The sequence below is a fragment of the Triturus cristatus genome, chromosome 5_1 (genome assembly GCF_964204655.1).
Source record: "Triturus cristatus chromosome 5_1, aTriCri1.1, whole genome shotgun sequence".
Taxonomy (NCBI): Eukaryota; Metazoa; Chordata; class Amphibia; order Caudata; family Salamandridae; genus Triturus; species Triturus cristatus.
Window position 1 is genome coordinate 942,484,461 of NC_140587.1, and position 144,179 is coordinate 942,628,639.

Consider the following 144,179-nt stretch of genomic DNA (forward strand, 5'->3'; position numbering starts at 1 on the left):
CTGCTTCCATCAATCAGACTCTAACCACATCATGGAGTCCTGCTACCACCCACACTGTATATACATGCAGTGGACACGGGTGCAGGCAGTCAGTGTGAGAGGCTGGGTGTTACACCTAAGCAGACCTTAAGTTGAATGGGACCAGTAGATCACACACTTCTCCTGAAACTGAGAATGGGCTTCTCAATTCTATCAATTCAAAAATATGGGCATGCTGCCATCATTATTGTATATCAACAAGGCAGGACAAGAAATGTAGTCCCATGTCAGAAAGGAGGGCACATTGTGTGCACCCCTCAAGGTCACAGTACAGGTCCTGGACCTTGGAATCACCATAGAGAAGCCTAAGCCTTAGCACACATGGTCAATTAGTCTGCTGTCTAAACCAAGAAAATTAGGATAGTCGGACCGCTCAGGGTGGGGCTTTTAACTTGAAGGACACTCTGGTCTCAACCGTTGGATCTCTGATAGTGCTGACCGGAGGTCACATGGCCTCTACCGTGGTGCTGTAACTCAGTGCTGTTTGTTGCATGAAAATGTTTTCTTGTTACCTAGGACTACTGTGTGGTGGAGAAAAGCTTATTCCTCCCGACTGATTAGTAGTCTGGGTGATATTTAAGTGACCTCAATCTGAGCGTACCTCTAAGAAGTGGAATTTGGAAGATGGTTCTTTCTTAATTTGGAGGCAGCTGTGTATTCGGTAGAAGCTTTGGGTCCACAATTGGGAGCATGGAAGTTGCCTCGACCACAGCAACATCATAGAATGTCGGCAGTTGATGGCTAGGCTTTTCTGCTTTCTGAGAGATGTTTGATGTTAAAAAAAAGCTCTTATGTTGAGATTCCTGTCTAATATGTCAGGTGGGAGTGCCTACAGTCTCAACCATAGCCTTGTCATTGAGTGCTTGGAAATAGATGCATGTGTGCTTTTGAGCCCTGGTTGGTGGTAGACGAATGTTTTTGCATCCTGATTGGCTATCAGACTGTGTAAACTGGATGATATATAATAGCTACATGACAATGTCTGTGGATGCCAGGAGTTGAGTGGATGGGCTTTTCTTATAAACTCACACATTTTTGAAGGTCTAGCATCCATCCACTTTATAGAAAAACATATTATGCAATGAGCCTTCAAAGTTTTTGCCTTGAGTGCTGCCAACGTGATGGTACTGTTTAAAACCTAATTTGCAGGGAATGGACATATATTTCTCACTAATGATTAGGGCTCCTGGTTTTGTGGTATCTATTTTCTTAACATTTCCATCTGCATATATCTATATTTATTTTTGGGCAATTTTATTGGAATTTATCTATATTTATTTAATGTTTTGAGAATAAATAGAGTAGTAAAGTGGTATATTTCACATTTATTTAACTGATAATCATGCACTCGTACTTTGATGCTGACGCGTTTTAGCAAATAAAGCAGCCAAATATAACAAAACACTACACCGACAAGTAAATTTAGCACTATATACAAATATATGTTAAATTCTTTTATTTAAGGAAGTCCTGTCCTGTTTTTAGATCCCCATGGTGTCTATCTGCTTAACAGTTGGTCTGAAATTCATGAAGGAGAAGGATGAGAGTCACTCTCAAGAAGCATGATTTTGTGTATTTTTCCGCATTTAAAAATAAATACAGACAAGAAATACATTGGTTTCTATCTGTATTTATCTGTAAAAAGCAGTAAAAACTGAAAACTGGAAGACTTACTCATGATGCCTTGTCATTGAAACATTTGCCGCTTGATGTGTTTCTCACCGAGCTTTAGGTCTTAAATTTGCTGTTCCACCTGCTAAGAATAACAAGAATCAATGAAGTTACGATACTGTCCTACAAAAGGTGAAAAAACATATGCATACATTTAACCCCTTCGCTGCCAGGCCTTTTCCCCTCCTGTGCCACGCCCTTTTTTGGCTATTTGGGGTAGTGCGCGCTGAGGCCCCTGTAACTTTTTGACCACATAAGGTATCCACGCCAAATTTGCGTCCTTTTTTTCCAACATCATGGGGATTCTGAAGGTACTCAAGGTTTGTGGATTCCCCTGGAGGGGTCACAGAAATGAGCCAAAATACAGCAAAATGTAGGTTTTTTTTGGGAAAATGGGAAAAACGGGCTGCAAATGAAAGCTTCTGAGTTTTTCCCTGCAGGTGTTATCAAAAAAGGGTTTGTGGGGCTGAAATCACAATTTTCCCAGCTTTTAGGGGATACCAGACTTTTGTCAGAAACCCAAAATTGTTTACACAGTTTTAGCATTTTTCTGGGACATAGCCTATTTTTGCTATTTTTTGTGCTTTCGACCTCCTTCCAGTTAATGGTAAAAATGGGTACAAAAGCAATAATGGATCCTGGAAAGCTATACATTTTAGAGAAGTAGACAACATTCTGCATTCAGCAAGGGGTCATTTGTGTAGATCCATCAAGGTTTCTTTTTATAGAAACTAACAGTTAAATATAGGATAAATTGAAAATTTGTTGAATAAAAAAGACTTTTGTGTCAACGTTTTCACCTGTAACTTCTTCTAATTATGACAGCTCTTTGAAAGCAATATACCGCTGGACATTACTGGTTGTGGGGATATATAGGACTTGTAGGTTCACCAAGAACCCGACGAACCCAGATCCAAAAACTGAGCAGCAACTTGCAATGGTTTTTTATTATGTACCGGGTATATAGTAATTATTCTGTAAAAATGTGTACATGGAAAAATCGGTATGAAAGACACCTATGTATTTCTGAAATGGGAACAAAACATAGAGTTTAGAAACAGTAGATATTTGCACATTTCCGAAATTGGGAATACTCATACAAGCATGAGAATTATCAGTCATTTTTTAGAATGACTTCTTTTTTACACAATGTCTTTCATTTGAAAGGCAGAAATGCATCGAAAATCAATAGGTGATAACAGTTCCTTTACAAATCTGAATTACCCTAAGTCTCCCGATAAAAATGGTACCTCACTTGTAGGGGTAGGCATAGTGCCCACGACAGGAAACGGCGCAAAACGCAACGTGGACACACCTCAATTTCGCTGTGAAAAATGACCCTTTTTTGGCAAAGTGCCTAGCTGTAGTTTTTGAACCATAGCTCTGCCGGCACCTAGGGAAACCTAGCAAACCTATACATTTTTGAAAACTAGACACCCAGGGGAATCCAGGATGGGGTGACTTGACTGCCTCCCACCAGGTTCTGTTACCCAGAATTCCTTGCAAACCTCAAACATTGCCAAAAAAACGCATTTTCCCTACATTTCTCTGGTGGAAAGTTCTGGAATCTGCGTGGATCCACAAATTTCCACGCACCCCGCGTTCCCCTAAGTCTTCCGAGAAAAATGGTACCTCACTTGTGTGGGTCGGCCCAGTGCCCGCGACAGGAAACGGCGCAAAACGCAACGTGGACACACCTCAATTTCGCTGTGAAAAATGACCCTTTTTTGGCAAAGTGCCTAGCAGTAGTTTTTGAACCATAGCTCTGCCGGCACCTAGGGAAACCTAGCAAGCCTATACATTTTTGAAAACTAGACACCCAGGGGAATCTAAGATGGGGTGACTTGACTGCCTCCCTCCAGGTTCTGTTACCCAGAATCCCTTGCAAACCTAAAAAATTGCCAAAAAATACACATTTTCCCCACATTTCTCTGGTGGAAAGTTCTGGAATCTGCGTGGATCCACAAATTTCCACGCACCCCGTATTCCCCAAAGTCTTCCGATAAAAATGGTACCTCACTTGTGTGGGTCGGCCTAGTGCACGCGACAGGTAACGGCGCAAAACCCTTCGTGGACACACCTCAATTTCGCAGTGAAAAATGAACTTTTCTTGGCAAAGTGCCTAGCTGTAGTTTTTTAACCCTAGCTCTGCCGGCACCTAGGGAAACCTACTAAACCCACACATTTCTGAAAACTAGACACCCTGGGGATTCCAGGGAGGTATGGCTTGCGTGGATCCCCCAACGTTTCCTTACCCAGAATGCCCTGCAAACCTCAAATTTAGCTGAAAAAATCACTTTTTTCACACATTTTTGTGTGGGAAAGTTGTTGCATCACTGCGCTGACACAAATTTCCCACCACCCAGCATTCCCCCGGGTCTCCCGATAAAAACGGTGCCTCACTCGTGTGGGAGGCACAAGTACCCGCGACAGGCAAGGGCCCAAAACGTAGTGAGGCGACATGAAAATTGCCTATCTCAAAATGACCTGGTTTTGCAAGGGGGGTCACTTGTGTTTTTGGCCCAGTGCTCGGCGGCCACCTAGGGAAACCTACCAAACCCACACATTTCTGAAAACTAGACACCCAGGGGATTCCAGGGAGGTATGGCTTGCATGGATCCCCCAACGTTTCCTTACCCAGAATGCCCTGCAAACCTAAAATGTAGCTGAAAAAATCACCTTTTTCACACATTTTTGTGTGGGAAAGTTGTGGCATCACCGGGCTGACACAAATTACCTACCACCCAGCGTTCCCCCAAGTCTCCCGATAAAAACGGTGCCTCACTCGTGTGGGAGACCCAAGTACCCGCGACAGGCAAGGGCCCACAACATAGTGAGGCGACATGAAAATTGGCTATCTCAAAACGACCTGGTTTTGCAAGGGGGGTCACTTGGGTTTTTAGCCCGGTGCTCGGCGGCCACCTAGGAAATCTACCAAACTCACACATTTCTGAAAACTAGACACCCGGGGATTCTAGGGAGGTATGGCTTGCGTGGATCCCCCAACGTTTCCTTACCCAGAAAGTCCTGCAAACCTCAAATTTAGCTGAAAAAATCACCTTTTTCACACATTTTTTTGTGGGAAAGTTGTGGCATCACCAGGCTGACACAAATTTCCTACTACCCAGCGTTCCACCCGGGTCTCCCAATAAAAACGGTGCCTCACTCGTGTGGGAGGCCCAAGTACCCGCGACAGGCAAGGGCCCAAAACGTAGTGAGGCGACATGAAAATTGCCTATCTCAAAATGACCTGGTTTTGCAAGGGGGGGTCACTTGGGTTTTTGGCCCGGTGCTTGGCGGCCACCTAGGGAAACCTACCAAAACCACACATTTCTGAAAACTAGACATCCTGGGGATTCCAGGGAGGTATGGCTTGCGTGGATCCTCCAACGTTTCCTTACCCAGAATGCACTGCAAACCTCAAATTTAGCTGAAAAAATCACCTTTTTGACACATTTTTGTGTGGGAAAGTTGTGGCATCACTGGGCTGACACAAATTTCCTACCACCCAGTGTTTCCCCGGGTCTCCCGATAAAAATGGTGCCTCACTCGTGTGGGAGGCCCAAGTACCCGCGACAGCAAAGGGTCCAAAACGTAGTGTGCCTCAACAGGCAAGGGTCCTAAACGTAGTGCGCCTCACTAGGTTTTGGACCCTTGCCCGTGGTGGGTCCTTAGGCCTCCCACACGAGTGAGGCACCGTTTTTATCAGGAGACCCGGGGGAACGCTGGGTGGTAGGAAATTTGTGTCAGCCCGGTGATGCCACAACTTTCCCACACAAAAATTTGTGAAAAAGGTGATTTTTTCAGCTAAATTTGAGGTTTGCAGGGCATTCTGGGTAAGGAAACTTTGGGGGATCCACACAAGCCATACTTCCCTGGAATCCCCCAGGTGTCTAGTTTTCATAAATGTGTGGGTTTTGTAGGTTTCCCTAGGGGGCCACCGAACACCGGGCCAAAAACCCAAGTGGACCCCCCTTGCAAAACCAGGTCGTTTTGAGATAGGCAATTTTCATGTCGCCTCACTACGTTGTGGGCCCTTGCCTGTCGCGGGTACTTGGGCCTCCCATACGAGTGAGGCACCGTTTTTATTGGGAGACCCGGGGGAACGCTGGGTGGTAGGAAATTTGTGTCAGCCCGGTGATGCCACAACTTTCCCACACAAAAATGTGTGAAAAAGGTGTTTTTCTCAGCTAAATTTGAGGTTTGCAGGGCATTCTGGGTAAGGAACCGTTGGGGGATCCACGCAAGCCATACCTCCCTGGAATCCCCCAGGTGTCTAGTTTTCAGAAATGTGTGTGTTTGGTAGGTTTCCCTAGGTGGCCGCCGAGCACCTGGCCAAAAACCCAAGTGACCCCCCTTGCAAAACCAGGTTGTTTTGCGATAGGTAATTTTGATGTCTCCTCAATTGGTTTTGGGCCCTTGCCTGACGCGGGCACTAGGCCACCCATGCAAGTGAGGTACCATTTTTCTCGGGAGACTTTGGGGAACGCGGGGTGGGTGGAATTTTGTGGACCCACGCAGATTCCAGAACTTTCCACCACAGAAATGTGAGGAAAATTTGTTATTTTGGACACATTTTTAGGTTTGCAATGGATTCTGGGTAACAGAACCTGGTGAAAGCCAGTCAAGTCACCCCATCCTGGATTCCCCTCGGTGTCTGGTTTTAAAAAATGTACAGGTTTGCTAGGTTTGCCTACGTACCAACTGCGCTAGGGCCCAAAATCCACAGGTATGCAAATTGCTAAAAAAAAGCCGGGCCCAGTGGGCTTTCTGCCGCCCTGGGGGGGATTCGGGGAAGAGGGTTTCATCCCGATATGCCCCTAAAGGGGCAGAAAGACTGTGGCTATTTTTTGTGGGAGTGGGGGCATTGGTATGACCATTTTGGGCAGCCCCCACCCCCACGCATAAAAAAGCCTGCTTTCTCGCTGGCGCCTAGTGGGCTTTCTGCCCCCCCCCAGGGGGCAGATCAGGGGCCGCTGCCACCAACTACCCTCCCAGGGGGGCGGAAAGACTGGAGTTTCTCTGGGGGTGGGGTGGGGGTATTGTCATGCCCATTTTGGGGAGCCCCTACCCCATCACTAATAAAACAAAAAAATCCATGGTTTCTAGTGGGCTTTCTGCGCCCCCCAGCTCCCATCTGCCTCCTGGGGGGCAGAAAGACTGTCATTTTTGTGGGGGGGGGGTGGGGGCTTTGGCGTGCCTGTTTCGGGCAGCCCACACCCTAAAAACAATTGCGCAAAAGAAAATACCTGGTGGATACTGGGCTTTCTGCCCCTCTGGGGGGGGCAGATTGGGGGCTACTGCCCTATCTGCCCCCCCGGGGGGGCAGAAAGGCCGTAATGGTTGTGGGGGGTGGGGGCATTGGCGTGCCCGTTTCGGGCAGCCTCCACCCTAAATAAAATCCATCACCCTAAAGAAAATTGCGCGAAAAAAATCCCTGGCGTCAAGTGGGCTTTCGGCCCCCCCGAAGGGGCAGATCAGGGGCCAATGCCCCATCTGCCCCCCAGGGGGGGGTAGAAAGGCTGTAATGATGGCAGGTGGGTGGGGGCATTGGCGTGCCCGTTTCGGGCAGCCCCCACCCTAAAAAAAATCAAAAAATAAATCCCTGGTGTTTAGTGGGCTTTCTGCCCCACCGAAGGGGCAGATTAGGGGCCAATGCCCCATCTGCCCCACGGGGGGGCAGAAAAACTGTAATAATTGGGGGGGCATGGGCCTGCCCGTTTTGGGCAGCCCCCACCCCTATTTTTTTTTATTTTTACATTCCCTGGTGTCTAGTGGGCTTTTTGCCCCCCCAGGGGGGCAGATTGGGGGCCAATGCCCCATCTGCCCCCCAGGGGGGACAGAAAGGCTGTAATGGTGGCGGGTGGGTGGGGGCATTGGCGTGCCCGTTTCGGGCAGCCCTCACCCTAAAAAAAAACCTAAAAACTAATCCCTGGTATTTAGTGGGCTTTCTGCCCCAACCGAAGGGGCTGATTAAGGGCCAATGCCCCATCTGCCCCCCGGGGGGCAGAAAGAATGTAGTATTTGGGGGGTGGGGTGGGGGCATGGGCCTGCCCGTTTTGGACAGCCCCCACCTCTATTTTTTTTAATTTTTAATTTTTTTATTTCCCTGGTGTCTAGTGGGCTTTTTGCCCCCCCAGGGGGGGCAGATTGGGGGCCGATGCCCCATCTGCCCCCCAGGGGGAGGCAAAAAGGCTGTAATGGTGGTGGGTGGGTGGGGTATTGGCGTGCCCGTTGCGGGCAGCCCCCACCCTAAAAAAAACCTAAAAACTAATCCCTGGTTTTTAGTGGGCTTTCTGCCCCCCGAAGGGGCAGATTAGGGGCCAATGTCCCATCTGCCCCCCGGGGGGCAGAAAGACTGTAGTAATTGGGGGGGCATGGGCCTGCCCGTTTTGCACAGCCCCCACCCCTTTTTTTTTTTTTAAATTCTCTGGTGTCTAGTGGGCTTTTTACCCCCCCGGGGGGGCAGATAGGGGGCTAATGCCCCCATCTGCCCCCCAGGGGGGGCACAAAGACTAAATGGTGCTAACGTTAGTTGGGGGAGCAAAGGCCCTTGCCCAAGGGGCCGCTCCCCCCTCCCTGGTGTCTAGTGGGTGGATCCCTGCTTGGGGATCGCCCTCCTGTGGTGATCCCCAAGCAGGGAGGGGTACCATTGGAAAGGGGAGATTCTCCCCTTTCCAACGATACCTCTCCCGTCTTTCTACGTGCTCAGGGGGCTGAGATAGCCCCCTGAGCACGTAGAAAGTGAAACTTAAATGAGCCTCTTGGCTCATTTCAGTTTCACTTTCACTGTAATGACGTTGGCGCGACGTGCGCGCCGATCGTCATTACAGTGAAAGGGGGGGGGGCCTCGGGAGCTGGGGAAGCTCTTCCCCAGCTCCCGAGGCTATTTTTAATTAAAGGGAATCCCTCTGGTGCCCGCACCAGAGGGATTCCCCAGGGAATGCCTCATGACGAGCTGGACTCGTCATGGGCACAGCGCGACTGTGCTCAATGACGAGTCCAGCTCGCCATGGGCACACAACGGGTTAAGGCACTCCCTATTATCATATACTTTTCTGAGTGATTTAAGGTGAGCAGGCAAAATTAAACTGACATTCTATTTTTTCCTAAATTATTCTAGAGTCACATAGTTTTGTGGCTATTGACATTTTATAAGAGAAAGGTAGGTGGTAACTCCCTGAACTCAAAATAGTGTCTCATGTTTATTTACAAAGTACTCCCAAATTATTGCTGGGTATAAAAAGTAAGTAATATCTTTGTTCAGTTAGACATAAATAACCATAGGAGCACATGATCACAAACAATTACTGCATTACAGCACTAGACAACAAAATATAGACAAACACTACAAGGCAAACATCAATATCTCAATAAAAAACGCATAACCACAAAACTGCAAGTTATAAAAATGTAAACAGTTACAACATGGATATTTAAAAAACGACAAATTCTTAAACCCTATATCTGATTTCAAAACAGACCACACAGCAAAACATATATCAATATCAAATAGCAATTGTAAGTGAATCTGACATAAAGTCCTAACTTCATTTTAGTTCACGGAGGCCGCCACATTCCTTAACTTAGACAACAGAAGTCTCTATATTGCCTTATTTATGTAGAATCATTGTCATGTCTGCCTTTAAACGCAGATCTCACCAGACCTTACCTTTCTACGAACTGTGATCGCGTCAAGTTCTTCAATTAATAACATAGATATAATATCCAATGCAATTTTTTTTCTGGATCAAATGTCAACATGTCAAGGTCAAATAAGCACACATACAGACATAACCAAAATAATGTAGCCTGAAATGACGTCCTTTTGCCTTATGTTTCATAAGTAAACATCTGGGATACCTACTTTGAGGTACATAATCAATGTCAAACCTTTCTAAACTCATGTCAGAAATTTCATTTTCCGATAAGATTTAGGATATAAGAACTGCCACTTGACCAATTGTCAGGAGAGGTCCTACGCTCTGATTATTGCCTGAAATTCTGCCAGAGATGGTCTAACCAGTAACCTGCTGCCAGTACACTTCACACTTGGCAAATGATACATCTCGCCTAAAGTCTGATGCTGAAAAAAGCCAAGTACAGGAGGAAGATTGACTGACTGCTACTGCAGTGGGTGTTTGCCCTTCGCGGGAACACTGTCTTCATGCCTCCGCTGATAAAGACAGCCTGTGATGTCAATGAATTATGCAGGGTATCTCCTCTCCCTAAGAAACTCTAGATTGCAAGTTGCTCTGCCTTCCATGCCTTCTTAGAATGGCACATAGAAGTAGACATTTGGGTCTTAGGTTGTAGATTAGATTTTTAATGACGTTTTAACAATGCTGGAAATTTTAATTTTATTTTCATCATTTAAAACATGTCTTGTGGTTTTTATAATATTTTATGCAGTTGTTTAAATTGTTTCCGTTGTGCTCCTGATCCTTTTATGAGATTGTTAGTAACCCAAAAGCAATACTTCTACATCAAATGTGCATTGAATAGTGTCTTGCGGGCTACAATAACTTGTCTTTCACATTCATTGCTGGTGCATTGAACCAAGTTCACCTGTGACACCTGTGGGTGGGAAAGCCCACTGTGTAGAGTTACACAAAAGTCATAACTTAAGCATCACATCAGTGCTGGTCTGCATCTTTTAAAATCAAGTTTTTTCAATACAATGATTAAGATTCTAATATAGAGGGACTGATAAAATGTATTAAAAAAATAAAGTGTAAAAGGATCTATGAAGACATTTCATTAGAATGACAACAACAAACCAAATGAGAGATAAGCTGCCTGTTAGGAATGAAAATACCTAACCTCAACCTGCAAAAGAGACTCTCCTTCCAGTGCTGAACAACAGTAGATAAATAAAAGCCCAACCCTGAAGTTTTCAGCATAGCCTTTCATAAAACGTTTAACAGGAACCATCGCCTCACGTACCCCTTTTCTACATTCATAAACAAAACTTCTTAGACCAAGATTCATCAGACTTCAAGATGCATTCATGACTAGAAAATACAAAAGGCCTGACTAACTTACATGAGTCTGATTTAATGTAAACAGTCACAGAATTCTCAGGCCATTGGAACAATTAAGACAATCCTAAATCATTGCTCTGTTTAATGAGGCCCTGGGATTGTACCAAACCAAAATCTAAATTAAAAGAGAGACCATTATAATGACCCCTCAACATAAGCCAAACCCAGTTCCTCATGACCAAAATAATGTGAGCTGCTTGGTGCCTGACCAAGAAGTCAATGACAAAAGCAATTTACTTACTTTGCTCATATAAAAGAAATACAGATGAAGTATAGCCCTGGATGCCTCAGCCATAGCTTAGAGTAGGAACACACAGCATTTGACAAATATTCAACAATAAAATGGCATAGTCAGCATAAAGTAAAGTGCATGGCATGACCATTTGCTAAAAGACAAGAAATATGATGATTAATGCACAAAATAAACAAAATTAGAGTTAAAATACAACCATTATGGACACCATATCAAGAAGTAAAAAATAAATGAGCTCCCCCAGGCATCAAACCTGACTGTAGCTGAGAAACCACTGTGCAGCGCCTATAACAAAAACTCAGCTAGTGGTGCGTCAAGGTCCTCACAACCAGAATCTACCACAATTTACACCGGTCAACATGATCAAATATGCTTTCTAAATCTGTGAAAGGTAAATGGATAGGACTCTCTTTTGCCACTATGTACTTGCTTATGATGAGGAGACAATTATGTCTATGCTCCATGGTCCATAATCGTTCGCTAAAGCCCTTCTTGATACCAATTAGTATATTTCTCTATCTTTCAGGTCAGGATCCTTTATATCTTCCCAGGGACCTTAACTATAGAGTCAATCAATGATATGGGCCTATAGATCATTGGGGGTCATGACAGTTGCCCTTCTTAAACATGAGCACAATGACAGAAGGAGGCCATGAGGTAGGACATTGCAAAAAGCAAGCAGAATTTACAATGTTAGTCACCAATAGGGCCCATAGATCAACATTTGTTATGTAGAAATCCGTGGGCACCCCTACAAAATGGGAGAGGTACCCTTCTAACCAAAAGAGACAGGGTCACTATATAGTAAAAACAAAAAGATGTCCATTTCGTGTCACTCACACTAGTTCTGTGCGATAATTCAATAAATTCTAATTCGGGCTCATTATGTCCTTATTACTAGTCACTCCGTAGTCTAAACACTAAACATAGTTATATGTAAAAAGGTCTCATTTATTAAAATGATTTTGTAATACAAAATGTTTTCACTGGAATTCTTTTTATGCGGCAAATACATTAACCCATATATATAACAGGTACACTTTATCCAATAATAAAATTAAATATACACATCATCAAAGTTAAAAACAAATATCATATGATCCTCTAGTCTAATACACAATATAAACACGGGTTGTCGATGCAGTGTTTCGGTGGATAATACTTGATAAACACCACCTTCTTCAGGGCCAATTATTGACAACAGAAGTTTATCTTCAGCCTGTTGTTGAGATGCACTACCTTCTTTAAATTATCCGGGATGGTATTTAGCCCTATTATTATATCTTCTAGGGTCCTTATGGATCCACTAATTTAGAATTTAATTTGCACTTCCACTTATTAGCAAGAATTAACCTCCTCCAAAGAGATTTTAGCAGAAAAGTCACTTAGTATGGCATTCATATGTTGTTCCAAGCAGATTTCCTATTAAATTTGTTGTATCAGGGCAGAGCCACTTTCAGAGCTGCTAAATACCACAGCGTTATGGGAGCAATTCTTCTGTCTTCCCACAAGTTATCTAAAGATTTCAATGTGCCCGTCCTTTTGATCGGGCATTCTTTCTGTAGTCGTCTTAACAATATGGTCAATCAAAGACATGAGCCTATATATCATTGAGGGTCATGACAGTTGCCCTTCTTAAACATGAGCACAATGACAAAAGAAGGCGATGAGGGAGAACATTGCAAAAAGCAAGCAGAATTTAGAACATAAGTCACCAATAGGACCCATAGATCAACATTTGTTATGTAGAGCTCTGTAGGCACACCATCAGAGCTTCTGGGGTCAAAAGTTAAAAAGGGAAGAGCGTAAAGAAGGGACGATATCCACCTCGAATAAAGGTGCACAACAGGATATTCATAATAAAAAATAGATTTTGTTTATGTTTTGCAAGTTCTTGAGATACGGAATGCAGGAGGTATGACGCTCTCACTTTAATTTATTGCAATATTTTGTAAAACTGCCATTTTTTTACATATTGCACCCATTTTTCACACCCTTGAGGCACTGTATTTTTACAGAACACAGATACCGCTGGCACACATATATCTCTGTTACCATCTTAAGAGAGCATTTTCTCACTGACCTTGGAGCATGGCCCCACGCAAAAGAGTAAACCACATTGCCTCTGTGCCCATAGTACATTACGGGTGCTGACTCAGAGCCAAAAAGCCATCTGGAGGCACACTGATTATGCACCACGAAGAGGCAGCGCACAAACAGTGTGATTCCTGAGGACAGCCCTCTCAAGTGGAGGAAGGGAGGCCCATGGACCCCACATACATTCCATTGTAGGCGGGTGCAGTTACTTATTACACCTGCCTCTGTATCCCCTTTGAAGTCAAGGTGGGTGACACCTGCCTAGTGAAAGAGAATGGCTGCTTCAAGCAGTTGCACAGACTTTCACTAAGGCTTTGCTCCCAAGCAGCACAGATTTACAGTTGCCCTGGGGGCAGTGCATATCAGTAAAAGCATGCACTATCCTATTTGCCACAAATGTGCACTATTTACTACACAGCACCTGGTGTTGTAAATAGTTGAAGAGCTGAAGCAGCACTTTTTTACTACCTGAGACATTGGTAAATGTTTGCTTGTCATGGGAAGTTTCATGACATGCACTACTTTTGTCTGGAAATATAGCAGCATTAGCTAGCACATCTAAAGTTAAGCAGCAACGCATAACACAATACCATACACAAAGCAACATAACAAACTCAATTAAAAGACAACATGGCATACCACAACAACATAGGTAAAATAGGATGCAACACAATAACCACATTACAACTCAAAAAATAAAATTGAAATAATGCAGCACAAAAACATAGTCATTCAAAAACCAAAAGAACACATCACCAGTAGAGGAGTGCGAAACCTGTTTAATTTGTATTGACAAAATTAAGCAGATTTTCACCAAAATGATGAGTAATTCCATGAGATGTGCATTTTCGCACTAATTAAAAAAAAAAGCACTGCAAGCTGTAGGACTTGCATTCTGTAGTTGCTTTGAACTCACAATACATTTTATGTGCACTGGCATAATGTTTTAGATTTCGGAATTTCCCATAACAAAAATAACATTAAATTCTTAAAATTATGTGAATTATGACAGCATAATTTAAATTTCGCCCAGCCCTATTTGACAGCACAACACAAGTCAACACTCTGAGGGGGATATTCTCAAGGACCTATCGCTGAGTTAGCGGCACTTTATCGCCGCCAAAGTGGCGATAAATTCATCGCACTATTCACAAGCCGGTGCTAACAGCCCATATCACCACTTTTCCTGCGACAGCAGCTGCAAAAAACATTGCCACAGATGACACCAGCAACTAAGGATAATGAGATGCAGAGTAGGCATTTCCGTGCAAAAAGCAGCGACAACACCATTTCGCAACATTCTCAACGACCAGCCACATCGGCGATAAGTTCACAAAACATGCGATAAGGCACGTTAGCAGCAGGGCTTTAACACCTGCTCCGACCTGGTGTTAAGTCGGACAACAACCTGCACCATGAAAGGGACCCCAGCCCAGAGCCACACCTGAAGAAAAACAGATGCCATGGAGCTACGCATCATGCAGCTCAGACACCCAAGAGGGCCACAACACCTACCGCCACCACCCCCAGGACCGCCAACCCCTCCTGGACCTCCCCGCCCCGCCCCCCCAGACCACCACAGAGGCAGCGCAGACAAAGACAGCGGACCTTCAGACAACGCACCAGCCTCACAGACTTAACACCTGAGGATGTTATTGCCCACTGCAGGCTCAAAAGGACAACCATCCTACACATCCTGACCATCATTGCCCTCAGGCTGAGGATACCAACACAGCGGACAACCAACATTCCTCCGCAGACAAAGATGCTGGCTGTGCTGCACATGTTGGACTCTGGGACCTTCCAAGCAACAACTGCCAGAGTCGGAGGAGTCTCACAGCCAGCCCCATCAAAGTTCCTCACACCTGTCCTGGATGCCATCATCAGCTTGCTACCCCAGTACCTTAACTTCGCACACACTGTGCCAGAACAGCTGAAAACCAAGAAAGGCTTCTACGCCATAGCTGCCTTCCCACAAGTGTTGAGGGCTATCGACTGCACACATGTACTCCTCGTAACCCCTGCCGCCACTGCACACAATTACCGCAACAGGAAGCACACGCATTCCATCAATGTGCAGGCAATAGTGGACCACCGGGAACTCTTCACTAATATCGTCACCAACTACCCAGGCAGTGTGCATTATTCCTCATCTTCCGACAGTTCTTCATCAACCAGCGCTTTGAGGCTGCAACCTATGGGAATGCATTGCTCGTTGGTAAGTAGCAAATGGACACACCACACACCTCATCTCCACAATCATGCAACTCACCACTCTGGGAATGCACATGTTACAAACTCACACACAACATGCAAAACAACATGCCCACCTACCAGACACGATAGCACAACTTACTGTGGTGACCTGGGCAAGCCATGTACATGAACCATCAACGGCATGGCACCTCAGCCACACGATAGCAGAATGTGGGGAGAGGTGGGAACCATGCAAGTGAGAAGGAGGCAAGTGACCCATGAATGAGAACGTACACAATGCTAAGTGTGGCGTGCATGTGCTGGCTAGACTTCAGTATGCAGACCACAGACATGCCCATGTCGACATATACTGCTGGTGTTTGGCATGTAGTGAACAGTGGATGCAACCATGTTAGCCCAGGCATTGGGATAGACCTTGTACATGAAGCTCTGTTGCCCCTCCCCTTCATACGTAAGAGGAGTGGACTGGGCAGGCGCACGCAAGTCCAGCATAGGGGTGTGAATGATTATCCCGGGGCTCTGGGCATGGTTCAGTACTGGAAATGTGCAACTGCGAGTGGGTATGTTACAGTGTGTGTGTCCGTTGGTGTGTGTAAGTGGTCCCTGATGGGAACTAGACACCCACATATGTAATTGAGTTTGGCTGCCATGATTTCGAACCCCACCCGCACCTGTTCAGCGACCTCCTTCTGGCAGTCTAACACCTGGCCGTGGAATGCGATGTGTGCTTCTGTGAGGTGGTGGGAGCCATCCGTGGTGGTGTGTGCTTCCTACTGTGTGGTCTGTGCAGGGGGTCGTGACTCCTGGATGCAGTTGGGCTGCCCTGCTCCTTGAGGTTGGTTGCCTCAGATGTCCAGGAGGTGTCTTAGTGCGTCGGCGTCAAAGGTATGGAGGTCCTCTTCATCATCACTGATGAAGTTGTCTGGTCTGCTCTGCAGGAGGTGTTGATTGTCCTTCTGCTATGTGAAGAGGAGATGCATTTTTACATTGTGTTGACATGTATGTTGATGCATTGTTCATAATTACCTCTGAACTGCATGACAATGTACATTTTGACTGTTTGGGCGGCTAGGACTATTTGATGCGGGACAGTGGACATTTGTGAGGTTTTACACGTACATACGATGACGGATGTGAGGTTTTACACGTACATTATCATCTCACAGTTTCCTGCTATACCAGATGTGATTGGCCAGTTTACACGCACAGGCGGAACCTGTTGTGTCCTCTGTTCTGTTGTGGGAGTGTTGCTCTATGTACCAAATAATCGTCAGTGTTGATGTGCTGTTATTGCTATGTGTGTGTGCTCCATTGTGGGTGAGTCGCCCCTGCTGCTCAGATTTGGCTGCCCCTTATCCCTTTCAGGCGGTGTGCCTTTGACCTCTGCGCTTCGACAGTGCTGGGATGTTTCAGACTTGGGTGTATTGGGCTCTTGGTCTAGTTGTGACTCTTGGGCATGGTTTGTCTGCAGATGTGTTGTTGACGTCAGGGGTTGTTTGTGCACGTGGATGTGTCAGTGTGTGACCTGCTCCTTTCCGGATGTGGTCCACACTCAGCCACCTCAGTGTCGTGGCATGCACAATGACATGATGATTGGACTGCAGCCATGCTAACCGTCGTGTAGTGTCACTTGCATTGTCAGTGTGGCTCACAGATACAATTCTTTGCTGGGTTTTGCACGTGTGCATGTGTTGGTAGTGATATTGGTGATGTGTTGGGTGGGACCCCTTTGGGCACGTTGTGGACGGGGGCCTACTTGGTGTTTGTATGTGTGCTGCAGTGTGCCACAGATGTCAGGAACATGATACAGAGTCATTGTGGGTGTGCAGTGTGCTTTGCTTAATTGTGCATGTGTGCCATTGTGCCTGTCTCCCCCCCCCCCGTCCCCCCACTCCCTGGTCGGTACTCACCCTGTTGATGTTGTGTCAGGTCATGTTGATCAGTGTCCGGTGCCACGACTCCTGGCACTGTATCCCGACTGCTGACTGTGGCCTCCATTTTCTCCATGTCATCCAGCTCCTGGTGTGCCGCTGGACCCCCACTTCCAATCTGTGTTGCTGCTTTCATGTTGGCATTGGGTTTCTTCTTGGTTTTGGCCTTCACATTCTTCCAGCGTCTCTTGACCTCTTCTTTTGTCCTCCTCAACGCTGCGACTGCATTCACATGGTCCAAGATAGTCTGCCATATTTGCGTCTTTGTTGCCAATGACACATTGGATGTGACATGCAGTTGTAGGTAGAATTCTATCACCTCTGTGATGAGGATTCCATTTTCCTGCGGACTTAACCGCGTCTTCCTCTTCCTCTTCTCTTTGGCCTTACCCGACCCCGGGGTTCCTTGCTGGTCATCTGTGGGGCTAGTGGGTTTCGCGTTGTCCTCTGCACTCGGTCCGGGTCCATCCATGGTGCTACGCAGTTTATTTGTTTTTGTATTTGTTTTACACTGCTTTTATAGTGCATTTTCATGCATTACATGTGGGAATTGCAGGCCTGTTGCTGGTTATCGCTGATTTTTGTACAGCAATTGGCCACATCGCAGCTTTTTTCGCATTTGTGTTTTGCGTTTTTTCGGCGTTACGTTCGTTTTGACGCGGTCATTTGGTGCGTTATCGTGAGACTATCGCAGGGTCCTGCAGGGTTGAGAATACAACATTAACACAGCGTTATTTTCCCGTGATAGACTGCGATGTGCAAAGTTGCGTTTAGAAAATTTTGCGATAGTTATCACACGTTCTTGAGAATACCCCCCTAAATGTGCACAATCCTTATTATCACATTTTACCTCCTCCAGAATCCTGCTGTCATAATAAGGTAATAAATGGTGTTTGGGGCAAGCCCCACCTAACTTAACCACCAATGAAATGAAACAGAACCCGCATATTTGCTAGATTACTGTGAAAAGAGATATCCAGTTTTGAAAACATAAAAAGTACTACCACCATTCGGGAAATAATACACTTAGCAACCAGGATTAACATAAACGATCTAAAGAGCTTATTTGTCACATAGCTAAAATCGAAGTCACATTTATATCTTGAAAATGATCATTTTTAATGCTAAATGTTTTAAAAGGATGAAAGCCCTCCCTGCCTCGTGAGCACATGCACAGCATCATCACTCAGACAGCATTGGATTCAGGGCCCCTGGGAGCTTTTATTGCACATCCCCTTTATGCTTTCTATAGTTTGCCCACTCCTTCATCTCAAGGAAAATCCATAAGCCAAATTCAATTTGGTGCACTCATTTGATGCTTGGAGAGGGTCATTTGTGAGAGGCATAAAGGAAGCCTGGGGTGTACACATGCCACTGGGATTCATTTTCTGAAGTGGTCCTCTGTGACCCCTCCCTTGCTCACACACATCTGTTAAGAGTGGGGGAGTGTGGTTGACATTTGCCCTCAGACTTACTTTCATCTAATAATTGCAAGAGATTAAACTCTTTTGTTCTGCTTTTCAAGGACCGACACTTGACAAATGAGGTCCACTCATAGGCTAACATAATAAAATTCAAAATGGTGACTGAAACATGGATCCTTAGGTTTATAATTTCACCAATAAAAATGCCATATATATCTAATTGCAAACTAAGGTGAGTTTGCTTTGAAGGCCTATTTTGTTAGAAAATGCACTTTTGTTTCAGTGCAAATTGATAATCGATTTGAAGGAAACATTGAGATAGAAAAGAATTAGACTATTCACGGCTGGAAAGGATCAATCAATCAGCATTTGTAGAGCACAGCACTGTCACCCCTAGGGGTATCGAACCATAAAGTTAGCATTTCAGATACAAAAAACATAAGGGGACCCAGCACAGCGCCTGTGAAGTCTCAGTCAGCTGTCCTACACAAAGGCAGGCATGGTATCCTGTTACCTTCCTTCTTATTTCGGACAGGACACCACAGGAAAGGGGCTTTGAAGCAGGCCTTCCCATAGACACACTGATCCCTCTCTCGTGGGTCAGGGAAGGGACAATATAGAAAGGTCTGGTTTGATTGGATTGTCACCTGTTGGAGAGAAAGGAGTAACTAAATGGAATTAGGAGCCCACTGGTGGCTTGGGGAGCCCCCACATGTGGGCTGACATCCTCTTCCATAATGTTGGAAACTCTAAAAATCTCACAAACTACAGTCATTTGTAAGTCAAAGCTTATGACCTTCTTCCTCCCAGTATTTGTACCCCTCATCTCCATCCTCATCAATTCTTCACTGACAACCTCTCTCACAACCTCAAGCACACCATGGTCATAACAGTTCTGACAGCATTCCGTACATCTGGAGAGTGACAACCTGCAAAGCAATTGACACCTATGGTTCCACCCTTGCCGGGGTACAGAAACATGCTCTTAAACATCAAAGAGAAACTTCTAGCTGACTCTAACCAGGGACTAGTATGTGCAACCACATGTAAGCAAATGATACCCAGATCTTCCTTAAATCAACAGAAAGAATTGGGATCCCTTACAATCTTGTTAAGGGTCGGAAAGATGATCCATATTGGAATAAGATCAAGTGGTGTTGCATGAGTGGTTGCCTTGGGCCAGTATGCAAACAATTACAGTGGGGCCACTGACTGCCGTTTGGATAAGTAACAACAGGAATACCAGTGCCTGATTAAACCCTGTGGAGGCCCCTAGGCAGTCAAAATTACACCCCCCTCGCAAATTATCTCGAAATACGCTTTTAATTTTACCAACCAACAATTTTAATAAACCAATTTTATTACACAAAACTAAACCGTAACAATTATTAATTATATTAAACAAAAATGAATTGGAAACAATTTAAGAAAGCTTGATTGTCATTTTCTTACAAGATCAGATCAATATTATTTTGATCCCTTGTCGGGGACCCCTAAACGAAGTGGGGCCCATAGGCTGGTGCCTACTTTGAGTATTTGGTCATCCGAAACTGAGCAGTAATTAGGGCCTCATTTATGAGGCCCTATTGTCACTGTTTTACCCCCAGAACATCACTTTTTTGACGTTCCAGTGGTGCAATGTGCCACCGCATATTTATACGGCCACGTACACCCACTTTATGTGGCTTTTCAAGGCCTTATAAATATGTGCCCCTTTCACGCAAAAAACGGAGTGAAAGGGGCGTTTCATGGTGAACCTGACACATTCCTAGATTTACCAGGCATCGTAAACCTGGGAATGCATCAGAACCTAACGCCACCCCTGGGGTGGCGTTAGAGAGGCGCAATAAAGAGAAATGAAAACATTTCTCCCCACGATATCATTTTGCTATGTGTGCTGCATTCTGCAGCACACATAGAGAAAGGAAAGAGCCTGAACGGATTGATTTTATGCAGGAAGGGTCCCTTCCTGCACAAAATCAATCATCCCCGCAATGCAGGCACACTTTCATCTTGCAAAGGTGCCTGCGTTGGCGCACTGCAGCCCATTATGCACCCGCGCAGGGGAAAAGTACAGGAATGCGCCGTATCATATCAATAAAGTGCATTTCTGCCCTTTCGTTTTGCTGTAGGCAGCGCAGCAGGGAGGCCTGCGGTGCTACCCTACGGCAAAAGCCCATAAATAAGGCCCTGACGGGCATATTATCAAGCATGTAGTTAAAATTATCGCCGCTTTAGCGGCAGAAAACTGCTGCTAAAGCGGCGATAATGGGCTTGATAATATGCACTTGAGAATTCCAATAGAAGCCCATATTGTCACCACAACATGGGCTTCTATGGGAATTCTCAAGGGCATATTATCAAGCCCATTATCGCCGCTTTAGCTGCAGTTTTCTGCCGCTAAAGCGGCGATAATTTTAACTCTGTTTCTTGATAATATGCCCCTTAGTGTTTAGTGGGCCCTCAGGCCTCTGAGCCACTTCACCAGCTGAACCATTTATAGGTACACCCCTGCTTGCTCTGTCTTGAAGGGCAGGAGACAGAGATCCTACTTGCTAAGCTAGTTGAATCTTCACCTTTACCTTTCAGCTAGTCTGGGTATGTGGGGTGCCCCACCACCACCTGAGCTAAAGACACACAACCAAGAATCATGGTGCAACAGTAGCCTCTCGTTCACTCCCCAACCAACACCTTTAGCAGCAGCGCATGTTTTCACTTGCGACAATTGTTTGGAATCCTCCATCTACTGATTATCCCTGACAACATTGCCTTGGTTTGCTCTGTGGTACTCTCATGCGTGGATCTCATCAAACTCCAGGGGGTCCAAAATGAGTCCTCCTACCTTGTACTTCATCCGAGGACCATGACCATATGTCACTCGCGCACAAGACTTTCCTTGACATGATACACAAGACCAGCCAATAAGGGGCATATTATCAAGCATGACGCTAATATTATCGCCGCTTTAGCGGCAGAAAACTGCCGCTAAAGCTGCGATGATGGGCTTGATAATATGCCGTAGAGAATTCCAATAGAAGCCCATGTTGACACCAGGCATATAATCAAACCCATTATCGCCGCTTTAGCGGCAGTTTTCTGCCGCTGAAGCGGCGATAATTTTAACGCCGTTTCTTGATAATATGCCCCTCTATTTGTGAAAGTAAAGAGATCTGTGGTATTTCTGCCTCACCAAAGGATCCAAGAACCGCTATCACATTGAGAAGTGAAACAGTGGTGAGTGAGTGAATAGTGAATGGTGGATCTCGCTTATGGGTTGTGGGTGAGAAATATCAGATTTTGGCGTTAAAATTATCGCGCAGAAAACTGCCGCTAAAGCGGCGATAATGGGCTTGATAATATGCCCTTGAGAATTCCCATAGAAGCCCATGTTCTGGTGTCAACATGGGCTTCTATGGGAATTCTCTGCGGCATACTATCAAGCCCATTACCGCTAAAGCGGCGATAATTTTAACGCAGCGCTTGATAATATGCCCCGGCATTTTTTCGAAGCTTTATTTTTTGACCGTCCCACTCTGTTACTTTTGTCGTTACTGGACTTAAGCTGTACCTGCATGAATATAAATGGGTGCTATTTATGATTACTAGGCAATGCGTTAGTGTACATAATTTAATAATAAACCAGATTTTATTAAACCTTTCCTTAAAGCGTTAAACCAGGCATCTTGCTTTTGCCACTGACGAGTGACTGTCTGAGGCTTACTTGTCGCCGACTGTTTGCCCTTAAGCCTAGACCTTGCTTTCCTGTGACATGCAACAATGACGATTTACATTGAGGGGCTGCCAACTTTCCAAAACACAGACTAAGCCGCAAATGTAAACAATAGCTTCCTAACAACCACTGGATTAAACAGGGCCGAATCTCATTAAAATGAATGCCATCCTGCACGAGCGCGCGCACACGCACGCACTCGCTCCTCGCGCCTTTCCATTGATAATCAAATAAATGCAAGTTACAGCACACCTGGGAGAGTATTGCTCACCTGACCTGGGAGAGTATTGCACACCTGACCTGGGAGAGTATTGTGATATGCTGCGCGTGCTCAGCAGGGCTGAGCCGAGCGCCAGTTTTAATGTACATGCAGTGTGTGTAAAGTAAGTTTATTCAACCCCATATTACTCAGAGTTGTGACGTCTAAAATACTGCACTAACTCGAAGAATTATCGGGTTATTATGAGTTTTCTTTATACACTGCAGGCGCATAAAAACAAGAGCTCGGCTCTGTCTCCTGACCTACACGACCCGTCATGATGCGGTTCCTGTTCTGCCCAGTTCGTAATGTATGTAAAGAGAACAGTGGTTCTGCCGGGATAAAACTATTGCTTTAAAGGAAAAAAAGAATAAATCAGTGGAGAATTGCTGTATGCTGTACTCCCTCAATCTCACTCTCAAACAAAAGCAATGATTTAAGCAAAACACAGATGTAAATGTAAAGAAACACAAAGACATAGATTTATTCGTGATTTGGCATTTATATAAATTACGGCATTTATATATATATTTGCAGGCAGTAAACAAGGCTGTCATACCAGGATATGATCTACTGTGATGTGTACTAATGTGACATTTAGGTGCTCAGTGATAAGAGTGAAGTACATAGGATATATACAAGGTGAGAAAATGTACAGTATTTACAAGGGAAAAAGAAGATGGTCAGAGTATTAGGACACACCAATGTTTCTGGCCGATATACAGGTTGCTTATTGCCTTAGACCAAGAGACTTGATAAGTCTGAACCATGTGGGATCGCCGGCGCTTCGACCAGACAAGGCTTAGTTAAGATGTCATTGCGGGTCTTCATCAGGACATGGAAGAGGGGAGAGAGACAGCCTAAGGGTAATAAAAGTATATCAGAAAAACAAAAGGGGGGAGTGGAGAGGTACTACTTATCACAAGTAGTGGAGGTGGATACGTCCTCCTTCTGTAGTCTACAAACCATAAAGATCCACCCTCAGAACAGTTTCAAAGGTCACGTCCTCCCAAGTAAGGTATGTTTCCTAAAATGGTGGGAAAAACACAGTGTTTTTAAATACCCCTCACACACCAAAAGGGCCCTTGGTGTCATGTGGCCTACTGCGTCTAACTCGGGAGACTGCCGTCCGTCTGTTCGTTTGCTGGATTGAATATTGGTAGACACAAATACTGAATGACAAGATTAATTCATACGTCACACGAAACTGATAATACTCCTCCGCCATCCAATAAAACAGAGCGAGGAAAGGAGCACCATTGAGTGTCCCGATAAGTGAGCCAGTTTTGCAAAAGCCATTGAGGATTGGCTTTTTTATTGAAAGGATCATTGCTATAGGCAGTTTCCTTTGTCCTGAAGATGGTCTGAGAGATTTACATCATAGAAGACCGAAACATCGACTACACTGTCCAATTCCCTAATAATTCATGTTCTCTGAGTGACTGTCTTATCTATCAGGATTTTTTTCACTGCTGGAATCGAAGTAGGAATGGATATTTTTACCCATGAAACATAGGTCAAATTGTGTTGTAACATTTTCATGTGTTTGTATTGAATTAATTTTATTTTTGATTGTACCCTGTTAAATTTGATTCATGAATGAAAATACATTCATAAACTGATCACAAGATATTCCCGTGTTTTCGCTGTTGCTTTAACTCTCTGTGCATTTATTGCATAAATGTTTCAATTCATTTGATTGTTGGTTCATGATTACACTAACAGTGAACTATTAAAGATTTATTTCAAAGATAATTAATGAAAAATCAGTATTTTGAATAAAATCCCTTGTCGGTACACCTTACCTAATATTTCTAAAATTGCCCAACCTGCAAGGGTATATTGGGTCACCCCACTTTACCGTTTCATAATGAAAAATCAGCACTCCTGTGTCATTCTATAATATATGTGCCAACCATCAACACCGCAAGACTATCCCACTAGTCGCACCAATTTGCAGTAGCGTCTTGATCATCTAGGAAACTACATCAATTCATCTACGAGTTCCTGAATTCAGAATTCATTTACCCGAAAGTGGCCCACTCATGGACTAGTTGATACAGGATCCTTTCACTTCATCAAAAGAGAAAAAGACATTGAAAAATACCTTCAAAAGACAAGCATCGCGGCACTGACGCTTTACTTTTAATGTTAAAAGTAAAGCGCGGGTGCTGCGATTATACCAAAAGTAAAGAAATAGAAAAAAAAATCAATTTCTTTACTTTTGGTATAATTGCGGCACTCACGCTTTACTTTTGATGTTATAAGTAAAGCGCGGGTGCCGCGATTATACCAAAAGTAAAGAAATAGAAAAAAAAATCTATTGCTTTACTTTTGGTATAATCGCGGCACCCGCGCTTTACTTATAACATTGAAAGTAAAGCGCCGGTGCCGCGATTATACCAAAAGTAATGAAATAGAAAAAAAAATCTATTTCTTTACTTTTGGTATAATCGCAGCACCCGCGCTTTACTTTTAATGTTAAAGAGATTGGACTTTTCGAGAAGGAACAGAGATTGGGTGTTCAGTCTGGGTACACACGTCGAAGGGCTCAACGACGAAATACCATGGAACCAGTTTTCATGAGACGGGTCATAAACTGGAATCCCCAGACTCGGTACACTTTTTGAAACCTAATGATAAAGCTTCTCTTTTGTCACAAGACTACTTCTGTGTGATCAGCAACTCTTGCTCTCACAGTGGCACTTTTGCTACCCAATTTAATAATTTGAAAAACCTCCCATGCACCTGCACAGTGTTGGCAGTGCTATGGTCACTGTCAATACCTCTTAAATACCAGATACAAGCGCCAATCCCGCTTGGATTCGTTGGAAGAGTTTTCCTTTTTTTTTAAAAAACTAATGTCCCCCTTTGTCTTGCAATTACAACCTACTGGTGTATGTCACCCCCCCCCCCCCCTTTTTTTTGTCAATATCACCTGGTATTCACTATTTACTCTGACTACCAATACAGTCATTATTATTCAGCTCCTTATTCGGGTTTTGCGCCCTCTCTCCTTTTTAGGTCTCGCCTGACCCAGCGCATGCGCTGGTCTGGCGAGACTTATTGGGAGGGCTCCAAAAAGTGCTACCAGGCCAGCCTAGAGCCACAGTGCATGTGCCCGGGCGCGCACGCCGCGCTTTACCGCCATTACTTTCAATTTCGCGTCCGCACGGCCCTTTGATGTTTGATCGTGATCGCGATCACTTTCACTTTCGCGGCCACATGGCCGCTGTGCATAGCCAATAGGTCTCGCTTTTGGGACCTTATAAGTATTTAGTTATGCAACTGTTGCATGGCTAAACACTTATAAGGTCCCAAAGGCGAGACCTATTGGCTATGCCAATGCTTGTTTAATAATACGAAAGTGTTACCATTCACATACTACTGCCCCACCAGTCATCATTATTTGTTCAAAACCCAATCCTTTTTGTTTTCTTGGCCCGTTTTCAACACTAGGTTAACGCACCAGCACTCAACCAACGCATACGTTATGACGCATACGTCATTTCCGGGGACTTCGCTACAACGCGCCACAACCGGAACCTCCTTTGAGATGCATGGAGAGTTAGCACTCCAGCTTCCATAACCCAGCAAACACACAGGTGCATCCGTTCAGATGTTAACTCCAAAGCAGGAACACCAATCAGTCACTGTATTTAAACCCCTCTCCGACCGAGCTCCATTGTCCAGCGGAGCCGCGGGGAGGTCAGACACGGCGGGGCAGTGTCCCAGGAGCAGTGTGTACGGCATAGCCGGGGGGTCCTTCACACTTGTGGAAAGCTTGCTCCACGCCATGCAACCACTTTGGAAACAACCCTCCTTATTTATCCTTTTCCCTCTAGGTTGCAATTGTAGGCACCCCTCCCACCTGTTACAGGCTCATGGGGCATTTTTTCCTTTGAATCCAAGTAGGTTGTCTTTTCCTCCCCACAATACCCTTACTGACAAAATATCATTAACTATACGTTTTTTGATGAAATATGAAACCTACCATATGGATCATTAGACCGGATCCTTTGACATTGTGTGTGTGCTTTATGTTTTATGTGTGTGAGTCCTTGTCCATTGCCTTTCCTCCCATTTCACCAGCGGAACACGCCACCATCCAACTGCACAATGAATAATGATAAGGAATACATGTTCACTCATCTCACTTCATTTGCAGGTTTTTTATTATGTCACGATGGTTGGTCCTATTATGTGTCACGCATTTTAATACATGTACCACCGTTTTTCCTTCCAGATAAATTGATTCAAGATACCTAATAAGGTATTGGGAGTCGACGTGCACAGCATTACTATATATATATCTTCTCAAGAAAACACTTGTCTAATGAAGATTAGTGTAATTTCGCACACCACAGAAATTTGTGAGTGTAGATAGGGATCTGTTAAGTCCTGAAGAAGAAGCCTGGGGGGCTTTGAAACATGTTGACTAACCCAGGAGGCATAGCTCATTGATGCATACATACCTCCGTCCCCACCTTTTTAACAATACCAGCTCACAGGTGTATTAAAAATGATTTTCTAACCGACGAGCCAGGTACTTTTTAACCTCACTTTCCCATCCACTCCCGACCCTCCCACTCACTCTCCTACACGACACATAGTTGTTTCATAACAAAAGGTGCTCCCACGTATCCGTAGGTTGTTGCACGCCCCGTCCCGTAGAGGGGTGGGAAGACCCCTATGATGAAGCATGACACCAAGGGCCCTTTTGGTGTGTGAGGGGTATTTAAAAACACTGTGTGTTTTTCCCACCATTGTAGGAAACATACCTTACTTGGGAGGACGTGACCTTTGAAACTGTTCGGAGGGTGGATCTTTATGGTTTGTAGACTAATAAAAGTATATGTCATATTGTCATATTGTGTTCCATTAGGGGCAAGACAATAGGAGGGCAGAGGTTTGAATAATCACTTTCCCAGTCTGGGTAGCCTCAGTTTAATTGGAAGGATGTGACCAAGCGGAATGCTCGTCTTGGGCGATCCATGAGTAAGCATCGGATGCTTTAAAATGTGAAGTAATGCCCATTATTATACAATCCAATTTAAATTAGGTGGAGTGGTCCTCACGGGGACTTACCCGCAGTACTCAGGGAAGTGGCCAAGCGCTGTAGTCGCGAAGGATCTAGAAACAAGCATGATTCATGGCGTTACAAAAGGGGCCAGAATGCGTAGATTACTAATCTACGGGTGCACCGAGATCCCGCATTAAGGGCTTACCTGCGGCACTTGGAACTGACTGTTGAAACCAATCAGTCGTGTTAGAAGCCAGGCGGTATTCAGGAAAGCTCAATTCCTGAATGATCTAGGAACAAGCATGATTCATGGAGTTACAAAAGGGAGACAGAACACGTAGATTACTAATCTACGGGCGCGCCGAGATCCAGCATTGAGGGCTTACCTGCGGCAATTGGAACTGACTGTTGAAATTAATCAGTCATGTTTAGAGGGAATGTGTCTGATCTGGAGTCAGAAGCCAGGCGGGAGTACTGGTTCAATGCGGCCGTATCGTGTCAGTCTCTGGAGCCACTGACAGGCTTCCGTATAAATAGGTTACGGCATATGTGCACGTGGGAGACACTCACGGTCACAGGCAGCAGCTAGATGCTGACTGCCATGACGGTGGGAATGAGGGACACCTATTCCTATACGATTGACCGCGTGTGCACATAGATGCACTAAAATAATCAGCACCAGTGATCCGAGTAATTGTATACATAACCAATTAGTCACACATTATCATTATGGTTGTTCATTAATTACAGTGAACGTATGAGCCAAATGTGAGGAGGCACGAGCATTTGCAGAAAACAGCAGTAAATAGCGTGCAGCCTTTATATACATGTATTGAGACTCAAAGTCTTCATTTGTGATCTGTAGGGTACTGTAGGGTTGACATGTTTACAAGAGTTAGCCCAGTCAAAACCCCTACTGGTGTAAAGAATTGTACAAATGTGTATACATACGTATGGTACATGTGAGCCAAATCAAAATAAAACTAACCTGTAACATACATGAGATAGCCCAAGCACAACCCCTATTGGGGTAGAAAATTACACATATTTGTATACATACGTGTGGCACATGTGAGCCAGATCAAAGTAAGAACAGCATGTAGCATACATGAGTTAGCCCAGGCCCAACCCCTATAGAGAATTGCACATATTTGTATACATACATGTGGTTCATGTGAGTAAGGTCAAAGTAAAACCAAAATGTAACATACATGAGACCGCATGTGAGTGGCAAGTAATGAATTATGATGGTAACAACAAATGGGTACATGGTATGGAGCTCATAGATACAACCATAGTTGGCCCATTTGATTTGAGGTCTGCCCAAATTCGTTGAGCCCCCCACCTACTGTATTAAGAGAGTGAATCCATCTGCATTCTTTGAGGTTAAGTGATGCATTGAGTGAATCACCTCTGGGGTGTGTGCAGATTTTCTCTACCACCCACCATCGTAGGCTTCGGGAGGGTGGTTCAGGGTCCCAAAATGCTCAACCAGAGGGGCACCTTGTACCTTGCATCTTACTCTACCTATATGTTGTAGGACTCTTGCTTTAACCTTCTGAGTCGTCTGTCCTATGTATAACATTTCGCACAGGCATTGGATGGCATACACCACATTAGTGCTGTTACAATTTATGAATAATGGGAGATTATATGTTCTGTTCTTCTGTGTGAATGTTGTCCCCGCAATGGTCAATGGACAGGCCTTACAACAGCCACATTTGTGATGCCCAGTCATGGGGGGCAAGCCCAATTGGCCCCTGATGTTGAGTGGCTAATGTGGTTCCAGATAGGCTTTGACCACATTGTCCTTGATGTTTTTGCCTCTCTTGAAGGCAAAGATGGTATCTTCAGTAGTATTTAATTCACTGGCCACCAGATTCCAATTTTTTTTTCACAATCTTTTTAATCTCGTTGCTCCTGGGGTTGAAAGTGGTTACACAGACGATGTTTTCTGTCCTTGCATGTGGAAGGTGGTCACGGGGACAATACCAAGCCCGCTTGCTGGCATGTGTTAGCAATCCCATTGGGTAACCCCTTTCTCTCAGACGACTAGTGAGAGTGTCTGTTTCCTTAAAGAAATCAACCTTGTGTGTGCAATTTCTCCTAAGCCTGAGAAATTGCCCATAAGGTAGGTTATCCCTGCGTGGGTGGTGCGAGTCGTACTTAAGGAGTGTATTCCGTTCAGTTGGTTTCCTATAAAGAAAGGTGAAGAGAAAGCCTTCCTCAACTCGGAAGGTGAGGTCCACAAAGTCAATGGATTCGCTGCTGTAGGCCATAGTGAACTGAATATCACTTGATCTGCTATTGAGCCAGTCTTTGAAGTCATTAAGGCCGCTTGCAGTGCCTGACCATATCATAATCACATTGTCTATATAACGCTTCCATACAGCGATGTGGTCTATGTAGGGATTGCTGAGACTGTATAACTGTTCAACTTCATAAGCATCCATGAAGAGGTTGGCTAGGCTAGGTGCGAATCCCGCTCCCATCGCAACTCCCTTGCACTGGTAATATTACTGGTTCTTAAAGATGAAGTCATTCTTTTTCATCACAATTTCCAATAATGATACTAAGAATCCTGTTGATATCCAGTGTGGTCTTGGACGCTTTTCCAAGGTTTATCTGGTAACGTCAAAGGCCTTGCTCTGTGGTATGCTGGTATACAGGGATGAGACGTCAAGGGTCACCAAGAGTTGGGTATTGACATCAAATGGTTGGCCCTCCAGTAACTGGATGATATGCATTGTATCTCTCACAAACGATTTGGTTTCCGTCACCCATGGTTGGAGAAAGTGATCAATGAATTGGTTTAAGGGTTATAAGATCAACCCACCTCCAGAAACGATGGCTCTGCCTGGTGGTTTATCCAAACGCTTGTGCACCTTCTGGAGGGTGTAGATCATGGGAAACCTTGGTTCTTTTTTGTTCAGGACATCAGACTCTGGTTGACTCAGGAAACGTTGATCCAGCCCCTCCTTGATGAGGTTTTCAATCAAGATCTTGATCTCCGAAGTAGGGTCCTTCGGTGTTGGGCGGTAACTCTCTCTCACGCTAAGTTGTTGTTCTATTTCATCCACATAGTCTGGTGTGTTCTGCTCCACCACTGCTCCGCCTTTATCCACAGCCTTGATGACAATTGGCCTCATTAGATCCAAGCGATTGTAGTGCCAGCCTCTCATCTTTGCTGATGTTATACTTGATATATTTCCGATCTTCAAGTAGATCCATGGTTTCTTTGAGAACAATCTGTTCATAAGCCAGAATCTTCTGACTCATCAAGTACGCCCCAGGTGTAAAGGTTGACGGTGATCTAAACATGGTTGCTGTAGAAGCAGGGTTGTACTCACGTTTGGCTAAATAGTATTTAAGTCTGATTTTCCTGAAAAATCTCTGTAGTTCCAGTTTGATGTTAAAGGCATTTGGAGGGGATGTGGGAACAAACGTTAAACCTTTGGAAAGAATCAGTTTCTCAGCGTCCGACAATACGTAGTTAGATAGATTTATTATAGGGTCCAGAGTGGAAGTGACCATTTATTATAGGGTCCAGAGTGGGACTGACTATTGGCAGTTACCTTCGTGGAGCCCAAGATGGCCCTGGGTATGCCACCCTCAGGGCTGACTCCTGCAATGTTGCCCTCCCCGGGGACATTACTGTTTGCCATTGCTTGGCGGGAGTACTGCTCCCGCCAAGCTATAGCAAACACTGCTCCGCTTCCAGCAAGCAAGAGCATCAACAAATGCTCTCACTTGCTGAAAGCAGAGCAAAATGCTTTTGGACAGAGGGAGCCTTATGTTAGCAGCTCCCTCTGTCCAAAAACAATGGAGGCTCTGTCTGGACACGGGGAGCCAGCAGGAACTGCGGGGGCCTTGAGGCTCCCCCCGCGGCTCAGACAGATAGAAGTGGGTGTCCTGAGTGGGACCAGGGCACCCACACTACAGGTTGGGCCCCGGGGGATGGGGTCCTCGGGGATGAAATCGGCCTGGGAGGGGGACCACCAGTTGCGCCTCCTAAGGTTAAACATGGTGGGTCAGGGTAGGGTGAGAAGTCGACAGACAGCTGAATAGGATTTATTTTCCCTATGCCATCACCTGTTGACTACCCCCGTGCTCCGCCTCAAACACTTAACTGCAGGAGCCGCGAGTGGGGGCCATGCGGCCCCTCTTCCTAAAAAATTAAAAAAATTGGGACAACAAAACCTTTCTCCACCACTCTGCAAATGCACCTCCTGGCGCGCTGCTCATTAGAGGATGACGTCTCCTTGGCTGCTGAGGGTCCTTAGAGGCTAACAAGACCTCCTGTTACCTCCAATAAGCCCCACACAGCCTGATTGCTGAGAGGTGGACTGAGGCCACAAAATGATGATTATGTCAACTTTCAATCTCCTCCATTTTCTTCCCCCCCCCCTTTTTCCTTTTTTTCCCCTTCTTCACGTTTGGGGCCCACTTTTGGGATATATTTCTAGGCACTTCTTGGCTTAAATATATTAGGTAAGATTTCACTTTTTTTTAGTTGGAATTATTGATCCAAGCAGACAGTATTTCAGTTCTTTGATAGTATACTGTACTACCTTATACCTATTAACATGAGTGTATATATTATTTACACTGAATTTGAGGACGCTTGTATAATTAGACGCATGTTGGTTACGCTAAATGTAACCTATAGATTGTGACTTACCGCGGGCACTTTCTTTTTAACTTGATACTTAATTGGACTAAATGGAATGTCCTAGAATATGGAGGTGAGATATAATAGTAAATTGGATGTATTCTGGTAATAATGGAATCTTATATATGACCGTGATTTGCAGCGAAACATTAGCTATGTTTTAAAAGAACTTTTCTAATATTTTATATTGATAGATGACATATTGTGAGTGTAACCCCTGAGGGCTTGGTGAACTGTATTTACATTAATATTTTAAACATACTATGTTGTTAGTTTATATTTAAAATTTCAATTGATAGACATATGGATGGATCAGGTTATTTTTAATCGAAGGACAAGTTCGTTTACTTTGAATCCTTGACTATCTCAAAATGGCGCATGTTTTCTTTTGGCGATAGAACGCGCCGTAATTAGTCCATTGTTACTGTTCACACAGTGGTTTTGTATAAATAGCCACTTAAAGATGGCGCATGTGCAACATGCCGACTTGAAATACGGAGTACTCTCCGTTTAATATCTAGCCTCTTTGAATAGGTAAGAGTTATTTTTTACTTTAAGTTTTACTCTAACTGAATCTCTAATATTAAAAATAAGGGTAATACCGTTTTTTAGTTGCTAGTACGAAGATGTGTCGCATTCGTTTGTTTACCTTTGATGTGTACCTTGCTCGAACATTGTGTTTCCTTGCGGGATGTGTGGGGAGACTCTCGTACTTTGGGACTTTGTCAATGGGTATGCCGGTTTTACACCTTGGGGCCGCTATCTGTACGCTTACAAGTGCAAATATGTGTCGCAGTTGCGTTTTGATTTTACTTTATACAATGCATGCATATTGGGGTCCAGATGGGAGGCATGAGTATAATCTCGCTCTTTGGGACTCTACTTATGAGACTGTTAATTACTTATCAAGGAAACTTGGTGATTTAAGCTCCACAATTAGAAATAAGTATATATATATATGCTAATAGACTTGTTTAAATTTTGGGTTATTAAAACGCTAGTTGTTGTGTAATAAAAGCACACTATATGAATGTTGCTCAAGGAAAAAATGAAACTTTGGTTTTTAACTAGATATTTCGATATATTAGAATTTTTCCTAATATCGATTAAAATCTGTTTCTTTTGGGTATTTAGTTGGGACGGATCTTCCAGCCATCAATAAGAATACTATCCTTTGTATATCCAGTGTCGTTGTCTAAGGACTTGCTAATCAATTTGTGAGTCCATTATTAATTTCTTTTCATAGTGGTGATTTAAGATAGATCTCCCACATTTTTGGTGTTTATTGAATATTGTACATATTTATACTTTATTGTAGGGCATTAATCTGCTTTGATGAAAGTTTTCTAGTGCTTCGGATACAGATATCACCATCTCAATCCCTTTTTGGAAATAAGTGATCGTGGTAAGTCAATGTAGTGGGACACACCAATTTAATAGAGCTTTGCCCAGATTGACTAGTGCTCTAATACATTATCTGGTTTTACTTTTTCTCTCTTTCACTTTTTTATTAGTTGTGCACTTTGGTTGTGGCTTTTGGTCCTTTGTTATGATTTAATTCTTTGTCTACTTGTAATCATACTGCTTTTTAGTGTTTTTCACATTGAGGTGGCCCTTCTTTTCTTCCCTAAACTCACTATTTTGGGTGATAGTGGTCATGATTAGTGTATATTTTTTGCTTCATTGGAGTATAATGAGGTCTTTGTATTTGTTTATTATAGCCCTGAGGAAGTCTTGGGTGAATGCCCATATAAAACGAAACACGTGTTGGCTTTTGTGGCTATCTGTTGTTGAAAAAAAGATTGTGAGAACTGACAAACTCATCTGACAAGATCTGGCATAATAAATCAAGAAGAACATAGGAGAAGACCACTGTGTGGATTTATTGTTGGCGTCAATATATGAGTATTGCTCGGGACACTGATTTTGTTTTACAAGAGAACAAGATTGTGTGCTGCATGTGTGAGATTACAGTCATGCTCATTCTGGTAACTGCATACAGGTAGCCTGCCATGGGGGTGAGGGGGATTCTGCAAGGTTATGTAGTGACCTGAGATAGGGCTTATAATATTAGTGGCCACTCATTGGTATAGTCAGTATGGTTTACTGTTTTGTCTGCAGTGACACTTTGTTTTAAATATACAGAGAGATCTGCGTTTTGCTTTCATTAGGCCTACAAAGCCCCATGAGGTAGGAAACTGGAGAGAAACATATGTTCCTTGCCTGACTGCGCAGGTCTCTATATTATTTATGTACACAATTTGGGTTTTCCAGAATTTTCATATTTATCTGGGTCAGCTCAGGATCAGAGCCCTGTCCTTTTGGAACTCTGCACAGTCAATTTAATTACATTTCTCCCCAGCAGAGGATACAAATGCCTCCCCACACAAAAGGAGTAATTAACAGGGCTTCCCTCAGCTCCTGAGGATGAAGGGGTGGGGAGAAGATCTGCATCTATGTCTTAACTGTCACACTATAACAGGGCTGAGGAGAGCAAGGGCCACTGAACGAAGGAGGAAGCACAGACAACTGGAGCCAACACAGGAGGGGGCTACTCTTTGAAAATTTGATGGGAAAGGCCCTGGCAGTGATGTCAGCAAGGGGTGGAGCTGAAGCTCCCCAAGGAGATGTGAACATTGACTTCTGGATAGCATAATCGTGGGCTGTTGCAGTATGATGTGCAAGAGGAATGGAACGTGGAGGAAATGTGATGTGGCTCTCCAGGGTTTCCTGGCTTCTAGAACCTTCCGCCTCCATTTAAAAGTTTGTGCACAAGAGAGAGAAAGTGCTTTTTTGTGTTTGACTCTGGACATTGGGAGTGTGATGGCAGCAGCAGACATGGAAAACTGGAAGGACAAACCCACTGATTCTGTAAGAAATTAAGGACTCTGCCCCAGTTGACCCCGGGACCAATGGGTCTCTCCAAAGGCCAATGAGGCTAGCCCGCTTTTATCACCTGAGGACCAGTTGGGGAAAGGATCGGCACTTCTGCACCAGAGACAAAAAACAGGCTAAAAACAGGCAAGGGAGCCAGTGGAACCAGCTCCCTGAAACTTACACCACCTTGGAGGCCGAGGCCAGGAGGCCTGCTGGAACTTCTCCTTGTGGCTAGAGCACACCACCAAGAGTAAACTCATGCCAGGATCATCCCAATCAGCTTAACGGGGCCCAAGTTATTACCTTTTTAAGATTTGTGACCTTTGAGGTTTTCTGAAAAATGGAACAAGTGGGGCTCCGCCACGATCCTCCTGATGAGGGCCATACTCTCAGGGGATGATGCAGGCATTGTTAAAAAAAATTGCCAAGGGGAGCGGTGTGCGTGGGGTGCCCTCCCATGTCCTGGGATTGCCCCCGGGCCCCCCGCCATCTCCCTGGGGACTGAGGCAAGATATAGGGGGTGCCATCACATTCGTCAAGAAAGAAACAAGGGGCCGGGGACCGCATCTCCTCACCCCCATGGTGGCTGGCTTACTCCAGCTCTGTGGGTAGCGGGGCAGCCATCACATACAGAACACTGTGCCCACACTGAGTGGGTAAGGTAAAAGCAGGCTGCCAGCTCCAGCAAAGGAGGAGCCGGCCAGGTGGGGAGACAGCAGGAGCAGCCAGGGGTGGCATCACCAAGCTCCCCCGATTATTAAGCATGCAGTGACCAGGCTGCTCAAACCAGAAAACAAAACAAAGAACAACAAACAACAAAAGACACATGGGTTCAGAACACAGCTGGAAACCACTATTCAAATATTCACTGCTTTCTCGGATTGATCACCCAAAATGCCTCAAGAGATGCTTATTAGCTTATTTTTCTTGCCTCATAGTGACCCCAGGAAAGCAGGGGTGCCGCCAACATTAAAAAGAAAGTTTGGGGGTGGGGGCTGCAGGAGTGCCACAGTTCACCCAAAAATGTTTTTTTTAAAAATATGACAATATGTTTCCGGGGTCACAAAATGTATGACCCCTCTCCCTTCCCAAGGATTTTCAGCATTATTTTAAACACTTTAAAACATGGAGATTTTGCTCTTCAGGAGGTAGTGCAGCGCTGTGAGAAAGTGCTATCTTTCTTGCATGGTATGCCCCCCTTTTTGCTGAATTTCTGAATGTACTTTGACTGAGTGTGCCCTGGGCTCCTGCCAATCAGGTGCCCAGGGCCTATGTTCCTTATCTAAAACCTAAAACCCAAATTGGCAAACCCTGGCCACATGTCAGTCCCTGGTAAATGGTACCCTAGGTACCCCGGGCCTTGTGACCAGGGAAGGCCTCTAAGGGCTGCAGCACTTGTTGTGCCACCCTTAGAGGCCATGAGTATATGGTGCTGGGAGATCGTCAACACGAACTCCACAGCACCATGATGGCTTCACTGAAGACTGAGGAGTTTGGTATCAAACTCCTCTGCTCATTAAACCCGCACTGATGCCAGTGCAGGATTTAATGTACAATGCATGACAGAGGGCATCTTAGAGATGCCCCCTGAACCTAACCTACAATCCACGTCTGGTCTGAGGGGCTGCCTAGGCTGCCACACAGCAGACATGTTGCTGGACCCCTAGGTAGAGAGCCATCCGCTCTCCTGGGCCTGCAAAAATGCACATCCTGGGCGAGGTGCTAGGTCTCCTCCCCCAGGATGGGCAAGGGGAAGCTTCAAAGGCATGCCGCCTTTGTGAGCTTCTCCAGGCCACTTGCTGTACCCAGCAACTGGCCCTTACCAGTTCTCAACCCCACTCTGGCAGGAAGACTGGCCGGAAACCCCACGGAAGGACAGGGGGTGTGCCAGCCTCTGCCAACCCCACCCCTCAGGTGGGGGAGGTGAGGTGAAGCACGTCCCCGGGCTCTCGCCATCTTGAAGATGGGGAGCCCTGCCCAATCAGGACTAGGCCACTTCCCCCCTCCCACAGGAGAGTGGCAGGATAGGGGGTGTACCCACCCCAGGGCAGGGACCCAGTGGTCCCTGTCCTTTACCTACCTGTAACGCCCCTAAATGTAGTATTTAGGGGTACCCTGAATCTTCCTTCCTTAGATTCCAGATTCCAAAACAGCAAAGAAGAGCAAGAAGAAAGAAGACCTGCTGTGCAGCTGCTAAGAAGAGGAAGACACCAACTGCTTTTGCCCCAGCCCTACCGGCCTGTCGACCCTCGAACCTGCTAAATATCAGCACCTCTTGTGGCCAGCAACCTCACAAACCCCGGAGGACCTGGCTACCATATGACTCTGAGCACCTGGGACTCCCACGAGCAGTGGCTCTGCTCAAAGCAAGTATCTAACCCCTGGCATCAGCCCGGAACCACAAACCCTGTTCACTCTGCACCCGCCAAGCCTGGTCTGTGCTGGAGTGGACAAAGACCCCGAGGACGTCTCCCTGGCGACTGTGACCCTGAATCCGGCACCCAAGGACCGACCTTGATGCTCCTGACGACGCCTGCAGCCTCAGATCCAGGGACCCCCCCAGCCGCGATCAACAGAGGGTAAGATTTCCCGACACCAAAAGGCACCCCTGCACCCGGCACCCTGCGGCCCCCTGTGCCCGGCTCCTGGGCACCAACCTATCCTCCAACTACCCAACTTACCTCTCGAAGTGGTGGTCACCTGAATAAACTTCGCCCGCGAGCTTGCAGCCTTTGTTCGTCTTGAGCTTTTCCATTGCAATCCATTAAGCGCCCGAAGGCTCAAAAGTACCCTGCACCCAGCCGCCCGAGTGGCCCTGGCAGTGCAACTTCTACTCCAACCTACTTCCCCATTTGCCCTGAGAAAGTGACCAGGAGCCCAGCTCCCAGAGCCGCGTGGCCTGCTAGTCAGCAGCCACAAACCAAGGGCCCCCTGCCTCCCATAGGATAACATTGGGCCTAACTCACTCTGCACCCGGCTGCCCCTGTGTCGCTGAGGGTGTAACAACAGTACTTACCTGACCCTGGAAGACCCCTGAGTCTATGCCCAGAACCTTAACTCTGCCAGTCGAGTACTTACCCAAAAGCCGATAACTCACTTTTCTTCCATAGGGTAACATTGACTGGTTTCTCTTGAAATTTCTTGTGTGTGTGGAGTTTCTAAACTTTAAAATACTCACCTAAAATCAACCGAGTAACGAAAACGGAAATACTCACCTGCTATTAGGAGAGATCCCAGTACTGGATCTTGGTACCCAGCACTGACCCTGAAAAGTACTTACGACCGTACTTACCACTAACTCAATTTTCTCCCATAGGAAACCATTCACTGTTTTTCTGTGAAATTTCTTCTGTTTCGATTTTTGCAAACTACAAATATTCTTTAAAAATCATACCAACTGTGAAAACGTAATTACTTACCTGTTTTAGATAGATGTCCCAGTACTGAGCCTAGGAGCCCAGCACTGGATTACAAAAGTAACGAGAACATACTTTACCCTTAAAAATGGCCTGTATAACTTAAACGCAGTTTCTCAACTGCTTACAGGTGGTGTACTAGTGCTGGATCCAGGATCCACCAGTGACCTAGAAAAAGTAACCATAACCCCACTTACCTGCTAAGTGAATTTCCTTCCATAGTATAACATTGGTAAGTTGATCAGAAAAAGTTTCTGTGTCAACTTTTAAAATAGCAAAATATTGCTTAAAAATCACAACAGTAACTAAAACGTATTAACTCACTTGTTTCCAAGAACTGTCCCAGGACTGAATCTACGATCCAGTCCTGGAGTTAGAAAAGTAATCCTGAAAGTAATCAATTGCATATAACTTAAAAATTCCCATTGAGCTCAATGTATTATTGTGTTTGAAATTGTGTTGCCTATTGTAACAAACTGTAACTATTGCATTTCAAGTCAATTGCCTCTTGCAAAGTATTTAACTAAAGCATCTCATTCTGAGAAAGTATATTTTGATACCTATTGTTGGTTCTAAAATAAAACAAACATATATTTGTATATACAAACCATTGGCCTAGAGTTCAATTCTTGAGTGTGTGAGACCATTTGCTGACTGAGTGTGTACAACAAATGCTTTACACTGTCCTCTGATACTGCCTTACTGCTCGACCAAGCTACCACTTTACAGAGTAAGGTTATATCTAACTTTAGCTTCTGCCAAACCTTTGGGGGCTGTGGACTCTGTACATACTGTACCGATTTGGGAACAGTATATACAGAGCCACTTTTCTACAAGCGCCCACTAGGTATTAATTCTATGGCTTTACATCTGTGTCCTGAAGCCGTATAAAAAAGACACAGACACATGGAGTGCAGCGCTTTCTAGGGGCTGTTTCTATGGTTCATTATAAAAAGGACACAATCACGTTATGCATATTTTAGTGCTTTATTAGATTTATTTAAGCTAACAGTCATTGTTGAAATGCTTGAATAACAATAATTATTTCATTTACACATGGTTATTATTGATTACAATTAAATTGTGTTTTTTTGTAACTTGGATTACTTGTCTGTTAATGTGATGACACCTTGAAAAAGAACACAGGCTTGTCTTATTTAAAGTGATTCCCTCTATATTATGATGTGTTATGAGGATTGGTGGGGGGTAATGTGATTTTGAGGGTCAAATGTGATTTATTTTTGTCATCTAAGGTATTTTTAATCTGCCTTATGGAAATATTTGCAAATGAATGCATAGTATTAGGTAGTGTGTGTGTAATAAATGTACTTTCCCTTTTCTAAAGAGAAAGTACTGACTGGACAACCTTTTATTGAATGTTACTATTGCGTACCAGTGAATGGGGAATACTAGCCTACACTACTACCCTGAGTAGGCTTTTGACTGCTCTCCCTCGCTGCCTTGAATCAGTAAAGCGCAACAATTTGGTGCTTGGTTCCCAGTAAGCGGAAATTGTGGACCTATTACTTGTGCATACCTCACATCCTCCACAATAATAACCCAATTTCTTACAGACAGTTTGCAGGGTTTAAAATGTAGCTGAATCTTGAGGCTCAATAATACAAAACCTTACTTCTATGAAGATTGCTTTGTGAGGGTGCCCCCTCTCTACTAACTTTGTTGGTTCAGATGTCACAGAATGAGTGTCCACTTATTTTTCCATAAAACAACCTCCCATCCCCCTGGAGAAAGAGATGGCGCAGAGTTAATTTTTCTTATGGCCTGACAAAATGAAATCACTTCAAAATGTTCCTATCTATCTAATTTAAGAACATATGTAGTTTCTTTGGAGTAAATTCTGCAAAATTTCTAAAAGTTAAGTGAAATTACATGAAGTGCCCATCCAGCAATTTGCTCTATGTTCCACACAAAATATGTCCTCACATCCACATTGGACTCGAGGATGCATTTTGTGTTATACAAATTGCACAATATTGCACGTGACACGAACGAAAGCCTCTTGCGTTCTTTTCTTTTGAGTTGATCCTGTGCTCCTGCAATAGGTTATGACGATATGTCAGTTATGCAATGTGGTGGAACAGGGCATTTTGCATAACAGGGGGAAATTAAAAATTTCAGAGATTATACAAGATTTAGCCATTATAATTGAATTTTCATCCAGGGCTTAAAACATATGTCCTACTTGTCTGTCACTTCCGGGACATGAAAACCAGAGCAGCACAGGGTCAAGGGTTTATTAAGATGCTTGTGTAATATACGGACATGCCCTCTTCTTTGCTATTCTTGATTGAGGCATAGAAAACACAGTCCTAGTTTAACCACCACACAACATTTGTACCCAAACAACTCCATATTAGTGTCAGTCAGAGCGATTGGCCATTTGAGGACACAGAGGTCATGGATGCATGTAACACAGTAGCGGCTCCTCGAGAGAGTGCTGCGGGGCGGTGGGCCGGATGGGGGAGGGGCAGGGTGGGGGATAGTAGATTCCGGCATACGGCGAACGGAGGTAAGTAAGTAAATAAATAAATGAATAAACTGCAACCGCTACATCGTCATTTAGTTTTGCAGCGCGAGCAGTGTAATTCGTTTTATTTATTTATTTATTTATTTACTTACCTCCATTCGGCAGTATGCAGGAGTTTACTACCCCCACCCTGCCCCTCCCCTACCCCACCCCACTGCACCGCAGCACTCTCTTGAGGAGCCGCTACTGGCTGTAACGTCGTCAGGACCCACGTACTTGAGAAATAGTCTCCCACTGAAAAATTTTCTGCCACACCAGTCCAAAACTGCAAAGAACTGTTTGGAACTGGTTCAGCAGTTTACCACTTGCTTATTACATTTTTTCGACCGGTGTAGATAAATGATAAGTATGGGGAAATTGCAGGGCATCTCTTAGTGAGAAAATAATGTACTGCTCCTAGGTAGAGGCCAGACTAACAAGCCGCCCTATTTGCATTAATACACACAGAGAGATTCGGCTCATGTGTAGGCCTGGGCGGCAAATTCCGTTCCGTTCGCGGAATTTGGGTAATTTCGCGTTCCGCGGAGAACGCAAAATTGCCCAAAAATCTGCGTTCCGCGACTTCGCGAAATTTTTTGCTTGTTCGCGTTCTCAATTTGCGTGTTCGCGAGATATTTCACCCCGAGCACGCAAACAGCGATCGCAAACATGAAAAAAGTATCGCGAACAAGCAATTCCGCGTGTTCGCGGAATTTCTGCGTGTTCGCGGAGATTTTTACCGTTTCGCGGAGATTTGCGTAACGCGATTACGCAAATTCCGCCCACCCCTACTCATGTGGGCATCATCTTCTGACCCATGACATTTTTATATAACATGCGCATTTTACACAGACCCTAGAGTGTACAGGCCATGCTTAATTTGCACATCCCCAAATTGTTTGTGATAGAGTCTGTGGCCTTCTGGCCACACAGAGATCTCTGTGCCAGCTCGCTGCAATCTCTTATTTCTGAAAGTCATTAAAGACACTGCCTCCAACCTAAACCTTTCCACCTATAAACTAGTGATTTGAGGTGTGTTAGTCTAATTAGTTAAAATGAGGCAAAACCAGAATACAACACCCACAATGAAATAGGTTGTCACAAAAAAAGTCTAGGGGGCATATTGTCAAGGTAATGCGATAAACATCGCAAATCGCGCTTACCATCATCACCGTCTATCGCTGATTCACATCACTGTGTTAGCGGCGTATTAGCAACGCTTTGCTGAATGGCGATGTGAAAACCAGCGATAGACAGCGATAATCGGCAATAGCACGTGAAATCAAGTGAAGATTTCACAGCGTTAAGGGAATGCTTGATAATATGGGAGTGTGGACTTAACCTGTAAATCCACCTCCCATATTACAGATAGCTTAGTCAGGATTTTACCGGGCGTTAGATTCCGGCGAAAACCGAGGTTAGCGCGGTTTTTTTCATCGCTTCGCGGATCTGCTCCATGCTTGTAAATATCGCGAAGCCTTGTTAGCAATTATTTACATGGAGTAATGGTCAGGAATGCCTTCTTTGCATCTCATTAGCGATGTATATCGCCAAGATGCGTGGCGTTACAAAAACGGCAGCTAACATGTGCTAATGCATGTTAGCGCCGCGTTGTTGATAGGGAGATAATATTATCGCCGCTTTTTGGTCTTTTAAAGCCAAAAAAGCTTTGAGATGGCCCTTGATAATATGCCCCTAGGATTAGAAAGAGTGTCTGTAATGACATAGAGAGAGGTCGTCACTCTACAGTCGGAGGTAGTGGCTGTTAGTCCTGGCACTCCATAAATGACGTCCGTACTGTTTTGATTTGGAATGCTTTTTGTAAAATACTATGGTGGTACCTAATTCACGACTTCCTCACGCGAGGAAGGTATTGGGGCTGGAGTAGGTACTGGACAGAACATGGATTGACAGTTCAAAATGGCCGTCCGGTGATTGATGTCACAACAGGTCTCATAACTCTAAGCAGACGCCATAAAACGAAGGAACATTCTGGAATGCCTATTGTTAGTGATTGCTAGCGAAACAGTATTTAGTAAAAAGAACAGTTTTTTCTGCATTTGATTGCCCTTTAAACCACATTTATGAGCATGCTTCCACATAGTAAAGCCTCCCTAGATTAATCTTTGTGGCAGGAGGTTCTTCAAGGAAAAGCTAAACAATAGAGGTCAATTGAATCTGTCAAAGACAAATCACTACGTCATTGCCCAAATCAGCCAAAGAAAATGTCATCAAATATCCTCCAAAAGTGTTTCTGACAAACTATTATTTTCTTTAGCTTTCTGTCCCAAAAGGAGCACATTCTTTAGGAATTACTCATTGGGAAGTATACTTTACACGCCACTGCAAACTGCCTGAAATCAATCACGAGTTACATTTGTCACATGCAATCCACAGTTGCTCATGAATTGTTAATTCATATCAGCTGTATAATTAACATTGCAGGCCCTAAGCCTCGCGCTGGCCCCTCGTCTCTTCACGAAACATGTTCTGAAATAATGGCATTGTGCTACAGTATTTTCATAAGGAGGGCGGCCGCGTGCCATTATGTGGTGGAACGAGAGTGTCCAGAGACATATTTCAAATCTATGAGCAGAAACCAACTTGGCTCGATGTAGAGCACAATAAATAACACTGTGCACTAACTCATTCCCGGCAGAATGATTTATTTCCATACAGCGCGTGTTGGCGACATTAATAATTAACTGTTTGAATACATGCATGAATTCAGAAATATCGTTAACACTACAAAAAAACTTAATGGAAAACCCTGTAATAACACAATATGCACGCTTTCTCGAGGCAATTGTATGTGTGTAGTGTGACGAGTTTTTGTAAGACTTGTGTGCTTTTAATTGGATACTTTTAAAATGTCATATGTTCAATAAAATACACCCATTCTTGTTCAATGGTACAATATCGTCTTAAGTAATATTGTTGATCAAAACAATGTGTCAAAAATATCGTTTACCACAATATCGAGTTCCTATATGTATAATGGAAATGTAAAAAATATCGAAAAAATATAGTGGACAGTAATATCGTCCAAAAAAAGACATTGGGGCATATTATCAAGGGCCGGCGATAAATATCGTAAAGCGCGCTTAGCGCTTGCATATTCATCGCCGGCTATCTCTGGAATTTATCGCCCGGTTAGTGTGTTATCAACAACGCGCATTGCCGAGGCGATAAAAATTCCAGAGATAGTTGGGATATCGCCGTTTTCCATGGTGGAAAACGGCGATATTCTAGATGATAGGGCCTGTGGTCTTAGCCAATCAACCCACCCCCCATGTTAGGTATGTCTTAGTCAGGAATTTAACAGACGTTAAATTCCTGCTTTAAGGCATACTTAATGCGATTTTATATATCGCTGACCCTCCTTGTTATTATCGCAAAGCTGCATCGCGATATTATCCCATGTTGTTTTCACAGCCACGCCTGTTTTGCATCTCATTATCGATGCGAGGCGAGGTGTGTGAAAAAGGGGCGATGCGTCAAGGAATCACGCGCTAGCGTGCCCTTGATGATAATGCGATAATATTATCGCCGCTTTTCGCCCGAAAACGGGCTCTAAAGCGGTGATAATATTATTGTCGCCCCATTGTTTTTAGGTATTTATACAGTTTTAAGTAGAAATTGTTCCACATTATAATATATACAATTAATAAAATATAAAGTAAATACATTTAGCTAATTATTCAATACTATATATAAACGTATGTATATGTTTGTGTTTAAATAACTATATATATATATATATATATATATATATATATATATATATATATATATATATATAGTATGGCATGATTAATGAAACATATGTATTTTCATTATACAGTATAGGGATTTACTTTAAAAAATATTTTAAAACAGTTTATTATAAATTAGTACTTAAAAACATATATATATATATTGATATTCACACACATATGTTATACAAAATACAAACACAAATAAAAACCAACATAAACAATAAAAACCAATTAAAAATAAAATATATTCATTCATTTCACTAATTTGTAAAATATTAATACCCTAAAAAACCAATTTACTAAAATTAATATAAACAGAAAAAAACCATTAACTCAAAATATTGACTATAAAAAAAAAACTTATAATAATATAAATAATAATTTACTGATGTTAGGAAAAGTGTTCAATGGCAAAATAGTAGATATAACATGCCCACTTCACTTTAAGCAACAGCGGGAACAATGTTGGACTTCGGAGGGGTTACATTTATTATTCCCACTCCAATCTGAGCAACTATAGGGAAAGTGTTTGACTCCAAAAGAATTACATATAAGAATACAAGTCCTATTAATTTATTTAAAAGATTTCAACACTCAATATGATACCTAATGCAATTACAGTATATAGAAATAAATATATGTATTTAAAAATGAATATATAAATTAAACAAGAATGAAAGGAAAAAATAAAATTGCATATAATAACATCAACTTCCCTAACTACCAATAAAACACGAAAATTAAGCAATCAACAAATACAATTTAAATAAGAAACACATCCCAAAAACAAAAGTTCATAAACATTTACCATTAAATACATTAATTTCCTAAAAAGACAAGGGATATAAAAAAGTATACATAACTAACTGCCAATTAATAAATTATATAAACATTAATGTAAAAAAATATATATTCATAATCTTCCTACTTACTCACCTGAAAAAAACATAACACACCAATAAAAATACATGTGAAAGGAACATAAAAGATAAAATATATATTAAAAGAAATAAAACAGTATAAAAACACACAATGATTAATAAATTAATACATTTACATAATTAATAATATATTTAATTAACAAAAAAAGACTTAAAATTAAATTGAAATACATTTAATTTTATTTAACTTCTCACCCTATTCACCTACAAACCCAGCAACCCAGAAATAAAATAAAACTTAAATAAATCACTATTAACTATTTAAATAATAAACAATCAATTCAATATTTAATGAACAATTAAAAACTGACAATCGCTTTTATTTATTTATACCTTAATTAACTTCCCACCCTCTACCCAACAACCCGCTACTAAAGTATAGCTTTCTAATGCCAATAATAAAACTAAAATTTAAATAAAAATAAAACTTTTAATTTCAAAATATAAATTAAAAATTACAAACTTTACATAATTAATAATCAGTTGAATATAAAAACAAATTACCATGAAAATCAAATATTACAATAATAAAATTAAAAATAACTCTCCGCCCCATACACCCACAAACCCAACAACCAGTTATTACACTATAAATTACTAATAACATTTTTTATAAAATAGCAAAATCACTTCAAATTACAAATTATGTTTTATAAAATGAATACCAATTATACTAACAAAACTAAAGCCTAAAATTATTATGTTAACTAAAACACATTAAAAATATTTTTAAAAATGTATTTCATGCTACTATTTTTTAGTAAAATATTACAATTAATGATCTTCTTAAAACGGTATTTGCCCAAAAAATAATATTCTTGTTAGCAATATTTCATACCACAATAATTTTGAATCACAATACTTTTTGGGCAATATTTTTGCTCTCTGTTATACTTTACTCAATATTTTGTCCAAACACCCCTTGGTTTGTAGTAGGAAAACACCATTAAACAATTTAGGGCTCGATTTGGATGTCAGGTGGGAAGCCTCCGACCAGCTGTCATAGGCTTTCCACCCGACATCCAGGGTGTACCTCCGACCGCTGTATTACGATGACGGGAGATTCCGCTCCTCTTTTGAAGGGCTCACAGAGCCCGTCGGAAGAGGAGCAGAATTGTAATCTCTTTAATGATGGCGGAGCCAGCCTCGGCTCCGCCGTCGGGATTACAATATCTGTTTCTGACAGCCATTCCAAGTTGGCCTCTCTGACATGAAAAGGCTGCAGGAAACCAACATTGTGGGCCCCTAGCAGGGCCTCCATCCTCCCTGGCCCTCCGCTACAGGCCGGGGGGCATCCCTGCATCGTGTGGTAGGCATTGTGCTGTGCCTGCCACATGGTGCATGGAGGTATCCAAACATGCATTTTACAATGGAAACTTGTGCTGCGGGCCTTTTCCGCCCGCTGCACAAGTTTCAATTATAAAATTCCTGTTTGTGACAGCCCTATGCGCGGTTGCATCATAATTCTGAGGTCAGAACCACCGACCTAAGGTTCGGCGGTTCCAGACCGCTATGGTGTTAGGCGGACATAAGTCCGCCTAGCATCGTAATCAGTCCCTGAGTTTCTAATACACTTTGCTCAGAGAACATTCTGGGCGAAACTAAATTTGCCCCCCCCCCCATTCGCTCTCTTTAACTGTCTGTATGTTGAGAAAGAACTCAATCACAATGCAGAAGTAGACACCAGCAGCCTCTCCTTTTTCACTTGTCTGTCCAATACCTGATTTATTTATAACATTTCTTTCAGTTGCTGTTCGAGTTTGCGTATTGTTTATCTCTGTTCAGTACTGCATTTAACATCGCCTATAGGAGGTGAGCACACCTCTTTTCTATACTTCTATCCTCAAAACAGCCTGATCTTTGTTTTCTTCGTTTCCCTTATACTGGTCCACGCTTACCCTCATGTTGCTTTTCTAATTTACACGTTTCCTGGCATCCACAACATACTTTATCTGGTGGCGTTTTCCTTTATTCCTCACTCATTATCATCTTTATAGCACTAGTAATCATCTTGGTTGTTTCCTAACGCCAACATTAACTAGAAAACTTACCTGTTGTTCCACAATGAACCCACTATTGCTGTTATTGTTTGGTCTTTAAATGGGTATACTATAGAAACTTCTATCTAAACATACATGTAATGTATCTAATTTCATTTACAGGTTGCCCCTGACGAAGGGACGTGTCAGTCCCGAAATGCATCGGGCTTACTCTAATTTGATTATGTATTGGTTATTTGTAATGAGCATGACACATTAATCTGCTTAACACGCCATAAGAATTGTAATGTGGCATGAATATTTAATCTGTTTTGGTTGTCTTAACAAAATGAACATATTTTTGTGAAAATTGACACCAAATATACAAGTCGTTGTACATACCAGACTGGTTGAATTTGATTATTGTATTGTTACGAATAAGGATTGTATTTCAAAGGGTTTTTTAATAACCCACAGTACTGTGCACAGTGTACACTACCCTACAGGCACATTCCTGACCATGCCCATGACCTGGTGCACAATGGGCTGCCTAGCACCAATGCAGATACACTTGCACCATGGTACACTGGGTCCTGCATTGCATGCAGGATTGTTTTTGTGCAGGAAGGGGAACCTTCCTGCACAAAAACAATCCTGAGAGACTTTTTCTATGTGTGTTGCAGAATGCAGCACACATAGAAAGAGGAAAAAACAAGGAGCAATGAAGATATTTCTACTCATTATGCCTCTCCTGGGGAGACATATCTTTTTGGCGCATTCCCAAGTTTATCTGTTCTTGTAAATCTGGGAATACGTCACAATCCATGAATGTTGCATGGGAACACCCACACAACACCCATGGAAATACCTCCCTGGCGCAGAGTAATGATATGCAGCAATTTGCGCTGTGTTACATTACTCAAGATTTATGAACCCATGCAGGGCCACGCAATCTCACTTTCATTGCAAGTTGCATGGTGCAAGAGTGACGCAAAGGGCCTCATAAATATGCCCTACAGTGTTTAATGCACTATTCTTTGGAGACACGTTAAAAGAAGACTGCTGCAGGCAGCTCATGCACCTCTCTAAAGGTCTGCAACCTGGGCGTAGGTCTAGCTCGCACATGCTAAAGGCGAGGTTTTAGTACCTATGTAAAAAAGGAAAGTTGCTCTGTGCCATTGTTGCAGTGGCTTGATCAGCCCTTAGTGCAAGAATCTGGCACATGTCGAAATATTGGCTAGGATATGTGTTCTGTTTGCTCTAGCTTTATATCAGCACTGAGTGCAGGCTGCGCATCTCAATTTTGTGGGGACTGGGGTCTATATTCTGCAAAAAGAACCCTAAAAATTCCAAGGTAAAAAATAGGTGCAATGGAATTACTGGGATAGAATTAATCATGGCATATTGGGTCACAGGGGGATGAAGTCTGTACACGTTGATCATCCATAGTATGCAGAGATGTCTGTCCAGCTAATGAAGATATGAGATCCTTATTTATTTGTTGCAGTGAACACCACGATTCTGGTCGAAGAACTAGAAAAATTAGAGTCAAGCAAAAGGAGATGGGCAGCTAGCTAAGGGAAGAAGATAATGCCAGTGTTGGCATGGTGAAGCATCATGCCACCCTTGACCATACAGCTTCAGATTGTAAAGAGCCAGCTGGTTTCTTGCTGGAGCACAAACCGAATGCTTGGATGGAGTCAACTTGCTTGTAGGTTAATCAAAGGAAGCTCTTCCTTACTGTACCATGTGAACAGCACAAACCGAATGCTTGGATGGAGTCAACTTGCTTCTAGGTTAATCAAAGGAAGCTCTTCCTTACTGTACCATGTGAACAATCTCTCTACAAGGAATAGTCCTTTCTAAACTAATTTAGTTATAGTTTTTAAACAATTTATTAAGTGCTCAAAGAAACCATATTCCCACACCATAAATCAAAAGTCAGCGGCAATGATATTTCACATGGTGTCATTATTACTCAGCAATATCCATTTTGTAATGCATGGGAGTCCTGCTACCCCTGTATAAAAGCTTGTCTCATTTTTCAATCACCTGTAATAACGAAAAGATGTAACTGCTAAACTGTAATACGTTTTTACAGTTGACTTCTGAGGTACACTAAAAGTCATTGCAGGAAAAAAAGAATATCTCTGCATTTATCTACACATTGTAAGACTAATTTTCTTTTTAATTCTGACTTACATTAAACTACTTTTGCAACAAATTACTTTTTGATGTTGTCAGAACTCCTTTCAGAGGGCCATGCAGCAAGCAAGAGTTACTGGGTCCAACTGTGGAGGCTGAAGCCTTTGACTCCTGATGTCTCAGGACCTGACCTACTATAGCTCCTCAGCAAATGGGCAAGATGATCCACCAAGCAAGTGACTCTAAGTGGATGCGCAGGTCAAGCAGTCCAAGGCTTCTCGGGGGATGGGGTAGATACAGGGGGTAAACACTGACTCACAATTCAAAGTACGTTCAGTAGCAGCAATAAATGACTGTCCAGTCAAATACTGTCTTTTATGAACAAAGGTGTATTCATATATGAACACAAAATGAAACAGAGCATACACGAACAGTGCACACAGCTCCCTGAGGTCAGGGCTCTTGCGTTCAATAGGCAGGCCCCTGAGTCCCACTTTCCTCTCACTAGTGGTAGTGGTTATTTCCCATTCACTATAGGCGACACTTACCGCTCACCATTCTTCCTGAGAACAGTAGCCCTGCCCACTCCAGAACCTACTTAATGGAGGCTTCAGCACGACTGAGTCACTGGCCAGCTCAAGCGCACCAAAGACAAGCCCGTCTGTGCTCATCCGTGCCTGGATTGTGCCCAGCACCAGGAACCCTGGCCCCACGACCATCCAATGCAACACCACAACTGCAGCCGCCAACCTTAAGGGAACCTTCACCAACTGTAACCAGGCTGTAACCACAGCTGCCATGAACAACATCATCATCCCAAGCACTCTGCAAAGACTTCTCAAACTTCTTTTAAATGAAGATTGCCAAGATCTACAACTCATGCAACCAATAGCATACCGATAAAAACTCCACTGACCAGCCGGACACCTCCTTCATCGCCAAACATTAGATAAGCAACTGGAATCCCCTCTTGAACGAAGAAACCACTGCCATGTTGAATCCCATCCACAAAGGCGCACTCTCAGACCCATTTCCCACTTCAGATACAACCTTAGAAGAACCATCATCTTCCTTGTGCTCACCGCTATCATCAACACCTCCATAACCACTGCCACCTTCTCATCTTGCTGGAAAAATTCAGAAGTCAATGCCTGTTGGACTTGGCCATTTTTGCAGGGTCATCCCAGAACTTTTTGCCTTCCTCCTAGTATTTTTCTGACCTGGTGTTGGTGGTTTTAGGGCTCTGGGCACTTTATCACTGCTGTCCAGTGTAAAGTGCATGTGCTCTCTATGGTAAACGTGGTAAGATTGGTCTACACCTCTTTGGCGTAATTAATTTACCTATCAGTCCCTTGTACAGTGGTATCGCATATACCCGGAGCCAGTAAATTAAATGCTACTGGTGGGCTTGCAGCGCTGCCTGCGCCACCCACCAAAGTTGCCTTTCAAACCTGTCTCAGGCCTCTGCCATTGCAGGGCGTACGCGCACAATTTACTGCCATTGTGACATGGCACATAAAGTGAATGCCACGTCTGTGACTCCCCTTTTACTACATATCAGTCACCCCTAAGGTAGGCCCTAGCTAGCCCTACGGGCAGGGTGCGCTGTAGGTAAAAGGTAGGAAATGTGCCTTAACTGTGTGGCATGTCCTGATAGTGACAAACAACCATTTTGGTTTCTCACTACTGTGAGGCTGCCCTCTCATAGGAATGCATTAGGGATTCTATGATATGTGTTTCAGTGGTAATTCCTGACATGAGAGGAGTAGCATGATAAAGTTTGGTATGTTTGGGATAGTGGTAATAAATGCTGTATAATGGTGTTCGCAGGTTTATTATCACTATTTTAGAAATGCCACTTTTAGAAGTGGGCATTTCTGTGTGCTATGTGTCTTTGTGCCTACCTGTTGTGTATTGCATGTCTGAATCTGGAGTGACAGAGACTGGGGAGGTGCAGTCGCTCCAGAGGGGCTGGGTGAGTCAGCACTAGGCTGATAGGCCAATCTGCATTTGGAGTGGTGGGAGGAGTAGCACCTGGGCCTGAATAGGACTGTGCCTGCCTTAAACAATGCTTCCTCCACCCCCTGTGGTGTGTCTGGGGCCAGAGCCTACACTAACAATAAGGCTGGTGGTGCACATGAAAAGATTTATGCAAGTAGCCCCCAGAACTGGTTTGGACCGGGCACAGAGCCCTGTGCCAGGGGGAGAACAAGGACACTAACTGGTATAAGTATTGGGGCTCTGACCCCATGAAGGGTGTGCTGTGTGCTTACTTAGGACCCACTGGGGACTAAGACACTGCATGGACTGCAGTGTGCGAGGAGGAACCCCCACATGGACTGACCTGCTGCCTGCTGGGGGTGCTGGAAGGACTCCCTCTCTTCTGGAAAGCCCTGTGTGCTGGCCTGCCTGGTGAGACTCTGGAGACTTAGCACCAGGCTGAGCACTGTGTTCTATACATTGCCCTGGACCTGGGCTTGGAGCGCTGCAGGAGTCTTCTATGTAGAGCCCTGGTGTGAGCTCATGTCACTGCAGCGTGAGGTGAGCACTTTTAGTTGTGCTGCCTGAGCCCAAGGAAGGGGGCTCTTCTTCTGAGTTAGGCAGGTGCCGTCGCGCTGTGAAGAGAGCCGCAGGAGAGGCTGGAAGCCAGGCAGAGTCCAAGCATGGTTGTTGGCGGGGCTCCAGAAAGAAAGGGGAAGACTTGGAGCTAGCTCATGCAGTGCTGCTCGTGCCTGGTGTATGTCTGGGAGGAGAGGGGGGAGCTGAGGCAAGAAGTGCTCTCCCCCTCTCTCCTGCCTTCCTGGGATCCTCTTGCCTGTCGCCAGCCGCCCTGCATTTTGACTAAGTCAGGACTTGGAAGCGAGACACCAAGCCGCCGGAAGTCAGTCAAAGTCTGCCTGATTGTGGGCAGGGCTGGCAGGAGAGCCGGAGCCTTGCAGGCGTCTGTTGCCTCACTAGAAGGAAGTCAGGCAGGAACAAAGCCTAGTTGAGAGGCGGAGGTAACGAGGAAGGTTGTGCCTTGGTCCCGCGATGACAAGGGAGCAACCAGACCGGGCAAGGGAGATCGCTCCAGGAGGCCTGCAGCTCTGTGGGTGAGCCAGCTGGGGTCAGAGGGGCCTCGGAGGACTCCCACCTCACCGGAGTGGGGGGGCGGCTTTGCAGCATGATTGGCAGCTGCACCGCGCAGTCGTGGGCAGCTGCAGGTAAGAAACCAAAATGTGGAGGACCCAGCGAGGTCTCTCGCAGGTAACTAGGATTTCTGCCACTCCCATAAGTTTACGGAGGCACCCAGTGAGAAGTGGCCAGCTTTAGCCGCATTATGGGAAAGGCAGGCAGCTGCGCGTCTCCTTATGATTGGGGGCATGATTGTTGTTGCCCTGCCTGGGCCCCAACGTACCTCCTTAAAAAAGTGTGGCAGTTCCTGTGAAAGGTGGGCCGGGGGCCCTGAAGCTTATGGGTAGGGGTGTACAGCCAATACTTGGAATATGCAGACATGTTTACTGTCTTTCTGAGATGGCAATAATATGTGTCATACTGTTGCAGATGTTTAGGCATGATGTATTATGCCCTGATGTTATGAGGTAGGTTGATCTGCAGCACCTCAGGAAGTGGGATCCATATGTTCTGTTATGGTGGTAAGCATATCTGATGGCCTGGGATTTCCCTAATAACGTGTATGTTACAAGTGTTTACTCTGGTGCACAGGAGACAATGTTTTACAAGAGGTTTAAGCTAAGTGTACCTTGCCAGTAGTTACTGGTTGCTTTTGCTAACTGCGAACTGGGAGAGCTATGACAGTGGCCCGATTGGCCCTCTAATGTATATAATCCCTGTAAAGTGATACCAAGTGCCAGGTGGCACAGTGTATATACGTGATTACGTTCTAATGTGTTTTATGAGTAATACAAAGGCCATTTTTGATATAACCTTGTGTGGAGTTTCTTTTGTGGTGTGCCTAGTGTGTCGCTGCTGTGTGAGTGTGTTGCGCAAACGCTTTACACATTGCCTCTGGGATAAGCCTGACTGCCCTGCCAAGCTACCAAGGGGGTGAGCAGGGGTTAACTTCAGCATGTAACTCCCTTGCCCTGACTAGAGTGGTGGTTTCTGCCTGGCTTAGGCACTTGCCCTAGCCAACCAGAAATCCCATTGAAGAAATTAACAGGGGACCCCAACATTCTAAGCTGCTACAGACCTATATTGCTCCTGCATTTTCCAGCTAAAGTAATGCAGAAACTCATCAATACCCATATTGCAGCCCACCTACAACTCATTCTACTCTTAGACAGCTCTCAGTCATGCATTCCCACCAACCACAGCACAGTGACATCCCTCATTGTGGCCACCAATGACATTAGAAGCTTCCGCGACCTAGGAGAAACGGCCTCACTCATCCTCCTCGACCCGTCCTTAGCTTTCGATATGGTCTCCCACAAGTCACTCATCAGAAAGCTTCAGAACTTGGGTATCTGTGGACCAGCCCTCAAATGGATATCCTCCTTACTCACGGACAGAACTCAATGAGTTAAGACTTCCCACCTACACATCAGAACCCAAGAAACTCATCTGCGGAGTCTCTCAAGGATCGACGCTCAGCCCAATACTCTTCAACGTCTACATGACACCCCTCTAGGGCATCATCAAAGCCCATTGCATCAACACAGTATGCTACGCTGATGAAACACAGCTCATCCCCTTCCTTACTGGCTCAACCAACACTGCCAAAGCAAACTTCGCCAACTTCATGAGCAACGTCAATGCTTGGATGAAAAACAACTGCCACCAGAGCTCAACACAGACAAAACAAAGTCCTAAACTTCCAAAAACATTATCCCAGGGATGCCTCTTGGTGCTGCTCTGAACGTGGACCCCCACCCACCCCTTCAGACCATGCACACAGAGTATGTAAAGATCAGAAAAATATTCCAAGTCTCAGAACCTTGGGATCATCCTGGATACTAACCTTTTAATGAGCAGACAGATCAATGCCGTCTCCTCATCATGCTTCCACATCCTGCGAATGTTACGCAAGATTTTCAAGTGGATCCCACTGAACACCAGATGAACAGTCCTTCACGCTCTTATCACAAGTCGACTTGATTACAGAAACATCCTCTACATTGGAATCCCAGCCCATTTCCCATGCCCATGTCCTAGGCCAAATCCAAACCACCCAAAACGCAGCAGCCAGACTCATTCGGAAAATCCCGCAAAATAACCACATCTCTCCACACCTTAAAACTCTCCACTGGTTCCCAGTACAGAAAAGATGCAGCTCTCCACAACACCAGTCCAGCTTACTTCAGCCACTGCTTCAAATTCTGCCAACCCACCAGACACCTTCGATCTGCTTACCAGGCAAGAGCACACCTCCCTTGCATCAAGAAGACAAGAAGCAGAGGGTGATCCTTCTCATACCTCACAGCCAAAACCTGGAATGACCTCCAGAAACACCTCAGACCCCCCCCTCGTGAACTTCCAAAGGAATCTCAAGACATGCCCCATCCAGATGAAACAGGCATGATCTCCTCCTCCCCTCCCAGGCCTGCCCAAATCAGCGCCTTGGATACCCTCCCCTTTGTGATTAGCCGTGCTCAACAAATCCACATAACATAACATAACTAACAAGGTTGAGTCCCACTAGCATTCCCAGTGTCAGGAACTGCACTGGAAATCTGTTAGAAAACTCAGAAGGGTTCCAGTGCCAAACCTATATCTGAGTGACAAGTTCTTGGGGGCCTTCCAACCCTTTGATCAGTCTAACCCGCAACAGCATGGATTGTCTGACTGGAGTCCCCAAGAGCATCTCTCTCAAGGGCATGATGGCTGCAGCAGCTGTCCAAAGCGACCCCATCTGTGTGTTCTATATGCTCCTCCGATGCATTGGTAAGTTTCCTATGGTCTTCCTCACAGGTGGGGAGGATTTGTTGTCTTCCGGTTCTGATTCTCTGTCGAGGCTCAGGCATGCACGAGTCACCATGGCAGCCTCTCATCACAATGATGGCATAAACCAGGCTTCGATCCTTGTCTTGTCCGGAGGACTGCTCTTGCATACATGCCCACAATACCTGCTCCTCACTCAACTGAGGCCCTGATTGGCACAGCAGCAGGTTCCTTTTGACAGTGGCCCCATTGGCATATGGGCTTGCCCAATTACGTCCCGCACAGAGGCGATGACCTGATTGGTCCTGCTAAGTTCTGGCAGCCCCCTGGCATTCAGGGTTGCCAACTTACACACTGTACACAGGCGAAGGTCCAATCAGCCAGGCTAACTTCACGGGGCCCCCTCTGGCATAGGGGCTCACCAAATCCAGTAGTGACTCAAAATCTGGTAGCCCCATTACACAGGCCATAGGAGTAACTAGAAGATCCCCCCTTATCATCCCCATTTACTTCCTGAGATGTGCCTAGGCCCCTTTCTAGTGACCTCTCCTTTAATCAAAGAGGACACTTTGGACTGTACTAGAGAGCCTGGCTCTCCTTCCTACAGTGTGTGTCCCACCCAGCTCACAGGAATGCAGCAATCCACAAATCAGCCCCGGGTCTCTAAAAATAGAACCCCAAATCTTCCATGTATTGTACCATACACAGTCACACATACACCCAGCACATGCATACTACACATACGTACTGCACAGCACTGCATACTGACTTGATGTAGGCCAAGGGTAAGTTAAGCACACAGCAGCGGAACTTTACAGGAGGGAGCCTGTAGGCATCACTCCAGTGACACAGGTAAAAAGCCTGTGCACTCCTACTGATCAATAAATGGTATGCTGCCACCATTGCGCTCACACTGCCTAACTGCTGGCAAAGGCAGTAGCTTTTCATTACTATGAGGGTAGCTCTTTGGGCACCCCTCCAGGTCCAACAAGTCCATAATCCATGAGACAGGCCTATGTCATGGCGCCTACACATGATCCGTATTCGCCCATGACAACCAAATCAGTACCAGGGATCCAGACAGTATTGTAGCTGGGGCACTCAGGGCAGGGGTACACGTTCATCACCATGCGTCTGTTAATATTGAAAAAGTTGATGTCAATATGAGTAACGATACATTCATGTATAAAAACAAAATCGCATCTTTATTGAAGAATTCGCCCAACTCAGAAATATGTAGTTAGGCAGGCACTGAGACCTAGTCCCAAGGCCACTGATTGACAGATCACAGGTGGGGTGGCACGTAGTCAGCAGAAAAATGTGCGAACTGAAAATCCCAGATCGATCCCACAGATAGGCACAGTGACACCACAATGGTCCAGAGAGATTGGCCCCAATAAAGCAAACACGTCCAGAGGAGTGCGCTTGTTCCCAAAACACCATAAATTGAGATGCCTCATGAAGTTAGCAACAGTTAACCAATCAAGACAGACCACACACAGTACACACAGTGATCACACGCTCCACATGCCAGACAACTGGACATGTTACCCACTGGCCGCATTGTGTCCACGCAAGGTCGACGCCCACGTGGATTCCTTGTCCAATACCTTAATTTATGGCTTCAAAGACAGAGATACACATTCCTCACCAAAAATGGATCATCAGAAACATTTTATTACATTCAATAAACTGTATAAAAGTCTATGTTAGACCGATTGAAAATTGAGACAGTCTTCAGGCCCTATGCCTGTGGCTGTGCTCCCGGCCGCATTGTTTAATTAAAAGAACTGTTCCTGTTTTGCCAAACGCCTTTTGTCTCTTGTTTTTTTTCAAGGTATTCATCTTCAACGAGCCAGCCAAGAGCTGATAGGTGCCTCGAACCCGAATGCAACTAAAGGAAGGGTACTCCACCCGGACAAATTCACATTTGTGCAACAAGGAAGGTAACAAGACACCGCAATTGAATGGAAGATCTGTTAAATTTGCAGGGCAGAGGTCCATCCTGAAGCAACCGTCACAGAGGGTAAGAGACTACATCAGATCCTTAATAAAGCATGTGGGGTATGGCAAACTAGGAAGAAGCAAAAAAAAGATAACCTGAGCGCCCTGCCATTGACAGAAATCTGGCATATCACCTATTTTATATGCCCTAACTGAGTAATTGCAAGGTGGCCTCGGAGGGGATCCAGCAGAAGTCACCTTTTTTCGATAGACAGCATGCTAGGAAAGGTGAATATTTATTGTATTTATTGTCAAATGTTGACAACTCAATCTTATTTTTTAGTCTAAAAGGATTTCCAATGCCATTGGTATCTGAAAGTAGTGAAAGGTATTGGTCGTTTGGACCGCTGGGCGTAACACAGATGGTATGCTTAGCCCCTGGGTGGATTACGGGGTGTGATTTGGACACTTAGGAAAAAAGATTTAGGACTTATGAGATTAGGTGTAACTTGTGTTTGGACAAGAGGGGCCTGTGGTTCTCTAGTTATTACTTTTTTTCCGCAAACTATTGTTATTATCTTTGTCTCGGAGCCGATACTAACAGACTATCAGGCTCACTTAGTTCTGTGCACTGTACAGAGCTTCTCCTGGCTATAGAACAGTATGCGCTAGGAGGGGGCAAAGGATTTTTTTTTACAAAGTCATCATAATTATTTCTCTGTCTGTTTTAGGTGTTGGTTGTTTGGAGTGCTGAGCATGATACAGATGGTACGCTTAGCGCCTGGGTGTGATACTGGGTGCGATTATTGATATGAGGTAAATGTGTGATGTTGTGGTGCTGTAAATTACTGCAAACTGTGTTTTGTCCTACATATTGTGTTTTTGTTGATGACCCAATGTTTCTTATGAAGATGCTGCTATTTTTCACCAACCTTAATTGATGCCGGAAACCAATATCGTTCAGATATTGTTTTCATTGATGCATTGCACTTTTTCTATGTTGCATCCCTTCATATGCATTATTAATTGTGTTTATGAAATGTTCATGTTGATTCGTTGATGCATCTGTACATAGCGCTGAGCACATTGTTACATAATTATAAGCAGTAAATCCCTGTGTATATTTTCCCCATGATTCCGATCGAAACAAAAGTGTTCCTAAAAAACAAGAAGCTAAGGTATCTTTTTCTCTAAAGCTACCAAACTTATCATGGAGACACCATTAAAACACATGCAAACCCGGTTCCACACACAAGCTAAAAAAACGTAATAAGGTTTGTCAAGAATGGCACACACACACACACACGAAGGCACATACATTTGCCTGGCCAAAGGAGGAAACTTTCGACACTAGCGTACTTGAACACTTGAGAACAAACATACAGATCAAATATACAGGTCAAAAGAAAGATAAGAGAGGAATTATTATAACTATGGGCCATCTTTGAGGAGGCCCAGATCAACAGTCCTGCACTACAGATAGCAAAAAATGCATCAGCACCTCCCTCACCACATGCAGATATGGAGGTGCTCTCGCCTGACCTCCCTGCAGTAGGATACTCTAATTCGTCAGTTGAAGAAGTCAGTTGGCCCCACACCGAACAAGGAGCAGTTAGGCCCAGACATGGAAGACTAACAGACCAGCAGACCCATGAAGTCACAGAGCAACCCCAGTCCGGTACAAGGCCTCCCAGAAGTTCGACCCCCCAGTCTGTCGCGCCCAACACAAAGAATCCCAGCGGTACAGAGAACACACACCATAACTGAATTAGGCCAGTACACATGAGTGACAGAGAGGTTTGTAGTGGTTCTAGACAGTGATAAAGCTAGCGTCTCAGGAGAAAAGAAGGGTTCACTGTCTGCTGGGAACTGATGACAAGAGTGAGACTACAGGACTTGCTCAGTCAACCAAGGGAGAAGGACGGGAGCCGATGCACCAGGCAGGAGGGGCACACACCTGCCTCGTACTGTCAACCACTAGCTGACCAGATGAAGAACCAGTAGTTATGGCACTTGTGAACAATATCCCACACAACTTTGCAATAGACAAAGGAGTGGCAAGGTCATGCTTAAGGGAAGGGAAGATCCCCTTATTAAAAGACACCATGGTTATACAGGGATTCTCGTGTACAATGTCAAGGATCCCCTTCACAAAACCCCTTAAAGTAAAATGTAGTAGGCATTTGAGTGAGTGGACAGTGAATGTATTTCCTCCCTGTTAATGCCTTCACACAAACACAGAGTCCAAATGCGCAGTAAGATAAACCCCCAGAGTAAAATTCTACCCATTCACCCACATCCCTAGAATTAACTGTACCAAAGCCAAAAGAAGGACCAATGAGACAACGATGGGAATACAAAGTTTTACTTGCATCTGAGGATTCATGGCTGCTATATGTGTTCTGCCGACGATCGGGCATCCTCACTACAGTCCGACATTTAGGGAGCCTGTGGGAGCCAAGGCCTCACTCTGCTGCTGATCCCCCATGGCAGGGTTGGCGGGTTATGCCCTAGGGGAAGGGCTGTCAGGATTGACCAATCTAAACCTTCAGGTCCCTTTCTGTTTGGTACTAGGCGAAGGAAGAGGGTGCTAAACTACCCATGGAATCGGCTGCGCCGATTCTCATTTTAAAAGTGTCCCGCGTTTTTCCCCTTGAGTTAGCGTTCTAGTGTTTAGGCAGTTCCTTGTAGGAGGACAGGTGTTCGTGCTCGTGCCTTATTAGCACTGCACACTTCAACTGTCGGTTTGGAGCGCTCGGACATGTTTGGGTCGGCGCTTCATGTTTTCCTAGAAATTTCTGTCAGGGGAGGCTAGGGCTCATGTCGACGCGTGACTCCTTCAGCAGAAGCATATTTTTGAAGACAGGAGTGGCATTTCCGCTTTAGTACTCGAGTTCCAGCTCTGAACCTTTGGGTACACTTGTAAGTAATTCGAGTGAGAGTTCTTTGCTAGGTTCTCACAAGTAAGTGCATTTTTTTTGCCTTGAATTCAGCGCACAGTGGGTTTTTGTTCAACATTCTTGGTAGAATTCTCTGCAATTTCAGTTTAGCGCGCTTCGTTGTTTAGACTCAGACCATTATTAAGAGCATTGTTTTTGAGTTATCTCTTAGCTAAACGTATAGCTGTTTGGAGTTCTGCGTGGACTTTATAAATATTGATACAGCCAAGCAGAGTCAGATCTCTACTGGCAGCGCCAGTACTATATTCTTTGTTCCTCATACATGCGCTAGTCCTAAGTTAGAACTATAGCAAAAGACTTGCATAAAGCTATCATTAGCCCAGAGTTTACGTATGGTTCCAGTGCTATAAGACTCATCACCAATATAAAAGACAGAAGGCGTAATTTTGGCAGTATTTTCATCTTCATATCTACAATGTATGTAACAATATATATATATTTTACTTACCAACGTATTTGACTACTGCCTTCAAAAAGAAAGTCAGAGCATAACAAGAGCAAAATATTACTGACATCTTCTTCAAACGCTATTGCATACAAGAGAGAATCTAATCACTGCAGAGGTGAAGGTAGGAGACACAATAGGGTTGAAGGTTAGCAGTAGGGGAGGCATTGGTAGTATGGGAATGGTTTAATGTTATGTTTTGTGTTTCAGATGCCTAGCTGAGCAGGAAAAGAATACCTAGCAAAGCAGAGAAGAGGCATAGCAGTGGAGTCTATCCTTTATCCCATCCCCCTTTCCCCCTCTCTACTGGCAGTGAATTTGAACATCTGTTCTCAGTGGGAAGTGGGAGTTGGGGAAAAGTCGTCTGCTCCTGTGGAAGATCAGGTTTTAAGGTGTGTGGTACTTGACAGATTGAAGTGCCATACTCCAACTTCCACCTGGGCAGGATGACAGAGGGACTCGACGTTAAGACTATAGCGGCAGTATTGGAAGGGATACAAAAACAGCTTAGTGAAACTATGGAAGATAATAAGAGTCTTCGAGAGGAGGTTAGAAGGTCTAGTCAGGAGGCTAGTTTCTTTAGACAGCGCTTTGATGATTTCATTTCTGGGGCGAATCCAATGTCCAAAGAGCATAAGGCACAGACCTTTTCCCCTTCTCCTACAGCTACATAATTGACCACACAAGTTATACATGCTATGTCTCCCATCATTCCTTTAGCCGCCCCGAGAGATTTAATGGTGATCCCAATAAGGCCCAAGTGTTTATCACTAAATGCTCCTTACATTTTTTATGTAACCAATCATTTTTAAGAAGGACCAATCTAAGGTAGCCTTTTTATTGTCTTACCTGAGTGGTGATGCTGCGGCGTGGTCCATGCCTCTGGTGAATTGTGATGACCCTATACTTTATAATTTTGAAGATTTCAAGGCTGAGTTTCTGCGGATTTTTGATCGGAGAACCATATCACAGACCACAGATAATGACCCCTTAGATTTAAGACAGGGCAATCAGGAGTTGGTAGCCTACTTAGCACAATTTAATAAACTAATTGTGGAGACCCAATGGCCTGAAGCCAAGAGAGCTGCAATATTCTACAGGGGACTTAAGGATGAACTTAAGGATGGATTGGCACAGATTCTGAAGAGACCTACTGAGGTGTCTGAGTTAATTGATCTTGAATTGCAAATTGATCAACGACAAAATGAAAGGGGAAGCGAAGTCGTAGGGATATCAAGCCATTCCATCCTCGTTTTGACAGAATGAAACCTGAACCAGTTAAGTCCAGTGAGGCTGTTGTAGCTGAAGAACCCATGCAGATCGGATCCGTGAGGGGTCCACTCACCAAGGAGGAGAGAGAGAAGCACAGCATTGGAAAGTTGTGCATGTATTGTGGTAATTCTGGACATTTCGTCAAAGAATGTCCAAAGAAAGCAAAGGTCTGCTCATGGGTAAAAGACAGGCCCCACCAGTAAAAAGGAGTTGCTCTGGTGGGTGCGTCTGACAAGACAACTCCTGATTCTCAGTTGGTAGCAAATACTCTACTATCAGCAGCCCCTCATTTGACAATTTTCAGTCGGATTAAGTTTGGAACCATCGAGGTGGATGAAATCTCAGTAATGATTGACTCAGGGGCTACTGGGAATTTCTGTGATATTAAGTGTGCTCAGTCCTTGGGAATCCAATCTTGAAAGAAGGCTAAACCTGAATCGGTGCGAGCAGTTGATTGTACCAATTTGTCTTCTGGTCCCATCATTTATGAAACAGAAGAGGTACCTGTGGAAGGCCCAAGCTCTCATCAAAGTTATTTGAGATTCAGTCTCATCGATGTCCCACAGTTCCAACTGATTTTGGGACTCCTATGGTTGACAGAACATAATCCTCGCATAGATTGGCAAAGAGAACTATAGATTTGGACTCTGACTGTTGCAGGGAACATTGCTTCCATTCCCGAGTCTTCCATCATAATCCTTCTCAACAGTCTCTTTTTGCGGAGACGCCTCTAGCGATTTGCGCAGTGGAAGCTCCAAAAGTTCCTGTGGAATATCAAGACCTGAAGGCCGTTTTCGAAGAACTAGAAGCTGAAAAGTTACCTCCTCATCGGGAGCATGACTGTAAGATCGAGCTGGGGCCTGGAGCCTCTCTGCCTTGCAGCTGAATTTATGCACTCTCAGAAAATGATAACTGTCATTTAAAGGAGTACTTAGATCGTTATTTGGCTAACGGGTTTATCAGACCCTCACAGTCCCCAGTCTCCTCTCCACTTTTTTTTATTCCTAAGAAGTATGGAACTCTGAGGACCTGCATAGACTATCGTGCTTTGAATTCTGTTACAAAAACAAATCGTTATCCGTTACCATTGATTTTGGAATTGTTGGACCAAGTGAAGGATGCTCGTGTGTATTCAAAATTGGATCCAGAGGGGCTCATCACCTGGTTAGAATGGCCGAAGGGGAAGAGTGGAAAACTGCCTTTAGAACACGATTTGGCCTATTTGAGTATCAGGTCATGCCCTAAGGTCTGTGCAATGCCCCTGCTGCTTTTCAACACTTTGTAAACGACGTACTCCGAGAATTCTTGGATCGTTGTGCTGTAGTCTGCATTGACAACATCCTTATTTATTCGTCTAGCCAGGAAGAACATGTTCATCATATGTGAGCTATTTTGCAGAAACTGCTTGACCATTAGCTGTTTGTGAAGTTAGAAAAATTTGTTTTTCACTTCACTCAGGTGGAATTTTTGGGATTTGTTTTATCCCCTGAAGGTGTGTCTATGGACGGTTCCAAGGTTAAAGCAATCAAGGATTGGCCGCCTCCTTAGAGTGTGAAAGAAATCCAAAGTTTCCTTTGGTTCGCAAATTTCTACAGACGTTTCATTATCAACTTCTCTGAAAAGGTAGCTCCCATTACACAGCTCTTAAAGAAGAAGGAGAAATTTGTTTGGAGTCCTGAAACAGAGGAAGCGTTTCAAGATTTAAAGAATCTGTGTACTTCAGCTCCTATCTTACAGCATCCGAATCCAGAAGATCCTTTCTTTGTCGAAGCTGATGCTTCCAATTTAGCAATTGAAGGCATAGTGTCTCAAAGGCATAAGACCACTGGGCAGCTGCATCCTGTTGCCTATCGCTCACGGAAGTTGTCTGCTGCAGGAATCAACAACTCTATTGCCGACAAAGAGTTGCTTGCAGTTAAAGACACCTTTCAGGAATGGAGACATTATTTATTAGGTGCTAGACATGAGGTCTCTGTATTCACAGACCATCGTAACTTGCAATTTTGGAAATCTGCTCGCACCCTGACCCCACGACAATTGAGGTGGTTTCTATTCTTTGCTGATTATAATTTTGTCTTGACCTACAAATCCGGCTCGACCAATGGAAAAGCCGATGCCTTATCTCGTTTGAATGTAGCGGATCAGGAGGAGGCAAAAGAAGAAGGACGCATCATTCCAGAGGAGAAGATCATTTCCACCATTTGGGTAGTGGTAGATCATTTCTCGAAAATGAGTAATTTTATTCCCTTAAAGTCCATTCCCAATTCTGCTCAACTGGCCACTCTATTCATTCAACACATTGTGAAGGCTCACGGAATCCCCAAGGTTGTCATCTCTGATTGGGGTCCTCAATTCATCTCTCGCTTCTGGTGGGCCTTTTTGGTAAGATTAGGTGTAGATTCTCGATTGTCTTCCAGCTTCCATCCTGAAACCGATGGCCAGACTGAGAGAGTCAATCAAGAACTGGAACACTATTTACGCCTTTATTTGATGGATCATGAAGGGGATTGGCCTGATTTGATTTGGGTGGCTGAATTTGCGTATCATAACGCAGTTCACTCTTCTACAGGTTATTCCCCGTTCTTTTTTAATTCAGGCAGGCATCCAAACACGCAAGTGGGTAAATCCGAGAGTGATGTCCCAGCAGTTGAAGAGGTAGTGGGTGAGTTCCAAGAGGCCTTTCAAACGGCTACTCAAAATTTAGTGAAAGCAAAAGAAGCACAAAAGAAACAAGCTGATAAGAAGAGAGGAGGTAATCCAGTGTTTAATTCTGGAGATGAGGTCTGGATTTCCACTAAGAGCATGAGGTTAAAAGGGAATCGGAAATTCCAACATATATTTGTTGGTCCATATGTAGTTGAAAAAATGGTGAATCCTGTTAGTGTAAAGATCTGGCTCCTCACTAACTCTAGATTACACCCAGTTTTCCATGTTTCTTTAGTCAAGAGAAATCCGCAACATTTGAGGAAGATTCCCCCACCAGCTCCCATCCAGTGTCAGTCAGGAGAGGAGTTTGAGGTTAAACACGTAATTGATTCCAAGCTAAAGAAGGGAGAGATTTTCTATTTGGGGGATTGGAAAGGTTTTGGGCCGGAGGACAGAACTTGGGAACCCGCTTCTAATGTTCATGCCCCCAGATTGGTATGTGAATTCCAAAGGACTCACCCCACTCGACCTAAGGAGGGAGGAGGAGGGGTTTTGGTGGGGGGTACTGTCAGGATTGACCAATCTGAACCTTCAAGTCCCTTTCTGTTTGGTATTAGGCGAAGGAAGAGGGTGCTAAACTACCCATTGAATCGGCTGCGCCAAGTCTCATTTTAAAAGTGTCCTGCGTTTTTCCTCCTGAATTAGCGTTCTATTGTTTAGGCAGTTCCTTGTAGGAGTACAGGTGTTCGCGCTCTTGTGTCATTAGCACTGCGCACTTCAACTGTCGTTTTGGAGAGCTCGGACCTGTTTGAGTCGGCGCTTCAAGTTTTCCTAGAAATTTCAGTCAGGGGAGGCTAGGGCTCATGTCTCCGCCTGGCTCCTTCAGCAGCAGCATATTTTTGAAGCCAGGACTGGCATTTCCGCTTTAGTACTCGAGTTCCAGCTCTGAACCTTCGGGTACACTTGTGAGTAATTCGAGTGAGAGTTCTTTGCTACGTTCTCACAAGTAAGTGCATTTTTTCTTGCCTTGAATTCAGCGCGCAGTGTGTTTTTGTTCAACATACTTGGGAGAATTCTCTGCAATTTCAGTTTAGAGCGCTTCATTGTTTGGACTCAGACCATTATTAAGAGCATTGTTTTTGAGTTATCTTTTAGCTAAACGTATAGCTGTTTGGAGTTCTGCTTGGACTTTATAAAATATTGATACAGCCAAGCAGAGTCAGATGTCTACAGGCAGTACCAGTACTATATTCTTTGTTCTTCATACATACGCTAGTCCTAAGTTAGAACTATAGCAAAAGACTTGCATAAAGCTATCATTAGCCCAGAGTTTACTTATGGTTCCAGTGCTATAAGACTCATCACCAAGGTAAAAGACAGAAGGCGTAATTTGGCAGTATTTTCATATTCATATCTACAATGTATGTAACAATATATATATATTTTACTTACCAACGTATTTGACTACTGCCCTTAAAAAGAAAGTCAGAGCATAACAAGAGCAAAATATTACTGACATCTTCTTCAAATGCTACTGCATACAAGAGAAAAGCTAAACACTGTGGAGGTGATGGTAGGAGACACGATAGGGTTGAGGGTTAGCAGTAGGGGAGGCATTGGTAGCACAGGAATGTTTTAATGTTAAGTTTTGTGTTTCAGATGCATAGCTGAGCAGGAAAAGAATACCTAGCAAAGCAGAGAAGAGGCATAGCAGTGGAGTCTCTCTTTTATCTCATCCCCCTTTCCCCCTCTCTACTGGCAGTGGATTTGAACATCCGTTCTCAGTGGGGAGTGGGAGTTGGGGAAAAGTAATCTGCTTCTGTGGAAGATCAGGTTTTAAGGTGCGTGGTACTTGACAAGGGCAGTCTGACAAGGGGGCGAGGGGGCTCCCAGACAAAGTACTTAAATATCAGGCACCCAGGTCCCCTAATCCAAAGTTAATGGGACGGGTTCCAATAATCGTGTCAAAAGGCCCCCATTCTTGCACATTTGGCCTGGAACCCATTTTTCCTGTATAGCGTGTAGTTTCAACAGTGCCTCCAAAAACTAGAAGCCTCTGGCCAGATGGAGGCCCCCTTTCAGTTTTTAAACAAAGCTGTCCTCAAGTGGCGGGATCCAGGATTTCCGTACTCTTGGGATAGTGAAGACCCCACAACCTCCACAGCACATGCACAAGAGTCAATAAGTTACTAGGCACCTGCATAGTACCGAGTCGGTTGAGAGGTTCATCAGGTTAGCCAGATGTCCTGGAGTTGCGAGGCAGTCTCGCTCCAGTCATCACCACTAGGCAAAGTTAGGCAAGGGTTCCTGGCCTTGGCCCAGGGCTCCCCAGGTTCTTATGATCTCGACAATGTTTTCTGCTCTTTCCTTGTGTTTTTTCGTATATCTAAAGTCTGGTCACCATGCCATACCCCTCCAAAATAAGCGACAGGTGCATGCCCGCTAATTGGATGGAAGACACAGAACGACTTTACGACCCACTTCACCTCATCATAAGTGTAATAGCAGATTGTGCGAGATCTAGGGAAGCGCCCCAAACCGAACATAAGAAGCCCAAAAAGAGAAGCCTCTAGAGAAAGAGTGGAACTGAGATATCTGGTGCCACAAGGGAGGAGCGCGTTGCATGCCGCATGGTGAGACACAGTGATCTCGGGGCACGTTGCAAAAACCAACAACACTTAAAAGCGACACGCCCCCTCCTCATACAGTACCATGTAGGTTGAAAGTTACCCACAGCGACGGCACACCCTGGCACATATCAGGAGACACAGGGTCTTGGGAAACTGGTGACACCAATGAAACTCTAGATAAAAACTGATTGATGTCACCCTATAATCACAAGAACATTCCATAAAACACTAATCCAAGCACCCAGTTAAGTAAAATAGATTAACTCATCTGATTACCCATAAGCCACCTTTTAGCTTTAAACTATCAGAAAGATCCCATGACCAGGGCAACCTTCCAGTGCCCCACAACAACAAAAAATTTAGTAAATGGAGTATGGAGACCACAACCCTGAGGGAAATACAGGAGCCACTAAGAAACTATCATAAACAATGGCACACATGCCCTGTTTTTTCTGAATAACCAAATGAACCAAGGTCTTATCCAACAAGTTTGCAATCAAACCACCAGGTGCACCACCTTTCCGCTGCTACGTCATCACCCCAACATGGATCTTAAGTGTGTGAATCAAACTTATGAACTGCAATGTGAACTTTTTTGACCGAACTGTTGAACAAAAATACCTGATAACCAGAGGATCACAGACATCTCCCCTTGATCCATATCAGAGACCTAGAATGTTTAATCACAAGCTATATATTTGTGCACTTCTAAATATGATATGTCTAGTTTGGGTGCTGCCGCACCTATTCGCTGCCAATGAGCCACCTGGCAAAATGGAGTCTGTTCTGAAACTATCCCAGCTCTTGCATAGGATCTCGCCCATGTCACTTATAATTACACCAACTCAAACACTGGCATTCCACATTCACTACACAGAGCCCTTTTACACAACACGTAATATGAGCACATGACCACTGTGGACTCCAAGACATCAGCCAGGTCGTGTTACGTCTGTTCGCTGATACCGCATGCAGGAGGTGCAGATATACTTTACTTGTCCCAAGAGGTAGCCCTCGAAAAATCAAAATGCCTTGTCCACTTAAACCTATGCAGAAGCAGGGCCAAGATCCTGCCCAACAAGGTAGTACCCCACAGAGTAGTAGAGCATCTGACCCAATATGAGACCAACACAACGTCCCTATAAATTTTCACCAAGCCTAGCGACATTCATACTGAGCTGGACAGGATTCGCAGGAATGGCACCATGGAGAGGATACTGTTTGGCCCGGAGACTTCCCAGAGAAGAGATTTTTTGAGGTAGCAAAACTCCCAACTCAATGCACAAATACATACAACCATGTGCCTTTCGTATTTGGTCCAAGGGTGGCCCTTAGCGTATCCCTGGCAGTCTTCTTTAAGAACAAGTGGACCCTCGATATAGAGTTCCCGTGTAGGACCAGCCAGCTCAATGATACAAAGGGAAACTGGCGTCATAGAGGAGGGTTGAATGAAGGCATAGACATCCCATGTAAGGAAATCTGGGATGACTATATAAAGGAACACACCCTTTGCGTCATTCCTCTACATGGTCACGGATCTTCTCTGTGACTTGCAGTTTCCTTCTACTGTACAGAAGGTGGTACTTTACCCATAAATAATACATGGGACCATGCAGTCCCTGTATAAGATCCTGCTTCTAACTTTCTTATTACAGGTCCCTTTTTACATCTCTAGTTGCCTGTAATAAATAAATAATGTAGCTGATTTGTGAGAAAAACTATACTTCAAAATTTAGACAACCCAAAATTTAGTTTAATCGCTTCTCCCTAGGTTTACTGGATCAGAGACAGTGTTAAACCTCAATTTCATGAGGCAATGTGTCCCCGCATTAAGGCACCTCACCAAACATCAGTTGTCAGAGTAAGAAATGGGGTCTGCTCAGTAATTACATTCCAGCTCATTGAAAAATGTAATGGTTTTATTACAAAAAATGTAAATAAGCAACACAGAGTAATGCCATGAAGGTTCTCAGATGCAACGTTATACAGAGTATGTAATGATCAGAAAAATATTCCAAATCTCAATGGGCAGTAAAACAATAAGACAATCAGAAGCTCAGGAAAATCTCTGACTCACCCCCAAAAATCAAAGGGATCTTATACACAGTCATTGCACAACGAATAAGAGAAACTGCAAAATCATCACGGTGTGAGCATAAGTATCATTTGTTTAGCAAATCAGAGCACAAGAATAATACATGTCATTACCTTAACACTTAAGCATCGTCCAATTTCTAATGTGTGCCGACAGGGAAACAGGAGTGAATTACATTTTGCTCAAAATGGAAATGATAAAGACTAGTGGCCTAACTAAAACACATCATTATCTTCACTATTAATATTGAATTAATAGACTGGTGAGTTATACATTCTAAGGATATTGCAATTCACCTCAGAGATCCACGACTTTACTTCGTTACTTTATATGGTAACAGAAGTCCTCAGTGTCTTGCAATATTGCACATGTATTCAGTTTTTGTCATTATATGGTGTCATTAGTGATTTCCTTTGAGACGACACCGTGTGTGCATTACTGAGAAAAGTGGTTACTTTGAAAAAGAAAAAAGATCTGAATGTACATATGGGCTGCACAAGACACAAGGGAACTACTTGTCCTTCTCATCATCACTCTGCAATCCCAGTGCTCAACACTCGTTAATCCGATTGATTAGAAACTAGTCAAATGCTGGTAAAATGGTTTTTGCCACCAAATAAATTATAAGGGCGCCATCTGTCAATGCAAACACTAAGTGCTTCAGTACAGTGCTGTTTCCTTGTTAATACATTAGGGTGCAGCAGTTTCTTGCAAAACATCAGAGCTGCTGCTTCACCCGGAGAGTTCGTCGATTCTCATCGTGTTAAGAAAGCCGTTAATTCCCCTAAGTGAATTAGAAGCGGGGCATGTAGCACTGTATGAAAATTGGTTTCCGAAATGCACTGAGGGGGAGTACAGCATAAGAGAAGATATCAAATTACCTTTTGACAGTGTGAGTAAGTGTGTTAAAATGCGCTCATTGTGACTCTGTTTTGGTCACACAATTTCGCAGAAATAATAATTGATATTTTTAACAAAACCTTAATATGATTCTCACGTCCATAATTCGGGTACAATCTTGTGAACATTAAAGTGCTTGCAGTTTTTACAATAGTGCACCTAATATGGGCCACAAAAAAATGAAACGAAAAATAAAAAGAGAACCATTTGCAAATGCAAGTGATGGAGTGTGACAGTCAATAAACTGGCAGTTATATCCTTTGTGGCTGTGCACTGCCCCCACAAGTTCCTTTCTTTAGAGGTACACCTGGGTATGCACTTCATTGGCACTTTGCGGACTTAAATGTCAATGGTGCCATGAATCAGAAACCAGAGCATAGTAGTGGCTGCATGAACTGGACAGAGCCTTACTGTTTAGCACTTAAAAATAAATGTCTTGGGTCTTGGAAAAGAGTGGAAGGTGCTGTACGGACTCCCAGACCTTTTAAACCCAGAGAACACGGGCCCTGAGGCGCATATATTATGCAGAGGGAAGAAACAAGATCATGTCCCCATCTGGCACTTTACTTTTCATTCATAGGGCAGGCAGAGAAGCGACAGGAAAAAGAGCCTGCTGTCAAAATGCAAAAATCAATGAGGTCAGATCATAGAGCATTGGCGCTTTTCATGGGAGGTTTCTTACACAAGAAAACAGGTATATATTTTTTATCTTATTTGGGGTCTTTTTAAAGCTTTACTAATTTGCTCCAAGTGGCCTTAGAGCACGAAGATTGCAGCTTTAGTGTGTCAGTGTCTCCAAAATGTAATTAAAATATAAGAATTAATACCACATGCATTCTGACAAAAGTTGAACATCAGCATGAGTATGAATTATGAGACACAATTTTTATTGTGGGAATGTAAGGACTTTTTAAAATCATTATCCTTTTGAATTAGAGAAAACAGTTCACAGTACTTAAAATAATTGCTGTGACATACGGGGATATTCGCTGTTCATGGCAATGTCTTGGATGTATGACATTACAACGCGGGTTTTTACCACGCGTGCAGTTACATCGCATGCGTTACAACGCATGCGATGTTACAACGCTATGCCATTCCAAACCAAGTCTTTACATCAACTTGCGCTGGATGGCGTGCTAACATTAAAAAAGTGTAATTTACTATTCCAAATCCAGTCCACTTAACAGTAGGGAAGGTGTTGGGATAGTAAACTACACTATTTGTAATGTTAGCACACCATCTAGCGCAAGTCGATGCACAGACTTGCGTTGTAATGGCATAGCGTTGTAACATCGCATGCGTTGTAACGCATGCGATGTAACTGCACTGCGTGGTAAAAACCACGTTGTAATGGCTGTTCCCCCAATGTCTTGAATTCATGTGGTTGTTGTCGCCATTTTACGAGACGCATCCGTGGATTGAGGCCTGGGTGAAGGGCAAAGTGAAAAAGCACCTCATGCTTTACACTGAAGGAAAATATAAATTTGAGTACTCTTTAGGAGCATCCTTCTTCAGGCACCATGGCAACTTTATAACTTATTTGTGTCGTAGGGGCATATTATCAAGCGGCAGCGATAATTATTGCTGGCTGCGCTTAGCGTGAGATTTGTTATCGCCGGCTATCGCTGGAAATTATCGCCATGCTAGCGCTGTATTAACAACGTTCCATGGAACATCGCTGGAAAACCAGCGATGTTCCATGGAGAACACCGCTATCGCCGGAATAATTATCGTTGTTAATACAGCACCAGCATGGCAATAATTTCCAGCGATAACTGGCGATAACAAATCTCACGCTATGCGCGGCCAGCATTAATTATCGCTGACGCTTGATAATATGTCCCAAAGGGCCATATTATCAAGAATGGCGCAAACATTATCCCCACTTTAGCGGCAGGAAACTGCCACTGAAGCGGCGATAAGGGGCTTGATAATATGCCCTGGAGAATTCCAATAGAAGCCCAGGTTCTGCTGTCAAGGACATAAAACCTGGGCTTCTATTGGAATTCTCTAGGGCATATTATCAAGCCCCTTATCGCCGCTTTAGCGGCAGTTTCCTGCCGCTAAAGCGGCGATAATGTTTGCGCCGTTCTTGATAATATGGCCCAAACAGTTTAAGATTATGGATGACTACACAACCAACACTGCACACATACACACACACTTGTATAGTGCTGTAAATGTAGGAGGTAAAGGGAGAGGCATAATCTGTCTACTACAGGGTACGGCGGTTTGATGTGTAGTGCATAGATTTGGATTTTATATAAAATAGCTCGGTGGAGTCGTGTGTTTTCACTTCAGTCAATTAATGCACTTGCTGCAGAAATACTTACAGAGTCTCTAAGTTACAAAAATGCTCAATGAGTTTTGCGCCTTTTGAAAAAAGATGCTTTTAACTTTCAGGCCGTAAGTTTGCAGATTTTAAAATAATATTTTTTTCTAAAATTTCTGAAACTGGCATCCCTCATTTACACAAAATTCACAAGTGGACCTACATATCTTCAATAGATAAAGAGTTAAAGAAAATATCATATCTTGGTTTCTCTAATTACAATTTTGAAAGTGACAGGTTAAGTGTAACCTTATTTCCCCCTGGTGGGCTGCTGAGTCTTGTAACAAGAAGACATGAGAGACCAGCTCTGCTCCATTTCACCTTTGACAACTGCTTCCAGACTGTGCACAACTAGACAAAAGGAAATACTGTCTGTTCTTTAAGAAGAAGTATTTATGCAGGTTTCACGAGTGGGTTTAAGAAAATCCTCATTCCCATGGACTGCCTGCATCCTTCTGCTCTGTATGGTTCAGCGCAGGCTCAGTGTGCAAAGATGCTCCTGCATGACCTGGCATTGATTCCGCAAAAGGCAAGGGGTAGTGGAAGTGACATCACACACCTTTTGACATCAATGACCCACAGGAATGGAAAACAAATGACCTTTGACCCTTAATCCCAATAAGTGATTCCAGAGAGATGAAAAAGACTCTAGAAAGATTGCCCACCATTATTAATTCATAGGGACCATATGTTGAATATGAACTTTGTTATTGGCTTGCTTTACTCCTTTTCATTGTAATAATTTTTGAATTATTATCACCTAAAAGAACTTTCACACTGAAGCACACAGTTTTATGTTTTTTCAAATCCATCATCGTTCATGTATTTACAATAATGAAACATGGAAACACGCTTAAATATGTGCTTTTCCATGTGTCTTTTTAAGCTGCATTCTAAAGAGTGTAAATTACACTACTGAATGTATTTATTTTACCAAAATGAAAGTGTAATGTCCCTGTAGAAGCAGAGGAAAATAAACATTGCCCGTCAGGGATCCGTTCACCTTCTGTTGTTTGCCCTGTTTTTGCCACCTCTGGGGCCAGGGGTCGCAGGGGCAGTGCCAGGGTTCTCATGTGGTAAGCACAGGGATAGCAGCTGCTACCTCTGGTGACTCCCTGATGACATCAGTGCTGCACATGTGTCCGGGAGTCGGCACACTGCAACGAAACACAACTGTAATATGATTCACTGGAGCCGGCCTGGAATGGGGCTCCAGCATAATAACTAACAGACAGAACCATCTAGTTCCCATCGCATGCCACAGCTGACTTGAATGTTGAAGCCAGGCCTGTTAATCGAAGGGCTGAAAACATGGATTGAAGACCTCGACTTTGAGAGTTTGAAGAAGGGCTCATAGCCTTTCAGATTGATGTAAAATGTGGATAATGGACTTTAGGCGATACCTGTTTGCACTTCTTGGATACATGAATGCCCTGCTCCTGATTCACCTTGGATTCATGAGATGATAGTTCCATTTTATTTTCCTTGAGCTGCAGATAGAAGGAACAAGTGCTGGTCGCAGGGCTAGGCTAGAAGTTAAAAACACTGACCAACTTGTCGCAATGGGACAGTTGGGTCAGCTATATCAGGGAAATGAGGAGAAGCAGAGGAAAATGCACTGATCTGGAGACTGAAGAGCTTTAGCTGGAAACAATAGATGGAGTCTTAAGTGTAAAGATAAACACATGACCTGGATTCTATTCCTAAAACATCAACCTTGGAAATATCTTGAATACTGAGCCATCACCTTCCTGCTGTGAGATCACAAAATACCTAACCATGACATACCATTCAGGAATAATGGTGCAAGTGACTGCGATTCTCAACCATGCTTTCAAGCAAATATGTCAGAGATGGAAAATGGAATAGAGATATCTTCAAAGAAAAGGCCTTGCTCTGTAGTCATTATCAAATGTGAGATCTCTTAAAAACCTCAAACCAAAAATCCTGTGGGTAAATTGAAGACGGTCATATTAAAAATATAAGCTATGATAAAACACTACATTGAGATGTGGCATGGCCAAAAGTTATGTGAGGAGACTGTAAACTTTGTGAACTGTTAGCCTCACCTCTTAAAATACTCAAATGAATTATATTACCATGTTTTAATGTACAGGATCAGAATAGCAAATTCCACAACAAATGAAGTCATATACTTGAGTAGGTCTCTGGCGAGCCAAGGAGAATTGTGCCTAAGAGAGGTCATTCTTCAAATGGCTGATGCAGAAATCTGTTGAGGAGAGACAAGGGAAAGCTGTGGCAGTTCCTATGTGCTCAGAGGCAGCTCACCTGCCAAGGCTAAAGATGAAAACTAGAAGCCAGAGTAAAACATGCAATATGAAGGACCTTCCCACTCTGGTTTAACAATCCATGAGAAGGTGACTGTTAGAAATGGGATTTCTGGTTGGCTAGGGTATGCACCTAAGCCATACAGAACCAACTAGTGCACAACACACTCACACCAATGACACAAACAATATACCACCAAAGAGACTCCACACAATGAACATCATAAAACAGTGATTACTTTGCAAACTAGGCAATTGTCAAAACATCACAATGTGGACAATCAATGAACAACTTTTATGTGGCAAAACATCATAAAGGAAAATATTACTCAGCTTATTATACCACCCCTGAAGAAATACTAATTCTACTGACTAGTGCAAGAATCAAAACAGTATACCTTAGACCCCCAGGGCATGAAATGCAGCAGATTATCAACATCCCACACAAGTCAATACGAGTTACCATAAATCACCCATAATGTACAAATTACCATATCAATAATGTCCAGTCAGTAACAACACACCTGACTCATTCAGGAACCATAGGACACAGCTTACCTTTGCTCCTTTTATGCATTATACAATGAATAAGCGCCATCTGTAGGGCACAGAAGCAGAGCCGCCCCACTACAGCAATTACAGTACAGTCGCTCGGCAGGACGACTTCCGCGAGGCGTGCGGTGCCCGTTCCTTTATTTTTGAAGGTAATAACGGATGACCAGGTTCCATTCTTGCCTTGCTACATTTGGGCAACTAAAGGGTTTATTAATTATATGTTTCCTTGTGTTTGTATTTAGTGATTACTCAACTGATTAATTCTGATTTAAACTACCATAGATTTATGGAATTACGGTCTTCTATACCGTTGAGGACTTCACAAGGGTGGTCCTCACAAGTGGAATTCACCTCATTCCAGGGGGTGAGTGTTCAACTACACATACTATGTACCTTTTGCATCTAATTTTCCCGTAAAACACACACTAATTAGGTTTTTGGGTTCGGTTTTCTACAGATTACACCGACCTGGTTGTTACCATTCATTCTCCATTGACATGCCTGTGATGCCTGTGCGGCACCAGGATTAGGTCAGGACAATTATGTCCATCTTCTTATCACCCGTGTTCTGGGTTTATAGCGCCTAAGTAATACATCAATGGCTTTCCACTCCTAGGTTGCCCACTCTCGTCCTGAAGAAGACTCGCAGCGCAGGTTTAAGTCACCCTCTATGCACTAGTCGAGTCAAAACGTCGACGCTCTCCACCCACACAAGGCCTGTACCACATTCCTCCCCATCTTCTGATGTTGCATTGATGCATTTATAAAAAACTGTACAACATGGTGTAAATAATTTTTCGAGGACAGGCCTTTCTGTACAGGTCTTTTTATCAGTTTATTGTCATAATTATTGAAATATGTGTGTTTTCTCAAACCAGTGACTTCTACCTATCCCCTTTCATCACGAGCACACCCATCCCTCATTCTCCCTCTCTAGCAACCTCTTGTATCTTTCCAAATGCAAAATAAATTGTGATTTACTTCAAATATATGGAATAAATATACTATACCTTAAATAATTGTTGGTGCTTCCTTCTGTTTAACATTAATTGCATGCTTTGAATAATTCCTATCTTGCTATTTATGGTATGTAGTTGTATTTCCAAATGGTATTGATTACTAGTGTTTGACTAACATTGCAAACACACGCAGGATATATTGCAATTTATTTATTTCTAAAGCAGTCACAGACCAATTTTTTATTCTCGTATTGTACCCAGGTCTGGTGACGATTATTGGGTTACCCCATTATTTTGTAATCACCACCAATTGTGGGCAAACTCACTCAGTGGAGCTCATTGTCGGGGCTTTGTTGGAGGTGCAGGAAAGCACACCAGACCTGCAGGATGAGCGCTCGGTAGAGCGGGAGATCCCTAACATTCCTTCCTCACAGAGACACACCCTTGGCGAGCAGCTTGGCAGGTGAGGCGGCAGTGGGCTACTTTTATGAGCCACCTAGGAAATCCTGATGGCCCTCCCGGCTGGGAGACAGGTAGCTCAACGCTAAATTACAGACTCCCAGGCATGCTCAGCAAGGAGCGACCTCTCTTTCGAGCTGGGAGCATGCCTGCTGGGAGCAGAGGCCCGGAGCACCTAACAGTGCCAATCACACACTGGTTGAGGCCAGGACAAGGGAGACAGCAATCAGCGCTCCTCACAGACTTCTGGCAAAGTGCCCCACATGTCCTTGTCCCACTGAAAACAGGGAGAGGGCCACCCACCCTTCCCTGGAGAGCACTGAGGGCACAAGAGCAAAGAACAGACAGCAGGCCAGCACATCAGGGTTCTTGTAGTGAGGTGACAGTCCTTCTTGCAGCACAGCAGGCCACAGGTCAGCCCTGCAAACAAGCAAGCCCAATGGTGGTTGTCCCTGGCAGCAAAACAGTTCCTTCTTCCAATGTGCAGTCTATAGAGCCAGCAGCATCTATTTCCAACTCCATACACTGTTTAAATCCTGGCGTCAGAGCCCCTTTATGTATACTCAAAATGTCTTTGATGAGGAGGTGACTTAAAAAGAAACCTTAGAAGTGCACAATACCCCTGTCAACCCCAGCCCTGTCTCCAAACATAGAATAGGGGGCAAACAAACCCTTTTTGTTAAGTCAGGGCACAAGCTACAGAGATCTATGTATGCCCACCTCCTTCTTTTCCAGCCCAGGAAGGCGATTCAGTATGTAGATGAATACAAATGCACCCCTGTTACATCCAACCCTCCATTTAAAAAAAAAAAAATTTTTTAAATATCTTTATTGACATTTTTTCCATTTTTCAATAAACAGCATACTCAGTAACAGGCAAATGAACAAGTACATGGTATGGTACAACAACATTTTTGGCTAGTATGTCAGACCGTACAGGGCTTACGCCAAATATTGCCAGAAGTAAGTTTAACAGGTATACCCAGCGATTGACCAAGTGTCCATTTCAAAACATGCCCGCGAATTACCATGTAATGGCAATGATACATCCAACCCTCCATGTGTGATGGCTGTCTGGAAAGTATGCATAAAGTGCAGCTATCACTCTGCCCTAGACGTGGATTGGAGGCAGGCTGCAAAGCACAAAGAGTCATAAGCACAGAGAAATGGCCACTTGCTAAAAGTAGCATTTCTAAAATAGCAATGTAAAATCCAAGGATTTATCACCACTATTCCAAATATACCAAACATGGCAGCACTACTCCTTTCAAATCAGAAATTGTCACTTAGAAATGTATAAGGGAATTCCCAATGCTAACCTATAGGAGGAGCAGCACTCACATTAGTGAAAAATGAAATAGGATGTTTGTAACTACCCGAATATGCCACACAATAAAGGCACATGCCCTACCTTTTACCTTCACAGCACACTGTACATAGGGCTACCTAGTGCTTACCTTGGGGTGACCTCTATGTAGTAAAAGGGGAGTTTCAGGCTTGGCAAGCAAACTTTAAATGGCAATTCAATGTTGCAGTAAATTTGCACACAGGCCCTGCAGTCGCAGGCCTGGGACAGGTTTGAAAGGCTACTTATGTGGGAGGTGCAAGTAGCGCAGCAGGCCCACTAGTAGCGTTTAATTTACATGCCCTGGGTAATTAGGATACCACTGTAGAAGTGATTTACATGCAAATTAAGTATGACAAACAGGTGTAAACCAATCATGCCATATTTAAAGGAGAGAGTACATGCACTTTAGCACTGAATAGCGGGGGTAAAGTGCCTAAAGCCGACAAAAAGAGGGTTCGAAAAATTCAGGAGGAAGGCAAAATATTTGGGGATAAACATGCAAAAAGGGCCAGGTCCAACAGTGACAAGTAGCACATTTGGTACACTGGCAGCCACGAGAGCTTCAACCTCTCTCCATAAGCCACTCAGTGATACTAGTGACAGAGAAAATAAAGTAGAGGCTATGGAGTTAAAGTAAAGCAATATTCTGGCATAAGGTAATTACTTAGAATAATAAGCTATAGAATAGCAGGGGAAACAATGTTGAATTTTGGGAAACATCCTTTACCACGCAACCATTACAACGCGGTATGGTTACATCGTGGTTTTTACGACGAAAGTCGTTACACCGACTTGCACTGGAGGGCGCTCTTGACTAAGGAATAGTGTGAATTACTATTCCAACACCTTCCCTACTGTACGTAGACTGGAGTTGTAATAGTAATTCACACTATTCCTAAATCCAGCGCCCTCCAACGCAAGTCGATGTAACGACTTGCGTTGTCAAAACCGCGATGTAACATACCGCGTTGTGATGGTACGCATTGTACCATCATACATCCTTGAATTTTTGGCTCTTTTGCAGAGGGTTACAGAAGAACAGCTTTGTTCAAAAAGCTTTACTGCCTCTACCATCTCACATGACCTGTCATTAAATTTGTCATCATTATCTAGCATGGCAGCTATTTTGGAACTTTCTGCAGAGAAATCCAAGCAAAGTGTATTGTGTTAACTTTCTAAAGAGACAATAAGCTCTTTACTGTCCAATTTGTGTTGTTGAATCTAAAATAGGCCAGTGATAGTGAAAAAGATGTTAATATGTTTGTTTTAATATGAAAATAGGGCCTTATTATGATTTTCGGCGGACGACACCGTTTCGGAAAGTAACCACCTGAACTCAGGTCGGCGTTAAGCTTGTGCGGGAGGTGGAAAAGGCACGCAGCACAAGCTTTCATTGAGAAATGGAGGTTTTGAAACATTTCAGCATCGTGTGGCAGGCACCATGCAGTGCCTGCCACACAGTGTGGGGATGTTAAGGCCAGGCCCCATTGCGGAGGGCCTGTGGAGAAGGGGGCACTGCTAGGGGCCCCCAAAGTCAGTTTCATACAGCCAAACCATGTCGGAAAGGCTGACATGGATTGATTGTCAGAAACGGACATTGCAATCCCGACAGCAGAGCCGAGCCTGACTCCGCCATCATGATAGGGATTACTATTTCGCTCCTGTTCCAACTAGCTCACAGAGTCATCAGAAGAGGAGCAGAATCTCCCCGCTGGTTTGCTTCCAACCGCCGTCATCGAAATACGGTGGTCGGAGGGAAACCCAGGATATCGGGTGGAGAGCCTCTCACCGTTGGTCGGAGGCATTCCACCTAACATCCTAATCGGGCCCTTAATATTTTCAAACATACTACTGTACATTATATTCAGCATTGTCACAGATATGTGCATTGGCAAATGAACGAATTGTTTACTTTTAAATGGCATACATTGTCTCTCTTCTTAACACAATTAATGTTTTTCCAAATTCTGGGGTGTTTTATTGGGACATTCAAATTTGTTATAAGGATTCAACTTATTCCAAAATGAAAGTTTCACTGTGACCAAGAGTGAGCGCAGCCTCTGGGTCTAATGGGGCGTGCTCAGTTTCTGGTGGTGTTCATCTGGGTTTCTTCTAAAGCAGTCAGGCCTGGCCAGTGCAGTGTGTGTTGACCAGAAAGACTTGTTCCTTCTTGTGGTAGCTGATGGCTCCATGGTAGTGATGCAGCGTGGAATACAAAATCCCTCCCAACTGCCACGGACTAAATGATCTCACACATGCACACTATCCATACATTCGCTGGTGGGGCCCATAACACCAACACACACTTACCATTAATCCATGCAAGAGGCGATTTATCCTTCCAAACGCTGAATAATGAGGGAGGAAGATACCACTTTACCCTAATGAGCAACAAACCTACAAACCCTTCTCATGCTCATTAGGCCCTAGATTCCACATTTGGTATTATCCTCCTAACCGGGACGGATCTGTTAGTTGTAGTTTAGTGAAATCCTAATTCTCTAATTAACCTTTACATTAATACATTTCAATGAATAAACAACCCAACTCATTTCTGTAGATGTTCAAATCCAAATTTATATTAATATTGCAAATTAAATCATTAATTTGATCAAGTTGCCTTTCATATTTACCTATTCTGGCTAAAGTCGTCCTCTATGTCAAATCTGGCAGTCTCGCAAATCTATGCCCATCAATTTTAGCAGGTTAAGTTCATCAGGAATTTGGGCATTAATTCAGTCCGTCATAGATTCAGGCTAACAGCTGTCCTGCAGTGTCACCGTCCTCTCCGTCAGCATATCATCAGGATATCGAAGGAGCGACTTCCGACCTCTCTATTCTATGGGTTTTTATAGTAAAAATCATTGACAATTTGTATCAAAAACGGGTCTTCAAATGTTCTGATTGGTCCATTGGAATCATCTGACAGGATTCTCATCAACTAAAGTCTCTGATGTCATTGTTCTTGAATTATCCGGTTTTTAGTAGCATTATTATTGTTCATTTAGAAAAGCTGGCTTGTATCCCAGAGCAACCTTGAAGGGTACATGTTCATCTGGGGTCAGGTCCAGGCCACTGTGTATCTGTTATCAGTGCAGGCGCACTTCACCCAAGTCTTGTTCAGCGTTGGCAGTCAGGTTATGCACCAAAGTCAGCCATCTTTCGGCAGGTCAAAATGGTCAACTTAAGCAAAGAAACACAAAACCGTAATTAATACATAGAAATGCCTAATTAAATGTTATTCCCTCGCTAATACCCATATGTGTGTGTATTTATCTTGCAAAAGCAACACTCATTGCGGGTTATACTTACAAAATAAAGCACGAATCACAATTACATCACTAAAGCAACATATATCATGCAACATTCTATTTATCTATCATTAGTATGCGTACGGAATTTGATTCACGTAATTAATTGGGCCATGCAGATGCAAATCCCACGTGTATTTCGGTCATTAATGAGGTTGGTTAGTTATTCTCACATCACTCCAAACCATTAGAACGATTATAATTAATTAATTAATCTAATTATTAAAACAACATGCAAAATGGGGTGGGTATACAAAATTTTGCATAACCCGCTCCAGCAATCCCCCCTTTGGTGATTTTATCATCACATCACCCAAAAATGTTTTGTTCTGTCTTTACGGAATCTTTAAAATGTTTTCTTGCTCTTAATCATAATTCAGTTTCACCTACGTCTTCTCTTTTTACTGATTCATACATACTCTCCTTCCACTCCTCCAATTCTATTTCTTCAATTTCTCTTTCTTGTTTCTTGTCTTTTCTTTTTGAATTTTCTCTTTTTTTTCTTTTCTTATTTTTCTTGTTTCTACAGCACATACCACATAATCTTATCATTAAAACTATGCAGATTACACATGTTAATGGAAACAATATTTTACCTATAAGTGTACTACCTATTTTTACTAAGAAATTCTTAATAGCAGCTATTTTCTTTCCAATTCTATCACAAACACTTTCAACCTCCAGTGGAGCAAGTTCATCGTGCAATTCAGTAATATTCTTAATATAAGTTTTCAGATCTTTGCTTTTGTCAGGAATGTAAGTACAACAATGTTCAACTTTCAGCATTCCACAGACTCCACCCTCTTTTGCCAATAAAATATCAAGGGCAAGTCGATTTTGCACTACCATAGCACGCATGGCAACCATTTCAGTATTAACCAATAAAAATCCTCCAGCAGTGCTTGTTGACAAGCAATCCACTACTGTTGACAATTTTCTAATTTTGTTTGCATTCAGAGTTATTCCCACTGCTGGTATCAATGCCTGAAAAATATCACCTACAATTTCTGCCCAAGATTCTCTCTTGGTTCTAGCTAAATGATTACTTAAGCTATGTACACCATCTTCTCCTCTATCCATATGAAAGATTTTTGGAAAAACCAGGCCTACGTAACATGTGCCATGCCAATGGTCTGGCAAACGATAATATGCCTTGTTCCCACAAATAAAATATAATCCAGGAAAGACTGGATCTCTTCCACCTTTGAATCCCCATCCACCCATGATTCGATATGTATCATGGCACTCACTATTACCTAGAAAATAATTATCATACGCCGTTTGATTCCTTCAAATGCAAAATTACCCTTCCTGAGGCCAATCTAAAGCTATAGTTGGACTAGCTTCTCCTCTCAAATGTTTTTCTTTCTCTATATCCCAGATTGTTTTCTCCACTTTCCCTTCTGCTGCTTATTTTTGCATTTTCAATCTCCTTTCCTCTAGGAATGTCTTTTCCTCCTTCTTTAAACTACATGTTAAATTGTTTCTAAAAAATATACTCTAATGTTAGTTCCTTAGTTTCTAAAAAGAATTCACCTAATACCTTAGCAGGCTTTACTTTGTTCATTTTATTATAAGAAGGCACTTGTGCAAAAATGTTATCTACATCTGAAAAATAATATTCTAATTTCCCTGTCTCCTAAAACAAACTAGCTATTACACTACATGTTATACCATACTTTGCTGGAAGGTGATGATATGTCACTCCCTCAGAAACAGATGCAGGTAACTGCATACATACGTAGCAGTCCCGTACGTCCATTGTCTTTACATATTCATACAATAATTTTGAAAACACATTATTAGGAAAATCTGTTATTGACCTGTCTTTATGCAAATAATTTTTATCTATTCTAGTTGGAACTACTTTTGAAATCTTCCCTATATTAGTTTTATTCTCACTATGTCCTTCTAAAGTGTCTATAGTAGCCTTAAAAGAAATGACAAGAGCAAGGATGCTCCATAAAAGCATTAATAATCCTGTACAACAACAACACATTTTACACCATCTTTTCATGAATGTACATCTACCTTAACTACTTTCTATGTTAGCCATCTTGTTAAAAAGGCCCGTGTCTTTTGACTTAGCCTCTTTTACTTCACAACTAGTTTTTCTAACCTAAGGTTCTAACACCTATTTGGTTCTACCAGTCACTAATTTTAATTCAATATCTTGTTTTCTTCATCAATAGTTTTCTTAACTGATTCAGTTTGGCATCTCATCGTTCTTCACTCTCCTCTCGTCTTCCAAATATGGATTTTCCTGAACTTCCGTTTCTTCTTCTCCAATGTCGGACAAGAGAACTCTCAGGATTTCCAATTCAATTTCATCCTCAACCACTTTCAGTACAGTCTCCTCTGGATTTCCATGACTATCTGCCTCTTCTCCCTGTTCAGGCAGAGCCACGTACGTCCATTCTGGTGACTTATACTTCTGGTTAGGTTTCCTTGTTCTTCTACTCTCTTTGTCTTCAATTAATTCGTCTTCTTTTGATTTTTCTTGACTTGTCACTTCATTCACCTGTTCAGCTCTTGGTGAATTCACTCGTGTCAGTCTGTATCTCAGTTTCCTTATTTTATTGGGCCAAACATCATCTCTTGCAACTCTTTTTACTTTACTTCCTTTGTCATTCTTCTCATTCCTCCAAGCTCTCTTTCTTAGAACTCGACCTTCAGTTATTTCATTTTCACTCTCTTCAGATTCTGTCTCAACTTGCTTTGTCTTTTCAGCAACTTCTCCTTCCACCACTTGTTTTGTTTTCCCTACTTCTGTCCCTCCTCGGGTCTCCGGCACGCAATCTTCCTGCTGGCTACTTGTCCCTTCACCTAACTCGATGTTGCAGTTCCCTACACCTCCTCGGGGGTCTTCCGCAGAAATCTGTCCCTCTCTCTCTGTACCTGTCCCTTGTTCACTTAGATTTGTTATTTCAGGTGGAATTTCTCTCAGTCTTTCATCTGGTACTTCCTTTTCACGAATTTCTTTTGTTGCGTCTTCAGTACTTTTGACTCTTTTCTTCCTGTGTTCTTTCTTGGAACCCTGCGCTTCTTGCTCGTTTCCGGAATCACTAGATTCGAAAATCTGCAATCTTCTTCTCAGAGCGACACTTCTGGGGACTAAAGCTGATCTTTGTTCTGTTTCCCCCCTTTCAGAGTTTCCTTGAGTCTTTGACCCTTCGTCATCTGATTCAGTGCTTGATTCTGATTCATCAAAGTATTCTTTTCCTGTGCTGTCCACTGGATTTGGAATTCTCAATGTATGACTGGCATGGATCCAGTTTTTCAGTCCAGCACACTTCACAGCTGTTGTCGTGGTCAAAATGACTTGTCGTGGTTTTCCCCACCTTGGAACCAGACAGTTTCTTCTTCTGTGGACTTTTATCCTTACCCAATCACCTGGGCTCAGATCATGGGCTTGCTTCTTTTCAAGTGTGGTGGCATCTGGTCCAACCTGATGAAACACAGAATGAACTGCGTCAGCCAGGCCTTTACAGTATTCCAACAGCATGTCATCAGAAATTGTCATCAGCTTGTTGACTGGTATAAACACATGTCTCATTGCACGTCCCATGATTATTTCATGAGGACTCAATCCTGTGGTTCTGTCTGGAATGGCCTAGATTGTCATGAGAACAAGAGGCAAGACATCAGGCCATTTCATACCTGTGGCCAAACACATTTTCCCTATTCTATTTTTGATAGTACAATTCATCTGTTTAACCACACCAGAAGCCTCTGGTCGGAAGGCGCAATGTAGTTTTTGTTGTACATTCAATGCTTCACAAATTAATCCGACAATCTCATTATGGAAGTGTCCTCCTCGGTCTGACTCAATTGTCACTGGGAACCCGAACCTGGGGATGAATTCTCTCAACAGTAGCTTGGCTACTGTCAACCCATCATTTCTTCTTGTTGGGATTCACTACTATACTTCTGTGTGTTTCTGCTCTGTGGAAAAGGCGGCTTTGGCACCTGATTCTGTGGGGGAACAACTTGCTGCTGTTGCTGCAGATGACCACTCACCTCATGCTGCACCTGTGGGTTCAATGATGGATTTTGATTGTTAGTACTCGGGGGAAATTTACACTCGGATTTCCAATGCCCTATCCTGCCGTAATTATGACACGGAAATTTCTTTTTAGCTTCTTCAATGTTCCCTTTGTACTTCCCATTATTAAATTTTGGCTTGGTCCCTGCTTGTTCCACCAATTGTGCTTCCTGTCTCTCCGCTACTTTTATCTGTGCCCACATTGCCTTCTCCTTTAATTTTCACTGTTTTGCTTCAATTTCATCACTGAAGTATTTAGCATGCCTCAATACTTCATCTATTTTCTTGTTTTGCCAATCTACCGTATGCTGTTTAATCATATCACCAATTTCTGGTCGTAAACCATATACAAATCTGTATACAAAATGGCTCAAATCCTTTTCACTCAGATTCTCGTCTCCGCTAAACTGCTTAAAAGCTTGTATTAGCCTCTCATAGTATGCATGTACTGACTCTTTACTTTCCTGGTGTGTTCGATCAATTTTTACCCAGTCTGTTTCTTTGGGGGGCACTTTATTTTTCAAAAATACCATAACCTGCTCATATTTTTCATTACCTCGAGGTCTGGTGCTCCTGTTTTAGGATCCCTAGGATATTCCTTGGTTGGCCAATTTATCATCAGTTTACATTCTGTCCATAGGTCTGCTGGTACTATTATGTCAAATAGACTATTCAAATCAATCCATAGTACTTTAGACAATTTCACAAATCTGTCTACCTGTCTGTACCACTCGACGGGCTTTTCGCGTAGTCGAGGGAAATCATTCGGAAAAGACAAAATATCCTGTCTTGTCCATGGAACATGTACATATCCTCCTCCTGGAATCTCTCTCATAGGGCACTCTGTCACTACCTTCTCCTTTTCTCTTACAGGAAAGGCTGAAAATGTCTTATCTGAGGTATCATCGCGTTTTCTATACCACCTGCTTCTCCATTTATCCACGTCTCCCCATTTTCTCAGCAAAACGATTATGTCCTTAATTTGACCTATTCGTCCTGTGGTGTTCATGTTCTCAAGGTCTTTTTCAGTGAATTCTACTCGATATGGTTTCTGTAAGGCTTTTACCTTTTCAATATCAATGCCCATCTCATTTGCTACTTCTTCTAACCGTTCATGTAAGTTTTTTGCTCTCCAGGTCACACTTTTGCACAAGAATAATAATTCTTCATCCTGATAGGTTTTCAATTTTTCTGTCGGGATAGTCCCTACGATTAACTCTTCCAATACCATTCGTAACTTGGCCACATCAATTGATTGGGATTCTTTGTCTTTCTTCTGCAAGCTTCTTAACCATTCACTTAACTCGGCCGTTGATGGTCCTACTGGTTTTTCTACACTTCCATGTCCAAAATAATTTTGTGTTTCTGACACTGTCTCAATCATTGTCATACGTCTCTCTGCACAATACTGATCTACAAATGGATTATTTGTAAAATTCGGTTCCATTACACTCATAGTTTGCCTCCATGGATTCTCATTCTGTCTCACTCTTGGTTGTTCTACAGGGTTACTATTTCTGTAAGGGACTGTCAAACAATGTTCACTGTCTTTCTGCTTTTCAAAAATGGGCACTACTGGACCTATTGTTACTGGAACAGTTACTGCTTCTAGATTCTTGGTCAATTCTCTTATTTTCTCAGTTAATTCCAGAGTTGTTTTTGCTAATTCTACTGAATTTTCTCCATCTGTTCTTCCTTCTGATCTCTTTTCTATCTCTCTGGTACCACTGTTTTTACTCAAACTTTGGGACTCTGGTTCCGATTTTATAATTTGCATTGTTTCTCTCATTGGGGCACTTGGAGTTAACATTTCTGGTTCTGATCTATACGGTGGTGGATTTTTATAGAACACATCATCAAGAACATCATCCTCAGACTCATTCACTTCATACCCTCTCGACTCCACATTATGCCTCTTTTCTGCACACTTTCGACCTTCATTCTCTCCTACAGTTCTTACAGGGAACACACCCTCAGTCATGCTCACATCTCGCCATCTTTTCATTCGGTCACTATGCGTTTCGTGTCCGTATGGCCTTCCAAACCAGTACCTATATCCTCTACCACTTCTTTGTCTTTCTCGTTCATGCATTTCGTCTTCCCATTCTGTCAAAGCCTCAAACTGTGTCGGTCTAGGTCTTGGTTCCAAATTCATCATCCTTTCCCTCAGGTTTCTTAGAACAGCCAAATTAAATGAACCATGCTCTGGGAAAGCTAATACTCCGTCGTCCTTGGTGTATCTCACCCAGTTATCCAACCAAATACAAGTATGATACCCATATTTCGTAATCATAAAGGATGCAGGGGTTTTCGGTGGAAGAAGTAACTGTCCTTCCCTAGTCTTAACTGGTTTGTCTTTCTTAAACCACTTCTTAATTCTCCCTAACCAGGTCTTCTTCTCCTTCTCTGGAGGGTCGTAATACATTTTCTTGTCTTTCACGCAACGCTAGTCCCTCTTTACAACTGTACCGCTAATCTGTCCAATTACAGCGCAACTTCACACTAACGCACCTATTCAGAGCGTCCACATCACTGTCGCAATCCTAGCGCAACTCACACTAACGCACCAATAAGGAGCGTCTACGTCACCCTGTTTCTTCTCCAATCCTAGCGCGGCGTACACTAACGTACCAATCCGGGGCGTTTCACAGTTCTGACCGACTGTCAAATCCCAGCACGGTCGTTCTGACGTCAGCAGCCGCTGCGGCAGCTCCTGCTTCTGTCTACCCCTCCTTTACAAATCCGCTCAGTAAGTTTTTGTTTCAAGTTTCTACACTTCTGTTAGTAACAACATAGAAACATCTCCATTGTCCGCTTCGCTAACCAAAGAACAGCAAAAAGACCTTCTCACGAGAATTCCGTCTTTCCCGAGAGCAGCGCTTACCTCTGCCCTACTACGGAATCATTACTTCCGTTGATAAAGTAGCACATCCCTCTACTTCACCCTTCTAACAAGCATTAGCTAATTGTTAAGACACATAGTTGGAGACCCAATGCTCCTGAGGAATAAACCCAGAGTTTCGCAACCAACCCAAATGCCTTTGCATTCACACTTGTTCACACCAGAAAATGTAGTACATTCACACAGAATCCTGTCTTTCCCGAGAACAGCGAACAGTCTGTCCTACTACAGAATTATGACATACGTTAACAAAGCAGCGCTTACCTCTCCTTTGTCCTTCTAACAAGCTCAGAGAGTACCTATTACCTTTCCAGTGATAAGCATTATCGGAATGCCAGTTGGATCCCTGGTACCTAAGACCAGAATTTCACAGGTAACCTTCGCTATCATACACACTTCTCTCACACAGGAAATGTCTCTAATGGCAACACACGACGATGTCACCGAATCGAACCCAGACAATGCGCCGTGCAACTTCACTTGTCACACGTTTCCCCTGTGTACCTACAGGGCAACAACAATTCCGTCTTTCCCGAGAGCAGCGCTTACCTCTGCTCTACTACGGAACCGTTACAAACTTCCGACTTCCTACATCCCAGAAGCCGTGCAAACAACATTAAACTCAACATAACTCAACATAGAGTGTTAGTCCATAAATCAATACCAATAAACAACCAAAATCAATAAGCAATGTACAAGCAATAATCACTAAACCAAACAATAACAAACCATCATTCTGCTACCAGAAAAACTGATGCAGCGTGGAATACAAAATCCCTTCCAACTGCCACGGACTAAATGATCTCACACACGCACACTATCCATACATTCGCTGGTGGGGCCCATAACACCAACACACACTTACCATTAATCCGTGCAAGAGGCGATTTATCTTTCCAAACGCTGAATAATGAGGGAGGAAGATACCACTTTACCCTAATGAGCAACAAACCTACAAACCCTTCTCATACTCATTAGGCCCTAGATTCCACATTTGGTATTATCCTCCTAACCGGGACGGATCTGTTAGTTGTAGTTTAGTGAAATCCTAATTCTCTAATTAACCTTTACATTAATACATTTCAATGAATAAACAACCCGACTCATTTCTGTAGATGTTCAAATCCAAATTTATATTAATATTGCAAATTAAATCATTAATTTGATCAAGTTGCCTTTCATATTTACCTATTCTGGCTAAAGTCGTCCTCTATGTCAAATCTGGCAGTCTCGCAAATCTATGCCCATCAATTTTAGCAGGTTAAGTTCATCAGGAATTTGGGCATTAATTCAGTCCATCATAGATTCAGGCTAACAGCTGTCCTGCAGTGTCACCGTCCTCTCCATCAGCATATCATCAGGAAATCGAAGGAGCGGCTTCCGACCTCTCTATTCTATGGGTTTTTATAGTAAAAATCATTGACAATTTGTATCAAAAACGGGTCTTCAAATGTTCTGATTGGTCCATTGGAATCGTCTGACAGGATTCTCATCAACTAAAGTCTCTGATGTCATTGTTCTTGAATTATCCGGTTTTTAGTAGCATTATTATTGTTCATTCAGAAAAGCTGGCTTGTATCCCAGAGCAACCTTGAAGGGTACATGTTCACCTGGGGTCAGGTCCAGGCCACTGTGTATCTGTTATCAGCGCAGGTGCACTTCACCCAAGTCTTGTTCAGCGTTGGCAGTCGGGTTATGCACCAAAGTCAGCCATCTTTCGGCAGGTCAAAATAGTCAACGTAAGCAAAAAAACACAAAAACGTAATTAATACATAGAAATGCCTAATTAAATGTTATTCCTTCGCTAATACCCATATGTGTGTGTATTTATCTAGCAAAAGCAACACTCATTGCGGGTTATACTTACAAAATAAAGCACAAATCACAATTACATCACTAAAGAAACATATATCATGCAACATTCTATTTATCCTTCAGTAGTATGCGTACGGAATTTAATTCACATAATTAATTAGGCCATGCAGATGCAAATCCCACGTGTATTTCGGTCATTAATGAGGTTGGTTAGTTATTCTCACATCACTCCAAACCATTAGTACGATTATAATTAATTAATTAATCTAATTAATAAAACGACATGCAAAATGGGATGGGTATACAAAATTTTGCATAACCCGCTCCAGCAGTAGCTCTGAAACTACATTCCTAGATGAGAAGGCGAGGGGGAGTTCCACAACAGCACACCTCACCTTCCTTATAGCCTTCTTTTTCTGCCTCCTTAGCCATGCTGTCCACTCCAGCGTCCTGCACTCATTCTCGCAATCATGGCCCCCTTTTCCCTAAAGCCTTTCTCCTCTCCAATCCTCCTGCATTCCTACTTCTCAGCTCTGGTACCTTTTTCATCTACGGCTTCATTCATCCACATCTGTGCTGTGTGATACCTTTCCAGCCTCCCTACCATTACTCTCCTGCTTTCAGAACCCCTTCTGCTTTAAACTTCTCAAGGTTGTCTCATCTCATTTGCAATCAAGCTGCCATTCTTTTGTCCATCTTCACTCCTTCATAGCCTTCCTCCTTTACAGTCCACCTACCTTCCTCCTTTCCAGCTCTGGTACTTTCTTCTTCTCCAGCCTTTTGAACCCCTCCTCTGCAGCTCTTCTCCATTCGTCTTGTCCAACTCTTCTGCCTGAACAAGCTTTCCTCCTTCAGAACTTACAGGCTTCACTTTTCTATTGCCCTTTTGCATTACCTCTTCTGCATCTTGCTGCCTCTCTCCTATTAACGTTCCCTCTCATCCAGCTCAGCTGCTTTCCAGCTCTACAATCCTGCCATACTACTCCATATGTAATAGCTCAGGTGGCCATCACCCTACAGCATCAACACAGCATCTAATACATACCCCCAAAAAACTCCAAATTAGCCCTCTACCATCTCTCATTAAACCCTGAGGCATGCTCCTGCACTATACTAGAACCCCTTTTCATGCTAAATACCCAGCCAAGCCTGTGGCCCAGCTTCCCAGTCTTACTACACCTGTCTACTTCTTTCAAGCAGACAGCGGTCATCCAACAACGTCACTAAGCATCCTCTCTGAGTATGTCTTGCAAGGAGTAAATACTATAGTGGGACAGTTCTGGTGAGTGGTCTTTGGATATTTGAAATGGTCATCTATTCCTGCAGAGCCAAATATGCTCCTGTTTATCTGGTGGAATCTGCAGTGGCAGACATTAGTAAAACAGTCCACTAAGACTTATGGGTAAAAAGAAGAAAACACTGCAGTTCAATGAGAAAATAAAGTAGCAAAATCTTGGTAGTCCAGAGTGGCTCCACTGCAAAATACCAGTCTGTAACCACTGTAGCATCTAAGAGTTAATGTTCACATCCAAGATCCATATTGTTTTTTTGGAGCTCAGCATAGTGGGTAAACCAAGGAAGATCATTCATCTGAATCCTGGGGCTTCTGAGAAGGGTTGAAACTCCTGCCATTAATGGTTAAAACATCTTAGTAAGTTAACCACTTATCCTTTCATGGCTTTAAAGTTTATAAATTGAGTAGCATTGGATTGGGTGTTAGCAGCGTTTGTTATTTTCAGCACTTGGAAACTTAAATAACAGCAAAAATGAGCACTATTAATATAAACTTTTTTATTAGTCTTGAACTGATGAAGAGTAGACTTTGGGTTGGCCATACAGGAGGGTCATAGATCATGCTCCACTGGAAATCAACATTCAAAGACCCTTGACTTTGGAGGATGAAATGGTGTTTAGGGGTTTCCCTGAAAATCCAATTAGGATGGTTTCTGCATAAAAGTGATTGCATTAGCCCATCTATGATATACACTGGAGGCTTTTGTTTTTTTTAGTTCGTGTCAGTGGGGACAATCTGAGGATTACCTCTGGTTTGATAAGATTCATTAGAGAAAACAGGTTTTGACTAGTTTGTGGCATGATTGCTAGGGGGTACGTCTAAATGGGTGAAAACCTCTTTCCACTGATGCCGAGTGAAGATGAGTTGACCACTTACTTGTTAATATTTTGGAACAAGAGGCATTGCTAATGGGAGAACTGCACGATTGCAGCCAGTGTCTGAGGGGCCAATCATCATTTCCTTTTCGCTGGTTGACAATCCATGTGCAGAATGCTCACAAATATCCTCAGCTGGTATTAACAAGCATTGGCCAAACCAATAGGTCTTGTTTTAGTGAGCTAGCACATGCAAAATGCATTTGCACATGGCCATGTTTGCATGCATTAGGGTATTACAGCCAGACCTGCTTGCTTTGCCAATGCTTGCTTAGTATTAGTGGGGTTGTCATACCGCTCCATGATTAGAGAATTTGTGCATGTCGCAATATGTTCCCATACAATGGGACCAAGGTTCTGGCCTAAAAATCTGGTGCTGCCTATAGGAATTGCTAATCCTTAGGGGTAAAATGCTCCTAAAGCTTTTGTCTGTCTAACTAGGCTTTCAATGGATTGACTCTTTATAAAAGTATTTGATGATTGTCAGATGAGAATCTCAATGGTAACTCAACCAATAGAATCAAAAAAAACATTTAATATATTGACTTAGAAGAAAAGTCTAAATGCTATTCTTTAGCAAAAATCCGCAGAGCACGATAAGGTTCATAAAACACTCTATTGAGTACCTTTAAAAATGGTCACTTTAAATAAATATACAACGAACATAGACCTGACATTGAAAACAGCATCACACTGACATTCCCCATTCTGCCAAACTAATACTGACATGTAAGTATTAGCAGTAATACAAGAAAACACACACATACAGCCCAAAGAAAGGACTTTGTACTCCAAAACATTCACACAATATGAAAACTATATGATTCAGACCAAATACAAGGGTCCTTTTATCACTTCTACCAAGCTCTAGTGAACAAAATAAAAAAAACAGCACAAGTTGAAGACTGCACTTTAAGTAATAAATTTCAATTTGGAATTTAAAAAACTTATAGTACTGACTTTTGTGCAGCCCCAATATGTCAATGAATAATATGAAATGTTGGCACAGTCCACTTTCTGTATAGATAAGGAACAAATAGCAATATTTTTAGATTACTTTCAAGACTTCTGGCTGGAATGCATTATTCATGTTGGCCATAGATAAATACATAGATCCCTCATCCTAGTTGAGGAGGAAAAATCTCTTTTATGGTATCATAGCCAATGAAACACCGACACTTGCAGGAGTTCATTGAACTATTATGAAACGAACATAATTTATAAGAACTGAGATAAAGCAATCCTTTCCAGAAAGTCTGCTCCCAAAGATTTCTGATAAAAAAAAGAGAAATGTCAAATATCTGGAAACTTAATTGGCGTAGACTACTAGACTTCTAAGAAAGGATCACACATAGCCGTACCATAGTGGGAGTGAGGAGGCCCAAGGGGAAAAGCCCCCTGTGAAACCAAAAACTCAGTTTTTTTAATTTGAGCTTGTGGAACTCTCGTGCAAGTCACTCGAACCCAACCGTCCAGGGGCCCTATTATAGATAGGGCGCTCTGTTCCTATTGGCGACGCAGCGTACCTTTAAGCAGGTGCTCTTGGTGAAAACAGGAAAAGTGCACCCTATCATGTAGAATGAGCAACACTTAGGGCAGCCGTGAATTTGCGCTACCCCCAGGGCAGTAAATTCAAGAGAAATACAGAACAGCATTATAAAAGCTGCTCCATGTTTCTCTGTGCAGGTGTCAACCTGCCTGCACTTTAAGGTGGGGTTTGAGATCCCCTTGCAGGCAGGTGCAGTGAGTGACTGCACCCGCCTGCAAGGGGATGTCTGGGGTGTCCATAGGGCCCTCTTTCCCAATCCAGAGAGCTGCCATCAGGGGGCACACTGACAGTGTGCCTTCTGCCAGCTTCTTTGCTTCTGTGCCCATGTCTATAAAACTTTTATAACCACAGAGTACATCGTGGGACTCTTTTCTGATAAACGCCACCCTGATGCACCTGTCTGGGGAAGCCAACAATCAATGTGTTATTCGAAAAATCCAGGTGGTACGTGCACACTCAGGTAGCATTTTTACACCAAAAATTAAAAAAACAAAAAATAATGATCACAGCTTGCTGATAAAGGTTTCTGTGGTTATTTTTTTGTATTGTTCTCCAATATACATGCAGGTACTGTAACAACAAATAACGTAAGTGCAGGTGACGCAGTGCTCCAATGTGTGAATAATTATAAAATATACAAAAAGGACATACAACAGACAATCCCTTGTTATAAATCTTTACTAACAGATAACATGTGCATACAGCAATGCAACATGTAGAATTATTATTCATCAGCAACCAAGTAAAACAAGGTTTGACCTTTTTGACCTCTGATTTCCACAGGACAATAGTCATCTGACTTAATAGCAACACGTGGTTTCAGCTGTCCATAGACAAGTCTGAGTATCAAACCGGAGGTCTGTGTCAATCAAAAATCCACAGTGGAGATAATCCACAAGAACATGGCAATTTCAATATCATCACTAAACCCTCATGACATGTGCCGCTCATCCTTTGCATGTTTCTGAACCAAAGGGTCAGGGAACTCCGAACCTTACAGAGTGTCTTCAAACTTTATAAATGTATTTAGTAAAGCACGATGTTAAACAATCCATCTCCGCTCCCCGCCATGGAAAGACAATGTAGCCTAAAACGGCTTGGGTGCAGAGGCCAAGCGATTCCCTCATGTGAATGGGGCCACACCCCCATGCAAATGAGGCAATGCCCTCTTCAGAAAGCGCCGGCACTATATGTGCACCAGTGCTTTCACTATTACAGAAAGAGTTGCACAAGCATCTGCAGCCTCTTCTTTAATGCCAATGTGCCCCGGGGGAGCGCAAAATGGGCACATATGCCGGTTGCACCCCTGGGGAACGTCCGTAAAACAGCCGCAACTATGCAAATATTTTTGATCCTTAATTTCTCAAAAACTACTGAACAAATTTACACTAATTCACAAAAGTATGCATTCTGTACCAAAATCTAGCTTCCTGCCAAATTTAGTGTAACTCCGTTGAGCAGTTTTTGTGGTATTATGTCCTAAAATGTCTAAGAAAAATTGGTGATTTTGTGCCTTGAGATCCCCGTTTTTCTTAGTCCTGGTTTAACACATCCCCCTAAAACTTTCCATGAAGAAACTAGTAAAAAAAAGAGAACTTTGTTGGAAGGTCTAATGAAGATTCATCAAATGACGCCATAGTTATTAGCAAAATGTAAATTACCACCAAGATAACAAATATCTCTTTCTACTAGAAATTATAATATAAATGGCACAGGGCATATGTCTACTCCTTAAAACTAGCCCTCTCCCATGCAAGCCAACTCTGCAGACTTCGGGTGTGCATAGTAAATTCTGGCCGCTGGACCTAGCTGATAAGAACCTTAGTAAGAGGGGCCAACAAAAGTTGCCGTTTGCTAATAACGTTGGCATCATTAGACAAATTACCATGTAGTTTCTGTGAGTTTACTTAAGTAGTTATTGGGGTCGTTTAGGGGTGTACACATTTGAGAAGTTTAATGTTTTGAAACTGCGTCTGTTTTTTTTTATTACAAGCTCTGTGAAGTGCGAATATTGTCATTTTTTATAAAACAGAAGCTAAAATGGGTCTCTACATGACAGCTGAAATTGTTCTCATTACCACTCAAAGCCTCAAGTATACTCAAAAACAACTTACAATTACCTCTTGAGTTCCCTTGAGCTCCCTGATCCACTTATTCCTATTTCCTTGTTGCTAGAAGTCTTGATAAGAACTTTAGCAGCAGGGAATTAAGTGAAAGCAGCTGCCAAGTGCAGCTATTGTGACTTTTCAACAGCACTCAGGGCTGTGGCAAGGTTTTAATGTCATCTATCATTAACTAAGGAGCTAGTGACAATAAGCTTATCCATGCGATCATCCCAGGGACATAGAATTCCTACTTAAACAATTTTCATTTTTTTTTATAGGTGATACATAGTCAGATCCCTGTCATAACACTAGAATAGAACTTATAAGAATGGGCACATACAGATCTCATAAAGTTCCATTTCCTCACCCCTTTTGTCTTTATTCATCTGTTTAACCTAATTACAAAGATTTTCTTCTTTTTCAGAGTCCCCAAAAATAATCTTCCTTGCTGTACATCACCTGAAGCTAAACTGGTTGGAGAAAGCGTGTCTTTTTTGAGTCATGGGCTAGCTACATCTTCTGGGGCGCTCTTCGTTTTTATAGTTTCAGGGGCTTATATATTGGGGACATCAGAGTGGAGATTTGCTCTCGCAGTGGCTGCCATAAGCATCCTCTCTTTGGCCTTAGCTTTAAGTCCGTAACAGAATATTAGTGTCTGGTGACAGCCTTTCTTCTCAGTGAATGAATGAATAAATGAATGAGTGGTTTGATATAATAATGCGCTTGAATAACCCCAACGGAGGTGCATTAACTCCAGCTCATCATGATTGACTCTCTTGGAATGTACCAACATGGATTAGGTGATTTTCGTTCTCCAGCATATCCATAATCCAGTTAGCAATGACGAATTGCAAGTTCTTCTCCCCCCACCTTTTTCCACAAGCACTAGTCTGGATTTGGCATCTTGCATTCTCAAAAGAGAGTTAAGGTCTTGATATGTAGGACAGTAGTCTTTATCACCTCCAGCATTTTACTAGTAACACGACTCCTTTTTGGAGCATCGTAGACCTTCTGCTGGAGAAGCACCTGTACTTGGCTCTCAAGGTTAACCATCTTGCCTGTCTCTTTGCCTAACTTATAAAAGGTCCATTATAGTAAAGATAAACGCTGCGATGCTTCCGAGGGCAGCCATCACTGGGGCGCCTGTGTGACATTTTCTCTTAAATAATTGTGAAGTAATATGCCATATCTCCCCAGAGAGATCAGCTATGTCATTTGGAATTTATTCTATCACAATGTGGGCGAGCTCGAGGTTTACTGCTCCTCTGAAAATGCAAAATGTTTGTTTGAATGTTTTTAACCCTTTACATGTTGAATGCTTTAAATATGTAATGCAAATGGTATTTTACAGAGTGATTTTTGCCTTGGAATGTAAATGTGTGCAGGTTTGAAAGTGTTGTTACTTAAAGAACATGCTACTTACTGCAGTGAAGATCCAGAAATGTACTTGCAGGAGTCACTGCTTACTAGTCAATGCACTAAGCAGGGTCATCTACATTGTGGAGCTATTTCATGGCGGCGGAGTACATGGGACAAGTGGCTTCTGGAAACAGCACTGGCAACCAGGAAGTACTGGCTGCTCCTGTGGATGTAGATAGAGGTATGGACTTGCACCAGCTGTTTTTGGTGCTATCCCACTTGAACAAAGAGTCCCCACAACTGGTGTATGTTATCTCTTTTAACACAATTCACAAACGTGTGACATCGACTGACAAAAAATGTCATTTACTATGTATGTAGCAATGTGTTAAGGCATAATAGAGGGACTAATTCACAAAGATTAACTAAGATAATTGGTCTAAACTTAGAACAGACTTCTAAGTTTATGACTTTGGGAATTCACAAAGGGCATTTACGAGTACTATCGTTATGTCCGCACTCGGATCTGATCTCCACCGTGAGAGTGGACATAAAGATAGTACTCGTCGTAATAGCCTTTTGTGAATTCCCAAAGTCGTAAACTTAGAAGTTTGGTCAAAGTTTAGACCAAACATCTAAGTTTACCTTTGTGAATCGGGCCCAATATGTCTAAATGCCATTTATGCACAACAACAATACTCAGGGATATTCAAACATAGCATTGGGAGTGTCTTCCACCCATTATTCATCAACATTTCATGGGAGAATTGTCCATAGTTCAGATGGTGGTCAGGTTGGTTTCAACCAGCCACACCATTCTGTAGAGGAAGAGAATGGTGCTAGACCTTCTACATCTGTCCACCCCCTCAGGTGCAACTTCACAGATGGTGGACCATGGCAGAGAGTCTTCTTCTGTGCCAACTGCTAGCTGTACACATGACTTGATTGTCTCTACATCTGTAGCATCTGTCGAGCTATGTTCTGTCCTGTGGTTAAAGATGAAGTCGAGTGGGAGAATATCATCGTCAACCATCATCTCTTATGTTCCACCAGCAGTGACAGTGACTGAAGAAGACATTTCAAGTGCACTCTTCGCAGTACTGTTTCTTTCAGATCCCCTGGCAACACAAGGTATTTCAAGACCTATTTGGGTAAATCTTTTTTTTTTTTTTAGCGTTATGGTTTGTGAGTGTTTCAATGTTCCCAAACATTACTTTTTTTTTTTTTAAATGTGGTTTGTGCATCCTTTGTGTGTGCTGCTCGCACATTGTTTGCAAACCCCAAAAATGGCACAAAGGTTTTGGTGCAAAGTAAACCTCCATTTGTCCCATTGAGGTATTGTGTAAAGGAGGAAATTAATATCTACCAAAGCCCATCAAGTGCCCATACCAAACGTAGGTGTGTGCTTTGGTCCGCTGCGCATGTGGTTTGTTTAGTATTCACAAACACTAACAATGGTGGAAAGTGATTAGTAGTAAAGTGAAACTCCATACATCCTGCTGACATGCGCTGTGTGTCCGGGGACATATGTTTGAAACATGTTGAGGCATGGGATTTGAACACACAAACCTAAGGGTGTGTGTTGTGTATCTGTTTTTTATTTTTTTATTTTGGTATATTGTTTGCAAAAGATGAAAGTGGTGCAGTGTTTGGTACAAAGTGAAACCATATGTGTCTGAATGTTGTGCTTATCAAGGAACATGTGGTTGTGGGCCATCTAGGGGTTGGGCTCCCAAAACACAGACCACAGAGTGTGTGTTGCATGTCCCTTGTGCATACTGTGTGTCCATTTTTCACGAACACCAACAATGGTGCAAAATGGTTTGCGCAAAGTGAAACTCCAAATAGCCTTACATGGTGTGGTATGTATAATTAGACCTTTGGTTATTGTCTACCAAGACGTAATCTTCAGCACCGATAGAAAGAAGAAATGCTGGATAATACATCCATTTAACTTTTTTTTATTTGATTGAGGAAGCTAAATATCCTGCAAATGTATTCACGGTTAGACCTCTATTCTGAAAAATACGATCTTTGAAACACTAGCAAACATTCAATAAGATGATTCTGCACAGCAGGGGAGTTGGCAGAATATGATCAAACACCCCAGAAATTCACAGGAAAAAACAAATGTAATTAACACAATAAAAAGTAAAGGTGGTTGACTTGGAAATCCTCATGCCTGACTGCCCGATTATGACTTAAAAATGTATTTTGAGGTCCCCTTTACCCAATACTATACACTGAGCACCACATTTGGAAAAAATAAAAGATATAGGAAAAATATTTGCAGGGTGAGCAAACCATGACCCCTAGGCCCATGTTGGGATGGACCAGAGGGACCTCCTTAGTATTCAAATTATTTTAAGAAAAGTGGATTTTGTCACAGGATTAACAGATTCAGAGCTGGATCTGCAGATCCTAGACCTTTTCTGTATCCTTTGGATGTCACAGGGTATGTAAATCCAGCGTAGGATCCATAAATTCTGAAATAGAAATTTACAGTGGTGAACCTCAGCTATACACTGCCAATGTGTGCGGGGGACAGGCGCAACTCTGCAACCAACCTCTGGTATACTCAAGCACACTCTGCACAGCTTTTGGCCGTGTAGAATGGGGGAGAGTTGCAGGGACAAGTCATGTATCCAACCACCCATGCACCAAACCTCTTGATCAGGCCTAGCCATTGGTTTGGGCAAAGGGCCTGGCCTTTGGACAAGCATTGGTGTTCAAATCCTTTTGTGTGTGGTCTCCAGTACTATACATTTGCAGTTGGCCACATGGCGAGGCCTGTGGTCAGGCCTATCACCTAACAAACCATGGGCCAAATCCTGCTATTAATGGCCTCAGTCTTGCACAGCAGGGGCTGGCCACAGGGCCTGGCCTACAGTTGGGTCCTGCACTCAACCTTCCTTGAAAACTACTGCCGGCCACACATGACTTTTTGCCATACACATCTGGGTTGTTTAGAAGAGCCGGTCCAGCAGCGGTCAGCCCCAGCTTCCACCCCAAAGCAATGCAAAGTGATGTTTGACCACCAAGCCAGGCCTGTCGGTCCAATTCCCTGTTGCAGCCTACCTCCCTGGACCAGGAACTTTGCTAGACTCTCAAGTCACACTGCTGCACTGAATTGTTTTTCCTTTTTTATTTTGGATACATTGTTTATTTTCTGGATCCATAGATCTCCACCTGCGATGGTGGCATGCTGATTTGGAGTTTAGTGTCAGAAGCCGCGGATCTAGTGATAAAAGTTTTTTTTTGTCTTTGTTGGGGGACAGAATATGTCACTTTGGGACACTGCTCATCCCCTCTATAGTCAGAGTGTGCTTCCCAATATATACACTGTATGGCCCGAAACGTTTTGGTTTTTTGAGATGTGGGCTCCCACGTCTTGTATTAGCAGCTGCAGCACAATTCAGAGCACGAAGGTCTGCAGTGGAAGATGAGAAAGTGTTCCCATGTCAGATCTAATTCATTTTTAGAAGTTTTGGATTCATAAACACTCCAGGCGTAAGATCCATGGACGATGCTGCTTCATGGGAGATTTGTGACTCAACAGTCCGAATATCCCTGTGAAAAAACACTTCAAAGTCCATTGACACCTTTTTATTAACAAAATGACTGTACAATTCAAAAACAAAACACAAAAAGGAGCTAATATTAGTAAAAGTCCAGTTTCATGTCGTCTGGTCTAATTCGGTTTAGCAGTTTCACTGCTAAAGACAGCAAATAATCTTAGGCATGCCAGATGGAATATATTTAATTTTCTACTCTGTCCCTTTAAGATTCCCAATCCTGAACAAAGGTGCTTGAAACTTGACATGCCAAAACTTAGCCAGATGCCCTAAATCGGTTCCAAATTTTGTGCAGATTTGTGAGACAGCTCCACGGTTGTTAGCAAGCCAATATACGGCTTTTAAATGGAAAGTCAAACTTAACCATAGCTAAAGAAGGTTTGTCGTCGCTACACACTTACATTTATTTATTACTACAGTGCAAAGGTTGAATTCCAGGTTTGTACTTCAGTGTACATTAACTTACTTTCGAAAACAGTGCTAATTGCCTTACAGATTCCATTCTAGAATAAGCTGAAAGAAGAAAACCACTGGAGCCATGCTCACAAAGCTCAGTTATTGTGATTATACCTCACTGCACATATTTATCCCGCAGTGGTCTTAATATCATAACAAAACTTGGTTTACAACCACAACACATGAAGAAAACAGCATTTCCTAAACCACGCATGCAGATCCATTGAGCGTAATATGCTATGTATTACCATTTGAGGGATGGGAATTGCATCATAATTCACATTGACTCATGATGCCCTCCCTCAACATTGGTAATAAACAAAATAATAAACTCTGCACATCTAGTGCGGTTGAGTGGTTGGCAAGGGTATATACTCGCCCAGTAACCATGTCCTTCTAGGATGCTATGTCTCCATGATGTGTGGAATTCTGTTATTACGAAGGGTCATGGAGTCAGGAATTGATAATGGAAAAAGTGCACAGCAGTGAGTGAAGACAAGATCAGCATCACACACCATATGTATATGGATTGTGTATTCCTATTTCTCATAGTGGTACATTTGTTCAGTTGCTGTTGGCCTAACAAGGCCTACATTTCTGCAGTCTATGTCACTTAAGATATTTGAAAAACCTCCAATTGTACAGAACTTTGAATTAATTTCATTGGCTATGGATCTGTGGGGGAAATTATATGTTGGAGCACTAGGTTAAGAAGTGCACCCACCACCTGGTTGGCTGTGAAATCTCATGGAGGTGGCCTATTGGACTTCAATCATCTCCTGTCTCAAAGAAATTTTGGATAACCAGCAGTTTCATGAGGGAGGTAATGCTGTCCTGATTGCGTTATTTGGTCCCTTGTGATAGATAGAAAGTGGTTGATGATGTCCAGGTCCAGCTTGTATTTTTATAAACATTGGCTTGACTCGAGTTTAAAGGGTTTAGGTATGTGTGAGGTATTCTGGGCCCTCTCCTGCTCCTTTTGTTTGCCGCCCCCATTGGCCCTGTGTCTATTTCTCCTCTTGCACCTGGGTGGAGGCTTGCTTGATGAGGAGTAGCATCACATTAAAGGCTAAGGGGCTTTTTAAGACTATGGACTACCGTAGCCATGGTGGCAGTGCGGGCAGTGCGGGCACCGCTGCACTGGAGAAATGACCGCCCTATTGCGAGTTTGGCGGTCGGCCCACCAAAGGACTGCTGCAATCACTCGAGATCCGTGATCTCTCGGTATTATTGCAGCAGTGTGAGGCCTCAATTTGCTGGCGGTGCGGCTGCATCAACTCCAAGCATATTACTAGTTTCCGCACCGCCCTCCTTTTCATAGCGGTGAGCCCACCATGAAAAGGGTGGCAGTGAGGAAACTAAAGGGGCCCTACAGGGCCCCATGTTGCCTCTGGGCCAAGTGATGCATGCAAGGAAGCATATGCTGTGCCCCCCTTTATGCATGCACCACAGTTCTGGCATGGCATTGACTGAACAACATGGTGTAGTCCATGCCTTGCAGGAACATGCTTAAGCAGTCCCATGGTGGTGCCATTCTAAGGCTTACATATGAGCCTTAGAACAGCAATGCCATGGAACCGCCAAAGTACCAACCGCCAGACCAGGAATGTACTCCTAATCTGGCGGGCTGTGTGCAGACGAGTTTTGTGGTACCCCAGTAGGGCGCAGGCGTGACAGCCTGCTGGCAGACAACCAGACTCATAATGAGGCCCTTAATTTGTTCATTATGGAGAGGATCCATATTGGATGAACTTCTAAGTACTGTGCACCACTCCAAAATTGCAGAACTTTTGTTGCAATACATATCTTAAATTTTGTTTCAGATTTAATATGAATTAATTTTGATTTGACTGTTAATTGACCACTCTTGTACAATGTTCATCATCCTGAAATTTAACAGTGAATGAAATACATATTTGACTTATTTTTTATTCAATTCCCCAGTCTCTGGTACTGCTCCAATATGCCAATGTTCTTCTCATAATTTGAGCATCAAGTTCACTGACATTGTCAATTTCTATGTTATGGATAATAAATAGGGAAGAAGTTATCTGTATACCAAACCAATGCGTGATCAAGTTGTGTAAGCTGAAATGCATTGGGCTTTGAATTATTAAAACACCAACGCATAAGCAGATCTGGAGTGTGGGTTTTGTGGGGGCGTTCGCAGAAAACTTGAGTTGGAGATAATCCAAGTATTCTTCACATCACACCATGCACTGGCAATTTGAGGGCCATACAGGGCAATTTGGTGTCGTTGCTAGCAGTGGCGGCAGAAACCACAAATGTCCAAGAGATCCAACCCAGAAAGAGAGAGGAAATGGTACACCAATTGAGGTTCCGTGAGAATCGTAATGGCACTTTTTTGGTGTGTTCGAATATGGACGAGTCTGGTATCTACGAACCGCAAATGACGAGTTTAGTGGGTGTACGCGTTTTCGCTACGCTACTATGTACGGTTCACCTCATTTTTGGGTATGTCCATCTGAACCCTCGGGTTCCATCTTAGATACGGCATCCATTTTGTTTCTTGCCCTCAAGTAGCCAGCGAACGGACCTTGTCCGCTTCGTGACCCTGGGATTCCCAAGCTTCCGTGGAGGACACGTGTTCCTTTGAAGGTGTCTTTACGATGAGGGGGATGACACGGCAAAGGCAGATGGCTCCGCTCGAGGGTCATCTTGCCGTGCCAGTGTATTGTTTCAGTCACGCATGCATTAGGCACGAGTCCTTTGATCCTGCAATCAAGTTCCCGATATTACCTTTTACACTCTTTTTCCTATCTATATGCATCCTTGTTTTTCCTTTGCATCTGTTCCTGTCCTTTCTCCTAATTCGTTTACAGCCAGAATGGAATGTGCGTAATGTGGGGACAGTGTGCTTTTACAGTTGGGAACCGGCAATGCTGCTGTAATTATGTTCCGGGCTTCTGAAACATGAATGCGACCCTCTTGAAGTTTACTGTGTTAACTGAGTTGTAACCTTTGTTCGTCATGTTGTGCAATGGCGAAAATGTGTATAAAAGGAGCGATCCACTTGTGCAATTTGAAGCAGTCTCCCAGAACCTACACGTTGTGTACTTCTTGTGACTTCTGTATTCCTGCAGTAATAAACGCTGATCTTTGACGCCGCCGGAAGTGTCCCGTGTCTCTGTGTTTTGTACGCCGGAACAGGTAACCCACGAAGGTTTCAGGTGTTGTCCCCTGGCACCGCTGGGCCTTAGAATAGCCCAGTCCTTCAGTTGGCACCCAACGTGGGGCGACATCAGTGGTACCGGTCCAAAGCCCGATGATCGTGAGGAACTTTGTGTGAAATCTCCGAGGGAAGGTGCACCCCGCTTCATCGATCCAGTTGTCGAAATAAGTGGCCCGAAGACTTTTCCCGCGAAGATTCCCGCCTCCTGACGGCTGCGACGGACTGATGCCCTGACTGTCGACCTGTTTGGCGCTTGGCGTAGTCTTCTGTACGGCGAGACGATAGACGGGCCTTCCTGGTGACGCCATCGCTCTTTCAGTTAAGTATTTGTGGGTCGCTCCCAGAGTTCTTGGTTAAACCTGGTTGTTTTGCATGGTTCCATTGCATTTGTGGTTCTTAGTCGTTGGTTCTCAGTTGTTGGGTTTTATTTGACGATTGCAATTGCCAAAAACCGAGGGTCTTGCATTTTTGCGAGGACATCGTAATTCGATAGCCCTTGAAGTTTGTAAACTCGGTTAGTGTGCACGATGCCTGGCCGTAGTACTTTGTTTGGTTTTCTTAAATGTTGCAGCACGGATTCCCGATTGGAGGATTCATGTCCGATACCTCCAGTTGGAACTCCAATTTATGAGCTCTATAGTCGCCATGGAGTAGGTCCTATTGTATACAATGACTATTGGATTCGTTATACTAAAAATGATGGTGTTCTTAGTTGGCCATCACATGGCAGTTTCGAAACTACAATATTGGATAATCTTGAAGCTAAATTGTTTAAAAAGAAGGTTAGGCTGGCCATGTTTGATTCCTTTCGGTTATGGCGTAAAGAGGCCAAGCAGAAAGAAATCAAACAACTTAAGAAAAATAAGAGAGAAGGTGTTATAACGGTGATGCAAAATGCAGAACAGTATCAGCGAGACAAAGACGAGAAGGAGCAGGAAGTTTCTGCTAGACTACATCATATGGCAGTGGATAGATGTTATCCGGTTTTACCGTCTAGTTCTGATAAGACGGGAGAAGAAGCGGTAGAGGATTCATTATTGTCTTATCTATTGAAATCACCACCTCCTTATGCGCCAGATACTGTGGGTCCTGTGATTCCTCCTGTTCCTCAACCTGTTGTTCTGGCGGCTGCTGGTCAGCCCGTCGTTCCTCCTGTTCTTCCGAATCCCCTTGTGCCACAAATTGTTCATCCTCCTTTACCCGCTCTTTTTCCTACTGCTCCTTTGCCAGGATCTCATCAGTCCAATCTTGCTACTACTCCCGTTATCCCGACTACCGCTACTGCTTCTACATTTACTCCTAATGTTGTTGCTCCTTTGCTTCCTTCCTCTTCTCCTTCTGTTCGTAGTCGCATATTTAATGCCGTTGCTAATCTCTATTCTCCACTTTTTGGACCAATACTCGGGTCTGATCTTTCTGATGTCGCTCAGAGGCGCAGTCAAATTCCTGATGGTAGGGAACGTGAGTCGTTAGTGAAAATGGCACGCAAATGGATTAGGCATCCTGCGAAGTACACTTCGCGTATAGTTTTTGAGACATTTTCCCAGTTCAATGAACCCACAAAAAGATTCGTGTTCGAGGAAATGTGTAAATTCTTGAGAGACGAGTGGGATAATGCGGAGGTTGACAATGTACCGCCCGAGATGACTGAGCTTCAGAATCAGTTTTCGACTGGTATGATTGTGGGTGGTAATGTCCGACGTGCTTTAGAGCGTCTGCTATCTTTTCGATCTACAGTGCAACCTCGCACATTGTTTAAGGACGATACTGAGGAGCGGTTGGCTCAACCTGGTCAGTATCCTATGCGGGAAGTTCCCCCAGTATGGATGCCAGGTGATGCTGCTGCTAATCCTGTTGTTCTACCGCATTTCCAGAGAGTCTGGATACACCTCCCGTGGAAGCGATCGGAAGTTTTGCAGGTAAAGCAAACTTTGCCTGACCCCCGCAAGAATCCTGCCGGTTATTACAAGGAGTTGTCCCAATAGTGGATGCTACTATTATGAACCTTGCCGATATTGACATGTTGTTTGGTAATGTAGTGCCTCAACCGATTTGGGCGAAAATCCGTCAAGAGAATCACGTAGCTGAGTTAGGCGGTGATTGGGTTGCTCTTGCGGCGGCTGATGGACGGCAAATTGGTGGGGCTAAACCTGAACAGATCATTGAGAATCTGCCCCAAAGGATAATTACCCTTATGAAGACACTTATGCCAGCGATGCGTGTCAATTGGGACAAATTGTCTGCGTGCAAACAAAAGAAGGACGAGAGTGTCTCCGATTTCTTTACGAGATTTGAGGAGGCATTTATCGATCATAGTGGTCAGGATATGAGCTCTGAGGGAGGTCAGCGATTGTTCGTTGATAAGTTAGTGTCGAATTTGTTGCCTGAACTAAGCAACAAGTTGAAGAATTCCGAAAGTTCGTGGGCCGTTTCTACCACTGCTCAGATATTAGCCACGGCCCAGTACTACGAAAATAGAGAAAAAGAAGAAAGTGAGCGCGCAGATAAGAAAACGAAGGATCTTAAAACTAAGGTCTTGTTGCAGCATGCGTATCCTCCGCGCTCGAATCAAAATGACTCGCAACAGCCAAATCGATTACAATCGCAGTTCTCTAGATCACAGGTGCGTACTGACTCCTCTACACCTCGCTCTGCGTTGGGGTATAATCAATGTGCATATTGTAGGGGTGAGGGCCATCTGAAGTTTAATTGTCCAGTTTTGCGTGACCGACACAATGGTGTTTCGGCTCGAGGAGGTCGTAGTGGTCTCAACAAGCGTCATGTGGTAGAGGTCGTGGTGTTACTCAAAGTCAGACTGAACGTTTTGCCACTTCATCCGATTCGCAAAATTGCTTTGATCGGCGCGATCCATCGTCTCGTAGATCTGCACAGTATCATGTGGATGATTATTATGTCGAGCGTGAGGTTGATGTTGACGGTAATTACTAGGACAGCCTTAGACAAAGAAGGGGAGTAGTATCAGTTCCGGTTGATCAGAGAGGGCCTTATGTCGCAGTTGCCACATCGGGTGTAATTGAGCCTTTTCTGTTGGACACTGGTGCAGCTAAAAGTTCCATCATGCATTCGAAACTCTCTGGCGCGCCTTTGTCTGGCTTAACGAATGTTTCCGTTGGATTCTCTGGCGCCCCCATTAGCAATCCCGTTTCTAGCCCTTTGCCTCTTACAATTGGGTCTTGTGAGTTAGAAGCTCCTTTGATTTTGACTACTGGTTGTGGTGAGAATCTTCTGGGCCTGGATTTGTTGAAGCGGTTATATGCGACTTTGTACTGTTCTCCGGCGGGAGTGGAGCTTACGTTGGGGCAGAGAGTGATCTCTCCTATGTATTTGTCGACCGATAAGCTCCCACCGGAATTGAGTTCTCTTCCCGAGTCTTTGTGGGCAACAGGTCCCAATGATGTGGGCCTGCTGGATATACCACCTTATGTTGTTCAGTTGAAATCCAACGTGCGATTGCCACGCATTCCCCAGTATCGTATCTCTCTTGATGGAGAATGAGCACTATTAGCGATCATTTACGATTTGATCGATAAAGATGTCATTGAAGAAACTCGGGGTAACATGTGTAATAGTCCTGTGTTACCTATTTTGAAACGAACTGATCCATCCAAGCCTCCTGTGTATCGTTTTGTTATTGATTTACGGGAGGTAAATAAAATTGTTGTTCCACAGTTTCCCGTGGTGCCTGATATTACGGCTTTGCTGACTCTGATTCCAGCCTCTGCATCATGGTTCTCGGTAATTGATCTGAAGAATGCTTTCTTTAGCATTCCAATTGCTGAGGAAAGCAGAGATCTATTCGGTTTCTCATTAGGTGGTCGCAGCTTCAGGTTCAAACGCGCACCTCAGGGCTACTGTGAGAGTCCATCGATCTACAGCCAAGCTCTTAAGAGTCAACTTGATGCGTTTGTGTTACCGGCTGGTGCGGCCTTGATTCAGTACGTTGATGATCTGTTAATAGCTGCTGACACTGAACAGATTTGCAAAACTGCTACAGTATCATTGTTACAGCATCTATGTGACTTACATCACAAGGTGTCACCTTCTAAGCTCCAATATTGTTGTCAAGAAGTAACCTATCTAGGTCACTTATTGTCAAAGGCGGGAAGACGGTTGACCCCTGAAAGAATTGCAGCAATTGCTCGAATGACTGTGCCAACAACTCAGAGAGATGTGCGTGCCTTTTTAGGTATCACGTCATACTGCAGGCAGTGGATTCCGAACTTTTCACTGCTAGCGAAGCCATTGATAGTGCTCACGTGCAAGGATGTTTCGACTCCTCTGCCATGGACGGAAGAATGTCAGAAAAGTTTTTCTGAACTGCGTGATGCGTTGTGTTCGGCTCCTGTGTTAGGTACTCCTGACTACAGTAAGCCGTTTACACTATACGTTCACGAGAGAGAAGGTTGTGCGTTGAGCGTTTTGACGCAACAATTTGGTGGTAAGCAGCGTCCATGTGCATGTTTTTCCTCGACCTTAGACCCGGTAGCCAGAGCGTTGCCAAGTTGCTTGAGAGCGACAGCGGCAGCTGCGGTGTCTATTCGACAATCCGCAGGTCTGGTCATGGATAATATGCTCATAGTGATGGTTCCGCATGCAGTTGACACTCTTCTGAACCGGACAAAGACTCAACATCTGACGAGTGCAAGGTTGTCCGGATATGAGTTGACACTTTTGGCAAGTCATATACAGATCAAGCGTTGTAATGTGCTGAATCCGGCGACATTGTTGCCGATTAATATGGAATCAGATGACGTACCACCACATGATTGTTATTTACGAACTGAGGAAGAAACGAAGGGTCGTGTGGACCTGAAAAACACTCCATTGACGGATCCCGATGGCACTTTGTATGTTGATGGCTCATGTTTTAAGTTGCGGAATGGTGATGTGACGACTGCGTATGCTGTAGTGACGTTGAGTACGGTTGTGGAAACTGCGAGATTGAGCCAGAACTCAGCACAAGCGGCAGAATTGATTGCGTTGACAAGAGCGTGTGTTTTATCTAAAGGAAAGCGAGTGAATGTGTTTACCGACAGTCAGTATGCATTTGGTGTTGCGCATAGTTTTGGCCGACTGTGGAGAGAAAGAGGATTTATGACGTCGCATGGTACGAAGATCCAACACGGACAGCTCGTGAACTATCTTTTGGATGCACTTACATTGCCTAAACAGGTGGCAATTATTAAATGTAGTGCGCATCGAAAGGTTACGGATGACGTTGGTCGTGGTAATGCATTTGCGGATGAGATTGCTAAAGAAACGGCTAAGAACTTTGCAACCCGAATGTATGTTACGAGTTCAGTGAGGTGGCCGACGGAGACTAGTATGTGTGAAGACACTGTTGAGAGCGTGAAAGCAATTCAGAATGAGGCCACTGAAACTGAAAAGATCAAGTGGAAAGAGAGCACGGGGAAGTTAGACACGCATGGATGTTGGGTTGACTTGTCAGAATATCAGAGGTGGATGTTACCGGATGCATATGTGCTAGCTGTTGTGACCATGGCTCATGGTTTGTCACATATTAGTGCAAAAGGTATATGTAAGTTATTGTCCCCCGTATGGAAGAACGATGGTATTGCTAAATGTGCTGAGAGGGTGGTTAAGAGTTGTATGGTGTGTCTGATGCATAATCCTGGCAAGGGCACCCCCACTCCACCTGGTCATTTTGCTCCTCCTGCCTGTCCCTTTGAGGTTATCCAACTGGACTTCATCCATATGGAGAGATGCAATAATCTGAAGTACGTTTTGGTTGTGGTTTGTGCGTTCTCCAGATGGATCGAGGCCTATCCTCTTAAGGATAATACTGCCCTGTCCACAGCGAAAATCCTACTGAAGGAATACTTTCCTCGGTATGGAATGCCACGGATTGTGTGGTCAGATAATGGAAGCGAGTTTGTGGGAAGTGTGATGCAGAGTGTGTGTAAGGGCCTTGGAATTCGACAGAAATTCCATAGTGCCAATCATCCCCAGGCAGCGGGTTTGGTTGAGGGGTACAATGGTACTCTGAAGTTGAAACTTGCGAAGATACAAGCTACGACTGGTTTGTCATGGCCCGATGCCTTGCCTCTGGCTCTCTTATCGACCAGAGCGACTGTACACTCTCGAGTAGGGTTCAGCCCATATGAGATTGTGTTCGGCCGCCCTGCGAACATTTGGGGAGTCCCGAGGCCTAAGGCCTTTGATAGTCTTGAGTATCCAATGTTGATTGATTATCTTCATGATCTGACTGCTAAATTGAGGTTAATTCATCAACAGGTCTTTGAAGCTTTACCGGCACAGACAGAGGGTCCTGGACATCGGCTTCAACCGGGTGACTGGGTCGTTACCCGTAATTTTGGCAGAAAGCGTAACCTGGAGCCGAGATTCGTGGGACCCTATCAAGTGCTGCTGGCTACGAGGACTGCAGTTCGGTTGGAAGGCAGAAAGAACTGGGTTCACGCCACTCATACCAAGAAAGTTCTGATCCCCTTACCAACGGACAGTTGGGTGAGAACTGGTATTGTGGCAACGGAAACTGGGACCCCTCTATGCTTTGTGCCGTTCAGTGATGCTCAACCTGTAAGAGACACTTCATCGCAGCCAGACGCATCTGTTGAGTCATCAGTTTTGGAGAACTCAAGACCTGCATTGTCATCTGATCGATTGAACACTGTTACACCAGTTGAACACTTATTTGAAGAGCAGACTCGACCTGGAAGAAATCGATATTTTCTTCGCCCACGTAACAAAGACTAATAAATTTTTCCTCATCCTTTTCCTTACTGTTACCACGAACATTATGAACGATTACATCCTTTTCTGATTTTTGAGTTCTTTTTATGTGTACTCTTTACAGCTGAGAGATTTTTATTAAGTTGAGTGTTTGTTTAGGAAAACCTATCATCCGGGTTAACCGTAGGGCCGTGCGGGTACTCCTTTCTGTTTAGCAGGTTCCTGACACTAGGTTGGTTACTTTTGTCGACTCCTGGGAACTCCTGGGAATTGATAATCGCTACTCAGAACGAAGTGCGTCAAAGACGTCACGGACGGTTTTTAGAGGATGGCATTCTCTAAGCTGTTGGAAGAAGAAAGGATGTCGGCGCAAAGATCAAAATTGCATAAGATCATACGGACAAAATGTTTTTTATTTCAGGTATTCCTGCTGTTTCTGACTGTATCTATGCTGTTGGTGGGTGGAGTGTATTTTGGAATACAATTGTTATTGCCTTCCATTTCACCTACTTTTTCTCCTAAACTAAGTGCTGTCACCACTGTTTCTCCACATTCCTTTCATCCTCTACCCCAACATGAACAGGTTAGGCGTGCGGAATTTATGAATAACTCCTTCGTTCAACTCCTACATCAGCATCAGTTGGTGGTGAATACTACCAATTGTTGGGTGTGCGGGTTAATGCCACATACCATGGATAGGGGTATTCCGTACTTGGTTCTCCCTTATAGCTCCCAAGGGTCAGCTCGAGCATTCCAAACTATGTTCCGTAGTGCACTAGATTCCTACCCCAGTCGAGAGCCACGTTCTGCACACTTTGGTCCTGGTCCGTACCACAAGCCTTTGGCGATAGCGATCGCTGATTTAGATAGAGATATTTTTGATGCATCGCTTATACCAGAGGAAGAGGTGCAAGCCTATAAAGATCTGAGTGAGGTTGAGTATAGTATGTCAGTGGGTGATAGACAGCTTAAGAGCTCGTCTCCAATATGGATCGTACCCCACCTCGGTAATTTCTGCTTGAAAGGTCTTGGTCGAAATCCGCGAGCACAACTTGGGGAGAGTGCTTGTACTGATACGTATGTTTTACCAACGCTCTCTTCCCCTGTTTTCTTGACTGCCAAGGGTACATATTTCGTATGTTATGAGCGTGCATATACCTGGTTGCCCCATGACTTCTCGGGTACCTGCTATATTGCAAATCTTTTGCCACCGACTTTCACAGTTGCCTCAGACTATCACAAGACTAGAGTTGTGAGAGGCGTTATTAGCAAAGAGGACACTGCTGGTCATAAAGCCGGAGATTTCTTTAAGGGTTTCTTGCCGTTTTGGGGACCTATGGTTAATAGTAGGAACCTGAGACAATTGACCAGGGTGGTAGAGTCGACTGCTAACATAACTGCGAGTGCTCTTGGTAATCTAACAGCAGAACTTCAGGCGGATAGACTTATGACGTTGCAGAACCGTATGGTTCTAGACGTTGTTCTAGCAGATAGAGGTGGTGTGTGCAAAGTGATCCATTCGAGTTGTTGCATTTTCATCCCTGACAACGCTCCAACTGTTTACCAAGCCATCTCGAAGTTACATAAGATCTCCGAGTCCATACACGTGGACGAAGGTGGTTGGACACTTCTAGGATGGTTTTGGGGCCTGATATCAACTTGGGGTTGGAAGATTCTGATGATCGTAGGGGTTGTTGTAACGTTTTTGTTCACATGTTGTCTTTGTGTACAGTGTGGTCCTGCCTTATGTGGTCTTTGTGCCACAACGTGTATAAGACGGCCATCTGTTACCAAGGAGACACTGATGGATAGAATGATGTTCCAGCAACAACTAAACGATTTGATGAATATTGAAATCGATTCTGATCTCGACTAGTGCTTGCCTACATGAGGGCAAAAGGAGCGTCTGAGGTTCCGTGAGAATCGTAATGGCACTTTTTTGGTGTGTTCGAATATGGACGAGTCTGGTATCTACGAACCGCAAATGACGAGTTTAGTGGGTGTACGCGTTTTCGCTACGCTACTATGTACGGTTCACCTCATTTTGGTATATTGTTTGCAAAAGATGAAAGTGGTGCAGTGTTTGGTACAAAGTGAAACCATATGTGTCTGAATGTTGTGCTTATCAAGGAACATGTGGTTGTGGGCCATCTAGGGGTTGGGCTCCCAAAACACAGACCACAGAGTGTGTGTTGCATGTCCCTTGTGCATACTGTGTGTCCATTTTTCACGAACACCAACAATGGTGCAAAATGGTTTGCGCAAAGTGAAACTCCAAATAGCCTTACATGGTGTGGTATGTATAATTAGACCTTTGGTTATTGTCTACCAAGACGTAATCTTCAAGCACACTGATTGAGGGGTATGTGTAGTCTTTTCCTTGTGTATTATTAGCAGCACCGATAGAAAGAAGAAATGCTGGATAATACATCCATTTAACTTTTTTTTATTTGATTGAGGAAGCTAAATATCCTGCAAATGTATTCACGGTTAGACCTCTATTCTGAAAAATACGATCTTTGAAACACTAGCAAACATTCAATAAGATGATTCTGCACAGCAGGGGAGTTGGCAGAATATGATCAAACACCCCAGAAATTCACAGGAAAAAACAAATGTAATTAACACAATAAAAAGTAAAGGTGGTTGACTTGGAAATCCTCATGCCTGACTGCCCGATTATGACTTAAAAATGTATTTTGAGGTCCCCTTTACCCAATACTATACACCGAGCACCACATTTGGAAAAAATAAAAGATATAGGAAAAATGTTTGCAGGGTGAGCAAACCATGACCCCTAGGCCCATGTTGGGATGGACCAGAGGGACCTCCTTAGTATTCAAATTATTTTAAGAAAAGTGGATTTTGTCACAGGATTAACAGATTCAGAGCTGGATATGCAGATCCTAGACCTTTTCTGTATCCTTTGGATGTCACAGGGTATGTAAATCCAGCGTAGGATCCATAAATTCTGAAATAGAAATTTACAGTGGTGAACCTCAGATATACACTGCCAATGTGTGCGGGGGACAGGCGCAACTCTGCAACCAACCTCTGGTATACTCAAGCACACTCTGCACAGCTTTTGGCCGTGTAGGATGGGGGAGAGTTGCAGGGACAAGTCATGTATCCAACCACCCATGCACCAAACCTCTTGATCAGGCCTAGCCATTGGTTTGGGCAAAGGGCCTGGCCTTTGGACAAGCATTGGTGTTCAAATCCTTTTGTGTGTGGTCTCCAGTACTATACATTTGCAGTTGGCCACATGGCGAGGCCTGTGGTCAGGCCTATCACCTAACAAACCATGGGCCAAATCCTGCTATTAATGGCCTCAGTCTTGCACAGCAGGGGCTGGCCACAGGGCCTGGCCTACAGTTGGGTCCTGCACTCAACCTTCCTTGAAAACTACTGCCGGCCACACATGACTTTTTGCCATACACATCTGGGTTGTTTAGAAGAGCCGGTCCAGCAGCGGTCAGCCCCAGCTTCCACCCCAAAGCAATGCAAAGTGATGTTTGACCACCAAGCCAGGCCTGTCGGGCCAATTCCCTGTTGCAGCCTACCTCCCTGGACCAGGAACTTTGCTAGACTCTCAAGTCACACTGCTGCACTGAATTGTTTTTCCTTTTTTATTTTGGATACATTGTTTATTTTCTGGATCCATAGATAGTACACACCTGCGATGGTGGCATGCTGATTTGGAGTTTAGTGTCAGAAGACGCGGATCTAGTGATGAAAGTTTTTTTTTGTCTTTGTTGGGTGACAGAATATGTCACTTTGGGACACTGCTCATCCCATCTATAGTCAGAGTGTGCTTCCCAATATATACACTGTATGGCCCGAAACGTTTTGGTTTTTTGAGATGTGGGCTCCCACGTCTTGTATTAGCGACTGCAGCACAATTCAGAGCACGAAGGTCTGCAGTGGAAGATGAGAAAGTGTTCCCATGTCAGATCTAATTCATTTTTAGAAGTTTTGTCCATGGACGATGCTGCTTCATGGAAGATTTGTGACTCAACAGTCCGAATATTCCTGTGAAAAAACACTTCAAAGTCCATTGACACCGTTTTATTAACAAAATGACTGTACAATTCAAAAACAAAACACAAAAAGGAGCTAATATTAGTAAAAGTCCAGTTTCATGTCGTCTGGTCTAATTCGGTTTAGCAGTTTCACTGCTAAAGACAGCAAATAATCTTAGGCATGCCAGATGGAATATATTTAATTTTCTACTCTGTCCCTTTAAGATTCCCAATCCTGAACAAAGGTGCTTGAAACTTGACATGCCAAAACTTAGCCAGATGCCCTAAATCGGTTCCAAATTTTGTGCAGATTTGTGAGACAGCTCCACGGTTGTTAGCAAGCCAATATACGGCTTTTAAATGGAAAGTCAAACTTAACCATAGCTAAAGAAGGTTTGTCGTCGCTACACACTTACATTTATTTATTACTACAGTGCAAAGGTTGAATTCCAGGTTAGTACTTCAGTGTACATTAACTTACTTTCGAAAACAGTGCTAATTGCCTTACAGATTCCATTCTAGATTAAGCTGAAAGAAGAAAACCACTGGAGCCATGCTCACAAAGCTCAGTTATTGTGATTATACCTCACTGCACATATTTAACCCGCAGTGGTCTTAATATCATAACAAAACTTGGTTTACAACCACAACACATGAAGAAAACAGCATTTACTAAACCACGCATGCAGATCCACTGAGCGTAATATGCTATGTATTACCATTTGAGGGATGGGAATTGCATCATAATTCACAAGAGGCTTTGCCTCTAATGAATCATGGCCCTACCCACACTCAACTATGGTAATAAAAAGCAGAGAATGCTCTGCACATACATGCGGGTGCTCAGAGTGTAATATGTGGTTATATGCTATTCATTGCAGTTGTTGAGTGTGGGGAGGAGCCATAATTCATGCAAGATGGAGCCTCAATTGAATCATGATGCCCTCCCTCAACATTGGTAATAAACAAAATAATAAACTCTGCACATCTAGTGCGGTTGAGTGGTTGGCAAGGGTATATACTCGCCCAGTAACCATGTCCTTCTAGGATGCTGTGTCTCCATGGTGTGTGGAATCCTGCTATTACAAAGGGTCATGGAGTCATGAATTGATCATGGAAAAAGTGCACAGCAGTGAGTGAAGACAAGATCAGCATCACACACCATATGTATATTGATTGTGTATTCCTATTTCTCATAGTGGTACATTTGTTCAGTTGCTGTTGGTCTAACAAGGCCTACATTTCTGCAGTCTATGTCACTTAAGATATTTGTAAAACCTCCAATTGTACAGAATTTTGACTTAATGTCATTGGCTATGGATCTGTGAGGAAAATTATATGTTGGAGCACTAAGTTAAGAAGTGCACCCACCACCTGGTTGGTAGTGAAATCTCATGTAGGTGGCCTATTGGACTTCAATCATCTCCTGACATTTAGGATAACCAGCAGTTTCATGAGGGAGGTAATGCTGTCCTGATTGCGTTATTTGGTCCCTTGTGATAGATAGAAGGTGGTTGATGATGTCCAGGTCCAGCTTGTATTTTTATAAACACTGGCTTGACTCGAGTTTAAAGGGTTTAGGTATGTGTGAGGTATTCTGGGCCCTCTCCTGCTCCTTTTATTTGCCGCCCCCATTGACCCTGTGTCTATTTCTCCTCTTATTTTATTTATTTATTTATTTTGTGATTTCTAGAGCGCCTGGTGACCCGTAGGCATCCCCGCGCTGTAAATCTGTCAGACCAGAAGGGGGGAGAAGGGGAAGGATGATATTAGTTAGGAAAACAGATGAGTCTTGAGTTTCTTACGAAACAGGGTGTGCGAGGGTTCCAAACGAAGGCTGTGAGGGAGTGCATTCCAGCCTCTGGAAGCTTTGACAGCAAAGCGGCGGCCGCCGGTTCTAGCCTTTCTGAATTTTGGTACAGTGGCCAGATGTCCGGTGTCAGAGCGGAGGGGTCTGGAAGCTTTATAGGGTGTAACCATGTGTTTTAGTGCGGCTGGACCAACTCCATTAATAAGCTTATGGGTGATGCACAGGGCTTTAAATTCTACTCTCTGGCGGACAGGAAGCCAGTGTAGGGTTTTAAGGGCAGGCTTGGCTGAAACTCTGGGAGGGAGGTTCATAATAAGCCTGGCCGCCGCATTTTGGGTGCGTTGGAGTTTGGTCAGGGTGTGTTCCGGTGCCCCGAGATAGATGGCATTACAGTAGTCGAGCCGGGCTAAAACAAGACCCTGGATCAGTAATTTCCTAGATAGCGGGGGGAGAATGGATAGGATCTTACGCACGGATCGCAAGAGACCAATGCACGTACCAGCAGTCTTGGTCGCCTGCGTCTTCATGGTTAGGTCGGGTTCCAACCATACTCCTAGAGTTTTTATCTCCTTTTTAGGTGCGGGGATTTCGCCAAAGGAGTCAGGCCAAACTGAAGGTGGGATGGACGTCCATTTGTTGCCCAGAAGCATGATCTCGGTCTTTGCACCGTTCAGCTTCAAGGCCGAGTCACACATCCAGGTATGGATGTCCTGGAGACAGTTCAGCAGGCTGTCAGGATGGTTGTCCAGGTGAGACAGGGAGACGACTAGTTGAGTGTCGTCTGCGTAGTTTATTATTTTTATACCATAAGGGGCCACTACGTCTTCCAAGGGGGCCATATAAACATTAAACAGGGTGGGGCTGAGCGACGAACCCTGGGGAACTCCGTTCTTGAGATGAAGAGGTTCTGACCGAGAGTTACCGTCCCACACCTGAAAGGAGCGGTTGGAGAGAAAGGATTTAATCCATGCTCGCACCGTGCCCACAATTCCTGCCTTGGCCAAGCGATGTAATAAGACACGGTGGTCCACCGTATCAAAGGCGGCACTAAGGTCCAGGAGGATCACTGCCACCGATCCTCCTGTGTCCAGAATGCCCCTAGCCTCCTCGATGACAGAGAGGAGGGCGGTGTCCGTACCATGGCCGGGTCGGAACCCGGTTTGGGATTGGCGCAGAAGATGGTTGGTCTCAAGGAATTGGGACAGTTGCGAGTTGACCAGCTTTTCCGCCATCTTGCTGATACAGGGGAGCAGCGAGATTCACCTGGGTGGAGGCTTGCTTGATGAGGAGTAGCATCACATTAAAGGCTAAGGGGCTTTTTACGACTATGGACTACCGTAGCCATGGTGGCAGTGCGGGCAGTGCGGGCACAGCTGCACCGGCGATCTGACCGCCCTATTCCGAGTTTGGCGGTCGGCCCACCAAAGGACTGCTGCAATCACTCGAGATCCGTGATCTCTCGGCATTATTGCAGCAGTGTGAGGCCCCATTTTGCTGGCGGTGCGGCTGCGCCAACTCCAAGCATATTACTAGTTTCCTCACCGCCCTCCTTTTCATAGCGGTGAGCCCACCATGAAAAGGGTGGCAGTGAGGAAACTAAAGGGGCCCTACAGGGCCCCATGTTGCCTCTGGGCCAAGTGATGCATGCAAGGAAGCATATGCTGTGCCCCCCTTTATGCATGCACCACAGTTCCGGCATGGCATTGACTGAACAACATGGTGTAGTCCATGCCTTGCAGGAACATGCTTAAGCAGACCCATGGTGGTGCCATTCTAAGGCTTACATATGAGCCTTAGAACAGCAATGCCATGGAACCGCCAAAGTACCAACCGCCAGACCAGGAATGTACTCCTAATCTGGCGGGCTGTGTGCAGACGAGTTTTGTGGTACCCCAGTAGGGCGCAGGCGTGACAGCCTGCTGGCAGACCGCCAGACTCATAATGAGGCCCTTAATTTGTTCATTATGGGGAGGATCCATATTGGATGAACTTCTAAGTACTGTGCACCACTCCAAAATTGCAGAACTTTTGTTGCAATTCATATCTTACATTTTGTTTCAGATTTAATATGAATTAATTTTGATTTGACTATTAATTGACCACTCTTGTACAATGTTCATCACCCTGAAAGTTAACAGTGAATGAAATACATATTTGACTTATTTTTTATTCAATTCCCCAGTCTCTGGTACTGCTCCAATATGCCAATGTTCTTCTCATAATTTGAGCATCAAGTTCACTGACATTGTCAATTTCTATGTTATGGATAATAAATAGGGAAGAAGTTATCTGTATACCAAACCAATGCGTGATCAAGTTGTGTAAGCTGAAATGCATTGGGCTTTGGATTATTAAAACACCAACGCATAAGCAGATCTGGAGTGTGGGTTTTGTGGGGGCGTCCGCAGAAAACTTGAGTTGGAGATAATCCAAGTATTCTTCACATCACACCATGCACTGGCAATTTGAGGGCCATACAGGGCAATTTGGTGTCGGTGCTAGCAGTGGCGGCAGAAACCACAAATGTCCAAGAGATCCAACCCAGAAAGAGAGAGGAAACGGTACACCAATTCCATCCACGAGTGATTTATTACTGCAAAACAACGCCTTTCAGCCGAGGCGGCCTTTGTCAAGCCTCGGCTGAAACGCTTTGTTTTGCAGTAATAAATCACTTGTGGATGGAATTGGTGTGGTGCATCCTCTCTTTCTGATATATATATATATATGTGGTGCTTCCTCTCTTCCTGATATATATATAAATATATATATATATATATATTATCTACTGGCGGTCGCCAGTAGATTCTTAACAAACAAGGGGGTGTTATTTATTCTGTCAGGTTATTTCTGGGCGCTCTATTAATTCACGTTCTCGTGTAAGCTTGAATATATCAGAAACGGTGCCACAGGATAGGGAAAAATTACCCCTAAACCCTCTAGTAGTGGGCCACAGGCCCACTTGTACAAACAGGATACAAACTGTGCACACGTTACGTTCAATGTATAATGCGTAATAGCATATTATATCAAAACCATTCAATGAACAAAGCAATTGAAGAAAGCGAGGGACCACAGGATACAAGATTAAATTCAGTCTTTCTGTTTATGTGGAGTTTGGATATTCCAGCCAGCCAACACGTGTTTCGTCAAGGGGCACAAAACCCCAGACTTCTTCAGGGCTGGTGAGAAAACATACATAAAGTACGTATCACAACAGGTACAATTTGTATCACGCTTCAAACATGCAAACTCTTAAGTGTTCCACCGTGGATGGTAGGGAAAGTCACCAGTTAAAACGTAATTATACCCTAATAGGGAATCAATTGTGTTGGGTTGTAATGAGAAACCAGTCTGTAAAACACAGTGAAGTTGAACGAAAGTTTTAATCAATTGTGTTGGGTTGTAATGGGAACCCAGTCTGAAAACACAGTGAAGTTGAACGAAAGTTTGAAGAATCTTGACAAAGAACCGAGAAAGTGTGCAAGGTCCGGCATGCATGAATTTGCAAAACTACAAAATACATTGGAGTCACGAGGTGAGAATCGGAATACACATATCAAGACGTGTATATGTGAATAGAGCTTGTGTAAACCAGTCGTATACTATAAAAGTGAGAAGAAGCACCCTATATTACTGTGCCTCGACTATAATTCACGACGTGAAAAGGTTAAAAGCTACTTTCAATGCCCCACACAAAAGAGTAAACGTGCGAGCGGTTTATAAAACCCCTACCTTCTATATATGTGGCGAATATATCAGACCTGTGAGTATAGGAGAACATCAAATAGCCTTAAAGACACACATAACCATAAGTATCAGAAACCATTGCATGAGAAATGTATATCTGTGTCACCAGAATATAATTCTACAGCCAGGCTTACCTCAAACCTGGTGATAATTCCGACCCAGTAGGTCTTAACAATTATGTGGACCGGGCACGTTCTAAGAAGAAAGTGTAGAGAACAATTGTATCTTTCGGACCAATTGTTCTTTACACTTTGATAAGACACGATCACAAAGAGTGCAGGTGACTTTTGGAGCATTCACCTTCTTCTGCCCCTCTGGAAAAGTGAAAAATTGCCATATAAAAGAGTTTTCTGTTTCCTCTGTCTCTCTGGCACAAGGGTCTCCTGCTCACTCCCAGAAGATGACTGCTGCTCTGCCATTCTCAAGTACTGGAGTACTGGAAAAGCTGCTCAGCTCCTTCTCCCAGGGATTCAGAAGTAATAATGAGGGGAGTGGGTTTGGTGTTGGAAGTTTCTGGAACTGAAACTACTATAAACCAATGAAAAGTGTTGTTTCTTAATCACATGACCTGAAACTACTATAAACCAATGAAAAGTGTTGTTTCTAAATTACATGACTGGCCGTGCGCGCACCGTGTGCGCGCACGGAGCACGCGCGCATGCGCGTACAGGCACGGAGCACGCACGCATGCGCCTACGGAGCACGCATGCATGCGCGTACGGAGCACGCACGATGTAAGCATGCGCACGTGGAGCACGTACGCATGCGCACACGGAGCACGTATGGACAAAAACCCTTAAAAAAAAAAAAAATGTTTAAAGTGTTTATAAGTTTATAGAAGATATTAACTATGCTGTTCAACTCTATCCAAATAAAAAAATAAAAAAAACTGAGCCATTCCATATTACAGTATAAAGTTACTCTATGACTATATATATAGGTAGCTTATTGTAAAATAAATATTTAAAAAATATAATAACACATTCATAAATCAGCATTTAAAAAACCTTGCAAATTCACTTAAAAAACCATAGGTTTCACACACGTTATAGTTAGGAATTAGCATTTAAAAAACCTTGCAAATTCACTGAAAAAACCATAGGTTTCACACATGTTATAGTTAGCTGGACATTTCACTCGTAAAAAACCAATGAAATTCCCCCGTTATAGTTAGTTCAGCTAACTATAACTCGCGCGCCCGCAATCCACTGCTGATGACGTCACATATTACATCACTCATGACATGGTCAGTGACATCCCTCATGACATCACTGATGACATCTCAAATGACATCACTGATGATGTCATCCATGTGATAAATTACCACATCTTCTCACACCCTAATATAACCTTTGATACACCGACTCAAAATTTAAGAGTTCCATTCTCAAAACCATACATACTGCAATACCAATAACTACATATTCAATTATTAACTCTTAGGTCTACATACACCTCCACTCATTCACCTGTACAGTCACTCATACTTACAGTCACTCCATACAAAACTATCATATGCATTTATACACCTATATAGACACTCACACACTACCAATCATCCATAGAGGTACTCTCACACCTACTCAGTCATGCAAATAATCACACTCCCATTTACTCACCTATGCGGTTATACACACTCAAGTTAACTTACTCATAAAAATAGTATCACATTCTTGCGCTCTTATAGAATCATTGATACAAGCACACACTCATCCATACAGTCACTCTCACAATCACACACTCTCACATCTACCCACTTATATACTCTTACACACATATATACTGCCTTTCACATATGTAGTTAGTCACAAATGTACCACTGAGATATACATTCAATCCCTAACACACCCATACATACACTCACTCAACCATACAGTCCATCACAGATGCACTCTTAAAACCATGCACCCATAGAATCACCCACTCACACATCTATGCATAGTCACACATACCCTACCCACACAAACCCTCAGGAACCCATGCAGATACTGATACAAGCAATCAATAACTCATATAGACACTTATATAGGTATTCACAAAACCATGCCGCCACTTATACACCAACATACAGACACATACAAACATTTACACAGTTTAGTCACTAGTCTGCAGTAAGATACATTTAATGACTCACTTATAGAGTCAGTTACGCACCACAGAAAATCATCCATTTACACACTTGTACACCCACTCATTCTTCAACAGGCCTTTCCCTATATATATTAAACATATTAAAATTGTTCAGAAAAACATACTCAATGGATGATGTCATCAGTGATGTCATCAGTGATCTCATTTGAGATGTCATCAGTGATGTCATGAGTGATGTCACTGACCATGTCATGAGTGATGTAATATGTGACGTCATCAGCAGTGGATTGCGGGCGCGCGAGTTATAGTTAGCTGAACTAACTATAACGGGGGAATTTCATTGGTTTTTTACGAGTGAAATGTCCAGCTAACTATAACATGTGTGAAACCTATGTTTTTTCAGTGAATATATATATATATATATATATATATATATATATATATATATATATAAATATATACATATATATATTATCTACTGGCGGTCGCCAGTAGATAGTTATAGTTAGGACCGTGTTTCCATAGGAAATCCGCAACATTCTATTTGGAATAACTTTGACGCCGGTTGACGAATCCTCGCGAAATTTTCAAAATAGGTGGGGCGCTCCGCTCCGCTCCTACCCTGAAAGTCTCGGGGGGATTCGTCAAGCGAGGGCTGAGAAAAAAGGGGGGTCCCAAAACGCGTTTTCCCCATGCAATTTTCCATAGGGACCTTTAGTCCAAGGTACAGACCGAACGGCTGAACAGAATTACTTGAAATTTGGCAAAGAGGTAGTCCTCAGGTCAGGCATGTGCCTTTTGCATATATGGTGTCAATCTGTTCAGTAGTTCCTGAGAAAATCAAAAGTAAAATCACATTAATATCTGGGCGGAGCCTAACCACACATCTCATCGTGAGATCTGATTGGCTGTCAGTACTTCATCCAAGAAGTGTTGGCAGCCATCTTGGGACCAATATACATGATAGCACCTCATTAAAAAGCATTGCAGTTAATAGAAGGTTTTAAGACTTTAGTTACATTATAAATCATTTGTTGATGGTACCATACTCATATTAGGAATTGTGGTGTGTTCTAAGGTGATTTTACCATGTGAAAAAGCCTTCTGCTGTGATATCACGAACCATGTTTGAGAGAAAACTATTTTCTCATACTTTTCCCACAGAGGTTTGGAAGGTGATCTATAAGCTAAACTGAGAGCATATTTTCTGTAAATTCACATTATCTTTCTCAGTCATGTAAGAATGAAGTCTGACATTCTCAGTAAAACATGTACATCCAACAAGGGCAGAGACTGTCAGTTGATTCCTTTGTGTTCTACTGCAGCTTCCCAGAGTGCTCTAAAGAACAACTAGAGCGCTAACAGTCTTACTTATGACAAAAGTATGGCACACCTGAAGCAATCTTGATTGGAATAAAGTGGTAACACTTAAAACATTTAATTTACAAAGGAACAAAATGAGGGGGTTCATTTTGCCATACAAATTATGATTAGTGCTGCAGAAGGAAAAACTAGGGCACATTTTGACTTCTGAAATCCTCTTTTATTTCATAAAAACATTCTGACATGCAGACTGAAACATGCACTTTGAATACCAGCAGCAGACTTGACTGGTGAGCAGTAGCTTTACTACAGTGATCTAATGAGCAACTAGAGTGCTAACATTCAGAATTTATGGAAAATGTGTGCCACATCTGAATGCCTTCTTGATGGAATCAAAGTAAAAAACTGAAAGTATTTCCTACTGAGGAGACTGCAGTAAATGAGGAAATTAGGAAACTTCATAACAAATAAATCTCCCAAGATGGCCACCAGAGACAAAAGAGCCCAAATGTAGCCCAAATATCACCCAGATGTAGCTGAAGTATAGCCCAATGACAGAATGTCCCAGAGTGTTCTTAAGAACAACTAGAGCGCTGACAGTCTTACTTATGACAAAAGTATGGCACACCTGAAGCCATCTTGATTGGAATAAAGTGGTAACACTTAAAACATTTAATTTACAAAGGAACAAAATGAGGGGGTTCATTTTGCCATATAAATTATGATTAGTGCTGCAGAAAGAAAAACTAGGGCACATTTTGACTTCTGAAATCCTCTTTTATTTCATAAAAACATTCTGACATGCAGACTGAAACATGCACTTTTAATACCAGCAGCAGACTTTTGTGGTGAGCAGTAGCTTTACTACAGTGATCTAATGAGCAACTAGAGTGCTAACATTCAGAATTTATGGCAAATGTGTGACATATCTGAATACCTTCTTGATGGAATCAAAGTAAAAATCTGAAAGCATTTCCTACTGAGGAGACTGCAGTAAATGAGGAAATTAGGAAACTTCATAACAAATATATCTCCTAAAATGGCCACCAGAGACAAAAGAGCCCAAATGTAGCCCAAATATCACCCAGATGAAGCCCAAATGTAGCCCAATGACAGAAGTGTGCAAAACACTTATTTTTTGTGTATTTGCAGTTTTATATAGTGCAGACTTGTCAGGTATTGGAGTGCTTTACATGAACATTGGTTACATCACACAAGATCAAATTCATTTTGGTTGTAGACATGGGGAGATTAATTGATTTGACCAGAATCGCAGAATGTTGTGCTGAAGCAGAAACTCCAACCTGGTTCCCCAGTTGCAAAGTCTGCAGCTTTGGAAGTAACACCACACCCTCTCCCCTCGGATGCAACATTTAATCAAGTGGTCCACTGGATAAAAAAACTAAGATTACAAATAATTTAAAAGTTCTTTGTCGCTTTTTGAAAACTCAGAAAATATGTCCTCATTTTAGTTTTTTAGAGCACTAACCATAATTTTGATGCAAATAAGACCCTCTCATATATGTAAGTTCTAAAGGAAATGCTCTAGGCATTACAGTTTTGATTACATCAAGATGACGTCAGGCATTCCACACTTTTGTAATAAATATAGAATGTTAGCAATCTAGTTGTTCATTGGGATACTGTTGAGAGGCAGAGGCCAGGGGCACGGACTCTGAAAATTGAAGGCAGGTAGGAGAGTGCAGAGGCAACAATTTGACCACACTAGGCAGGCAGGAAGGGCAGTGGCAGCACAACAGACTATGGAGGGCAGTGGAAAGGGGGGCAGGGGCAACAAACCAACAATACAGGACTGGCAAGAGAGGCTGTGGCAATATAATAGACCATTGTGGGCAGAAGGAAGAGGCAGTGGTAATACAACCATACATGCCAACAGACCCGTTTCAGCCAGGAAACGTCCAATGTTTTTAAGCTCAAATGGGCTTTATTTGATCTGTTTCCTGTCTACAACCTTCTCTTTTTCAATGTAACTCAAAGGGGAAAATCAATACCCCAGTTTTATTTCAAAATCTCCCTCTTACCAAGTTCAAAATGTTCGCAAGTATGGTACATTGGATCATGGTAGGCAGGAGGAATTGGGGTAGGGACATGGACTCGGATAACAGAGGACAGGCGGGACATTGAGAGGCGCACCAAACTGACCCTACAGGGCAAGCATCAGGGTTTGCAGCAGCACAATACACCACACAGGTCATGCGGGACGGGAGTGCAGCACAACAATCCATAGAAAGCAATAGGGAGGGGACAGGACCATGCACATGGACAACAGACAACAGAGGGGAAAGAGGCAATGGTAGCTAGCTGACCATAATGGACAGACAGGAGAGAAAGCTGCAGCATAACAGACCATAAAGGGCAGGAGGGACGGATCAGGGGCATTACAATGGAACCGACAAGCCAGGAGGGAGGGAATAGGGGTCTGCACATGGAAACAGAGGGCTGGGGGCAAGGGGGCAGGGCAGGAGCAGCAAGATGACCATGGAGGTCAGGCAGGATGGGCACTAGAAACAAGACACACCATGGAGAGCAACAGTGAGACTATGATGGCATACACACAGACCATGGAGGGAAGGTGGGAGGGGGTCAGGAGCAGCTAGCTGACCACACAGGGAAGGTGGGAGGGGCCATGGCACTACAGAAGACCATGCATGGCAAGCGGGAGGGTTAGTGGCAGCACAATGGCTATGCTGGGCAAGAAGGAGGGTGCAGGGGCATGCACAAAGGGCCATGGAGGATAAAGGGAGGGTCAGGACCTGGCCACAGACAAGAGAGTTCAGGGGAAGGGGCCTCACAACAGACCGCGCGGGGCAGGCAGGAGGAGCAGTTGCAGCACAACAGACCAGGGAGGGCAGAAGGGTGTGGCAGTAAAATGGACCACGGAGGACAGGAGGAAGGGGATAGGGGCATGGCATGTGGACAGGCAGGGTGGAGGTGGCAGGGACAGGTTACAGTCATCTGACAATGCTAGGCAGGTGGTAGGGGAATGGCAGCTCAACAGAACACTCAGAGTAGATAGGAGTGGCAGGTCCATGGAACATGGTGGTCAAAAAGGATGGAGCAGGGGCATGCACAAAGACATCGGAGGGCAGGGGGAAGGAGAATAGGGGCAGCAAGCAAAGCACAGAGGCTAAGCAGGAGGTCAATGATGGGCCATAGAATTGGGCAATGGAGGGCAGGATGAGTGGACTGGTACATCATGCTAAATGCAGGGCAGTGGCAGCACATCAGACCATGCATGGCAGGAGGGAGGAGGCTAGTCCATGGATTCAGACAACAGAGGATAGGGAGGAGGTGGATGGGGCAGCAAGCTAACTGTTCATAGAAGGTGGGTATTAGGAACTTTATTGTTTTTAAAATGTGTGTCTGTGCAAACTACTTAAAATATGAACAAGTATGCAGCATAATCTCACTTTTATTCAGGAAGAAGAGGACGTTTGGGACTGTGACTCCGGGCTCACTTGGTAGAAACATCCCCTGACCCTCCACCCCCCATCGCAAAATGTAATGCCCGTGAAAAGGGTAGGTGGACGCAGTGTTATATAGAACATAGTCCTGAGAGCACGATTGAAAATGAAAACTAGATATAGTATATGGTATAAACTATGCACCAAAAAGTGTGATATAAGATGAACCGGGGCGTGAAATATAATATGCAATAAATTGTGCGCAATGACAGATTCATTGGAGAGCGCGAGATAGCACAGGCACTAGCGCTTGCTATGTGATATGCGCCTTGGAGTGTAATATGCACAGGGCAGTGTTGTGTAACCTAAGTAGTCTCTAAAGTTGTAATATAAAATATGTGCTGGGTAGTGTAACATTGCATATGCACTGTGACAAAGATATGGATCCCAGATTGTAATATGTATGGCATAGCGCTGTGCTTTATAACATAGGCATCGAGGAAGGCACGTTAGATGGGGCAATATAACCCGTGCGAAGGCAAGTGTGGCATGACATATTCACGGGGTGGTGTTACAGTGCACATGGGCTAGAGAGTGTCATAGCATACGCACTAGCTGGTGGAATACAACACAGAGGTGTGTGGCACTCGGCGGGCAATGGTGGGTGTAACACAGCATTGGGCTCAGCCAGGAGCACGCTGTGACTCTCAAGTGAGGTTTGTCTCCTTTCCAGAGAGTAAAATAAAAAGTATTATACATCCGGCGGTGGATGTGTGTTTTATTAACCGTGAGGGGGTTTCTTGCATAGTTTGGTCGAATTTTTGTCGAATCCCCTTTGAATGGCTTGGTGTGCATCTGTATTAAATGTGCCCGTCAATAGCTACCCATGTTTGTATAAATAAACGACAAGGGTGTCTACTTGGAGAGTACCCACCAGCGGGGGCGCCGGGATTAGGTACGGTAGGGTGTCAGACATGTCAGAGCTTCACTAGCGGTGTGAATACATTCTACGTGGATTCATTGTATGCATAGTCGCCTTTTAATGAATATCACGCAAATCGTCATGGTGATAGGTACATACGGTTTGTCCAGCATGTCCTAGGTGTTTCTATAAATATATATTTAAAAAAATAAATAAAAAACAAAGGCCGGCCCCGGGGGATGGGGTCCCCGGGGCCAGAAGTGGCCTGAGGAGGGGGGCAACACAGCCCCCCCCCTAAAGAATAATTTTTTTTTAAAAAGGCCATGACCTGGGGGTGGGGGTCCCCGGGGCCAATTAAGGCCTTGGGAGGACCAAATTCATTTTTTCCAACAAAAAAAAATTAGGGTGCAGGCCCTGGGGGATGGGGTCCCCAGGGCTAATAAATTAGAAAAAGAAAGGGGGCCACACAGCCCTCCTTCTTAAAAATAAATAAATAAAAGACCGGCATCGCGCCGGAGGCAACGCCCCCTCCTTGCAGCACTCTGCAAACGCACCCCCTGTCCAGTTGTATGTTGAGGAATTAATTCCCCTTCAATACTGAGGGTCCCTGAGGGCCAACTAGCCCAACAGGTATCTCCAGTATGCGCCAGGGAGCTGCGTTGCAGATAGGTGTTCTGAGGCCATGCCCCTTTTTACACCTCCATCTAACGCAGCTCTGTGGCGCTTACTGGAGGTACCTAGTGGGCTAGTTTGACCCTAGGGACCCTTAGGATTCAAGGGGACTTAATCTCTCAACTCAGAACGCCCACAGGCCCTGTGGTGTGTTTTTAAGTTGGGGAAATAATTCCCTTTCAATCCTGAGGGACCCTGGGGTCCAACTAGCCCACCAGGTGCTTCCAGTAAGCACCACTGCTCTGCGTTGCAGAGAGGTGGTTCAGGCCGTGCCACTTTTTACACCTCTCTGCAATGCAGCTCTGTGGCGCTTACTGGAGGTACCTAGTGGTCTAGTTGGACCCTAGGGACCCTCTGGATTCAAGGAGACTTAATCTCCCAACTTAAAACGGCTACAGGGCGTGTTTACACAGTGGGGAAGGGAGGGGACGGGGCATGAGGTGACGTGTTCAAACACGCCCTGTGGTGCGTTTTAAGAGGTAGTTTTAATCCCCTGACCTATTATATACTAGGGGCTTACAGAGGAGGTCATGCTAATCATAGGGGGACCCCAACACATAGTGTGCCCTAGTGTATTTAGGTGTTTTCACTGTATTCTGAGTATCTTTTAACATAGCACTGGCTCTAGGACTGGTTAGTCAGACTCAGTTACCACCAGTATCCGTCTGAAAAAGTTGAGGGTACAGGATGATTTTGCAACTAGGCTTGTTTCGGCTCTTCTGTTTGTTCTTTATGCACGTTATACTTCTTCCTGCACTTTTCTTAGTCTTTGAGGACTTCTGTTGCTTCTTTCTGCATTTCTTTTTTTTCTTTCTGTGCGTTTTTCCTTCTGTCTTCACATGTCCTAGCTCTGTAGGCATAGCTAGAAATTAGCATTTTGAAATTCACTGAAAAAAACATAGGTTTCAGGCACGTTATAGCTAGGAATTAGCATTTAAAAAACCTTAGAAATTCACTGAAAAAACCATAGGTTTCAGGGGCGTTATAGTTAGCTGGACTTTTCACTCGTACAAAACCATAGAAATTTCCCCGTTATAGTTAGTTCAGCTAACTATAACTCACGCGCCCGCAATGCACTGCTGATGACGTCACATATTACATCACTCATGACATGGTCAGTGACATCACTCATGACATCACTGATGACATCACTGATGACATCATCCTTGTGATAGAGTGGCAGACCTCCTCTCCCCCTAATATAACCTTTGATACACACATTCAAAAATAGAAATTAAAATTTTCAAAACAATGGACATACCAATACCAGTTACAACAACCTATTCAGTAATTGTAAGATCCACATCCACATCCACTCATTCACCAACAGTCCTATACAGTCACTCATACATGTACTCACTCATCATATGTACTCATACACCTATACATCCTGTTACACAACGCCACTCATCCATAAAGTTACTCACACACATAGTCACTCATGCTAAAGAATCAAACATCCGTTTACCTGCCTAGACAGTTATACACACACCACCACACTTACTTCTACAGAAACTTACACATACTTAGTCTTTTTAACAATCACTTATAGAAACACATACTTATTCATACAGGAACTCTTTCAATCTCTCACTCTCACATATACTCACTTATAGACACCAATAGTCACATATACTAGTTTAAAACATATGTAGTTACTCATAGAGACACTATTGAGACAGTCATTCACTCACTAACACACCCATGCACACACTCATCCACCCATACAGTCCTGCACACATGCTGTCTTCAACACATACAAACAGTGAGTCACTCATTCATGCACCTATGCACTACGTAATACCCCCACAGAACCATACAGACATCAGACACTTATACTGATACTCAAAAAACCAACTAATAACCTATATAGACACTCATGTAGCTACTCACCAACCCATGCAGCCACTTATACACAAAGTGAGAGACTGATACAGATATTTACATATTTAAACATTACTCACCAAGCCATGTATTCACTAAGATACACTTAATCAGTCAGTTATACAATCAATTTTTCAAAAACAAATCATCCATTTAGACACTTATATACCCATTTATTCTTCCATCGACCTTGAGATATACATATATAAAACATATGTAATTTTCAGAAAAACACACATTCACTGGATGATGTCATCAGTGATGTCATCAGTGATGTCATTTGAGATGTCATCAGTGATGTCATGAGTGATGTCACTGACCATGTCATGAGTGATGTAATATGTGACGTCATTAGCAGTGCATTGCGGGCGCGCGAGTTATAGTTAGCTGAACTAACTATAACGGGGGAATTTCTATGGTTTTGTACGAGTGAAAAGTCCAGCTAACTATAACTCCCCTGAAACCTATGGTTTTTTCAGTGAATATATATATATATACATATATTCCTCCACTTTAGCAATGTTCGAGCCAAAAACAGACGCACTCTCGGGTTGGTATTTCAACAATTATTTAATGTGCGGACCCCCCGCACCAACAGATGCATTTCGGCGTTAAGCCTTCCTCGATGTTAGTGACCACAAGTAAATGCAATGTTTAAATGCAAATCAGAAAACTATCATGTGACAATCATAGATATCAAAGACAGTATCGTAACTTTTCATAGCCTTTCCCCAAGGAATCATGGCGGCCAGTGTAGTGGTGTAGTGTGTTGTAGAGTCGAGTGGCATAGAGTGGCATACAATAGAATGGCATACAGTGGAGTAGTGTAGTATAGTGGAGTAGAGTGGAGTAGTGTACCATAGCAAAGATTGGAGTAAAATGGGCTGAAGTGACATAGAGGGAGTTGCATAGTGTGTCGTAGAGTGCCATAGAGTGGCATAGAGTTGTGAAGTGTGTCGTACAGTGGCTCAGAGTGGAGTAAAGTGTTGTACAGTGGAGTGTAGGGGCACAGAGTGTAGTACAGTGTTGTACAGTGGTATAGAATGTAGTAGAATGTTGCAGAGTGGACTTGTATAGAGTAGAGTAAAGAGCTATAGACTGGATTGGCACAGAGTGGAATGTTGTACATTGACATAGGGTGGGGTAAATTGTCATATAGTGGAGTTAAATGGCGTGGCATAGCATTGAGTGGAGGAAAGTGTCTTACAGTGGAGTGGATGTGTCATACAGTACAGTGCAGTGGAGTGCAGTGTAGTGGCATAGCAAAGACTGGAATAAAGTATTATAGCGTGAAGTGAGGTGTTGTACAGTAGAGTGGTATACAGTGTCGAACATTGTGGGAAATTCTCAGAGTGGAGTAGAGTGGAGTGGCATAGAGTGGAATACAATCTTGTAGAATGGAGTAAGGTAGAGTAGAGTGTGGGACAGTGGAGTGGCATAGAGTGTTGTAGAGTGAAGTGGCATATAGTGCGGTTGAGTGGAATGGCGTAGAGTGGAGTAGTGTTTTATAGAGTAGAGTGGAGTAAATTGCAGGGGTGTGGCATAGAGGGAGTTGAGTAGAGTGACATAGAGTGAAATAGAGTGGACTGCAGTCTTGAACAGTGACATAGAGAGGAGTAGGGTTTTGTACAGTGGAGTGGCCTAGACTGGAGTTCAGTACAGTGGAGTGGTGTAGAGTGGAGTAGAGTATAGTGGAGAGGCATAGAGTGGAATAGTATAGCGAGGAGTGGCATAGAATGGCATGGCATACAGTGGAATAACGCAGAGTGGACTGACGTACAGTGGAGTGGCATAGAGTAGAATGGTGTAGAATACTGTAGTGTAGAGTGTAGTGGAGTACAGTGGAGTAGAGTGGAATAGCATGGAGCAGAGTGGAGTACTTTAGAATGGCGTACAGAGGAATAAGGTAGAGTGGAGTGGCATAGAGTGGTGTGGCATACAGTGGAATAACGCAGAGTGGAAAGGCGAAAAGTAGAGTGGTATAGAGTGGAATTGCATACAGTGCTGTAGTGTAGAGTGTGTGGCATACAGTGACGTGGAGTGGAAGAGCATAGAGTGGAATGGCATACAGTGGAGTGGCGTTCAGTGGAATAGCGTAAAATGGAGTGGTGTAGAGTGTATGATGTACAGTGGAATAGGGTTGATTAGAGTAGCTTAATGTGGAGTAGTGTAAAGTGGAGTGATGTACAGTGGAGGGGTGTACAGTAGAATGTTATGTAGTGGAGTGCTGTTGAGTGGCGTAGAGTAGAGTATCATATAGTGAAGTGGAGTAAAGTGGAGTGGCATATGGATCTACATGAAATTTGGCAGGAATGTACAATATGGTGTGCAGAGTAACGCAAGGCAGCAATTTGTGCTGCCTTGCGTTTCTCCAGATTTACCAAGCAATGCAAGGCTAAACATGGTGGCCTTGTGTTGCTTTGTAAATCTGACTTAAGTATTGTGTTGCCTTTACGAGACCATGCGTAACACAAGGGTAATTTCATAGAATAATATATCTTGGCCACAGTTATATATTGGGCCATGGTCTAGTGTGGTAACTCCACAGTATATTGTGGTACATGGCGATGTCAAGGCAGTATATAATTGGCTAATGGCTGTCTTTACAAAACTAAAAGGCAGCCATCATATTTTTACCAAACTTTGTCTGTGTTCTGGCCCACAATTTTCTTTTGATTTATTTGTAGGTTACATACACAGGCCGTAAACCCGATATTTTTGTTCCCAAAATGGAATTATTTGGCAAGTTGAAATCATTACACTTGCTAACAATGCTACACGAGGCCCCACTATAGATGTCCTAATTTCAAACTCAAGGGTCTGCTGTTCCTGTTTCGTCCCAAACCCCACCATTTCCTGAAACTGTTCTACTTACTAGGGCAGTTAGATGTATAGTGTGCCAAAACTAATGTATCAGGGAATGTGAGAGTCAAGAGGATTTGTTTTATTAATGTTTCCTTAAAATGGGCCAGATATTTCATTGCTGAAAAATGCTGTTGAATGAAAACAGGGCGATTGCTTCAGTCCAAAATATCTAGGGCACTGGAAACACCAGATGTCTGAATTAATTTATTTTTGTGACATAGGAAGTCCCAGTGTGCACTGCTAAAATATTGAATGCATCTGATAGATGCCCCTTTGCCTGCGGTGCTGGAAAGCTTTAGTCCTGTTAAATGGGGCACATGTTTCAAAGGAAAGTATGCACTAGTTTTTCAATCTACCTCTGCTACTATACCAACCAAAAACTATGCTGTTCCAAAGACAGAAATCCTTTGAAAGCAAGCTCACACATGCCATCACACTGTTCCCAACACACACTGATAGACGGCCACCTTACCATAGCCAGTATAGTCCGCGTCAGCTCCACACTGGTACATAATTCCTGACTCATTCGGCAGCACCAAACCAGGCAACCAAGTTGCACCAGTGGCACAGAAGATAACTCAGCTGGGGCCCAATAAGCAACACATGTTGCACCTGAGCAACATCAAACGTGTTACATCAACAGCAACAATGGATGTAAGGCCTTATCTCTGGTTCCTTTGGCAAATCAGTGGTTATAAGGCACACCCGTGGTGAGTACAACCATTTACCACCGGTGTCCCATTGTAACCATGTTACATCTTTGGTGAGTACTGCCATTCACCACCGGTGACCCATGGTAACTAAGGGGCATATTTACAAGCAGGCGATAAAAAATTATCGCTGCTTTTGCGGCCGTTTTCGGCGGAAAAGCAGCGATAATTTTATCGCCTAATTAGCAAGGCCACGCTAACGCGTGAAACCTTGCTTTAGCGTGGGGATTCTTTACGCCCAGCTTTGCACCTCTAATGAGATGCAAAGTGGGCGTTCCTGACCTAACATGACGCTAAGTGACATTTCTCCTATCATCAAGCCCCATGCTATGAAGCATAGCGTCAGGATAAGTAGCAATAACCCCTGTTATCGCTACTTTCCTTAGGCCTGCTTCAGGCCTGACTTAGCCATGATATCCTATGGAAGATGGATATCATGGCTAAGTTTGTGAGTCCCTATAAGCAAGCTAACGCCACATTGTGTGAGATTATCGCTGGGTTTCCAGCGATAATCTCACGTTAGGCAGTTAGCGTGAGGATTTTTATCGCTGATGAGATAAGCGTTGCTAATAGCACGCTATCTCACCGATAAAAATCCACGTTACCCGGCGATAATTATCCTCACGCTAAGAGCGCTGAGCGATAATTATCGCCGGGTGTTGCTGATATGCCCCTTAGTCACTCCCTTGACATTCCAAAAGTAGTAAGAGCGAGTAATTAAAGACAAGTACACAAGACGCTTAAGGGTATGTTTCTCAGTTACCAGATGGAACAAGCATATTTACACATAGTAAGCCCTATGTGAAGTCACAACTATTTTTACAGAAAAAAATAATGTACATTTACGAACGTGTGGACAATGAATTTATACATACCATAAACACTATAAGAAGCCCAATCACCTTTTGAGGGTAGCTTAGGACCACAAAACAATGATGGTGCTTGTCCGGTAATTCATTATAAACCAAATGATGACAGGTCCTAGGGAGGATGTTGTTCTGTGGGGGCAGTTTTGAGAGTTCTGGGCTCCGACTGTAAATGGTTGGATCGCCGTTCTTTCACTTTCTCTTTGTGTAGGCAATGCATTTTAGGAGGATTAAACTAAGGTAGTTGAGTTACACAACGAACGGGGGTCCTGCCCAAGACAAAAGTGATGCTTTCATGGTGTCAGAGGCTTGTTCCCAAAACTGAAGAGCCGAGGAGCTCATTACAAGTTCTGTGGGTGTTCCGCGAATATTCCATCATGACACCAGAGGCCACTCTCCCGCCTACCGGTGCAAAATTTCTCACATATTTAAGAGATAGAGATCCCACTGCCTTGGTGGGGGTCATATTGTCAAAAAGTCTACCACTGATGGGAGCACTTGGGGCTAAAATGTTATGCTGACCAGCTTCCAAATTATGATGAACAATCAACATTGTTTTTTGTTTTCCAGAAAGAAATGTGTGTGTTTTTGTGTGTGTGTGTGTGGGGGGGTCTAAAATACAAAAATGTTATTCCTGCCATACACAGAGAACTTTTGACATTGATGATTTTAGCGCTTTGGGAGGAAACATATGTTTCAGTGCTACCACCATAAATTGGGTGGCCCTTACGACTCAATACCCGCAGCAGCCATATGGTGATTAGGCTGCAAGGAAGTGGTTTGTGACAGCAGAACCAGCTGTACATCAGTCATCGAATTCCACCACTGCTCAATGTGACTGAAAGTTTGGGGGTGGTATATCACCTGTGTATTGCTGTTCTCCCCTTCCGCCACACTCTCAGTGACTGCCTTGATATCCATGACCCCAACGTCACAGTGAATCCAGCTGGGCTGCAGATATTGTTGCAGGTAAGTGCACAATGTGTGTGATAGGGCCCATACATCAAACTGGCGTGGTTGATGCATAGTTTTGGGTAAGGTAGGCCCCCAGAGCTAATGACATCCACTGAACGCAACCTTGTGGATTAGGATCTAATGTTGATTTCAAATAATGACATCTACAGAACTATATAGACTAGAAAGAGGAGTCAAATAGTCTGGAAGCAGAGTAACTGAGCAGAGGCACACACTCTGGACTAAAGCCCAGGGCAGAGAAGTGTTGTACGCAGTATGGAAATTGGGAGACAAGTCTTTCACCCATTTAGAAGTACAAAGTATAGTGCATGTACAAAGCAGGCTCACAAAATCCACAGACTTGGAAGGCATTTTATGCATCTTTGAACCCCTTAATAAACAAATGTTCTTAGTTTCGTTTTGCCACCTTGACTGTGAGGTCCTTTTGGCTCCTGAGGAAGCTCTCTACTACCTCGCAATACGAGGCTTTCAATTGTTTTCAACTACATTGAAATCAACGCATTTGACGATAGACACATAATCTCTCACCGCATTTTTACTCAAGGAATATCAAACCACATTTTTATCATTATTTTTGATAATTGCTTACTCTATCTTACTTAAATATATTTCATAGTTGTGGGCATAGGGGTTTGCCCTTTAAGGGCAAGCAATCAATACTGCCAACAATCAGGGCTGGACTGGGAACTGAAACCGGCCCTAGCAAACTGCTCGGCCAGCCCCCCTGTGGGGGCTGAGGGGGCACGGCTGAGCTGTTTGCAAGGGCCAGTTTCATCTGATTTTGTTACCTGGGGCCAAAATTGCCGGCCCCTGGTAACAGAAACGACCCCCAGGGTCCCATGATCAGCCCCCACCCTGGCGGCCCACCGGGGAAATGCCCGGTGCACGCTACGGCCAGTCTGGCCCTGCCAACGATCCAATACTAGTCACCGTAACTCCAAAACTATTGCCTCTCTGCCTTGATAATCGTAACATAATCATACAAAGTTCAGCCACAAGATCAGCCATAGCCCTGGCACAATAGTAGTGCAATGATTACTATTGTGAGCCCTGTCGCAATGGCTCGCACCAGTGACCTCTGAACAGACCTTACCTTGGAAGGTAATAAGCATCAAGGGGAAATTTAGCATAGGGGAAGCCTTGGCACAGGAGCGGCGCGCCCAACAAAATACTCAATAGTCCTATCTGTGACGAGGTCAATACTCCCAACATTCTGTGTGGAAAAACAACTTCCAGTTCCATTAGGCGCTTTTTATAACATGCAGTGCTCTAATTCGTATTTTATTACTTTTTCATAATCAATTGCTTTCTAATCAATAATCCTGTGGTATGACTTTAAGGTTACACAACGCCATTCCATTTTGGATTTCGTAGATTTTCATTAAAGAGCTATTGCTGGAGCGGGTAATGCAAAAATGTTGTATACCCTTCCCATTCTGCATATTTATGCTAATTAGATTAATTATTTAATTATAATCAAACTAATTGATTGAAGTGGAAATTATTAATCAACCTTATTAATGACTGAAATACACGTGGGATTGCTTTGCATGACTTTATTAAATCGTAAACTAAATTATGTACGCATACTAATGATAGACAATTAGAATATTGCATGATATATGTTGCTTTTGTGATATATTTGTGATTTGTGCTTTATTTTGTAAGTATAAACCGCTTAACATTTTATTAATTATTTCTATGTATTAATTACGTTTTGTGTTTCTTTTGCTTAAGTTGACCATTTGGGCCTACCACAAAATGGCTGCCTCTGGTATCTAACCTGACCGTCGACGCTACACGAGGTTTGGGTGAAGTGCGCCTGCGCCAGCTACAGTGGCCTCGTCATGACCCTAACCAGACTGTACCCACCAAGGTCACCCTGGGAAGCAAGCCAGCTTTTCAGAAAGAACAATAAGACGCCTTTAAAACCGGAACAAGCAAGACTGATGATCTAAGAGACATTATTTTGGGAGAACCCTGTCAGACGATTTTCAATTGTCCAATCAGAGGAGCTGAAAACCCATACTTGTTACAATTTGTCAATGATTTTTACTATAAATTATGGTAGAATAGAGAGGTTGGTGCGGGTTCGTTTTGGCTTTTCTCGATTTCCTGACATTATGCTGACGGAGAGGACGGTGACGCTGCAGGACAGCTGTTTCCCTGAATCTTTGACGGACTGAATTAATGCCCAAACTCCTGATGAACTGAAATTATTAAATTTGAGGGGCATAGATTTGCGAGAATACCAGATTTGACTTAGAGGACGACAATTAGCTAGAATAGGTAAATATGATTGGCGATTTGATTAAATGAATGATTTAATTTGCATTAATTAGATAAAGATTGAATTGTTTAACTACAGAATGAGTTGGGTTGTTTATTCATTGAAAATGTATTAATGAAAAGGTAAATTAGAGAATTGAAAGTCAACCTAAACCTGCAACTAACTGATCCATCCCGATTTATGAGAGGAATACTAAAGGTGAAGTTCAGGGCCTAATGAGTATCAGAAGGTTGCGTAGATTTGTTGCTAATTAGGGTAAAAAGGTAATTCCTTTCATGACAGCGTTTGGAAGATAATCGCCCCCCGAGGAACACAGATTGATGGTGAGTGAATGTTGGTGTTATGGGCCCCACCAGCGAATGTATGGATAGTGTATGTTTGTGAAATCTTTGGTCTGTGACGGAGGAAGGGATTTTGTACTCCACGCTGCAGCACTATCACTCAACATTTTAAAAATCCTCCAAAAATAAAATTTACTATCAGAAAATATTTTTATCACTTACTATGTCTATAATTAAAAACGACCATTCAACATTTTGTTCACATGATACCTTTGGTGGTCAACTAAAAATAAACAGTAAAGTAGACTAAAATGTGATTTTCCCGACTCCTGAAATATTTGCACTTAGGGTCTCATTACGAGTTGGCTGGAACACTATACCCAGAGGGGATAGTGTGCAACCCCATCACAGTGGTCCAGGTAGTCCAGGTATTCTGGATTTGGTAATTCCGGGTTCAGAAACATCAGACCTTATTTTATCAGGGTATCTTCACCTGTTGGGACAGTGTTCTCCAGGCAGGGACTGCAGACAGTCCAGCCCCTCCCTGCCTCCTTCCTGCTCTAAGGAGGGAGCAGCCAATGCTCTACTATCAATTTCAAGCCCCCTGTGCCCTCTCCCTATTGCCCTGCCCCCTGCTCTTGGCTTACAGCTCACTCTATATTTCATTAAGCCGGTGGTAAATAACAGCGGTAAAAGGGGGCCTGTATTCGGCCTGGAATTGGGAATTACATATGAGAAAAGATCTCATTTTACTGGGACCACATGTTGCTCCCTATTCCCAGGGGACGACATGTTATTCCTCATTCCCAAGTCAGTAACTTGTAAAGCCCAATATTTGGTGTGGGGATAAGTATCCCTGCACCAAATAAATGGCTATTCATAATGAAACCCTAAAATTAAAAGGACCTCATTAGGAGTGGGCTGATAAATTGTGATATGTGCGGTAACTACTACTACTGCACATGAGCAGCAGTCCCTCTGTATGGGCTGAGGTTTCAGGCCCTTCACCTTCTTCCAGGAAAGAAATGTGTCTTTCAGGCTGAACAAAGAATATTCTGACAAACACTATTATTGTTCAGATCTGTCAGCCAGGATCTATACATGCGCTTAATGTGCATGCTCCTGGCTGTCTGAGCTGAACTTTACTAGGCTGAGTATTTAACAGCCCTTTGGGTGTGACCTCCTCAGCCAGGCAAAAGTGCGTCAAGGCCCTTCCCCTCATGATGAGGGGAAGCGTCACTGATTGCCTAGGACCTCGGCGCTACAGTTTTAAGCACTGAAGTAACCAGGGCCAAGTGTCAATCTGTGACAGCTCTTCACAGAGTGGGGTTGGGTCAGCAGTCTCACTGACCCAATCCCACTCTTTGACTAGTGTGGGACTGCTGTCATCCCTCATTGGCTGACCTAAGGCTAGCCAATGAGGGAAGGCAGCAGTCCCAACTGTCCTGGGATCTCCGAGGCTTCCCTCTCGGAGAGAGCTGCAGTCAAAGTTAGTTTTATGGGTTTCTGATGTTTGGTGTGTGCATGTGTGTATGTATGAATATGTGTTTTTGTGAGTGAGTGTTGTGAATGGGTGTGTGTACGTGTGTGTGTGTGAATGCATGGGTGTGAGTGTGTGTGTGAATGCATGGGTGTGAGTGAATGTGTATGTGTGCGTGCGTGTGTGCCACGCCCCCCTCCCTGGTGATTCCACTGCTTCACATATTACAATTTGAAGTTTTGTGGTAAATGTTGCTGACTTGGCCCTTTCTGCAGGGTCATTTCCAAACATTTGCTTTCACCCTCATGGTTTCTGAACCTGTTTTTGTAGGCTTTTAGGACTTTACCGATGCTAGTCCAGTGATAAAGTGCTTATGCTCTCTCATGGCAGAATTGGCTCATACTCAATTAGCATAGTTTAATTAACTTGCAAGTCCCTAGTAAAGTGTCAATACCTGTGCCCAGGGCCTGAAAATTAAATACTACTAGTTGGCCTGTAGCACTGATTGTGCCACCAACTCAAGTAGCCCTTTAAACATGTCTAAGTTCTGCCATTGCAGCCTGTGTGTTAAGTTTTAAAATGCCATTTCGACCTGGCAAAATAAATCTTTTGCCAGGCCCAATCCTTCCTTTTTAATACATATAAATCACCCCAGGTAGGCCCGAGGCAGGGTGCAGTATATTAAAAAAGTTGGACATGTACTTCTAAGTTTTACATGCTCTTAAATTCGTTTTTCACTACAAGACCTATATCTCCCATAGGATAACATCGGTGTTACCATATTACATTTAATAAGCTGTACATTCCAAATGGGAACAGGTATGCAGTTTGTGTTTGGCATCTTTGGGATAATGATTATAATGGGAAACTCCCTCATATGGCAAAGTCAGATTTTTAATTACAATTTTAAAAATGCCACTTTTAGAAAGATTATAGCAGGAAGGGGTTTGGTCCTAATCGGAAGGATACGGCCTTAATATTAGACTGGAAGAAGAGTTTGTCTTAACAGGTCGTATTTTTGTGCTGATAAAGCAATTAAACAGATTTGAGCCCATAAACTTAATTAATATGGACTTTATGCATTTATTTGCAAAGTCGTTCTTTTGTTTAAATAAATTGTATCCAATTTATATCATAAGTCAGACAAGCATGGCTACGCATCAATTAGTGCACATTGAAACTAACCATATAACAAAAAGTGAAAGAGCACTAAAATCAACTTTGCGCCTAAACCATTGTAACAAACAAACAAACAATTAGTGAATATGATGCAACACCAGTCACAGTTCATAGAACAAAAGCAGCAAGTCGACAATATTTTGCATTCAAATGGTCTTCCAACTGTTCAGTGCTGCTATACACGGGGGAAAGAAAACATTGTGCCTAGTAGTTAGGAATTTATACAACATATCTACTAGGGCAAACTTAATTCCATTAAATAGGTCCCCGCGCTGTAAAGTACCAACGCGTTTCGATTCCCAGTATTTTTTATGGGACTCTCTTCAGGGTATGGACTGGTTTCTATAGGGATAAAGGGAGTGTAAATTAGTAAAAAGATCTCTAAACCTTCCATGTACTACATGATTGCCAATGTTAATGATATAAAATACCTGGACGACAGAGATGTGTTATCTGTGTTGGCTCGGTGGCCGGAAGATAGACAAAAGATACTATCTGTAAAATTAATTGGAACTCCTGTTGATTTCTAAGTAAGTAGTATATTTGTCACTTTGTTGCCTGAATAATGAGGAAGGCACTTACTTGCAATGGGCTGGGAAGTGTGCTTATTTTCACAACTTCTTTACTGTCAGCTGGCTTGCTAGTTTTCGAATCCTTGTTAAATGAGCTCTTTGTGAATGACCAGAATGATTTATTTAGTATGAAGTGTGAAGGTCGATTTATTTGCAAGTTGTAAAGTAAAATGCAGGCTTACTTTTTATGTGTGCGTGTTGTCTCATAACAGGGCAGCTTTTAAAGTCAATCTGTAAATTAAAAGACGGAACGTCGGGGCGTGGCTTGGCGCCCGAGAGATATGGCGGCACTCAGGTGAAGCTCCGGTACGCTCGGAAGACTTCACCACTTCAGGAAGTGCTCCGCGATGTTTGGAGACGAACGCGGACTTATGAAGGCTCAGGGCAACTTTTGAAGGCATCGGCAAGCTTACACGCGATGCTTTCAAGGACTTATTTACGGCAGTAAGTTCTCTTGCGGCTCCGTTTCACCGCGGCCGCCATTTTGTTTTTTCGCTCGCTTTCTCATAAATTGCCACAACAAAGCCTCAACATATATATTTGCCAATAAGCATCCTAAATATGCCCAGGACTATAAGTTTGATGATTTTCACACTGCAGATGGGACTTTTAATGATGTGTCCCACTCACTAATTTTTGCTGAAGCACTTACACTGTACTGTGAGGGGAAGCCATTTTGTGACTAACAAAGACCCTCTATAACGTTTCTACAGAAATGCTGTCACAATTACAATATATGCTTTCCTAAATCTCGAGTGTATCCAGGACTGGAATATTCTTGTTTTTGCATTGGAGTCCTATTGTACAGCATTGCATTTCACTTACTGAATCCTGCTTATGCATACTTATCGCAATGTGCAGTGCAACCACAAAGTAACCACCATTACGCTCCCACAACGTGCAGCTCTCATTCAATTCTCATTCCCATTTTTGAAGAGAGGTTTCAACTTGCTTCAACACATGTACTGTTCAGATGATCCTTCATGCTTTAATTTTGACACCTCATTCATGTGTTGCTGAATTATTCCTTTTTTCTCATGGAAATGTCTCCTCTTTCATAACTGTTCTTCCATAGTGCATCATCTTCCGTATATTTCTCTCAGAAGTGTTCTGAGCGCAATTTATGGGCAGAATT